A 144179-nucleotide genomic window follows, 5' to 3' on the forward strand; every position below is an offset into this window, starting at 1 on the left:
TCCTAGCACAGAACCCTGTGGAACTCCATAATTAACCTTATTGTGTGAAGAAGACTCCCCATTTACATGAACAAATTGGAGTCAATGAGATAAATATGATTCAAACCACTGCAGTGCAGTACCTTTAATACCTATAGCAAGCTCTAATCTCTGTAATAAAATGCTATGGTCAACAGTATCAAAAGCTGCACTGAGGTCCAACAGGACAAGAACAGAGATGAGTCAAGAGTCCAAAACTTGAGGCCAGGATGACAAATACCTCCACTGCATCTACATAGTTTCCTGGTGAGCTGATATAAACAGGGACAAAGGCCACCCACACAGCACAGAAGATCAGCATGCTGAATGTGATGAGCTTGGCCTCATTAAAACTATCAGGAAGATTCCTTGCCAGGAATGCAATTAGAAAACTGAGGAAAGCCAGCAAACCAATATATGGAAACTAAGTTTGGATTTGGTGGCACGTATTATAGGTGTTCTGCAATCCCAAGAACAACAGCACATATAAATGTTCCCAGCAATGAGGTTGCTGTCAAACAAATACCCAGAGGCTCATGGTAGGAGAGGAACTCTGTCTGCTTTGGAACACACTGGTCACGCTGGGGGTTTGACCAAAAATCCTCTGGACAACTGGTGCACTCCAAGGAGTCTGAAACAAGGGGGAAATCTGTGACTTGGATACTATATTTAATATAAATGAAATTAAATATGGCATGCTGAAAGATAAACACTTACTGTATTAGTGATTTTTCCCTCAGAACAAGGGATGCAGTCAAAGCAGCATTCAGGTTCCCCCTTCTTTGTAACCATGTGGGTACCAGGAGGACAGCGCTCAATGCATACTGATCGAGGTGCCTATAGGACAAAACTAAATATTGCCTACGACGATATATAGTGTACATGGAAAAAAAATCTGAATCTGAAAAACCATATATAACCTTCTTGGATTGAAAGTTCCAGAAGATTTTGTCTTCATCAAGTATGAGTTCTTCACCTTTGAAAGCTGACCACTTAACCTCACCCACATTCTGAACTTTAGTGCTTCCATCAGGGAGCCACAACCAGTTCATCACGTCATAAATTGGCAATGCATCACCATTCTCATCAAATGACACTTGATCGCCAAGTGGAGTGGTGAAGTTCACCCTTTCTAAGTAATAATCAAGCTATTCGGAAGGAATAAATACGAAAAAAATGACAGTTATTGCAAAAAATTACAATTACTCATTACAGTGCAATATATTTGTTTTATAATCAAATATAATATTATACATATCTCTGATTACAAAATTCATTACATTTAAACAAGGCACATCACTAATAATGCTCTTTCTCTACATTGTTTAATGCTAACTCAGACCACCTCTTTTTCGCTTTGGAGTACAAAAAATTGCTTTGAGCTCGCTCCATCTTTATCATAGTTAATCGTTTGGCATCGTCTTTAATCTTACAGTCTAAATTATGTTCTGAAACTAATTATAAAGGAAACAGTTAAGTCATCGATAGAGTGCAAACTGATATCATACCTGCCATGGCTCCAGCCTTTGCAAAGTGGCACAGCTGTTCCCACTGAAAGGCCCTCTTCCTGGCTTGCACTGCAGCATGTCATCAAGGGAATATGCCAGAGCATACACAGCTTTGTACACATTGTACTCTGGCCGGAGGTTAGAAATGTCCAAGAACTCACTGTTCACATTTTCTAGATCTTCCTGTCCAGTGCATAGTGCACCTCCACCTTCCACCCAGCCTGCTGGAGCTGGTGCAAATCTGCACTGAAATGTGAATTCCCAAAACTGATTCACCTGGAATACATTGAAAACTTTATTTTTCTTTTTTTTTTTTTTTAGAAACAATGACTATAAATACTTGTAACTACCATAGCAAAGGGTGTATAATTCTTGCAAGTACTGTCATTTAATGTTAAACTCTCACCATGCTACCACCCAGGTATGGCATAAGCTGAGGTGTTTGCAGCACAGCAGCTGCTGTCCAGGCTTCACTGGCCAGCCACTGCAGACCTGTTACATTCTGCCTCACTATCTGTGGATTGTATTACAACAAATAAATTGTACTGTTGGCGCCAGTTTGGCAGCGGCTGCGGACACCCATCTCCTGGATATTTGTTCCGAACGAAATTGCATTATATTATGACGGAATGTCGTTATATAATTCACTGTATGATAGTAGTAGGGAGACTATGCTGTAGTCACGCGAGACTTTGTGAATCTCGGCAGTATCGTTAATGGCGGCGTGACTCTATCAGCAAACATTTGCGTGATTAGCCTTTTTTTTTCGCCAATTTATAACTAGACAGGCTTAAAACTAAAAAATATAGGTAGTTTCTTAGCCTAACTTAAATTATTTTCAACAATCTGGAGGACGGTGAAGAGGACCTGGATAGTTTGCTGCGGTACATCGACGGGTGTTTTGAGCGAGTCGTCATGGGGAAAACAGACAAGACGCCGACTCCCTCCACCAGCAAAGGAACGCGTCCACAAAAAGAAGCCGCCCCGAAGATTCCCCAGAGGCAACTTCGCCACCCACCACCAATATTGTGGGCATTCTGGAGTCCATTAATAACAAATTGTCCAGCTTTGACGCCCGCTTGGCCCTGGTTGAAATCCTCCACAAGGAGTTTCAGGCCCTGCGGGAGTCAGTCGAGTTCAGCCAGCATCAGGTGGAAACACTGGCTGCTGAAAACGCTGTCCTCAGAGAGTCGGTGAATTCCCTCACCGAGGAAACGACCCGGCTCTCAGAAGAAAATAAGAAAATTAAAGAATCGATTATCGAGCTTCAGGCCCGCAGCATGAGAGAAAATCTTGTGTTTTCAGGTATCCCGGAGAAGGCAGAGGAGGACCCGGAGGCTACAGTGAAGGAATTTATCCAAACTCACCTGAAGCTCCCGGAGGACGCCGTGAAGACCATCGCCTTCCATAGAGTCCACCGCCTGGGAGGGAAGCGACCCGGAGCACGCAGACCCAGACCGATCGTGGCCAAATTCGAACACTTCAAAGAAAAAGAGCTGGTGAAGAGCCGCGGCCGGGAGCTGAGAGGGACGGACTTCAGCGTCAATGACCAGTTTCCAAAGGAGATCCTGGAGCGACGCAAGGGCCTGTTCCCCATCCGGAAGAAGTTCATGCAGGGAGGCTCCCGGGCTGTCATCGCCGTGGACAAACTGTATGTGAACGGACAGCTTTACCGAGACAAAAACACCACGCCATGGCTCTACTGATCGATCAGGTGATCTGTGTCCATATTAACGTTCTTTTCTGAGTTTTTTTTTCAACTATCTAAACAGTACCATTAAATAGTCTAAATCTGTCTAAGTAGTACCATTAACGCCGACGAGTCAGCATAGTGCCGTGATCGTTTGTTTGTTTGTTCTGTTTTGTTTTCCCCTCATCTGATTTCATTCTTATGTCACTTAGGTCACTTTTTACACGTCTTTTTTCTTTCTGCACTCAGCAATATGTTTACGTCACTTACAATGCTACAGTTTACTACACTAACATACAGCGCAGATGCACACACACCAACATACAGCAGCACATACACACGCACACATCAATATAAAGGGCACACGCCAACATACAGAACATATGTACACACACACACACTCTTTAGTGAGCACACAACAGTCCATCAGTTAGTTTAAATATGAGCACACTCAGATTTGTCTCATGGAATGTGCACGGAGCTGGTTCGAGGGAAAAGAGACTAAAAATTTTTAATCGGTTAAAAGACTTAAAAGCAGATGTTGTTTTTCTACAGGAGACACATGTGTCCAAAACATCTGTGCTCACTCTTTCCTCTCCACAGTTCCCTCACACGTACTCAGCCTGCTATAACTCCAAACAAAGAGGTGTAGCTATATTGATTAACAAGAAGATAAACTTTAACATTAGCAACAGTACAATAGACCCTGAAGGTAGATTTATAATACTTAATTTATCTATACAGAATACAGATTTATGTATTGCTAGTATATATGGGCCAAATGTTGATGACCCCTCCTTCTTTCATGCTTTGTTCACTTCACTCTCAGATCACTCTGACACCACACTTGTAATAGGAGGAGACTTCAACCTGGTACTTAATGCAGATATTGACAGGCTCAGTACAGCAGTGAGTCAGAGGAACTGGCAGTCTGCAGACATTCTTAAACAGTACATGAAGGATTTTGGTCTTTGCGATGCTTGGCGTTCACATCACCCCACTCTGAGAGATTATAGTTTTTTCTCACCAGTACACAAATCTCATTCCCGCTTAGATTACTTTTTAGTTAGCAGCTCCATGATGATGGATATCACAGACACTCAGATTCACCCTATCACTATTAGCGATCATGCACCGGTGTCTATGTCTCTGACACAGAAAAGAGTCACACCCCCAATCAGGAACTGGAGATTTAATACATCATTACTTAAAGAAGAAGATTTTATTAATTATTTCAAAAAGGAGTGGTCAGCATACTTAGAATATAATGATATTCCAGGAATATCACCATGTGTTCTTTGGGAAGCAGGAAAGGCAGTAATGCGGGGCAAAATAATATCTTACTGCTCGCATAGGAAAAATAAAGAAAAAGCACTTCTGTTAGAATTAGAACAAAAAATTAAATCTTTAGAAACTGCCTATGCCGCTTCACCACAAGAACATACAATTATCAGCCTGAGGAAACTGAAACTGGAGCTAAATGAAATAATTGATAAAAGGACACAATTTATGTTGCAGAGGCTGCGTTTGGAAAACTTTGAGCATGGAAATAAATCTGGAAAATTCCTGGCCAACCAATTAAAACTGAATAAAGAAAAAACAGCTATTTTTTCTATTAAAGACTCGACTGGTATTATTACTCATGACCCACAACAAATAAATAACTCTTTCAAAGACTTCTATGAAGCCTTATATTCACCACAGATTAACCCATCTGATACTGAAATTGAAGAATTTCTTAATAATATAAATCTACCAAAACTAAATGACAGCCAGGCTGCAGCTCTGGATTTACCTCTTTCATTGTCTGAACTTAGTGAAGCCCTACAGCATCTCCCAAATAATAAAGCCCCAGGCCCAGATGGTTTTCCAGCCGAGTTTTATAAAGAATTTTGGTCTGAGCTAGCTCCCATTTTTTTCAGAATGGTAACTCAGATTCAGAATGATCACATCTTATCTCCAACCTTAAACTCTGCTAACATTAGCCTGCTTCTTAAACCAGGCAAAGACCCCACATTCCCATCCAGCTACAGGCCAATCTCTCTCATTAATGTAGATCTTAAAATAATTTGCAAAGCCCTTGCCAAAAGATTAGAAAGTATTACTCCATTTATTGTACATCCAGATCAAACAGGCTTTATCAAGGGTCGGCACTCAGCCAATAATACACGTCGACTGATAAATATAATAGACTATTGTTCTATTAACAAATTAGAGACGACAATCGTGTCTTTAGATGCAGAAAAGGCATTTGATCGGGTAAATTGGAAATTCTTACTAGCAGTTCTACAAAAATTTTGATTCGGTTCATCCTTTATAAACTGGATCAGAACACTACACAGCTCTCCGAATGCGCGTGTTAGGACAAATGATCTCATTTCACAAAGTTTCAGTCTGCAGAGGGGCACTAGGCAGGGCTGCCCACTCTCTCCCTCTCTTTTTGTAATTTTCATTGAGCCGCTAGCAGCAGCAATCCGTCAAAATGTAAATATTAAAGGGATTCAAACTGAAAATATGGACCATAAACTTAGCCTTTATGCTGATGATGTATTACTTTTCCTTGGGAATTCACAAGGCTCTCTTTTGAAGACTATCACACTGATAGATAAGTTCTCATCTATATCTGATTACTCTATCAATTGGAGTAAATCAACAGTTTTGCCTCTGAATTGTAATTTCCAGAGAACCTCTAGGACCCCACTAAAGTCAGGAAATATTAGATATTTAGGCATAAATTTTTCCGCCAGGCTCTCAGACTTGGTACGATTAAATCATATCCCCTTATTAAAAACAATAGAGGATGATCTCACACGTTGGAACAGTTTACCTATATCACTCATGGGGAGAGTTGCTGCCATTAAAATGATGGTTTTACCAAAAATTAATTATCTATTTTCATTGATCCCTAATAAACCTACTCTTCCTTGGTTTAAGTCACTAGATTCAAACATCTCAAAATTTTTATGGAAAAACAAACCGTCAAGAATAAGCTTAAAAACTTTACAAAAGCCAAAACACAGTGGAGGTCTAGAATTACCAAACTTTTATTACTATTTCTTAAGCAGTAGATTGCAGTATATTTCAAAGTGGATCAAATCCAATTCATTAGACAACCCATGGCTGGATCTAGAACAGGCGTTTTGTGGAAAAATAAAAATCTCAGATCTACCTTTCATTAGTTCCAGTATTAAACATCATAACTGCTATAAAGTCCTTAGTATAAATACCTCTCTGACAGCCTGGTGGGAATTTTTAAAAATAACTAAGTCTTCACTTATCCCCTTGTAAACTAACACCCATTTGGAACAATCCAGATATTTGTCAGAAAAAGAAAATGCTGAATTTTCCGTTATGGCGTGATAAGGGTATAAATAACTTAGAATATTTATCCAAGATGGAAATTTTATCACGTTCCAAGAACTTATATCAAAATATAGAATTGGCAACGGTAGATTTCTGGAATATCAACAAGTTTAGTCCGTCCTACAGGGAAGATTTAACCTTAATCAATTGAATCTAGAAATGCCTACTTGGGTAACAGAATTTCTTAACCTCTGTACCCCAAAATTGTTATCAAAATTATATAAATTATTAATAAAAACTGATGATTCAGTTTCCCTCCCAATTGCAAAATGGGAGCGTGATCTTTCTGTCAACCTGGATCAAAATTTATGGACAGAAATATGTTTAAATATCTTCAAAATGACTAAAAGACCCCAAATACAACTTGTACAATATAAGATTCTCCATAGAACATACTACACTGGACAAAGGATGTTCCAAATGGGCCTTACACACTCAAACATATGCACCCACTGTACAAGCAATTCAGAGGATAATCATCTACACCGCTCTGTGGTCTTGTGTACCAGTTCAGAGATTTTGGCAGAGGATTTGTGAAGATCTATCCACATGGTTTAGCTGTCGTATCCCAACTTCCCCCAGACTATGCATCTTAGGTGATGTCAGTGAATTAATTATGGAGTTAAACATATCACACATAGTTCTTACTGCCTTGTGCATCGCTAAGAAGATGATCCTCATGAACTGGAAGACAAAAAATAAACTATGTATTACTCAGTACAGAAATTTATAGTATCATGTTAGTTTAGAGAGAATGTCTGCTTCTTCTAAAAACAAATTGGAGGAATTTGACTCTCTTTGGTTCCCACTGCTCAGCTCCATTACTTAGTGGGGGTGGTGGGCTGCGGGCTCTGCTCCTGATGTGCTTTGTGGGGGGGTGGGTGAGGACTCCGGATGCCTAGGTAGCTGGTAGCCTCCTGAGACTGGAGTCCTGGGGCGGCCTTCTGGTGATGTCTGTGTGCCTGTCCTGGTTGATGGTGGTGGGGGCTTGGATGATGCTGCCTTCGGTCCTGGGGTGTGGGCGGGGTGCTTGGGGGGGGGTGCCGGCCCTCGGTCGGTTGGCTGGTCTTCCCTGCATGGCTTGGGGGCTGGGGTCTGGGGCCCCGACACTGGGGCCGCGCCGGCTCCCGGTGGGTCCCCCCTGGCGCGGGGGGGGGCCTCTGCTGTCCCGGCCGCGCCACCGGGGGGGGTGGGTTGGCCGGGCGTCGGGATGTCCGGTCTACGCTTTTGGGGCCCTGGGGTGACTGCATTGCGGGGGGGTGGGGTGGGGGATGGGGCCACGGTGGGGTGGTTGGGGGGGACTGGGCACTGTATTTCCATGCCCAGGCCAGTATGTCCTGTCGCCTGTTTGTGTCTATTGTTGAGTGAATGGGCATCTAGGGGGAGCGGGCCGCCCTCTGCAGTGGGGGCGAGGGCGCCAACCTCGGGTGCTGCAGTGCTCCGGGATGCTGTCACCGCGCGGCCCCGGGCTCACCTCCCCCTGCCCTGTGCTGGGGTGTGGGAGGTCGGGGTGCCTATTGAGCCAGCGGACAGCTGGGTCTCTTCTTCCAGGATTCTTCCTGGTCATATGCCCCCCCCCCTCCCCCTCCCCATACACAAACACACACACACACACAGAATACACATCACTCACAGATGTAGGATGGAGAGGCCACGTGGAGAGCTGCACCACCACTTGCCTCTCCTTTTTAATTGCACTTCAGTCATTATAACTCACAACACATACACACTTACAACCTGATACACATAGGACCTTTGGGGCAGGCATGTTACTCAGAGGTTGATGAGGTGGGGCCGCTGAGGTGGCCCCACTCGGATCCTCGTCACTGTCTGTCCCCAAATTTTATTTGCACTTTAGACATGGAGGGTTTTGGGGGGGCAGTGTGGGCAAGCACTGACGACCAACAGTTGGTGCTTGTGGCATAACTGTCCCCTCAATTTTAACTGCACCCTATACACCTCATTCACTCACAAACATTAACACATAGACCTACAAGTTGGGGAGGAGGAGGGGTGGATGGGTCATCTTACACCCCGATTTCTTGCGTCTCGCCCAGGGTAGGGGTCGGGTGGTTCCTTGGGGACCGGGCTGGTGGCGTCCTGGGGTCGCTGTTGGCCCTGGGGTGGTTTCCACTTGCCCCGTCTTCAGAGGGTGGGTAGCTATGGATGAATGTGTGTCTTTGTGTATTTGTCACCGTCTCCGTGAGTATGGGTGGGTGAGTGAATGTGTATGTATGGCATATCTGTGTGTGGGTAAGTATGTATGGGCATGTATGAGTATCTGTGCATAAATGTGTACACGGGTGTCTGGGTGTGTTTGTATGTATGGCTGGACCTGGGTCTGGGCCTTGTGCCTTGCCTCCTGGCCGCTCCTTGCTGGTTGCCACCTCCCCCCTACCCCCCGGGGATGGGGGTGCCTCAGGGTTCCTGGGTGGGGCTGGATGTTCTGGCATGGGTGCTGGCCTGCCCCCCTTGGGGGTGCGGTGCGGGGCTGCGTTGGCTTCTTCGGCGTGGGGGGGGCTCTGTGGAGGTTCGGGTGGTCCTTGGGTGCCGTGGGCCCGGGGGCCCTGCCGCCGGCCAGTGCAGGGGGCTGGCCGCTGGGGGGGGACTGGCTTCTCATCGCCTTGGGTTCCCTGGAGCCCTTGCTCCTCGACTGGGGGGGCTCCGTCTGAGACCACCCTCTCCCGTCTGCTGGGGTGGGTGTGCGGTTGTCTTTGGACTGAGTAGCCAGGGGTCTTCCTGGCTCTTGGTGGGCTGCTGGTGGCCTGGGTTTCCAGGGGCTTTCCATACCTGCCTCTAGCTTCTGATGGGTGGAGCTGCAGCGTTTTGCCCTCATTGGTAAGTACGTTCCATGACACAGACACAAACATGACACAGACACAAACGTCCACTCAATCACAACTCAACAAAATTGTTGGTGTGCCTAACATGCTTTGTTAGTTTTGTTTTTCACACACAAATTTATTTTTGCAAGTATTGATAGTATTTTTTTATATGTTAAAGTGATGAACTATCTGATTAATAGACTTGTGCTCTTTCCCCTTTTTTTTTTTTTTTTTTTTTTTTTTTTTTCTTCTCTCCTTTTTTTGCTCCCTTTCTCTCTCCCTTTTTCTTTTCTTTATTTTCCTCTTCTTCAGCCTGTCAGCTCTGGCTGTTACATTGTATGTGAAAAAATAACTCAGATAAATAAAATAAAGGGTTAAAACATCAACAAGAAGAGCCTATTGAGAACCTATAGAGCTCATCTTGAAATAGCAAATATGTTTGGCACAACAACGCATTCAGATCACAGTTCTGCTTGCAAGATCTACCAGACATGACAGGCTTTAAAAAAAAAAAAAAAAAAAAAAATTCACTGTATGATGATTAATTTTGTTGTATGTATAATGACAATAAAGTTGTATTCTATAGTGATATTGTAATTGGCAACTACTTTAGTGACATTGTCATGCACTGCTATATTGCAAGTTTCTCAATTTGTAATATAATTCTACGTGAGTATTTTTCTGTAGCCATTCACAGAAAGACAAAATACATGTTTTACACAGTATAGTGATCCAGATCTTTATAACTAGTTATAATAAAATGGTTTTGAAGCCAAACCTCTTCAGTAAGGTTTATCATGTGACCCTCATGTGCAAAGACAATAACAACTCGAGCTGTGGATTTTTTCTTCACATCCACAATCCTCCTGAATTCATCTGTATTTTTTTCCCAGGGCAAAACTTCAACATTAGCCAGGCAGCCTTCACCAGACACACTCAGCTCAGATTGTAATGATCTGGCTGCATGAAGTCCATAATCATCATCACTAATGAGCAGACCTGCCCAAGTCCAGCTGAAATGTTTTAGAATGTGAATCATAGCACGTACCTAAGTGAATACAGATTAATGGGTAAAAGTATAGACTGAAAAATCCTTCATTGAATTATCTGTTCATCAGCTTTTACAGCACACCTCATCACTATCATTGTACTATAGCTTTGTTCTCTGAGACCATAAGTAATTAAATAGTGTAACTGTAAAAACTCACAAAATATACATTTGTTTATTTTTTCATATCATTAAGAATTTGGTCAGACAACTGGGATTTTCTTCTTGAAAAGAACACTTTAACTTTTCCATTTTATTTTACTATATTTTCACCTGGAAAGCATCACTTGGGATCGTCCTAAAGAATGATGGATACTTTTGACGGTCACTCAGGCAGGAACATGTGGCAAAATAACTGACCTGTGAAAATTACAGACTGAATATTGTACAAATATTAAAAGCCTTTACTCTGTGTTTTAACCTTTTCGGGTTGACTGCAGTGTATTTTATACCATATTTGCAATTAAAATCATGCATGTAGACTATCGCATGATTAAGCAGAAAACTTACCATAGGTACTCTGTACAAACCTAAGACAATGGAGATAGCAATTGAACGTGTAGAGAAAGAATCACCAACAATTCCTATGATTGGAGGATTTCCAACACATGTATTATCTAATATAACTTGCTCCTCTTGACCAGTTGCTATTGACAATGCTGCACGTAATCCAATTCCGAGGTTGACACAGTTATCATATACAGTGTATCCAAGAGTCACAGTTGGTAGTAGGTTGGAGTTTCTGTTGATCTCATTAACAGCAAAGGCCATGGTTTGTGCGAGCTTAAATCCTAGAACATAAACACTAACAAAAAGAAATTATTGAAAAGTACAACAGGATACTTGGAAAACATGAAGCAAACTTACTAACTAACCTGAACAACAATTAAAGAGATATTTGAATGAAAAATGACAAAGAAGATATTTCATTGAAGATAAATGTATTTTTTAATGTTGTTAATTTTCCAACTGTAATTAATTTATATATAAAATACATATTTATATTGGCATTGATTTGACCCAGTCCCCCCCCCCCCCCCCCCCTTTTTTTTTCCTACTGTATACTCACCCTTGGCATGTAGGCTGTTGTGGTTCTGAGGTAAAAGACAGATCAGGAACACTCGAAAAAAGATGGACTGGAAACAGTCCACCCAGAATGACATCTCCACTTTTGTGTATTCCATTTAGATTAAACTGTCCCTGTAACTGACAGGAGGGAAACAAAGAAGTGAATACAGCAGAAGAAAAGTAGGAATACAGCAAAATGAGCAAGAACAAATTTGTTCGTAAAAATGACCACATGACAGCCTATTCCCTTTTATTGACATCTTGTGGTGCTTAATCTTGCACATCACCCATGAGGAAAAAGTATGAGCAGGGCATCCAACCATTTTCTTCTGCTTGAATTAGTTATCAACAAGAAGTCAGTATTTTATGATTTGTTAATTTCTTATCTTATATCTTTCAACCCATATATAGGAAGAATAAATATTCTTGTAATTCAACCAGAAGGTGGAAAGATTTCGTGTCCAAATCTCACTGACTCTGACTGTAAATTTAACATATTATCAGAATATTTTAATTTGTCCATGATTTTTTTTTTTAACTACTTGAATGCCACCCTCAATTGACTTCATTGTGCAAATGTTAAAGTATCCATTTTCCCTGATGGGAAAAGTATATTTTCTTCCAGCCTTGTATTTTCAGTATAAAAGTTGAGTGCATTCAATTCAGTTCACTTTAATTCAGTTTTGTTTATACATCACAACAACAGCAGTACAGAGGGTGTCTGTTTCCTGAATTCAAACTGGTAGTTGGTTCCACAAAAGAGGGACCTGAAAGCTCAAGACTCAACCTCTCATACTACTTTTAAATACACTAGGAACGACACATAAGCCTGCAGTCTGAGAACAACATGCTTTTTTTGGGTGATATGGTTACGATGAGGTCTTTAAAATAAGATGGGGCCTGATTTTTCAAGATACTTTATGTAAGATGAAAGGTTTTTAATTCAGTTCTGGATTTAACAGGGAGCCAATCATGAGAAGCCAATATGGGGAAAATATGCCTTTTATTTATAATCCCGTCAGTGCTTTTCAGGGAGCTTTCAGGACAACTTGATAGGAATGAATCCCAATAGCCCAGCCTAGAAGTAACAAATGCATGAAGTATCTTTTCAGTATCATCCTCAGACACCCCCCCCCCCCCCCCCGACCTTGAACAGGATAAGGGGAAGAGAAGAGGGATGTGTAAATGATGTCCTAAGTATTTGGGTTTTTTTTTTTTTTTAAGGGCTTCAGAAAAAAAGATATCTTGACAGGTACCCTGGCAATGTAGCTGGAACAGGTAGAAAACTGAAATAAGATTTGTGCTGTCTGCTACAGGCTGAGGTATCTGTCGGACTTCAGCATCAGTCTGAGAAAGGATGTTTCTAATTTTAGAAATATTGCACAAATGCAAAAAAGTAGTCCTACATATTTGGTTAATATGAGCACTGAAGGACATATCCTGGTCAAAAATGACTCCAAGATTTCTCACAGTGTTACTGGAGGCCAAAGTAATGCCATCCAGAGTAATTATCTGGTTTGACACCATGTTTCTAAGATTTGTGGGGCAGAGTACAAGAATTTCAGTTTTATCTAAATTTAGAAGCAGGAAATTAGAGGTCATCCAGGCCTTAATGTCTTTAAGACATTCCTGCAGTTTAACTAATTGATGTGTGTCATCTGGCTTCATTGATAGGTAAAGCTGAGTATCATCTGCATAACAATGAAAATTGGTGCAATGCCTAAGGGAAGCATGTATAATGTAAATAGAATTGGTCCTAGCACAGAACCCTAGGGCCTAGGAAATATCAAATGATCTGAGCCTAAATGGAAGAATCATGAATCAAAGTCTTTTTTAACACAAGTACTTCTACTTAAGTACAGAATGGCAGTACTTTTGCTATCTCTGCTTTTTTGTTGTTTTAATCATGGTTATCATATATGATTTTGTTTGTAAGGGTTTCAGGAACAGTATTTTCAGTTTTAAACTGAGGTAAATCAGTTATGTTTTGAAATAATGGTTATTTATCCATCCATCCATCCATTTTCTTCCGCTTATCCGGGGCCGGGTCGCGGGGGCAGAAGCCTAAGCAGAGAAGCCCAGGCTTCCCTCTCCCCAGCCACCTCCTCCAGCTCATCCGGAGGGACCCCAAGGCGTTCCCAGGCCAGCCAAGATACATAATCTCTCCAGCGTGTCCTGGGTCTACCACGGGGCCTCTTCCCGGTGGGACATGCCCGGAACACCTCACCCAGGAGGCAGCCAGGAGGCATCCTAATCAGTTGCCCGAGCCACCTCAACTGGCTCCTTTCGATGTGGAGGAGCAGCGGCTCTACTCTGAGCCCCTCCTGGATGGCCGTACTCCTCACCCTATCTCTAAGGGAGAGGCCAGCGACCCTTCGAAGGATAATGGTTATTTAATAAATGTCAATTGTAATGGACATCAGGACCATCTTTGTGTACTTTGATACCCAGTCCTTGTCGGCATCAGGACTGAGGCAGAGAGGATTCTGTACAAGATAGTGCAAAAGTACAAGATTTTGCACCATCCACTAGGGCTGCCTAGTTGTATTGCCAAGACATGCTGGAGAGATTATATCTCCCGGCTGGCCTGGAAACGCCTTGGGGTCCCCCGGATGAGCTGGTGGAGGTGGCTGGGGGAATCAAGGCCTCAGCTTCTCTCCTTAGGTTGCTGCCCCTTGACCCAGCTCCGGATAAGTGGAAGAAAATGGATGGATGTTTCAGCAGTGATAACAGGTGACAGATAGATGTGTGGTCTGCAGGTCCAGGGCAGAGACCAGAGTGATGGATCTACAGCAGACATAACTAAAGCTAATCAGCTGCACAGAGATAACAATAATCCATAAAAACTTAGCATACCAAGCACACAGCAGCTACAAGGATGATGTGGAATATAGTTGTAAGAACCTTTAGATTCACAAAAAAATGACAATCTTCACTGTTTTCTCAGGCACTAGTTCAGATCAGACAAATGAGCTACTTATTGCTGTCCAGAGGTGGCCAAAGTACTGACATTCAGTACTTAAGTAGAAGTACAAATATTTGTCAAAAACTACTCTGGTAAAAGTTGAAGTACTGGTTCAACTTCTGTACTCAAGTAAAAGTAAGTGCAGGCTCTGAAATCTACTCAAAGTAAGAAAGTAAAAGTAAAAGTAAAGTAAAAGTATCTCTTTGGACGACATTTCTATCTCTTTCTTACATCTTTCACCATCTGTGTGAAGTTATTGCTCATTCTTTGCTCTCCCTAGAAATACAGCAGCTATGTAAAGCGCAGCTTCCTTTCCCTCTACTGTCTGGTGTGCTGCTTCCTCCCTCCCACTCTATTGCTGCAGCTTCCAAAAAAAACCCCGCTAACAATCAGGAGCTGGTGTTGTGCCAAAAAGCGATCGTCTACCATAAAGTGATTTCCGATGTTTCAATTTGCTTTTAGTGTGAAAGTGTGAATGTGGTTGTGTGGTTGGTGTTCGGTGGTGGTCAGAGGGGCCATAGGCGTGAATTGGCAGCCACGCTTCATCAGACTGCCCCAGGGCAGCTGTGGCTACATTAGTAGCTTACCACCACCAAGTATGATTGAGGTGTGAATGAATAGTGCATGGAATTGTAAAGCATCTTTGAGTACCATGAAAAGCGTTATATAAGCCTAAGGCATTAGGCTTTTTTCCTTGCTCCAGCCTCTGACGGGGACGGTCGCATCTATCTCTCTCCCTGCCCTCCCTATCTTTCCTGCTTGCTGCTTGCTGTGAGAGCGTCTCTTGCACACTGTTCGAATAAGAATAAGATTAATATGGATTTGGCAAACTGGGCCTTCAAGACCATTGATCGAATTTTTTTCCACTATGAGATCTGGGAAAGGGGAGCCTGCGTGTCCGAGTGGAACAGACCCGGTTGGATACGTCATCGACTCTTGGAGCTCGTGGAGACCTGTGTGCTTCTCGGCCCTCGAGGTGGAAGACGTGGAAGACGCTTACATATTTGGCTATCTGGTAGCGGTATCTTTTCTGTTTGGGCTTGGAGGATACCTGATTTACCGAGAAATCAAGAAAACCTGGACGGCAGTTCGACATCTGCAGAGGCTGCCGACCCAGGTGGATGGGCTGACCAGAATGGTACAGACTCAGACTCAAAGCCTGATGAACCTGAGCCGTAGACTTGGGGAGTAGCAGGTGAGAGGGGTTCGATCTGGAGATAAGGTACGGTTCTGCTCAGTGAGGACGGTAACTAATGAATTTGGATTATTGGATTTATTGAATGGTTTCCCAGTGAGACTGAAGGCTGTTGAAAAAACAAGCAGCCTGTTCCAAAACAACATCTGCATTATCAGAATTCGGCTCCCTAGCCGGCCTTGGCTGGCAATCATATCTCTCCAGAGCTATGTGTGAAGGCCGCTATCCCCCTCAGCCCTCTCTGTGATTTGTGAAGCTGGATCTGGTGTACCAAGGCCGCTGATGAACTTCCATCACTATCAGCGAACTGTTTGGCTGGGAGCTGGCATCTGGGCTCCACAATGCCCCCACCCTCTCGTCTCCGTCTGCATCCCCTCCTGACCCTGACCCTACCCACCATACTGCTATCCCGGCTTTATATGTGCAATATGCTTTTTGCTGAGGTGTTTTTTGGAACCTCGTAAGGTGTTCTTTATGAACACAGTATGGGATGATTTTTTTAACCTAACTATCCGAATGTATCTCTTTCTGTCTCTCTGCTAAAGGTAGCGCCGTTGAGAAACGGTTGCATGACCTCAGACATCTGCCCCCCCCCCCCCCTGTCTGTGTTATGTTTTTGTTTTGGATGGATGTTCTGTTAACTGCAATTTCCCCATTTGTGGGACTAATAAAGGCATTCTTGATTCTTGATTCTTGATTATTATTATTATTAATATTATTTTTATACATAATGTCTTTGCTTATATTGGTGAATGTAGCCAATAGGATTTATGAAGGGCCTATATATATATATATATATATATATATATATATATATATATATATATATATATATATATATAATGAAGAAATGGCCTATTTTTTAAGTATGTTTATGACTCTGCATTATTACATCTACATTATAATAAATCCAGTCCTCTTTGGTCACTTAAAGTATCTTTATAGAGTTTAATGTTACATTTGTAGTGATTTCTGCTGCCTTTTTGGCCAGATTTCTCTTTAAAATACATTTTTAAGATCAATCACACTTTTTACCCTGATAAATAAAGAATATATATAAAAGATAAAAACTGATTGCAGCTTTTACCTTGTGACAGAAATGTTGTTTCTTGCTCAAAATGACTTGATATCATTCACGAGAGATATGTTTGACATATTTTTCAAAGATTATAGATCAGCAAGTCATTTACAACAGTTCAAATACAGGCAATCATTTTCTGGCAAATACCGGAAATTGCTTTTTGGCAGACGATGACTTTTTGGCACAACACTGGCTCCCGCACTGACTGGAAATGCAAACGTTTCTCAAACGCATTAAACCTAAAGTGGCGAGCTTGTTTTGAAAATGTAATAAATAGAAAGTACAGATATTTGTGTAAAAATGTAGGGAGTAGAAGTAAAAAGTAGTCAGAAAAATAAATACTCAAGTAAAGTATAGATACCTGAAGAATCAACTTAAGTACAGTAACGAAGTATTTGTACTTCGTTACTTTCCACCTCTGTTGCTGTCACATTGTGTTGTACAAAGACAGCCTGTCACAGCCTCTTCTCCTGCCCATTCCACAGACTGCCTGTTCACAGGAATCTGTAATTTTATCACAAAACTATTGTAGTGAGTGGAGTTCTGCAGCCATATGTGTATAATAGTGCAGAGGTCTGATGTGTTTTCAAAGTGTTTCTTTAATTTATGGAGAAGTGTACAAATATGTTTGCACTGTGTTATTACTGCTGCTTAGCTTGTTCAGTCTTTCATTCTGAATTATGCTTTCATAGAAAGAAAAATATGTATCACTTACTAATGATCTAAAAAGGTTGCTCAAAAATAATAAAACATGCCTGTATTTCAGGCTCATTTATGGTCACAAGTAGCATTTGTATTGGTTCTATATGTATTCTTTTAACAATCTTGCATATATATATGGCTGAATGCTTGTTTTGAAAACTGTATCATACATTTTGTAATATTTTGATACATGAAAATGTGTTCTTGGTTATGGAATGTGGAAACAGCATAAACACTAGCCACTATGTTTCTCAGTACACATCAGTTCCAAAAAGGCCAAATATACACGGATATGCATTAACAGTACTGGATCAATCCATATTCAATGGTTAATTTATTTAGAGGCTGTACTTTATAGTTAAAAACAAAAATAACAGTTCACTGTGAAGTCTTAAAGTCAATACTAGTATTTGAAAGGTATGTCCTTCATATTTTAACTGCATCTTGGAAAAAGAAAAAAAAAAAGCTCAGAAATGCAGAATAAATATCTGGGTTTATATGTTCTCATACCATAACACCAGTGTTTTTTTTGTTTTTTTTTTATTTCAATAAAATTGTTTACATTTCATTTTATATTTATATATTTTTCTGCATGTAGTTTTCTGCTGTAAATGTTTTTTTACGATTCAATGCCACGACCCATAATAACTTTCTTTGTGTTCATCTCTGGTCTCAACAGGATTATGTAACATTTGGGTCCAAACAGTGTGACCAGAAGGCCAAAACTTGAGGCCAGGATGGCAAATACCTCCACTGCATCTGCATAGTTTCCTGGTGAGCTGATATATGCAGGGACAAAGGCCACCCACACAGCACAAAAGATCAGCATGCTGAATGTGATGAGCTTGGCCTCATTAAAACTATCAGGAAGATTCCTTGCCAGGAATGCAATTAGAAAACTGAGGAAAGCCAGCAAACCAATATAACCCAATAAGACTGCAAAACCAACAGTGGACCCAACTGCACACTCATAAACTATCTTATCATTGTGATATTGGGTGTTTTTATGCGGAACTGGAGAGGATGAGACAAGCCAGGTAGTGCAGATGGCTGCCTGAATAGATGTAAGAAACAGAACTGTTCCTCTCTGCTGCGTAGCACCAAGCCACTTCAGACTGGCTCCCCCTCCTGGCTTGGAGGCTTTGAACACAGCCAGAACAACCATGGTTTTTACCAGGATGTATGAGACACAAAGCACAAAACTGATCCCAAATGCTGCATGCCTGAGTTGGCATGTCCACAGGCGGGGTCGTCCAATGAACAGCAGTGAACACAGGAAACACAACTTAAGTGAGAGCAATAGCTGGAAACTAAGTTCTGAATTGTTGGCACGTATTATAGGTGTTCTGCGATGGTAGATAAAGATCCCAAGAACAACAGCACATATAAATGTGCCCAGCAATGAGGTTGCTGTCAAACAAATACCCAGAGGCTCATGGTAGGAGAGGAACTCTGTCTTCTTAGGTACACAGTGGTCACGCTGGGGGTTTGACCAAAAATCCTCTGGACAACTGGTGCACTCCAAGGAGTCTGAAACAAGGGGGAAATCTGTGACTTGGATACTATATTTAATATAAATAAAATTAAATATGGCATGCTGAAAGATAAACACTTACTGCTTTCATTAGTGATTTTTCCCTCAGAACAAGGAATGCAGTCAAAACAGCATTTGGGTTCCCCCTTCTTTTCAACCATGCGGGTACCAGGAGGACAACTCTCACTGCATAGTGATCGAGGTGGCTATAGGACAAAACTACATATTACCTGCTACAATGACATTGTACATCTTACAAAAGGTAAAATCTCAAAAACCATATATAACCTTCTTGGATTGAAAGTTCCAGAAGATTTTGTCTTCATCAAGAATGAGTTCTTCACCTTTGAAAGCTGACCTCTTAACCTCACCCACACTCTGAACTTTAGTGCTTCCATCAGGGAGCCACAACCAGTTCATCACATCATAAATTGGCAGTACATCACCATTCTCATCAAATGAAACTTGATCACCAAATGGAGTGGTGAAGTTCACCCTTTCTAAGTAATAAATGAGCTGTTAAAAAGGGATTTATAAGAAAGAAATTACATTTATTGCAAGAATAACAATTACTTTTCACAGTGCCAACTGTACATATTATATAATCAAATATAATATTACACATATTATACCTGAATATAAAATGTAATTAAATTTAAACAAGGAACATCTCTAATAATATTCTATACATATACAGTTTAATGACAACTCTGATTCTTTTTCTCTGGAGTACAAAAAATGCTTTGAGCCCACTCTGTTGTTTTCATGGGTGATCTCATGGCATTTTATTTAATCCTACAGGCTAAATTCTGTTCTGAAAGTAATTTTAAAGCAAACGATTAAGTCATATTGGAGTGTATATTGATATCACACCTGCCATGGCTCCAGTGTTTGCAAAGTGGCACAGCTGTTCCCACTAAAAGGCCCTCTTCCTGGCTTGCACCGCAGCATGTCATCCAGGGAATATGCCAGAGCATACACAGCTTTGTACACATTGTACTCAGGCCGGAGGTTAGAAATGTCCAAGTACTCAGTGTTCACATTTTCTAGATCTTCCTGTCCAGTGCATAGTGCACCGCCACCTTCCACCCAGCCTGCTGGAGCAGGTGCAAATCTGCACTGAAATGTGATTTCCCAAAACTGATTTACCTGAAATATATTGAAAACTGTTTGTTAGAAACAACAACAATAGTACAATAAATATAATAAATACTACGACAACAAAGGGTGTATAATTTCTGCAAGTACACTCATTTAACATTAAATTCTCACCATGCTATTTCGATAGCTACTGATGTGATGTAGGTCAGGACGTATTTGTAACAGGAATTCTCTGAGCCCTGGTATTTCACCCTGACGGATGGCGATGCCCAGTGTACCACCCAGGTATGGCATAAGCTGAGGTGTTTGGAGCACATCAACTGCTGTCCAGGCTTCACTGGCCATCCACTGCAGACCTGTTACATTCTGCCTCACTACCTGTACATTGTATTTCAACAAATGTAAAAAGTGATATTGTAACTAGCAACTACTTTAGTGATATTGTCATGCACTGCTATACTGCAAACTTTTCAATTTGTAATAACATTCTACATGATTATTTTTCTGTAGCCATTCACAGAGAGACAAAATACATGTTTTACAAAGTATAGTGATCCAAATCTCTATAACTAGTAATAATCAATTTGTCTTAAAGCCAAACCTCTTCCATAAGGGTTATCATGTGACTTGCATGTGCAAAGGCAATGACAACTCGAGCTGTGGATTTTTTCATCACATTCACAATCCTTCTGAATTCATCAGTGTTTTTTTCCCAGGGTAAAACCTCAACATAAGCCAGGCAGCCTTCACCTGACAGACTCAGCTCAGATTGTAATGATCTGGCTGTGTGGAGTCCATAATCATCATCACTGATGAGCAGACCTGCCCAAGTCCAGCTGAAATGTTTTAGAATCTGAATCATAGCACGTACCTAAGTGAAAACAGACTTAAGGGTAAGGACTTGAAAATCCTTCACTGAATTATCTGTTCCTCAGCTTTTACAGCACACCACATCACTATCATTGCACTATAGCTTTGTTCTCTGAGACCACACAGCAATTAAATAGTATAAAAACTCACAATATTGCATTTGGTAATATTTTCATATTAAGAATTTGATTGTAAAATATGATTTTCTTCCTCATAAAACACTTTAGCATTTCCATTTTAATTTTACTATATTTTCACCTGGAAAGCATCACTTGGGATCGTCCTGAAGAATGATGGATACTTTTGACGGTCACTCAGGCAGGAACATGTGGCAAAATAACTGACCTGTAAAAAATACTGACTGAATATTATACAAATATTCAAAGCCTTTCCTCTCTGTTTTAACCTTTTCAGGTTGACTGCAGTGTATTTTTACACTATATTTGCAATTAAAATCATGCATGGAGACTAAGATTAAACAAAAACTTACCATAGGTACTCTGTACAAACCTAAGACAGTGGAGATAGCAATAGAACGTGTAGAGGAAGAATCACCCACAATTGCTAGGACTGGAGGATTTCCGACACATGTATTATTTAATATAATTTGCTCCTCTTGACCACTTGCTAATGACAATGCTGCACGGAATCCAATTCCGAGGGTGACACAGTTATCATATACAGTGTATCCCAGAGTCACATTAGGTAGTAGGTTGGAGTTTCTGTTGATCTCATCAATAGCAAAGGCCATGATTTGTATGAGCTTAAATCCTAGAACATGAAATCTGACAAAAAAAAAGGTGTTCTACTGAAAAACACTTGGAAAACATGTTAAGTTACTAATGATAAAAACAATTAAGGAACCTGAACACCAACAATTAAAGGGATATTCTAATGAAAAAATAACAAAGAAGATGTTTTATTCAAGATACATGCATTTTTTTCCTGAATGGTATTTACGCACCAACTGTATTACTTTAGATCTAAATAAATATTTATATTGGCATTGATTTCACGCATTTTTTTTTTTTGTCATTTTTTTCCTATTGTATACTTACCCTTGGCATGTAGGTTGTTGTGGTTCTGAGGTAAAAGAAAGGTCAGGAACACTTGAAAAAAGGTGGACACCAAACAGTCCACCCAGAATGACATCTCCACTCTTGTGCATCCCATTTAAATGAAATTGCCCCTGTAAATGACAGGAGGAGGGAAACAAAGAAGAGAATATAGCAGAAGAAAAGTATGAATACAGCAAAATGAGCACGTGCAAATTTATTTGGAAAAATGACATGACAGCTTTGTGATTTTCTGAGCCTACTCATTAGGTTTTATTTCTTTGCCATTCCCTTTTATTGGCATGTTGTGTTGCTTATTCTTGCACACCACCCATTAGGGCAGAAGAAGGAACAGAGCATCCAGCCATTTTCTTCTGCTTTAATTAGTTATCAAGAAGAACTCAGTTTTTTGCATTTTGTTAATTTGATATTTTATATCTTTCAACCCATATAAAGGAAGAATAAATATTCTTGTAGTTAATCCAACACAGAAGATGGAAAAAATCTGAGTTCAAATCTCACTGAATCTGAATCTAAATTTAATATATTATCAGAATATTTGACTTTTTTCATGATTTTTTTAATCTACTTGAATGCCACCCACTTTAGTCTTCAGTGTGCATGTGTTAAAGTATCTGTTTCCATTTTCCCTGTTGGGAAAATTTTTTTTTTCTTCCAGCTTTGTATTTTCTTTTTAAAAGTTGAGTACATTCAATTCAGTTCATTTAAATTGAGTTTTATTTATACATCACCAAATCATAATAACAGTCATCTCAAGGCACTCAACTCAACAATCTAATGACCCCCTTTGAGCAAGCACTTGGTGACAGTGGGAACGAAAAACTCCCTTCTAGCAGGAAGAAACTTAAGGCATACTGAGGCTCAGGGAGGGGGAGCCATCTGTTTCAGCCGACTGGCGTTGAGTGGAGGAAGACAGGACAAAAGACATGCTGTGTCTTTTGTATAATGCAGAGTGTGTATAAGCACATCGAGTGTGAGGGGAGGTGAGTAAAGAAGAAATATTCAGAAAGGACAAAATACATGTTGTGGAAGAGAGCCAGAGATTTATGATAACTGTTTTATTATTTTATTATTAATCCCCAGCACCTCAGGCCTATTGCAGTGTAACTAAGTGAGGGCTCAGAGTCACCTGATCCAGGCCTAACTATAAGCTTGATCAAAAAAGAAAGTTTTTAAGCTTAATCTTAACAGTACAGAGGGTGTCTGTCACCTGAATTCAAACTGGGAGTTGGTTCCACAGAAGAGGGGCCTGAAAGCTTAAGACTCAACCTCTAATTCTACTTTTAAATACACTAGGAACTACACATAAGCCTGCAGTCTGAGAGGAACATGCTCCTTTGGGGTGATAGGGTTACGATGAGGTCTTTAAGATGGGGCCTGATTGTTCAAGATCTATCAAGATCTTGAATAATCAGATCTCCTTTGGGGTGATAGGGTTACGATGAGGTATTTAAGATGGGGCCTGATTATTCAAGATCTATCAAGATCAAGATCCTATTCAAGATCTTAATTACAAACTACTAAATAAGCCATTTGTAATATATAAATAAAAATTACTTGGAATACAGAATTGTTGAGCATCAGTGGAATAATATTGAATACAAGTAGTCAGCAATTGCGATGAGTGTTACAAGAAGTGCCGCAAATATGTTATTATGCTGTTATACCACAACATGTTCAACTACCCCAACACTGCTCATCCACTCTAATGCTAAACACTGGTGTACCACAAGGCTGCATGATGAGTCCTCTACTCCCTCTCACCCATGACTGCAGACCTGAACATGATTCCAACACCATCATTAAGTTTGCAGACAACACCACGGTGATTGGCCTCATCAGGAACAACGATGAGTCGTTCTACAGGGAGTTGGTGAATCGTCTTGTCGCGTGGCGCAACAACAACAATCTGCTCCTTAACACTCAGAAAACCACAGAGCTCATCGTGGACTTCAGGAGGAATGTGGACACACACACACCCATCCAGATCAGTGGTGCGTCAGTGGAGCATGTGTCCAGCTTCATATTCCTGGGGATCCACATCTCACAGGACCTCACCTGGACAACCAACTGCTCCAGCCTGGTCAAGAAGGCTCACCAGTGCCTGTTCTTCCTGAGGACTCTGAAGAAAAACCACTTCTCTTCAGACATCCGGAGAACTTCTACCGCTGCACCATTGAAAGCATCCTAACCAGCTATATTATAGTCTGGTACGGGAACAGCTCTGTCTTAGATTGGAAAAGCGTTGCAGAAAGTGATGAAAACCACTGAGGGCATCGCAGGTGCCTCGCTTCCCACCATCAGTGACATCTTCAGGAAGTGTTGTTCAGGAAAGCATCAAATATCACAAAAGATTCCTTCCGCCCAGCAAAAGGACTTTTCACTCCCTGCCTTCCAGAAGGCACTACAGGAGCCTCCGGAAATAAACCACCAGGTTCAGGAACAGCTTATTCCCCACAGTTGTCTCCCTGTTGAACTCTGCCCCCCAACACCACCACCCTTCACACACACATACACAAGCATACATGCCCCCATCTCCCACCCTCCACCATCTCACTCATGCATGCACTCACTAACCCCCCCAGACTGAGTATTTATTGTACTTATTGCGCTACTGTACACTTTTACTGCACTGCTGCTCATGTACATACTCTGCACTTCTCAACCCTCTCGGACTAAGTATCTTATTGCACTACTGTGTATGTGTATAAAACTATAACTTCTGTACATATACTGGTCCTGTTATCATATTCTGTTTTTTTTTATCACCACTCAAGCACTTCTGGTTAGATGCAATCTGCATTTCATTGCACTGTACTTGTGACACATGCAATGACAATAACTTTAATCTAATCTAATCTAATCTAATCTAATCTAATCTAATCTAATATTATGTGGCAGTATCCCAAGAGCACAAATGAGGCATTAAAGTGAGGTCTACTAGTCTATACATCGAACCTGACTACAGTGTGAAAACAACCAAACACTGTCACCAGTGGAACGGTAAGCAAACCAGTTGGATTAAACCACCACAGCTTCCAGAACATGTCTGAACATGCATGCATGAATAAAGCCAAGATATCCCCAGCTAGCATGTCCATCCGCTGAACCTTTTAAACTATTCAACACACACAGGACGCAGTAGGCAAAGCAGAAAAACATAGCTTTATTGCTGGATGCACATCAGGTACAGCTCAGCTGGAGCTAATAATTGCAACAAGTAAGAATACACTGGGAACTCAAAAAACAAACACAATAGATAAGTGAGACCACGTGACGAACAGGAGGACACGGGCACTATATACACACAACGTAATCAGGGAGATACAACCAGGGAAAACGATGAAGAAAGACAAGGGAAGCAAAACGGAATTCCAAACAAAGGAAGTAGACTGGAAAGAGAAATGCTGACTTGACACAGGGAAGCACTGAGGGACTACAACACCTAACAGGTAACTAGAAATAAGAGGACAGAACACCCACGGAGGACTCAAACTACAGCACAAGGAACAGAGACCAGGACTAAATACACTTAACAGGAGAATAAACCAGAAACAATAAAACACCAAACAGAGTCAGGAACACGGGAAGCCTGATAACTGAAACAAAATATTAAATGCAAAGTGAACAACAGCCAAGAACAGAGCTCAGATAACTAAGAAGCCTGAGGATTTAAACAAAGAAACAGACACCAGAAAAGGGCACAAAATTCAAAACTGCAAAAACACAATAAATTAGGAATCAAATAGTAACCTGTAACAATAGAAAACTGAAAGTCCAAAAACCGAAAAACGCTGGGCCATAAACCCCAGGACCATGACAATAAGAGCCAAGCAAAATGTATATTAACTAGAAACACACTGAAGACAGTGACACAGGCTGACAGATTGTAGTTTTTTTTTTCTTTTCCTTTTTATAGAGAGATCTAGTGACATGATAAAGACTCCACTCTCTGTCTGCATCAGCCAGTGATAGCTAACTACAAAACCATGTGGAATTAGTTAACAACAATACAATTACTCATGGAAACATATCTTTGGCCTCTTGCCATTTTTTCCCTTTAATGCTCAGTTTTCCTGTTCTCTGCCCCTGAGGGATAGGTAGTTTTTGTGACATTTTGGTTTGTAGCCTCACACACAAATGACATGTGGAGCGCTGTCAGAACGCATGTCTACCCAAACTACAGAAAGTACGCTGACACATGAAGTCAGTCAGCAAGTAGCTTACCCATCTTGGAGTGTTGTAATAGGTTCTCTTTCATTTAGGACATTGGCATGTATTAAAAAAAAAAAAAAAAAAACAATAATAAAAAACTTAGGTGAGCTTTGGGGCCCCCTGGTGGTCATGGGGCCCTGTGCAGTCGTATATGTTGCCTAAGCTTCAGGCCGGCCCTGACTAAAAGCAGAATAGCTAACCATGTTTATATAATCATGATGCTAGCAGAATGATTTTTTAAAATATTTTTTACATTTATTATTATATCTGTTTATCTGCATGTGATTTTCAACTGTATATGGAACATTTTATTAAAACAGTTTCTATGCGATGGCAATCATGCACTAAATTCAAAGGCATAAGAACTTCTGCTCTCGACATTATTTGTTGAAATGTAATTTTGTTTACTCTGCAACACCTCCAGGTGCTGCAACCATCTTTTGATGTCCATTCCTTTCTTTTCCTTTTGCAACTATTTATTTCTTGATTTTTTATGTATATTGTATATTATGCACCTCAAACTTGAGTTCAAGCACAATCTTAATTTCGTTGTAATCTGTGGATGACAATGACAATAAAGCTTATCTTATCTTATCTTTATGATTCAGAGGACATGACCCATTATAGCTTTTTTCGTGTTCAATTCTGGTCTCAACAGGATTATGTAACATTTGGGTCCAAACAGTGTGACCAGAAGGCCAAAACTTGAGGCCAGGATGGCAAATACCTCCACTGCATCTGCATAGTTTCCTGGTGAGCTGATATAAACAGGAACAAAGGCCACCCACACAGCACAGAGATCAGCATGCTGAATGTGATGAGCTTGGCCTCATTAAAACTATCAGGTAGATTTCTTGCCAGGAATGCAATTAGAAAAACTGAGGAAAGCCAGCAAACCAATATAACCCAATAAGACTGCAAAACCAACAGTGGACCCAACTGCACACATCATAAACTATCTTATCATTGTGATATTGGGTATTTTATGTGGAACTGGAGAGGAAGAGACAAGCCAGGTAGTGCAGGATGGATGCCTGAATAGATGTAAGAACCAGAACTGTTCCTCTCTGCTGCATAGCACCAAACCATTTCAGACTGGCTCCCCCTCCTGGCTTGGAGGCTTTGAACACAGCCAGAACAACCATGGTTTTTACCAGGATGCATGAGACACAAAGCACAAAGCTGATCCCAATACTGCATGCCTGAGTTGGCATGTCCACAGCGGGGTCGTCGATGACAGCAGTGAACACAGGAAACACAACTTAGTGAGAACATAGCTGGAAACTAAGTTCTGAATTATTGGCACGTATTATAGGTGTTCTGTGATGGTAGATAAAGACCCCAAGAACAACAGCACATATAAATGTGCCCAGCAATGAGGTTGCTGTCAAACAGATACCCAGGGGCTCATGGTAGGAGAGGAATTCTGTACTCTTAGGAACACATTGGTCACGCTGGGGGTTTGACCAAAAATCCTCGGGACAACTGGTGCACTCCAAGGAGTCTGACAGAAAGGGGAAGATGATGAAATGCATACTATATTTAATATTAATTAAATAAAGATGCCATGTTGAAACAATTACTTACTACTCTCATTGGTGATTTTTCCTTCAGAACAGGGATGCAGTCAAAACAGCATTTGGGTTCCCCTTTTCTCCTCACCATGTGGGTACCAGGAGGACAACTCTCACTGCATAGTGATCGAGGTGGCTATTGGATAAAATTAACTATTATCTACTAGAATTACATGTACTGTACATATTACAAAAGATAAAGTCTGAAAAACCATATATAACCTTTTTGGATTCAAAGTTCCAAAAGATTTTGTTTTCATCAAGAATGAGTTCTTCACTTTTGAAAGCTGACCTCTTAACCTCACCCACATTCTGAACTTTAGTGTTTCCATCAGGGAGCCACAACCAGTTCATCACATCATAAATTGGTAGTACATCACCATTCTCATCAAATGACACTTGATCACCAAATGGAGTGGTGAAGTTCACCCTTTCCAAGTAATAAACAAGCTGTTAAAAATGTATGTAAAAAATGTATTACTTTTAACAGTGCAAACAGTGGCACTATATTCTTTGATCAAATATAATATTATACGTATATACCTGAATATATAAATTCATTCAATGTAAACAAGGTATATCACTAACAAAGCTCTATAAGCATACAGGGTAATGATCTCTCTGCCATAAATACATTAACTTCTACTTTTGCCCCGGAGTACAGCAAATCCATCCAGCTTGGTCACGGTTAATCTCAGGGCTAAATTATGTTCTGAAAGTATTTTCAAAGCAAACAGTTAAGTCATAAATGGAATGTATATTGAGATCACACCTGCCATGGTTCAAGTGTTTGCAAAGTGCCACAGCTGTGATCACTGAAAGGCCCTCTTCCTGGCTTGCACCGCAGCATGTCATGAAGGGAATATGCCAGCGCATACACAGCTTTGTACACATTGTACTCAGGCCTGAGGTTGGAAATGTCCAGGAACTCACTGTTCACATTTTCTAGATTTTCCTGTCCAGTGCATAGTGCACCTCCACCTTCCACCCAGCCTGCTGGAGCTGGTGGAAATCTGCACTGAAATGCAAATTCCCAAAACTGATTTACCTGAAATATATTTAATGATTTATTTTTTGTCAAATAATTACAATATAGTATATAATTCTTGCAACTGCTATAGTAAAAGCTTAGACTCTCACTATGCTATCTCCATAGCTAGTGCTGTGATGTAGGTCAGGACGTATTTGTAACAGGAATTCCCTGAGCCCTGGTATTTCTCCTCGACGAATGGCAATGCCCAGTGTACCACCCAGGTATGGCATAAGCTGATGGGTTTGGAGCACAGCAGCTTCTGTCCACGCTTCACTGGCCATCCATTGTAGACCTGTTACATTCTGCCTCACTACCTGTGCATTGTATTATAGCAACTACTTTAGTGACATTATAATGCCACTAGTTGCACATCTTGCAAAATAATTCTACATGGTCAGTGCCCATTTACACAAGCATGCAAACACATTTTACATAGTACAGTGATCCAGATCATTGTAAGTAATAAATATCAAAGTTTTAAAGTCAAACCTCTTCCATAAGGTTTATCATGTGACTTGCATGTGCAAAGACAATCACGACTCGAGCTGTAGATTTTCTCATCACATCCACAATCCTTCTGAGTTCATCTGTGTCTTTGTTCCAGGGCAAAACCTCAAAGTAAGCAAGGCAACCTTCACCTAACACACTCAGCTCAGATTGTAAAGATCTGGCTGCGTGAAGTCCGTAATCATCATCACTGACGAGCAGACCTGCCCAAGTCCAGCTGAAATGTTTTAGTATCTGAATCATAGCACGTACCTAAGTGAACACAGATTAAAAGATAAGTGCACAGACGTAAGTGTATATTTCACTGGAGTATTAGTTCATCAGCTTTTACAGCATACCACATTTTTTTATGATCTTTACAACATCATGTCTTCTGTTGCAAAACAGGTATTTTATTCTTGAAAATACTTAGGTTTTTCATTTAAATTGTAGTGACAGATTTTCACCTGGAAAGCATCACTTGGGATCGTCCTGAAGAATGATGGATACTTTTGGCGGTCGCTCAGGCAGGAACACGTGGCAAAATAACTCACCTGTGAAAAGTACAGCCTGTGTATTTTAAAAATATTCAAAGCCTTTACTGCCTCCTTCAAATTTTTCAGGTTGGGGGCATTGTTATTGTCATTAAATTTACATTTAAATTAATATAATTTAAAAAAACTGGATGGTTAAGCAGAAAACTTACCATAGGTACTCTGTACAAACCTAAAACGCTGGAGATTGCAATAGAATGGGAAGAGGGAGAATCACCCACAATTCCTAGGACTGGAGGATTTCCAACACATGTATCACCTAATATAATTTGCTCCTCTTGACCACTGGCTAATGACAATGCTGCACGGAATCCAATTCCAAGGTTAATGCAGTTATCATATAGAGTGTATCCCAGTGTCACATTAGGTAGCAGGTTGGAGTTTCTGTTGATCTCATCAATAGCAAAAGCCATGGTTTGTGCGAGCCTAAATCCTAGGACATAAAAACTAACAACAAAAAGGTCTATTATAAATACAACAGGATATTTGGAAAACCTGTTTCAAAACTACTAATGAAGGAAACGGAATAACTATTAAAGGGACATGAAAAAGTAACAAAGATGCATCATTCCTGATACATGCATTTTTTTCTGAATGTAATTAATGAATAAAATGTCATTAAATTAGATGTAGAATACATATTTCTTTGGCACTGATTTGACTGAGTTTATTTTTTCCTTTTTGCTCTGGCATAGTTACCCATGGCAAGAAGGCTGTTGTGGTTCTGAGGTAAAAGACAGGTCAGGAACACTTGAAAAAAGGTGTACTGGAAACAATCCACCCAAGACGACATCTCCACTCTTGTGCATTCCATTTTGATGAAATTGTCCCTGTAACTGACAGGAGGAGGAAAACAATGAAGACGATAAGGCAGAAGAAAAGTAGGAATACAGCAAAATAAGCAAGTGCAAAGTTGTTTGTAAAAATGACCACATGGTAGCTTTGTGATTTTCTGAGCCTAGTCAGTCCCTTTTATAAACTTGCTGTGTTGATCAATCTTACATACCACCTATCAGGGAAAAAAAGGAGCAGGGGCAGGGCCTAAAATACATTTCATCCGAGACTGGTAATGCACACCGAGTGAGTTAGTTATCAACAAGAACTCATTTTTTTGTGTTTTTTTAATCATATATGTTTTTCTTCTGATAAAAAGGGAGGATGTATATTCTTGTAGTTCAACCACAAGGTGCACACTGAGAAATGCACATCAAAATTATAATTTGTGTACAGAAAAGGTCCACGGTGAAAGTCTCAAAAAGGTCATGCTGAAAAATTTTGGTCCAGATTTGAGTTGTCTTTGACTGTAAATTAGACATGTCAGAATAGTTTTAGTAATATTTTTAGGCCCGAGCCAACCGAAGGGTCGGCGAGGAGCCTATTGTAATTGTAAGAGGCATAGGTGCAAAAATAGGCGGGGTTGCATGGGATGTGGTCGCAAGTGACCCCAAACCTGGGGACATGCGTAAGGTCAAGACGTTTCCGAAAATGTATATATGTGGTTGACTGGAAAAGCGCCTAATTGGAATCATAAGTGTCTGTCATTTTTCTTCTTCTTCTTTATTCTTCTATTTCTTTCTTCGGCTTTGATTGCAAATTTGACCCCATGACCATATACGAAAACTCACCAATTTTTCCACAGAGGCCAGGTCTGGTGAAAAATTTGTTTTTAATGTCCCCAAGAGCAAACTCTAAAAGGGGAGTCCACGGTGCTCCCAAGAAAATGCAATTTTTCAGCCTTCTATGGGAGAGGCCAGGATCAGCTATGTCCTAGAACCACAAAATTCACGTCACACAGAGATCATGTCAAGACAAACAAAAAATCCTCTTGGAGCACCCCCACACAACAAACAGGAAGTCCGCCATCTTGGCCTGAACTTTTGCCCAAGTCAGCGATTATGCACACCTTGTATTTGAAACATCTCCTCCTAGGGCGTTGTACCTAGAGACACCAAAATCACTCAGCATCATCGACACATCGACATTTGGCCTTTGTTTTGCCCTTTTTTACCCTCACCTTTTCTGTCATCACTCGTGCATGCTTTGCCCGATTTCTTCCAAACTTTAATAACTTGTGTAGAGTCCCGGCCTGTATCCATAAATGGAGAAACAATGGCAATTACCGCAATAGTGCCCTCTACATAACCTTGACCCACCATATCTGTCTGACCTTCTCCACCTATACGTCCCTGCACGCTCCCTCAGGTCAGCTGATCTGTCACTGTTGGTTATCCCAAAGACAAAGAGGAAGATGAGAGGTGACCGTGCTTTTTCAGTCGCTGCCCCAAAACTGTGGAATGATCTCCCTCTGCACATCAGGCAGGCTGACTCCCTCTCTCTGCTTTTAAATGCTCTCTTAAAACACATTTCTTCTCTTTGGCTTTTAACTCAGATGTTGGTTCTTATTGTTTATTGTTTTAATTGTGGTTTTAGTTTTTATATGTGTGTTTTAAACCTGTTTTCTTATACTTGTGTACAGCACTTTGGCCAATGGCATTGATTTTAAAGTGCTTTATAAATGAAGTTGAGTTGAGTTGAGTTCAGGTGCAGAGTGTTTTTACGGTAGCCAAGGGTGGAGGCCCTAGTGGACCAATCCCCAGCTATCGAGACTGGCTATTGGAACATGGAATGTCACCTCTCTCGAGGGGAAGGAGCCTGAGCTAGTGCGTGAGGTTGAGAGATACCAGCTAGATATAGTTAGGCTCACCTCAACGCATGGCCTGGGCTCCCGAACCAGTCTGCTGGAGAGGGGCTGGACTCTGTTAGAGTCTGGCATTGCCCTCGGTGAGAGGTGGCGAGCTGGGGTGGGTATTCTCGTATCCCCTTGGATTGCTGCCTGTGCATCAGATGAGAGGGTTGTTTCCAGAAGAGCACGTGGCACCAGGACACCCTAGGTCGCAGGTCGATGATCGATTTTGTATCGTATCACCAGATCTTCGGCAGTATGTTCTGGACACTTGGGTGAAGAGAGGAGCTGAGCTGTCAACTGATCACCACCTGGTGGTGAGTTGGATCAGGTGGCGGGGGAAGATGCTGGACAGACCTGGCACACCTAAATGTGTTGTGAGGGTGTGCTGAGAATGCCTGGCAGAAGCCCCAGTCTGCGAGATCTTCAACTCCCACCTCCGACAGAACTTCAGCGGCATTCTGAGGAGGACATTGAGTCTCAATGGACCATGTTCCACACCTCCATTGTTGATGCTGCTGCTTAGAGCTGTGGCTGCAAGGTGATTGGTGCCTGTCATGGTGGTAACCCGTGATCCAGATGGTGGTCACCAGAGGTGAAGGGAGCCATCAAGCTGAAGAAGGAGTCTTATCGGGCTTGGTTAGCCTGTGGGACTCCGGAGGCAGCTGACAGGTTTTGGCAGGCCAAACAGAAAGCGGCTCGGGCAGTGGCTGAAGCAAAAACCCGAGTGTGGGAGCAGTTCGGTGAGGCTATAGAAAAACTACATATGCTGATATTTGGTACTATGTATATTATACATATGTATATTATACATATATTAGTACAGTGTATCACAAAAGTGAGTACACCCCTTACATTTCTGCAGGTATTGAAGTATATCTTTTCATGGGACAACATTGACAAAATGACACTTTGACTTAATGAAAAGTATTCTGTGTGCAGCTATATAACAGTCTTCATATAGAGCAACAATTCGTCTTTTAAGATCCTTAGAGAGTTCTTTGCCTGAGGTGCCATGTTGGAACTTTCAGTGACTAGTATGAGAGAGTGTGAGAGCTGTACTACAAAAAAATTGAACACATCTGCTCCCTATGCACACCTGAGACCTAGTAACACTAATGAGCCACATGACATTTTGGAGGGGAAATGACAAGCAGTGCTCAATTTGGACATTTACGGATGTAGTCTCTTAGGGGTGTACTCACTTTTGTTGCTGCTGGTTTAGATGTTAATGGCTGTATATTGAGTTATTTTGAGGGAAGAATCAATTTACACTGTTATATAAGCTTCCAATTTGAGGCTTTCCTTTTCAGAGGAGTCACAATATCCAAAGTTGTACGAAGTGCGGATGTAAAAATATTAATGAGATAATCTACCTCACTGGGAGAAGAGTTCACATATGCTACTTTTCCACCGCCGAGGTGCCGGTGCTCGTGCTGGTACTGCTTTCAATGAACCGGCGAAACGCTTAAGAACGGGCCTGCATTCCACTGCGTTTCTGTGAACTGATCCTTTACGTATGAGTGTGAGCGGGTCCTTGTCTGGACACGGAAGCCGAAGGGCACAAACATGGGAAAACACGCTCCCCTTTCTTGTGCTGCTAAGACATTTTACGGTCCAAACCAAAATACTGCAACACAGCGTAAACACAGACAGCGATTACGAGCAAGAAGACAAGTACGCACTTTGTGTCCTTTTATCTGTGATATGAACTGATACAATAGTTAAATAACTCCTTGGTGGCAGGAACCCCAGGGTCAATGAGATTTGCCTTCAGTTCCTGAAGCCTAGAGCCATCTGAGAATTCTGAGCTGGCAGAACCTGCTAAGCAGTCTCAGTCACCTAAGCATCCTGGGCTGCCAGTGCAACCCCAGCAACCTGTGCCTAAGCTGCTGCAGCACCCTGCGTTGCCTGAGTCAGAGTGCCCAGAGCCAGAGAGTTCCACTCCACCTGAGCCAGAGTGTCCAGAGCCAGAGGGTCCCAAGCTGCCTGAACCTGAAACTGAGCTCAAGAGACCCGATCTGCCTGAACCTGAGCTCCAGGATCCCAGGCTGCCTGAAACTGAGCATGAGCCCGTGGGTCCCAGGCTGTCTGAACCAGAGTGGGAGCCTGTGGGTCCCATGCTACCTGAACCTAAGTGTGAGTCTCCAGAGATATCTTGTCACTGTCGCCGATGCCTGCCTCCAGCCCAGCCAAGCCCGGAGGTGTCACACCACCTCCTCTGACGCTGGCCTCTGGAGGGTCTCCTTTGTTGCCAAAACCCAGAATGTCTTTGTCATCATCATCAGCCTCCAGTCATGCCACCAGAGGGTCTTTGTCAGCTATATGCCGAAATACCTGTGAGACTTTTTTGCTGACTTCGGGTACCTGCCAAGCCTCTGGAGAGTCTCTGCTGCTGGCCTCATGGGCAACCCCCCTAAACAGCTTCATCTTTGCTGCTGGTTACCCAGGCAGCCTCCATGGCTTTTTCTTCACTGCTGGTCATTCAGCCAGCCCCTTGAGTTTCTTTCGCTCAGCCATTTGCCTCCTTATTGACTTCGTCTTTTTCATGGCCCTTAGTCTCCAGACCTTGTCCTATGGCCTGGGTGGCCCCCAAAACTGTTTTTGTCTGTGCTGTTTAGATACTTTAGTTATTTTATAATTTTTAATCTAAATTAATGTATATTAAAAATATGCATTAAAGCTTCTTTTGATTCAGTTCAATTCAGTTTTATTTATATAGTGCTAAATCACAACAACAGTCACCTAAAGGCACTTTATATCATAAGGTAAAGACAACAATACAATAATACAGAGGAAACCCCAACAATCAGATGACCCCCTATGAGCAAGAACTTAGTGACAGCAAGAAGGAAAACTCGCTTTTAACTGGAAGAAACCACCGGGGAGAACACAGCTTAGGGAGTGGAAGCCATCTGCCACAACCAGCTGGGGGTGAGGGGAGGGAGACAGGACAAAAGACACACCGTGGAAGAGAGCCAGAGATTAAAAATAAATAACAACTAAAATCAGAGTGGTGTATAAACACAGAGCGTAAAAAGAGGTGAGTGAAGAAGAAAAAGAAACACTCATGACGGGAGCCCCCAGCAGCCTAGGCCTATTGCAGCATAACTAAGGGAGGGTTCAGGTTCTTCTGATCAAGCCCTTATCAAAAGGTAAAGCTTAATCTTAAAAGTGAAGCGACGGTCCGTCTCCTGAATTCAAACTGGGAGTTGGTTCCACAGAAGAAGACTGAAACTTGCAGTTTGAGAGGGAAGTGTTTTATTGGGGTGATATGGTACTTGAGGTTGTTAAGATAAAATAAGGTCTGATTCTACGAGACCTTGAATATGAGAAAATTTAAAATTTGATACTGCATTTAAAAGGGAGCCAGTGAAGAGAAGCCAATAGGGGACAAATATGCTCTTTTTAAAGAGTGCATTGCCTATTTTGAAATCTTGAATGTGATATTTGATATTCCTACTTTGATATCTTGAATGTCATGTGCTTTATGGAATGCGGAAGGATTAAAAACACTGGTCAGTATGTTTCTCAGTACACATCACACCCAGACAGGCCAAATATACATGGATATACAATAAGAGATCAGGATGAATCTAAGTTTAATGAATTGTTTATTTAGAGAATGTATTTGATAGTAAATTAGGTATAAGGTTAAATTTCACCATGACGTATCACAGAGTCAATACTAATATTTGAAAATTATAAGCGTTCATATTTTAACTGCACCATGGAAGAACAAAACTACACAAAAGAAGAATAACTTTGTTTATATGTTTCACTCACTTTTTAAAAATATATTTCTACTAATTAATTTTTTATATGTATTTTTTTCCCCATTTCTGTATAGTTTTGTGCTAAATCTGGAAAAAAAATTATGATTCAATGCCGTGACCTATTATTGCTTTTTTCGTGTTCAGTTCTGGTTTCAACAAAATTATGTAACATTTGGGTCCAAATAGTGCGACCAAAAGGCCAAAACTTGAGGCCAGGATAGCAAATACCTCCACTGCATCTGCATAATTTCCAGGTGAGCTGATATAAGCAGGAACAAAGGCCACCCACACAGCACAGAAGATCAGCATGCTGAATGTGATGAGCTTGGCCTCATTAAAACTATCAGGAAGATTCCTTGCCAGGAATGCAATTAGAAAACTGAGGAAAGCCAGGATAGTAATATAGCCCAGTAACACTGCAAAACCAACAGTGGCCCCAACTGCACACTCATAAACTATCTTATCATTGTGATATTGGGTGTTTTTATGTGGAGCTGGAGAGGAAGAGACAAGCCAAGCAGTGCAGATGACTGCCTGAATAGATGTAAGAACCAGAACTGTTCCTCTCTGCTGCATAGCACCAAACCACTTCAGAATGGCTCCCCCTCCTGGCTTGGAGGCTTTGAACACAGCCAGAACAACCATGGTTTTTACCAGGATGCATGAGACACAAAGCACAAAGCTGATCCCAAATGCTGCATGCCTCAGTTGACAAGTCCATAGCTTCGGTCTTCCGATGAATAACAGTGAACACAGGAAACACAACTTAAGTGAGAGCAATAGCTGGAAACTAAGTTCTGAATTGTTGGCGCGTATTATAGGTGTTCTGCGGTGGTAGATAAAGATCCCAAGAACAACAGTACATATAAATGTGCCCAGCAATGAGGTTGCTGTCAAACAAATACCCAGAGGATCATGGTAGGAGAGGAACTCTGTCTTCTTAGGAACACAGTGGTCACGCTGGGGGTTTGACCAAAAATCCTCGGGACAACTGGTGCACTCCAAGGAGTCTGACAAAAAGGAGAAGATGGTGAAATGCAAACTATATTTAATATAAATGAAATTAAAAATGCCATGTTGAAAGATAAAAACCTACTGCTCTTATTAGTGATTTTTCCTTCAGAACAAGGGATGCAGTCAAAACAGCAGAAGGGCAATCCCTTCTTTCTCACCATGTGGGTACCAGGAGTACAGCTCTCACTGCATACTGATTGAGGTGGCTGTTTGATAAAGTTAAATATTACCTGCTACAATGACATATACTGTATATTTGAAAAAAGGTAAAGACTGAAAAACCATATATAACCTTTTTGGATTCAAAGTTCCAGAAGATTTTTTCTTCATCAAGTATGAGTTCTTCACCTTTGAAAGCTGACCTCTTAACCTCACCCACATGCTGAACTTTAGTGCTTCCATCAGGGAGCCACAACCAGTTCATTACATCGTAAATTGGAACTGCATCACCATTCTCATCAAATGACACTTGATCACCAAACGGAGTGGTGAAGTTCACCCTTTCCAAGTAATAAACAAGCTGTTAAAAAGGGACGTATTAGAAACACTTACTTTCACAGTACAAACAGTGGCACTCAGTATTACATAATCAAATATTACACCTAAATATATAAATTCATTACAATATAACTCAAAAACAACCAAGGCAGATCACTAATAATGCTCTAGACATATACAGGTATAATGAGCTCTCTAAATTTAATATATTAACCACTTCACTTGGGAGTATGACACATACTTTTAGATCACTCTCACTTTTTCATAGTTAATCTTATGGCACTGTATTTAATCCTATGGAGTAAATTCTATTCTGAAAGCAATTATAGAGTAAACAGTTTAGTCATAGGTGGAGTGTAAACTGATATCACACCTGCCATGGATGCAGTGTTTGCAAAGTGGCACAGCTGTCCCCACTGAAAGGCCCTCTTCCTGGCTTACACTGCAGCATGTCATCAAGGGAATATGCCAGAGCATACACAGCTTTGTACACATTGTACTCAGGCCGGAGGTTGGAAGTGTCCAAGAACTCACTGTTCACATTTTCTAGATCTTCCTGTCCAGTGCATAGTGCACCTCCACCTTCCACCCAGCCTGCTGGAGCGGGTGCAAATCTGCACTGAAATGTGAATTCCCAAAACTGATTTACCTGAAATGAATTGAAAACTTTGTGTTACAAACAATGACAACATGTAATGCATTTATTTATTAGTTATCATTAATCTTTGGCTGTTTTCCACAGCATGTCTGTTTTTTACTGTTAAAAGGGAGTTTTCCCTTCCCATTGTCACCAAGTGCTTGTTCAAAGGGGGTAGTTTTGACCATACAATATATTTATTGTATGGTCTTTACATTACAATATAAAGCACCTCGAGGTGACGGTTTGTTGTGATTTGGGGCTAATATTAAATTGAATAAAATCCTTTCAACTACCACAGTGAAGGGTTAAACTCTCACCATGCTATTTCCATGGCTATTGTTGTGATGTAGGTCAGGATGTATTTGTAACAGGAATTCCCTGAGCCCTGGTATTTCACCTCGACGAATGGCGATGCCTAGTGTACCACCCAGGTATGGCATGAGCTGAGGTGTTTGGAGCACAGCAGCTGCTGTCCAGGCTTCACTGGCCATCCACTGCAGACCTGTTACATTCTGCCTCACTACCTGTGGATTGTATTGTGCCAAAATAATAGAGTAACTATCAACTACTTTAGTGCCATTGTCCTGCCATTAAAGTAGGTGCTTATCTTGTCAGTTTATTCTATGTGAATAGTTTTCTGTACACATTCAAATAAAGACATAATACGTTTTATACAATGTAGTCATACAGATCTTTATAAATAGCAATAATTAAATTATTTTATAGCCAAACCTCTTCCACAAGGTCTATCATGTGACTCTCATGTGCAAAGACAAGGACCACACGAGCTGTGGATTTTTTCATCACATCCACAATCCTGCTGATTTCATCTGTGTCTTTGTCCCAGGGCAAAATCTCAAAGTAAGCCAGGCAACCTTCACCTGACAGTCTCAGTTCAGATTGTAATGATCTGGCTGCATTGAGTCCATAATCATCATCACTGACAAGCAGACCTACCCAAGTCCAGCCAAAATGTTTTAGGATGTGAATCATTGCATGTACCTAAGTGAATACAGATTAAAGGGTAAGTGCCTAGAGTCAAAAGATCTTTTACTGGAGTATCTGTTCATCAGTTTTCACAGCAGACCATATCATTATCACTGCAATTTAGCATTGCAATTTAGAGACCATACAGAAATAAAACAGAGAGCAACTGTATTCTATTGAAAAACAGGTATTTTCTTATTGAAAAAACTTATTTTTTTTTTCCATTTAAATTTTACTGACAGGTTTTCACCTGGAAAGCATCGCTTGGAATTGTCCTAAAGAATGATGGATACTTTTGACGATCACTCAGGCAGGAACATGTGGCAAAATAACTGACCTGTGAAAGATACAGAGCGTACATTTTAAAAATATTCAAAGCCTTTGCTGCCTTCTTTTTTTTTCAGTTTGACTGCATTGTTCTTGTCATTCAATTTACAATTAAATCACTATAATCCAAAAAAAAAAACCCAATTTGATGGTTAAGCAGAAAACTTACCATAGGTACTCTGTACAAACCTAAAACGCTGGAGATTGCAATAGAACGTGTAGAGGAAGAATCACCTACAATCCCTAGGACTGGTGGATTTCCAACACATTTATCATCTAATATAATTTGCTCCTCTTGACTACTGGCCAATGATAATGCTGCACGGAATCCAATTCCAAGCTTGGCACAGTTATCATAAAGAGTGTATCCCAGAGTCACATTCAGTAGCAGGTTGGAGTTTCTATTGATCTCATCAATAGCAAATGCCATGGTTTGTGCCTGCCTAAATCCTAGAACATCAAAACTAACAAAAGACATAGTCTGCTATTGAAATATATAACACAGTACCTGGTAAGCATGTTATAAAAACATACATTTTGCAAATACTTAAATTAACTGAACAGCAAAAACTTAAATGAAAAAGTAGACTCATCATGCAAGATGTGTGATTTTTCCTGAAAGGACATGATGTGTAATTGTTTTAGACACACAGAACATACCCATATTGACAGTGACTTCCCCAAGTTGCTGTTTCCCTGTCATACTTACCCATGGCAAATAGGCTGCTGTGGTTCTGAGCTAAAAGACAGATCAGGAAAGACTGAAAAGAAGTGAATTTCAAACAGTCCACCAAGAATCACATCCCCACTCTTTTGAATGCTATTTAGATGAAACTGTCTCTGCAACTGACAGGATATGGAAAACAGAGAAGCAGTTGCAGCAAAAGAAAAGTAGAAATAGAGCAAAATGAGCCAGAGAGAACTGGCTTTTAAAAGTGACCACATGACTGTCCTCTGATTTTTCCCTGTTCTGAGCCCAGTCATTGGGTTTTATTGCTTTGCCATCCCCTTTTATTGACAGCAGGAGGAGGAGTATGGGCAGGACTGTGAGTAAATTTGTTATAAACAATAATTCACTTAAGACTGGGCAGGTTGGAGAGAGTTTGAAGTTTTGTTAATATTATATTAATATTACATTTTTATTTGGCAAGTGGAATACAAGGTGAAATAAATATTCTTGTGGTCCAATCATTGTATGAGATATACACTGTTCAAAAAGAATGTTTTTGCACAGTTTAAATGTATATCTAAATGTCAATACTGTAAACAGTAATAAAGGAAGGAAAAATCTTTGGCTGCAGCTGTGTAGTTTTAGAATATGCTAATGTAGAATTAACATTACTAACCCCCCATTAATAACAAATAAAGAGTCAGTATTCTCCTCCGCAAATTGCCACCTTATCGTGGTGGAGGTGTTTGTGTGTCAGTGATCCCAGGAGCTCTGTTGTCCAGGGGCTTGTCCTCTTGGTAGGGTCTCCCATGGCAAATTGGTCCTGGGTGATGGGCCAGACATAGAGCGATTGATAAGATCCCTATGAAAAAGTCATCAAGGGAACTGTTTACCCTGCCCATGATAGAGTTACCGGGGCCCCACCCTGGAGCCAGGCCTGGGGAAGTTAGATTGAGGGAGAATATCTCAATGTCAATGTCAATGTCAAATTTATTTATATAGCACATTTAAAAACCAGAATGGACCAAAGTGCTTCACAGGCAATACATAAAATACAAAACATCAACACACAAACAAAAATCCAGACAAAAATATAATAACTAAATAAATACAAAATGTCAAGATTTGCTCGAATTAAAAGCCAGACCATAAGCAATTCTGTACAAGCAATTCAGAGGATAATCATCTACACGCTCTGTGGTCTTGTGTACCAGTTCAGAGATTTTGGCAGAGGATTTGTGAAGATCTATCCGCATGGTTTAGCTGTCGTATCCCAACTTCCCCCAGACTATGCATCTTAGGTGATGTCAGTGAATTAATTATGGAGTTAAATATATCACACATAGTTCTTACTGCCTTGTGCATCGCTAAGAAGATGATCCTCATGAACTGGAAGACAAAAAATAAACTATGTATTACTCAATACAGAAATGTATTAGTAGATCATGTTAGTTTAGAGAGAATGTCTGCTTCTTCTAAAAACAAATTGGAGATATTTGACTCTCTTTGATTCCCACTGATCAGCTCCATTACTTAGTGGGGGTGGTGGGCTGCGGACTCTGCTCCTGATGTGCTTTGTAGGTGGTTGGGTGAGGACTCCGGACGCCTATGTAGCTGGTAGCCTCCTGAGACTGGAGTCCTGGGGCGACCTTCTGGTGATGTCTGTGTGCCTGTCCTGGTTGATGGTGGTGGGGACTTGGATGATGCTGCCTTCAGTCCTGGAGTGTGGGCCGGGGTGCTTGGGGGGGGTGGTGCCGGCCCTTGGTCGGTTGGCTGGTCTTCCCTGTATGGCTCGGGGGCTGGGGTCTGGGGCCATGCCGGCTCCCGGTGGGTCCCCCCTGGCGCTGGGGGGGCCTCTGCTGTCCCAGCCGCGCCACCGGGTGGGGTGGGGTGGCCTGGCGTCGGGATGTCCGGTCTACGCTTTTGGGGCCCTGGGGTGCCTGCATTGCAGGGGGTGGGGTGGGGGATGGGGCCGCGGTGGGGTGGTTGGGGGGGACTGGGCACTGTATTCCCATGCCCAGGCCAGTATGTTCTGTCGCTTGTTTGTGTCTATTGTTGAGTGAATGGGTATCTAGGGGGCGCCAACCTCGGGTGCTGCAGTGCTCCGGGATGCTGTCACCATGGCCCCGGGCTCACCTCCCCCTGCCCTGTGCTGGGGTGTGGGGGGTCGGGGTGCCTATTGAACCAGCGGACAGCTGGCTCTCTTCTTCCAGGATTCTTCCTGGTCATATGCCCCCCCCCCCCCCTCCCCCTCCCCCTCCCCCTCCCCATACACAAACACACACACACACACACAGAATACACATCACTCACAAATGTAGGATGGAGAGGCCACGTGGAGAGCTGCACCACCACTTGCCTCTCCGTTTTAATTGCACTTTAGTCATTATAACTCACAACACATACACACTTACAATCTGATACACATAGGACCTTTGGGGCAGGCATGTTACTCAGAGGTTGATGAGATGGGGCCACTGAGGTGGCCCCACTCGGATCCTCGTCATTGTCTGTCCCCAAATTTTATTTGCACTCTAGACATGGAGGTGCTTGTGGCACAACTGGGCCCTCAATTTTAACTGCACCCTATACACCTCATTCACTCACAAACATTAACACATACACTTACAAGTTGGAGGAGGGGTGGATGGGTCATCTCACACCCCGATTTCTTACACCTCGCCCAGGGTAGGGGTCGGGTGGTTCCTTGGGGACTGGGCTGGTGGCGTCCTGGGGTCGCTGTTGGCCCTGGGGTGGTTTCCACTTGCCCCGTCTTCAGAGGGTGGGTAGCTATGGATGAATGTGTGTCTTTGTGTATTTGTCACCGTCTCCGTGAGTATGGGTGGGTGAGTGAATGTGTATGTATGGCGTATCTGTGTATGGGTAAGTATGTATGGGCATGTATGAGTATCTGTGCATAAATGTGTACACGGGTGTGTGGGTGTGTTTGTATGTATGGCTGGACCTGGGTCTGGGCCTTGTGCCTTGCCTCCTGGCCGCTCCTTGCTGGTCACCTCCTCCCCCTTGCCCCCCTGGGGTGGGGGTGCCTCGGGGCTCCTGGGTGGGGCTGGATGTTCTGGCGTGGGTGCTGGCCTGCCCCCCTTTGGGGTGCGGTGCGGGGCTGCGTTGGCTTCTTCGGCGGGTGGGGGGGGGCTCTGTGGAGGGTCGGGCGGTCCTTGGGTGCCGTGGGCCCTGGGGCCCTGCCGCCGGCCAGTGCAGGGTTCTGGCCGCTGGGGGGGGACTGGCTTGTCATCGCCTTGGGTTCCCTGGAGCCCTTGCTCCTCGACTGGGGGGGCTCCGTCTGAGACCACCCTTTCCTGTCTGCTGGGGCGGGTGTGCGGTTGTCTTTGGATTGAGTAGCCACGGGTCTTCCTGGCTCTTGGTGGGCTGCTGGTGGCCTGGGGTTCCGGGGGCTTTCCGTACCTGCCTCTGGCTTCTGATGGGTGGAGCTGCAGCGTTTTGCCCTCATTGGTAAGTACGTTCCATGACACAGACACAAACATGACACAGACACAAACACCCACTCAATCACATCTCAACAAAATTGTTGGTGTACGTAACATGCTTTGTTAGTTTTGTTTTTCACACACACAATTTATTTTTGCAAGTATTGATAGTATTTTTTAATGTTAAAGTGATGAACTATTTGATTAACTTACATGTGCTCTTTCCCCCCCTTTTTTTTTTTCTCTTTCTATTCTCCTTTTTTTCTCTTGCTCTCTTTTTCTCTCTTTTTTCTTTTCTTTATTTTCCTTTTCTTCAGCCTGTCAGCTCTGGCTGTTACATTGCATGTTAAAAATAACTCAGATAAATAAAATAAAGGGTTAAAACATCAAGAAGAAGAGCCTATTGAGAACCTATAGAGCTCATCTTGAAATAGCAAATATGTTTGGTACAACAACGCATTCAGATCAGTTCTGCTTGCAAGATCTAGCAGACATGACAGGCTTTTAAAAAAAAAAAAAAATGTAGCAACAGTCCGAGCTGATCTAATATGAGATGGCAAGGCATTCCAGAGACTCGGCGCCACAACTGAAAAAGCTCGATCACCTCTGTTTTTAAGTCTAGACCTTGAAATTTTTAGGATCATCTGATTGGCAGACCTTAATGTTCTGACAGGAGTATGAACATGAATAAGATCAGACAAGTACAGAGGTGCCTGCCCAGATAAAATCTTAAAAACAATCAATAAAATCTTAAAATTAATTCTAAAATTGACAGGAAGCCAATGAAGTGAGGCTAAAACTGGAGTAATATGCTCACGCTTTCTGGTCCCTGTTAAAAGTCGAGCAGCAGCATTCTGGACCATTTGGAGCCGACAAAGAGATGACTGAGATAAACCTACATATAAAGAGTTACAATAGTCCAGTCTAGATATTATAAAAACATGTATGACATGGGCCCGCCCTTCTGTAGGCCCACCACTTGCAGGAGGCGTCGTAGGGGTGGGATGCAGTGTGTGTCGGGTGTGTGTGAGGCTATAATCAGGCAGTGAAAGAAATACTTCAAAGACCTCCTTAATCCTTAATATTGCTAAATGGGTTTCCAGTTTATTGAAGAATGACAGCAAGGGATTCTGATAAAGGAACAGTATTCACAAGTTGGGAGTGAGAATGTTATCACAATGGGTTTGCATCAGTTGCAAAAAACAATAAACTTCACAACCACAGAGATCTTCAAAATATATATGCCTTATGTATATGTGAAAAATGGGTCTGTGGCACCCTTTATGTAGTACACAAAAATCAGACCACACTCAGAACTTGCCATTCAGTTGGATCTCACTGTACACCTGTAAAGTTTCATTATTGTGTCTTGCAAAGTTGTGTTGCTGTTGTGTTAAAAAAAAATCTGTCTGCAGACACAGAGACAGGCAGAACAACAAAGCCATAAGCAGAGTACTCAAAACATTGTTTGTCGTAGTTCTTTCTACATTAGGTAAGTGTGTATGTGCTATAATGACATACACACACTCATGCAAAAGACAGAGAACATAAAGAATATATCAGCTATTCTATTGTTGGCAAAATGATTTAAAGTGTTAGAAGCATTTTTTTTAACTGTTGAATGCAAAATTAGAAATGGATTCAAGTGATTAACTGATGAATTTGAATAATGTGAATATTATTGAGTCTATTCATTTGTGGTGAGCCGACCCATAACTGCCTTCTTTGTGTTTCTCTCTGGTTTCAACAGAATAATGTAACATTTGGGTCCAAACAGTGCCACCAACAGGCCAAAACTTGAGGCCAAAATGGCAAATACCTCCACTGCATCAGCATATTTGCCTGGAGAGTTGACATATGCAGGAACAAAGGCCACCCACACAGCACAGAAGCTTAGCATGCTGAAAGTGATGAGTCTGGCCTCATTGAAGTTGTCCGGAAGGTTCCTGGCTAGAAATGCTAGCAGAAAGCTAAGGATAGCCAGCACACCAATATAACCCAGTAACACTGCAAAGCCAACTGTAGACCCAACTGCACACTCATAAACTATCTTATCATTGTGATATTGGGTGTTTTTATGTGGAGCTGGAGAGGAAGAGACAAGCCAAGCAGTGCAGATGGCTGCCTGAATAGATGTAAGAATTAGAACTGTTCCTCTCTGCTGCATCAATCCGAACCACTTCAGATTGGCTCCCCCTCCTGGCTTGGAGGCTTTGAACACAGCCAGAACAACCATGGTTTTCACCAGGATGCATGAGACACAGAGTACAAAGCTGATCCCAAATGCTGCATGCCTCAGTTGACAAGTCCATAGCTTCGGTCTTCCGATGAATAACAGTGAACACAGGAAGCATAGTTTCAGTGATACCAAGAGCAAGAAACTAAGTTCTGAATTGTTGGCACGTATTATAGGTGTTCTGCGATGATAGATAAAGATCCCTAAAACAATAGCACATATAAATGTGCCCAACAAAGAGGCGGTTGTCAAACAAATCCCCAGAGGCTCATGGTAGGAGAGGAACTCTGTCTTCTTAGGAACACAGTGGTCACGCTGGGGGTTTGACCAAAAATCCTCTGGACAACTGGTGCACTCCAAGGAGTCTGAGAAAAGGGGGAAGATAATGAGATTGCTACTAGATATAATATCTCCAAATTAAAATAAAAGCATCCTTGAATTTTTAACACCCACTGTTGTTTTTGCTGATTTTTCCCGTAGAACAAGGGATGCAGCTAAAACAGCACTCTGGTTGACCTTTGTTTCTGGCCATCCGGGTACCTGGAGGACAGCTCTCACTACACACTGACTGGGGTGGCTGCAGGAAGTAAAACTGATTAAATACAGTGTTTAACACACACTATTTAGCACAATAGTTTCCTAAAAGGAGCTATTTGGAAAAGAAAGAAATAACCTCTCTTGATTCAGAGTTCCAGAAGATTTTGTCTTCATCAATGGTGAGTTCTTCACGTTTAAAGCCTGACCTCTTAACCTCACCCACAGTCTGAACTTTAATTTGTCCATTGGGGAGTTGTAACCAGTTCATGATATCATATATCGGTGATGCATCACCATTCTCATCAAAGAACACTTGGTCACCAAATGGAGTGGTGAAGTTGACATTTTGTACATAATGTATGAGCTAATAACAGTTGATAGAAAAGAACACATGTATATCCAGAGATTTAGTCAATATTCACATGATTTTCATAAAAATAATGAATTTTTATATAGGCATCAAGATAGACTGAAATTCAGAATTTTGCTTTGTCAAATTGTTTATAATTATTCACTGGCAATAACTCTTTCAGAAATAATAAAAATACTTTTAATGTGCTACTTCTAGCATTATTTTAATTTTGAAAAATATAATTAAACATAACTGCAAATATGCCAGTGTCATTATATGATAAGGTGCCTTTTTTCTATACACCCCCCAAAACAAAGCAAACAAAAACAAGTGTAGCAGCAGTTTTTCAAACATAAGTGTGTAAATTTATACTACACCTGCCATGGCTCCATTGTTTGCAAAGTAGCACAGCTGTGCTCCCTGAAGGGTCCTCTCTCTGGCTTGCACTGCAGCATGTCATTAAGAGCATATGCAAGAGAATACACAGCCTTGTAGACATTGTACTCAGGCCGGAGATTAGAAATATCCAGAAACTCAGTGTCCACATTTTCAATATGTTCCTCCCCAGTGCATAGTGCTCCTCCACCTTCAACCCAGTCTTTTGGAGCCGGTGCAAATCTACACTGGAATGTGAATTCCCAAAACTGATTAACCTAAAATGAAAAATGAAAAGTGTTAACAAATAATATAACAAATTATTTATTTCATGTGTAATTTATTTCAGATATACTTGCAAAATGAAACTATTACCAAATTGTTATTGTAGTTGCCATTGTCACTTTTTTCTGGGTGTATTTTTAATAGAAATTCCCTCAGCCCTGGTATTTCACCTCTACGGATGGCAATGCCCAGTGTGCCACTCAAGTATGGTGTGAGGTGGGCTGTTTGGAGGACAGATGCTGTTGTCCATGTTTCACTTGCAATCCATTGCCGACCTGTCACATTCTGCCTCACCACCTGTAATAATAAATGTTACAAAAATGTTAAAGGTTATAAAATTTATGTTGGTTCTCACTACAGCTATCGATGATTGACTCATTAATATGAAATCTGTTAAATAAGAAATGTTTCTTTTTCTTGCATATTTGGGGTTTTCTTAAAATGTAACAAAGATATTTACATGAAGTTTCATTTCAATGCTTCTGCTTTTTAATGTTATCAATTTAATCAGCTTTTCATCAGCTCTCCTGCACACATAATGGGAGACACAAAAGTATTAAAATTTTAAACTACCGTTTTAATTTACAAATGTTCTATAGGTTAAAAAAGTTGAACATTTTATAGGTAAGTGTTAAGCATTATGAATGTACTGAAACAGCATGATGATATTAAACATTAAGTGAACTAATATCTGTTGTTTCCTGGTCACTGACATTTAAATTATTAGATTTTGGCAATTTCAGTCAGTCATGTTTGTCTAGGCAAATAAATTACAATGTTACATTAAAATGATATATTTTTTAAATGATCTATATGAATATACTTTATTTCCAACCTCTTCCATTAGTTGAATCATGTGGATCTTATGTGCAAACACTATGACCACACGAGCTGTTGATGTTTTTATCAAATGTACGATCCTCTTCAGTTCATTTGTGTCACTGTCCCAGGGCAAAATCTCTAGGTAGGCCAGACAACTGTCACGAGACTTAGCCAGGTCAGATTGGAAGGACTGGGCAACATAGTGTCCATAATCATCATCACTGCCCAGCAGACCTACCCAAGTCCAGCCAAAGTGGTTTAGGATCTGAATCATAGCACGCACCTAAGTGAGTAATTTAGTGTAAATGGATTAGTATACAGATGTGTATATTATTTTAAAAGATATTAATAAATGTTCACCTGAACCCAATTTCTTTAACCTCTTTAAGTTATATTATTTATAAACATTTCAAAGTGTAATTCTATAACCTTCCCTGAAACTGTAATATGTAATTTGCAGTTCTCAACTTGGCAAGTGTTGTTTACCTGGAAAGCATCACTTGGAATGGTTCTGAAAAAAGTTGGAAAACGCTGTCGATCACTCAAACAGGAGCATGTGGCATAATAACTCACCTATCACAAAAATATGGAATGCACTCAACACAAGTAAAACCCATTAGAATACTAAGTCAACAATTTATTAAAGATAATCAGTGTCACATTTAAACTAAAAACAGAACACAAGCAATAAAAATCTGAAACTTGAAACTTACAATGGGCATATAGTATAAACTGAGCACACTGGAAATAGCAATAGAAAATGTTGAGTAGTGATCACCAACAATCCCAAGGACTGGAGGGATCCCTGAACAGTTCTTCTGAACCAGAAACTGCTCCTCCTGACCACTGGCTAGTGATAAGGCACCGCTGAGTCCAACAACAAGGGCACCGCAGTTGTCATAAAGACTGTATCCAAGAGTCACATTAGGTAGCAGATTGGAGTTCTTGTTGATCTCTTGAATAGCAAATGCCATAGTCATGGCATTCCTGAACCCTACAATATCAAAGCTAACACACACACAATTTTTTTTTCTATCTATCCCTGTGAAAGCAAGTAGATGTTTAAAAAAGAGCACTAAAATATATGCACATTCATAAAAAAAATAATATGCATAATTGAAAATTTCACATATGTGCATTAAGATTTCAGTTATCTATATTTTATACCATCTCATGAATACTGTGAATAGTTATTATTTGCACACTTTTCTGCTGTTGCTGTATTTGTGTGATACTTACCCAGTGCAGTGGGGGTGCTGGGGCTCTGAGGTAAATGTCGTTTCTGGGTAGGCAGAAGTGTAGTGGACCTCAAACAATCCACCCAGTACCACATCACCAGGCTTGTGCATTTCATTGAGATTGAACTTTCTTTGTAACTTACAAGATGAGGAAAGTGATGAAGACACAGAGCATGAAAAGAAAGAAGAGAAAATAAATAAGATGAAGAAGTCGCCTGAAAGAACATATGTGACAAGAAAACCCCCCATAACTGTTTTCTGCCGTCGACACTCTCCTTTTTACAAGGTCTTTCTGCTTTATATGAGGGGTTGCATGCTTCCCGTCATTGTATAATTTTTTTGCAGCACTCTCAGGGGCAAGGACTATGGTTGCAGAACATAGACATGCCACACTAATAGCATTAATATGAACATGAACATAATCAGAATGCTATGCTGTATTAATTAATGTATGAAAGCATTTAATCATATATTTTGTGAAATGTACTTTAATACTTTCTACTTTTGTTTTGGTATTGGAAAATTAATCTAACTCTTGTTTAATATTCAAATACATTTTTGAAGTGTATAATGACAAATTGCAAAGCATTTAATAAGGTTCTTTTCATATACTGTTTCAGCCTGTTGTAACACATTCTAATCCCATTTGTATTAATAAAACCTTTTATACATTCTAGGGCTGTCAAAAAATATTTGACTATTGGATATATGTTTATTGAACAGATATTGAGTTTAATTTTTAGGAATTAGATATTATGACACAATCTCAACTTTGGACCAGGCAATTCTAAATGCATTAATGCTTTGTGAATGTTCTTTTCTGCTTTGAAGGTGAGGCACATCTCTCTCAGCCTCTGTACGAGTCAGCAGGTAAAAGCAGTCAGCATAATCTATGCATTATGTGAAAGAACAAAGTGAGAGCCATTCTTTCTTCTAAATTTCTCTTAGACAATTTTACTTGTAAATATGTCTAAAATCATCATTATATATTTCTTGTGTGGTGATTTTATCAGATGAAAAATTGGAAATGAGTTCATAAGTTTCATATAGTGCCTGTTTGTTAATACCATATAACCAAACCACAAAAAAATGGTATTTGGGACAACCCTAATATCTACTGTGCTTTTTGTGGTAATACTATTATTACCAATGTTTTGGTGAAGAATGGGGTTATTATGAGTAAATGTGATTCTTGTAGCTATGGCTTGAGCTAAATTGAGATTAATTTAATGTAAAAACGTTGCATTGTAAATCTGTAAAGAGGCAAGACACATAACTTTACCCCAAGCGATGCTCCTTTACAATTTGAAATATTTAAAGGAAAGTTTTGATATTGTCATCTTTTTCTCAAATCAGTGTATATGTAAATTTGGTGCTAGTAAATTTATCTCTTCTTTGAAAAGGCTACACTGAGTGATAATATAAATTAGGCTATTGTAAGTTGGCTTGATAAAAGCTGTCAAGGAATGAACAAATGAATTAATATACCATCGTGATGTGCACATGAAGAGCCAAACAAAAGATGAACATTGACACACAACACCAAGTGTTGTGCACTGATGCAAGACTATAGATAGGTTCAGTTGCATGATGTCAATACATAGGTACTTGTTATAGTACAGGAAATTATAGTTTTACTTTTCATGGACTGGTGATAGCCTATGCCAAGGCTTCTAGAAGGACTCTGAGACTGAGATGACTCAGAAAACGGATAATAAAATCTGTAACAAATAAAGATTTCTTTATTGAATTATTATCTAAATGTATTTTGTACAGTAAGAACAAGTCTGATGAAAAAATACCAAGTTGTTAAACAGTATAATAACTATTTTAAGGTCAGACTGTGGCTGAATCACTATGAATATGAATATGAATAAATGACATTTTAGCTCATTTTACTACAAATGTTGCTTTTATGGTGGTTTCTCTACTCATGATTGCCTTTTTGGTGTTTCTCTCTGGTCTCAGCAGAATGATGTAACATTTGGGTCCAAACAGTGCCACCAAAAGGCCAAAACTTGAGGCCAAAATGGCAAATACCTCCACTGCATCAGCATATTTGCCAGGAGAGTTGGACATAAGCAGGAACAAAGGCCACCCACACAGCACAGAAGATCAGCATTGCTGAAAAGTGATGAATTTGCCTCATTGAAATTGTCTGGAAGGTTCCTGGCTAGAAATGCTAGAAGAAAGCTAAGAACAGCAAGTACCACCAATGTAACCCAGTAACACCGCAAAGCCAATCGTAGACCCAACTGCACACTCATAAACTATCTTATCATTGTGATATTGGTGTTTTTTTGCGGAACTGGAGAGGACGAGACAAGCCAGGCAGTGCAGATTGCAGCTTGAACAGAAGTAAGAACCAGAACTGCTCCTCTCTGCTGTACAGCACCAAACCACTTCAGATTGGCTCCCCCTCCTGGCTTGGTGGCTTTGAACACAGCCAGAACAACCATGGTTTTTACCAGGATCATGAGACACAAAGCACAAAGCTGATCCCAAATGCTGCATGCCTGAGTTGGCATGTCCAAAGTCTGGGTCTTCCGATGAATAACAGTGAACAAAGGAAACACAACTTGAGTGACATTAACAGCAGAAAGCTCAATTCTGAATTGTTGGCACGCACCATAGGTGTGCTGCGATGATATGTGAAAATTCCCAGAACAACAGTGCAAATGAATGTGCCCAGCAGTGAGGTGGTTGTCAAGCAGATACCCAGAGGTTCATGGTAGGAGAGGAACTCTGTCTTCTTGGGAACACAATGGTCACGCAGGGGGCTTGACCAGAAGTCCTCTGGACAAATGGTGCACTCCAAGGAGTCTGACAAAAAGGGAAAAAAAATCAATCCGTTTGCTTCATCTTCTTCCACATTTCTTTTTTCTACGATTGAGGGTGTCTACTGCAATTAAATAGACATCGGCCTTTTCTGGTATTATTTTCATTGATGTGCATTTGGATGCCACCACTTGATGAAATAACCACATTCTTCAGTAGTAGCATAGGTGGCAAAATAATTTTTGCTCTGTCAATAAGGGCCCCCCGCAAGAGCATACACTACTAAAAGTAAGCTAATATTGCACATCTAATACATTACAAGCTCAATAATACAAACCAGTGTTATTGCTGATCCTTCCCTCAGAGCAAGGGATGCAATCAAAGCAGCAGACAGGCTGTCCCCGCTTTCTCACCATGTGTGTTCCTGGGGACAACTTTCACTGCAAACTGACCTAGGTGGCTTAAGGGAAAGAATTTTATATATATAATTCTGATGTGTGATTGCAGGTTATATTAATGCAAATGCTATAATGAGCGGAAATAACCTGTCTTGATTCAAAGTTCCAGAAGATTTTGTATTCATCAAGTATGAGTTCTTCACCTTTGAAAGCTGAACCCTTAACCTCACCTACGCACTGAACTTTAGTGCTTCCATCAGGGAGCCACAGCCAGTTTCATCACATCATATATTGGTAAGGCATCACCATTTTCATCAAAGGATACTTGATCACCAAATGGAGTGGTAAAGTTGACCTTTTCCAAATAATAGACCAACTACAAAATGAAGAGATCAAATCAGTGACAGGCTCAGGGATGATTATCTTCTTCTCTACATTAATTATTGCAGCACCTTGATATTAAGCCTATTGTTTTATACATGTCATACATTATCACAGAACACCTAAACAAAAAAGAATAACTGACCAACCAGTTTTTCCTGCTTTTGTCTCTTTTCTTTTTGTCTCTTAAATGAATTAAATAATGACTCTATAATATTATATTTTCCTTAGGCAGTACTAGCATACATTTTCACTGTTATGTAGCTTTATCTATCCATGAAGCTAGATGACACACATCAATCAGTGAAACAGCAGGAACGTCAGACATAAAGACCTAGATGACCTTTAATTTCCTGCTTCTAAATTCAGGTAAAACTGAGGTTATTGTACTCAACTCTAAGAATCGTAGAAACATGGTGTCTAACCAGATACTTACCCCGGATGGAATTACCTTGGCCTCCAGTAACACTGTGAGGAATCTTGGAGTCATTTTTGACTTGGATATGTCCTTCACCGCACATAATAACTTAATATGTAGCATTTGCACTATATCTCTAAAACTATAAAGATCCTGTCTCAGAGTGATGCTGAAAAAATAGTTCATGCATTTATTACTTTTAGGTTGGACTATTGTAAATAATAATTATCAGGTTATTCTAAAATCTTCCTGAAAAGCCTTTAGTTCATCCAAAATGCTGCAGCGAGAGTACTGACAGGGACTAGAAGTCGAGAACATATTTCTCCCATATTGGCTTCTCTTTATTGGCTATCTGTTAAATTCAGATTTTAATTTAAAATTATTCTTCTCACATACAAGGTCTTGAATTATCAGTGTTTATCTTAAAGACTTCATAGTACCATATCATCCCAATAGACCACCTGGCTCTCAGACTGCTGGCTTATTTGTGGTTTTGAGTGTATTTAAAAGTAGAATTGAAGGCAGAGCCTTAAGCTTTCCAGCCTCTCTTCTGTGGAACCAGCTCCCATTTTATATTTTGGAGACAGACACCCTCCGTACTTTCAAAATTTGTTTAAAATATTTCCTTTTTGATAAAGCTTATATTAGGACTGGATCAGGTGAACCTGGCCCCTCCCTGAGTTATGCTGCAAAAGGCTTAGTCTCCTTCCCATGATGGATCCCATTGTTCTCTCACCACTTTTCACTCTCTCTCTGTATTTATACACCACTATGCATTTAATAATTAGTTATTATTAATTTGTCCCATCTCTCTTCCCTCACCCCTAACTGGTCACAGCAGATGACAGCCCCTCCCTGAGCCTGGTTTTACTGGAGGTTTCTTCCTGTTAAAAGGCAGTTTTTCCTTCCCACTGTCACCAAGTGCTCGCTCATAGGAGGTTGTCTGATTGTTGAAGTTTTCTCTGGATTATTGTAGGGTCTTTACCTTATATTTTAAAGTGCCTTGAGGCACCTGTTGCTGTGATTTGGCACTATAGAAATAAAACTGAATTGAATTGAGTTGAATTAGTTCCTATACAGCAAATATTTTTGTTTTTGTAATAATCTTATCTCACAAAAATAGTTGCTGATCATTTTCTTTTTTTGTAAAATATAAACAACTGGAGCATAAAATGACATCAAACCTGCCATGGCTCTAATCTTTGCAAAGCAGTACAGCTGTGCCCACTGAAAGGCCCTCTCCCTGGAACACAGTGCAGCATGTCATCAAGGGCATATGCAAGAGCATACACAGCTTTGTAAATATTATACTCAGGCCTGAGTTCAGACACATTCAAAAGTTCAGTCTCTGTATTCTTTAGGTCTTCTTGTCCAGTGCATTGTTGCCACACCAGCTTCCACCAGTCTGCTGAAAATGGTGAAAATCTACACTGAAACATATGTTCCCAAAACGTCTTCACCTGAAATACACACAAACACACCATGTCAACATAAATACCAAACAAATATTTAATAAAGTTTTTAAGATTGCCCTCTCACAATGCTATTTTCACTGCTGTGTTCTTCAGGATTAATTTTAACAGTAGTCTCTAAATCCTGGTATTTCTCCTCGTCGGATGGCAATGCCTAGTGTTCCACCAAGAAACGGCATGAAAGCAGGGGTATGGAGTCCATCAAACTAATGCCCAAGCTTCACTGGCAATCCACTGTAGGCCTGTCACATTTTGCCTCACCACCTGTGGATTGCATTACACATATTTTCACAGTATTGTGATACATTACCCACAGTCTGTTTTGTGACACCTCCTGAATAACATCACAATTTTACAGTAATTCTTGGTTTTAGTAGTTTCTTTAAAGACAAAGCAGTACAGAAAGAAAGAAAGAAAGAAAGAAAGAAAGAAAGAAAGAAAGAAAGAAAGAAAGAAAGAAAGAAAGAAAGAAAGAAAGAAAGAAAGAAAGAAAGAAAGAAAGAAAGAAAGATAAGAAAGAAAGAAAGAAAGACGATGCTGTATCTTAACCTCTGTCATGAGATGAATTAGGTGCATCTGATGTGCAAACACAATGACCACACGAGCTGTGGATTTGGCCATCACATCCACAATTTTCTTATATTCATTCGGATGATCTCCCCAAGGCAAAATCTCAGAGTAGTCCAGGCAACCACCACCTAACTGGGCAAAGTCAGACTTGAATGATCTGGAAACATGGAGTCCATAATCATCATCACTGACCAGCAGACCTGCCCAAGTCCAGCCAAGTGTTTCAGAATCTGAATCATAGCGCGAACCTACATAAAAATAGAGGGAACTTGTTAGTGTCTAGGCTGAAATATTCTTTTAATTGTTGTTCATATCTAATAGCAAAAAGTTAATTTAATTCTAATGATTTACTATTTTTTCTGAAATACATATAGTTTTATCAAAGTTGTACAAAGCAAATATTAATGTTTTTGCACAAAGGATTTCTTTTAACTGGCATGGCTTACTTCTAAGTTTCTATCATTAATTAATTTCAGATATGCACTTAATTATTTTTTTGCTACTTTTTACCTGGAAAGCATCATTTGGGATTGTTCTAAAGAAGGATGGAAACCTCTGCCGCTCACTCAGACAGGAACAGGTGGCAAAATAACTCACCTATCAAGAACATAAATTATGCACTCCAGCTGTGCAACTTGGATGTGACATTTTTATTATTTTATTTAACAATTTAGATGACTCAAAATACAGCATGCCATAAGTACACAAATTAGTTAAGTTGGGAAACTCACCATAGGAAGTTTGAATAAACCAAGAACATTGGAGGAGGCGATAGAAAATGTGGAGAAAGGATCACCCACAATGCCTACAACTGAAGGGGTCCCTGAACAGTTCTCCATAAATAGAAATTGCTCCTCCTGACCACTGGCTAATGACAATGCTGCACTGAACCCAATATCAAGTGTAGCACAGTTGTCATAAAGAATGTATCCCAGAGTCACATTAGGCAGCAGCTTGGAATTCTTGTTGATCTCATCAATAGCAAATGCCATGGTCATGGCGTGTCTGAACCCTAGGGTGTCAAAGCTTGCACAAAAAAGGTCACAATTAACAACTAAATTAATAATAATAATCTGAGAATTTTCTCTGCTACATGTGTGAGACTTACCCTTGGCAGCTGGGCTGATGAGGCTCTGAGGTGAATGTCAGCTCAGGGATTACAGAACTGTAGTGGACTTCAAATAACCCTCCCAGAATTACATCCCCAGGCTTGTGCATACCATTGAGTTTAAACTTCTTTTGCAATTTACAGAGTGAAGGTGGAAAGTAAGACTCCAAAAAGGAAGATGAGAACAAAATCATTATCAGATAGACACACATAAGCAAATATCTGACAAGAAAGCCCCCCATAACTGCCTCATTCTTTTTGCTCTGGCTACATGGCTCCTTGATTTTATATACAAGGCTATGTCATCCTCATTCATCACTGTTTAATTATCCACACTACTCATCAGGGCATAGACAGCAATGTGGGATGGCCATAATACAGATTTCATAATAACTCTATCTGTGCCACATCAGCAGATCTTCTCAAAAAATATAAGCCCTTAGCAATATTTATATTGGATATATCCAACATACCAATATCCAAGATATCCAATCTCATTGTATATCCTGTATAATAACAATAAAGGCATTCTATTCTATATTAGATTAGATTGAACTTTATTGTCATTGTACACAAGTATACAACAGAAATTGTTGTTCCAGAACACCCATCCAGAGACAGATGTCTGTGGTCATGCAGATGTTGTACAGTGCTGCCGTTTTGTACAAAATATTACACATTTTGTAAATCAGGTTAATCTACTGCTTTGAAAATCAAAAGAGTATTCTGAATTTACTTGCGTTTGTTCAGAGATCTACATGCTAGTGAGTAGTAATACAAAAAAAACCTATGATTTAGATCTCATAAGAAGGTATAAGGCTGTCACCTAGGTGGCACTCAGGTGAAAACAGATCTTACTAAATAAATACAGTTTTCAGCAGAAAGTAAATAACTAGTTTTACTACTACAATCATAATACACAAATCTTTATTTTTTTTTTATAGAAAAGAAATCTAATCAAAGTTCAGGAATATTAATGATTTTGTATCACTAGAGGCTACAGTCTGCACTAAGAAAACAAGTTAACCCCCCAACTTAAACCCCCAAAGATTCACCAATTTTTATAAACTATCCACTGATGTCAAAATGCTTTTAAAAAAGTATTTCTTGTTGGGTTAAACTTGTAAGAAGGAAATATAAACCCAAATCCCAAAAATGTTGGGAAGCTGTTTGACAGTGTTGTATTCACAATAGAAGAAGAAATCATTTCAAATGTTTAAACTGAGAAAATGTGCGTTTTTAATTTGATGGTGGTAAGAAGTTTCAAAAAGTTGGGAGAGGGCAACAAAAGGCTTGAAAAGTAAATGGCACTGAAAAGAAAAAGCTGGAAGACCATTTTGCAACTAATTGTCTTAGAAAGGCAGAGTTTCTTAGAAGAGCAGTGATTTACCAGTCTACAAAACTTGTGCTCCTGGATGTCAAATTTGGAAGACAGAATATCACATCTTTTAGATTACTTAACATCATCAAAAGATTTGAAAATCTGGAGAAATCTCTGTGTATGAGGGACAAGGATCAATCAATAATGGACACCTGTGATCTTGTGCCCTCAAGCAGCACTGTTTTAAATACTAAATGATTATAATACTATAATAATAATATATAATACTGTCATGGAAATCACTGCCTGGGCTCAGGAACATTCCACAAATCATTGTCTACACAGTGCCGTGCACAAATACAAATTTAAGCTCTACTTTGCAAAGAAGAATCTTAGATAAAATGGAAAAGTTCCCTGTGGCCAGATGAATCAAAATTTGTGCAAGCTGTAATAACTTTCAATTTTACAACTCAGTGGCTGAATGAATTATGCCAAAATGTATGCTGGGTGTGACCTTATGGCTTGGGGTGGCGTTTGTAGTGGAGGGGGCTGTGTGGTTGGGGTGTGCTGCCAGCATGCTTGGACTCCTCCGGGTCTGTGGTGTGGGATTGGTGGGGTGCGCAGACTTTGGTGTGACTGGCCGGCCTTCCTCTGCTGCTTCCTCCCCCTGCTCTGGCCTGGGGCCGGGCTGCGGTCACTGTCGGGCGGGTGGGATAGTGGGGTGCACCTTGTGGTGGCGCCGGGATGGCTGGTGGGTTGTATTTGGCCGGGATCGATGGGTGGGCTTGGATGCTGGTTCCTGGCTGGTGCAGTTTCGTGTTGTCTCATGGGCAGCCTGGGGTTGCTACTGTGGACTGGGTGGCTCGGTTTTGTCTGCTTGTTTACATTTGCATGTGGGGCTGGGGTGGTGTCGTGTGGGGCTGCTGTTTTGCTATTGTGGCATGCTGTGTGGTCGGAGGCGGGATGCGGTGGGGGTGCCTGAGGTAGGGGAGGTGTGCTGGGCTTGCGCTGAGGGAAGTGTATTCTGGCTAGCTTTTCGGGGCTGGGGCCCTACTACGGGGGCGCCCCCCCCCCGTGGATAGGTCATCTGTGGCATCTGTGTTCGTGGATGTGTGTTCGATGTTAGTGCGCTGGTTGGGGGTGGTCCTTTGGGGGGACCTTGGGGCTTGTGGGGGTGTGTGTGGGGGGTTCTGCAAGGCTGAGATTAGGGCTTGCTGGGGGGTGGGGCTGTTTTGCCCCGAGGCTGCTTTGGTTGGCTGGCTCGTTGGGACTATGTGGTCTCTTCTTGGCCCTTCTCTGGATGGGTCCGGTTCATTCGGGTGGTGCCCCGCTCTTGTCCTGGCCAATGGGTTACTCTGCTGCTGCTGCAGAGGGTTGGGCTGTCTGCCCTTCTCCACCCTGGAGAGAAGAAGACCATCTCCTGGGTCCGGGGACAGGTTGCCCCTTTGGGGGACGTTACCTGGACCTGGGAGTATAGTATGTGTATGGGGAGTGTGAGTGGGTGCATGACGTCCATTTTTGTGTGTGTTTATGTTGGGCAAGTGGAGGTGAATGTTTGTATGAGAACATGTGGGTGGTAATGTGTGATTGAGTCAGTGGGTGGCTGTTTATCTGTCAGGTTGGGTTCTGGGCTGCCCCCTCTCCTGGATCATCTTGGGCCCCCTATTAAAATGTGAGGCCTATTTCCCCCGTCACACTCTCCGCTGGTGGCTGGTGCCTCTGCCCGCCAGTGTGTGGGTGGGTCTTGGTATCTGGGGCTGGGTGCCGGGGTATATGCCGGCTCGCCCTGGTGGCTGCTTGCCAGGGCCTGGGTACCCTGGCCCGGTTGGGCCTCTGGTGGGGGGTGGTGTGTCTTCAGGGCTCGGGTCTTGTTGTCCATGGCCGGATCTGCTCTGGCGTAGCGGGTTGTTGGTGGGGCCTGTGGGCTCGTCGCTGTGGCCACAGGGGGCTTCTGCATCGTGGCTGCCAGGTGTCGCCTGGGGCTTGCCTCTGCTGCCCTCTTGGGGGGGGGGGGGGGGGGGGGGGGGGGACTGGTTGTTCCTGTGGGGAGCTCCCGGGGCTCCGTGCTTGGGGGCCGCTGGGTGTCTGTGGCTCCGTTCTTCCTCATGCCATCCGCGTATCCCGGGGGGTGGATCTGTGGGCCCCCATACTTACTATCAAATATTCTTAGGGAGAAACTTTATAGACACAAGCACACACATACACGCACGGGTGTCTAGATTCAGGTGTTTGTCAGATACAATCTCAGTTGGGCTGCGGTTATCACTGAATAACTGCTTGTATTCTCTTCCATTACCTTGTATGGTGTACTTTCCATTGAAGGTATAACTGTTATTATATACTGCATATGCTGTTTGTTGTGGATTCTATTTTGTTTTGTTTTCTCTTTCCACAGGTCTCGAGGCAGACTTCAAGGGTGCTGACTTGCTTTATCTCTATACTTTTTTTCTTTCTCCTCTACTTCTATCTCCTTTTTTCTTTTTAAACCTTTCCTCCATCTCTCTCTTTTCCACTTTCCCTTTTTTTCCTCTCATCTTTGTGTCCATTACATTTGACATGAACCCAAAGCAATTTCTAATGAAGCTTCATATCTATAACAAGGGGAACATCATGGTGAAAGCTGTAATGCTCCGCTTGTGAAAACAAATCTGTTGGACCTTACCTTGCAAGACATTCAGACGACACACAGCCAAACAGCTCGACAAGACATGTTTAAGGGAAAAAAATTAAAAAATGAAGAGAGGGAAAAGAAAAAAAAGACTCAGAGGTGCTAATTCTCATGCCAGCTGCTTCACGTTCGGCTGCGAACTGTTCCACTGCAAGCTGGAGGCCACCCCCTGATGAAGCAAGCATTGTCCGCAAAAAGCAGAGATGAGATTCTGAGTACACTGAGGCGGAATTTAGATTTTAACTTTTATTGAGAAGGGGTCATAAACTGTAGAACAATGAACACTGTTCATAATGCACGGCACAACTTTACAGTTGCAATTTATTCATTTTTCAAATGTTAATTTCTCATATTTTAATGATGTGTGAAAATCATTTGCAGTAATGAGTTTTCATGTAATATTTAACATCAATTTATTTTATGTTTTTTTTCTTTGTTGTTCATTTGGAGTGTAACACACAATGTGCAGTGCCACCGACTTAAAGAACATTTAGAGTATGATTTATTATTGAAGAATGCAATTAATGCCTTTGTTTAGACAGTTTTTGACAGTCAGTTAGTTTAGTTTCCCTCAACTGATAAATTATTTGCCCGGAACATCTCTAATAGTTATGTTTCTGCCCAGTAACTATAATTCCATTACTAACAGCATCAACTGACAACTGCTATGCTAGTATCACTGTATATATAAAAAATCATAATGAATGATACTTTATTGATCCCACAACGGGGAACTTACAGTTAACAGAACACCATCCAAGAAGACAAACAAACATTGCCACTTACAAATATTTAGTCTTCTTCTTTTTTGCAAGCTACATATTCATTGTATAATGCAAAGTGATCAATTAAAGATTCAAGATTCAAGATTCAAGAAGTTTATTGTCATGTACACCGCAAAACACTGTGGTTATGCTGAGCAATGAAATTCTTACTTGCGACTGCTTTACAAACAATTGAAATAAGCAACTAAGTTAAAATAAAATTTAAGAACTAGTATATTAGGAAAGTAAAAGTAGAAAATAAAATAAATAAATAATAAAGCAAGTGCAATATATACAGATATATACAGATGAAAGAAAGGCAGGTAATCACAGTTTGGTAATCAGTCAGTGGTTCAGTAGCCTGATGGCCTGTGGATAGAAACTGTTTTTTAGTCTGGTTGTTCTTGCTTTTACACTCCTGTAACGTCTGCCAGACGGCAGGAGTGTGAACAGTGTGTGCTGTGGGTGGGTACGGTCCTTGATGATGTTGTGTGCCCTCTTTATTACCCGGGTATTATAAGTGTCCTGTAGTGATGGGAAGGCAGCTCCACAGATGAATTGTGCTGTTTTGATGACACGCTGGAGAGCCTTCCTGTCCTGACTGGTGCAGTTTCCATACCACACCGTGATGGAGTTTGTCAGGATGCTCTCCACAGTGCATCTGTAAAAGTTGCTGAGGAGCTTAGGGGATAATCCGAATTTCCTCAGTTTCCTTAAGAAGAAGAGTCTCTGCTGAGCTTTCTTGACAGTCTGTGTTGTGTTGTAGGTCCAGGTGAGGTCTTCACTGATGTGGGTGCCAAGGAATTTGAAGGTCTTCACTCTCTCCACCTGAGTCCCGTTGATGAATAATGGAGCATGCTGGTCTCTTCTCTTCCTCGGGTCAATAATCATCTCCTTAGTCTTCTCTGTATTTAAGGAGAGATTATTTTCCTGGCACCAGGACACCAGCTGGGCCACCTCTTCCCTGTAAGCTGCTTCCTCTCCCCCAGTAATCAGCCCAATGACGGTGGTGTCGTCAGCAAACTTGACGATGGAGGTGTTGCTTTGGGAGGGGATGCAGTCGTAGGTGAAGAGGGTGTACAGGAGAGGACTAAGCACACAGCCTTGTGGGGTCCCAGTGCTCACTGTCTTTGTTTCTGATGTCCTGGTACCAACTCTGACTGCCTGAGGTCTGTCTGTAAGGAAGTCCAAGACCCAGCGGCAGAGGGAGGGTGGTATTCCGAGGGTGAACAGCTTTTCAACCAGCCTGCTTGGGATGACAGTGTTGAAAGCTGAACTGTAGTCTATAAACAGCATTCGAACATAAGTGTCCTTATTTTCAAGGTGTGAGAGGGCTGTATGGATGGCTGCATTAACAGCATCATCAGTTGAACGGTTCTGACGGTATGCAAATTGCAGGGGATCTAATGTGTCCGGAATGGATCCTTTAATATGGGACATGACCATCCTCTCAAAGCACTTCATTACAAGTGAAGTGAGTGCAATGGGACGATAGTCATTCAAAGAGGTTGTGTTGGTTTTCTTGGGGAGGGGCACTATAGTGGTGGACTTGAAGCATGTGGGCACAGATGATTGGGAGAGGGACAAATTAAAAATATCTGTAAAAACCTCGGCCAGCTCTGAAGAGCAGACCCTCAGAGCACGGCCAGGGATGTTGTTGGGGCCAGGTGCTTTTCGGGGGTTGGTCCTCCTCAGGGCCTTGCACACCTCAGTCGATGTTACAGTGGGTGAAGAGCTCTGTGTTGCCTCCGGTAGTAGAATCTCTCTACGTTGGATGGAGTTGAGGGTGTCAAAGCGAGCATAGAACTGGTTCAACTCATCTGGTAGGGCGTTGTTGCAGGCTGTGATCCTGCTGTTCCTCTGCTGAAAGTCAGTGATGTGTTGCAAGCCCTGCCACATGCGTCGGGAATCAGAGTGTTTGTAATATCCCTCCAGCTTCAGTCTGTACTGCCTCTTGGCTTCCCTGATGGATCTACGTAGGTCATATCTGGTCTTTCTGTAGCCCTCCGTGTCACCAGAGGCAAATGCAGTTGAGCGTGCATGCAGCATGGAGCGTACCTCACAGTTCATCCATGGTTTCTGGTTGGGATATATCTTGCAGCATTTGGTGGGGACAATATTATCAATGCATGTGCTGATATAACTGGTAACCACTGATGCATATTCCTCTAAATCCACAGAACTGTCCTCTCTCAGAGCAGCATTCTTAAACACATCCCAGTTTGTGGCATTAAAGCAGTTCTGAAGCACCAGATCAGTCTCTTCACTCCAAACTTTAATGCTTTTAATTGCTGGGGGGGCTTGTTTGAGGAGCTGCCTGTACTTTGGATAGAGGAACACAGAAATATGGTCGGACTGTCCAAAATGTGGGCGGGGCACAGCCTTGTATGCATCCTTCACATTGCTGTACACGTGATCCAGAATGTTGTTATTCCTTGTGGGAAAGCTCACATGTTGATGGAACTTAGGGAGAACAGTCCTGAGGCTGCAATTGTTAAAATCCCCGGCAACAACAAACACAGCATCTGGGTGGGCGGTCTCTTGTTTGCTGATGATGTCGTGCAGTACTCCTAGCGCTGTGGTCCGATCGGCTCGCGGCGGGATATAAACAGCCAGCATTAACACAGCACTGAACTCCCTCGGTAAATAAAAGGGTCTGCACTTCACCATCAACACTTCGATGTCAGTATAACAGTGTTTCTCCACCACCTGAACGTCCACACACCATCGCTTGTTGACATAAACACATACACCGCCACCTTTGTTTTTACCCGAGGCAGATGTGCGGTCTCCGCGGTGCACTGAGTGGGTCTGTAGTTGAATGGCCGAGTCCGGCGTAGTTGCAGTGATCCAGGTTTCCGTGAAGATCAGAGCACAGCACTCCCTGATCTCCCGCTGAGCTATTGTCCTAGCTCTCAGCTCGTCCATCTTGTTTTCGAGAGAGCGGACATTAGCTACCAAAAGGCTAGGCAATGGTGGTCGTGTGGCTCTAGCCTTTAGTTTAGCATGTAGCCCTCCTCTCTTGCCACGCTTCTGTCTTGGATGCGCTCGTTGTCGGCTGCTCTGCCTGCCTGAGCGTGATCGTGGTGTTACGGCCTGCTGGCTGGAGCTGGCATGATCCAAACACAGAAGAAGGCTATGGTCCAAAAGGTCTAAGCTAAGCCCATGGGAAACTTTTCCAATGTCCAATAGTGTTTCTCTGCTGTACGTGATCCTTGAGTACAAGCACTGAATATTAGCCACACAAACTAGCACTAGAATAAACAACAAATACAATTGGTGTAGGGAGCGCGTCGCAAACACGTCTGCCACGGAGGGCGCCATGTCGCCATTCTTTTGTCACTGTTTGATGATCACTTATTTGCCAATATAAATAACAACACAGTGTAGTTACCCCAAAGTGGCAATGCGCTAATAAAATTTTAGCAAAATTTATTTACAAACAACGTACATGTAGCATAGATTTAATGTCATCCTTCATTTTGAGATCAGCTACTACACATAATACATATAATCTCTAAGGGTTAATATAAATATAAAATATACAAAAATAATCTAATTCCCAAACACTATATAGATGTTGATAATATGGTACTCTTTCATCCAGATTGATTAACACATGAAAGAGGAGTTAGGGAACAGACATACATACACAATGATAATTATAGTAAAAAATTTAACATTTCGTCCAAATAGTGCCACCAAGAGGCCACAGCTGTAGTCATTGGTTCATGTTTAACCATTAAGGTCTTTAGTAAAGGAATGGCACCTAACACTTAAAGCAAAAGGTAGATAATAATAATAATGACAATATTTCTGTCTTTTTTTTCTGTACATCTACAATCTGCTGACTCACTGGTATTGTCAGCTTTAATCTCAAGATTGCATTATGGGGAAATTAGGGAAAGAGTTTGAATGGATCAGATTCCAAGCCTGCATTGCATAAAAGACAGCCTGGACTTGCATCCGAATTATCAGAGCTTGTCATGCAGCAGCCAGACAGTCCATTCAGCATTGGTTAAGGCCAAATTGAAGTTGTTCTTTTGAATTTAGTTGATCCAGCACTCTACAGATGGGAAGAACTGGGGACAAAGACACAATATTTTGAGTCCAAGTAACAATTTAATTATTAAAACATTTATACAAAACCAACACGTCAGTATACTGGTTCTTCAGGCAGGGTACAGCAACCCAGTCTAGTATATGTGGTTACAAGGTAAAAAAGTGAAGAATGAAAATACAACAACAACAACAACAACAACAACAACAACAATAATAATAATAATAACTCTAAACTGTAATTTGGAAAGAGTATATTCATTTGGGTTAAGAGGCCTGAAAACGGATCCCTTATGACTTTGCAGAGCCACGACCCATGATTGCCTTCTTTGTGTTTCTCTCTGGTTTCAGCAGAATAATGTAACATTTGGGTCCAAACAGTGCCACCAACAGGCCAAAACTTGAGGCCAAAATGGCAAATACCTCCACTGCATCTGCATATTTGCCTGGAGAGTTGACATATGCAGGGACGAAGGCCACCCACACAGCACAGAAGATCAGCATGCTGAAAGTGATGAGTTTGGCTTCATTGAAGTTGTCTGGAAGATTCCTAGCTAGAAATGCTAGCAGAAAGCTAAGAATAGCTAGTACACCAATGTAACCCAGTAATACTGCAAAGCCAATTGTAGACCCAACTACACACTCAAAAACTATTTTGTCATTGTGATATTGGGTGTTTTTATGTGGAGCTGGAGAGGACGAGACAAGCCAGGCAGTGCAGATAGCAGCTTGGATTGAAGTAAGAACCAGAACTGTTCCTCTCTGCTGTACAGCACCAAACCATTTCAGATTGGCTCCACCTCCTGGCTTGGAGGCTGTGAACACAGCCAGAACAACCATGGTTTTTACCAGGATACATGAAACGCAAAGCACAAAGCTGATCCCAAATGCTGCATGCCTGAGTTGGCATGTCCATAGCCTTGGTTGTCCGATGAATAACAGTGAACACAGGAAGCATAGTTTAAGTGACACTAAAAGCAGGAAGCTCAATTCTGAATTGTTGGCACGCACCATAGGTGTGCTGCGATGATGGGTGAAGATCCCCAGGACCACAGCACATATAAGTGTGCCTAGCAATGAAGCAGTTGTCAAGCAGATACCCAGAGGCTCATGGTAGGAGAGGAACTCTGTTTTCTTAGCAACACAGTGATCACGTTGGGGGCTTGACCAGAAGTCCTCTGGACAATTGGTGCACTCCAAAGAGTCTAGTATAAAGGGGAAGATTAGCTTGCTTTCTTTTCTTTTTCTTTATTTTTTAAATTTGCATTCCTGGCCAAACCAGCTGCTTCTGTCATAAAATTTTGATGATACCAACCTGTTTCATTGCTGAACTTTCCTTCGGAACAAAGGACACAGTCAAAACAGCACACAGGTTGCCCAGTTTTTCTAGCCATTCGAGTACCTGGGGGACAGCGTACACTGCACACTGACAGCACTGGCTGCAGAGTTAGTTATGCCACATTCATTGTACACTACATTATCGTATTATAGTGCATCATACAGAACTAAATCTTAAACAGCAATGAATAGAAGTTACCTTTTTAGAGTCAGAGTTCCAAAAGATTTTATCTTCATCCAGTGTGAGTTCTTCACCATTTAAAGCTGTGTTCTTAACAACACCCACATTCTGTACCTTCATACTTCCATCAGGGAGCCACAGCCAGTTCATGATATCATATATAGGCAAGGCATCACCATTTTCATCAAATGACACTTCATCTCCATATGGAGTGGTGAAGTTGACCTTTTCCAAATAATGCATCAACTAGGAAACAATTAAATCAAGAGATAAATATGTAAGGGAATGTAAAAATATGAAAAGTAAAATCTAGGCAAATACTTTAATGACTGGAAATGGAGGGGAGAAAGGGTTTTTAAAAAAATCCTTCAATCGCCACATAATCTAGTTAAATGTTCACATCACAAAAGCAATTTTTCATTCTTATTTCTCAAATTACTTTGCTTATCTCAGAGAAGTAAATATTTATATTCTAATGTGAATGTGAATGTTGTCTCCAAAATCTGTCTGTAACACAAGTCTTATTCATGTGTTTTCACAGAAACACCCTCACTGCTTTCATAATAATTAAGAGGGTAAGTAGCAGCAAGATGCTGCTTGATTGACTGATCATTAGTGTATGCCTGTGTAACAAATTCTATAAGAGCACAAATTTCAGACGTTTGCTGTTCAGAATATTCATGTGTGTTAATACAATGCCTATCCCAGGGTGAGAGGCAAGATCTACAGGCCTCAATCTGAATGTTAAACATTAAAGTTGACAGTACAAAAGAAAAAAGACTTAATAAGAAAAAGTTGTGATGTTTGGACATAATAAAATATGCCACGTTTGTCAAAAGCACTGTGATGGAGAGGTTATGATTTGTTGTAAAGAACAGTAGGTCACACTTCCTCCACAATGATGTGAGAGATTGATAAAGTCAGACATTAAATGATTACTTGAACTTAATGCTACCAAAGATGGTTCTTTTAAACTATTGAATTAACGGGTGCACATAGTTTTTCACAGGACTGCCTAGAATCCCATGAAAACTTTATTTTTCACATGATTGTAGTAGTTGATGGCTAAATCAATAAAAAATAAATGTTGGGTATAAACAAATACTATACCTGCCATGGCTCCATTGTTTGCAAAGTAGCACAGCTGTGCCCGCTGAAAGGCCCTCTCCCTGGTGCACAGTGAAGCATATCATCAAGGGCATATGCAAGAGCATACACAGCCTTGTAAATATTGTACTCAGGCCGGAGGTTAGAAACATCCAAAAACTCAGTCTCCACATTCTCTAGTTCTTCTTGTCCAGTGCAGATTGCTCCCCCACCTTCTAACCAACCTGATGGAGGTGGAGCAAATCTACACTGAAAGGTGTATTCCCAAAACTGTCTTACCTGAAATTATTATTTCAGTCTTAAATGGGAAAAAAATGTTTTGTGTTCTGAGTTCAGACATATTTTAAATTTACAACCTTACCATGCTATTTCCAGTGTTATTGCTGTCATAAAGGTCAGGATGTGTTTTCAGCAGAAAATCCCTGAGCCCTGGTATTTCTCCTTGACGAATGGCGATGCCCAGTGTGCCACCCAGATATGGCATGTGGCGGGCTGTTTGGAGCACAGCTGCTGTTGTCCAGGCTTCACTGGCCATCCATTGTAGGCCTGTTACATTCTGCTTCATCACCTATTTATTGCATCTTATATTAAATCAATTCACTTAATTTAAATATTATTAAATATTATTATAGATAGATAGATAGATAGATAGATAGATAGATAGATAGATAGATAGATAGATAGATAGATAGATAGATAGATAGATAGATACCTCCTCCATTAGTTGAATCATATGGATCTGATGTGCAAAGACGATTACCACTCGTGCTGTGGATTTCTTCATCACCTCAACAATCCTCCTTAGTTCAGCTGAGTTTTCACCCCAGGGCAAAATCTCTGAGTAGGCTAGACAACTTCCACCCGACTGAGCAAACTCTTGACGAAAAGATCTTGCTACATGGAGTCCATAATCATCATCACTTACCAGCAGGCCAGCCCACGTCCACCCAAAGTGTTTTAGAATCCGAATCATTGCATGCACCTACATGCATAAGAGTGAAGTCATTAGTTTAGAGCAGGGGTGGCCAACTCCAGGCCTCCAGGTCCGGTGTCCTGCAGGTTTTAGATGTGTCCCTCATCCAACACACCTGAATCAAATGGCTGAATTACCTCCTCAGTATGCAGTCAAGTTCTCCAGAGTCCTGCTAATGACTTATATATTTGACTCAGGTGTGTTGAAGCAGAGACACATCTAAAACCTGCAGGACACTGGCTCTCAAGGCCTGGAGTTGGCAGCCCTGGTTTAGAGGCTATGTTTTGGTGCAAACTATACATACATATATACTCACAATGCAATCAATGTTATTTCTTCTCAATTTGTATAGTATGTGGTCCACAAAAAACAGGCTGTTTTCTACCTCAGGGTAGCTTACATCAATGCACTTGCTGTGAAATATTTTTAAGATTTCTTATTTGTAGAATAAGGTTTTACCTGGAAAGCATCACTTGGAATAGTTCTAAAGAAGGATGGAAACCTGTGATGGTCACTCAGGCAAGAACATGTTGCAAAATAGCTCACCTATCAAAAAACACACTTAAGATCAAAACAGTTGTTTATGGTTTTTACATATTTCCTATTCTGCATTTCTGCTCATTTCTCACCCTAGAGAAAAAATTAACACAAAACATTAATACAACATGCCAAAAGCATAGTTAAAACTTAGAATAGGAAACTTACAATGGGCATTTTAAATAAACCTATTACATCAGAGGTTGCAATAGAAAATGTTGAGAAGGAATCGCCCACAATCCCCACAACTGGAGGAGTACCAAAACAGTTCTCGTGAAGCAGAGATTGTTCCTCCTGACCACTGACTAATGACAGTGCAGCACTGAATCCAATAACAAGTGTGGCACAGTTGTCATAAAGACTGTATCCCAGAGTCACATTAGGTAGCAGATTGGAGTTTTTGTTGATTTCATCAATGGCAAAGGCCATAGTCATGGCATGCCTGAACCCTGGAGGGTCAAATCTGGCAAAAAAAAAAAAAGAAAAAGAAAAGAAAAAGTTCAAAAGTTAAAAAAAATAACAAACTGTGTGTAGAAAATCTGCACCAATTTATGCTTTCTACAGCATGAACATACTACTTACCCTTGGCAGCTCAAAATATTTGGTTCTGAGGTAAACGCTAGCTCAGGGAAAACAGAGGTGTAGTGAACTTCAAACAGCCCTCCCAGAATCACATCTCCAGGCTTGTGCATTCCATTCAGATAAAACTGTCTTCTTAACTTGCAAGTTGAGAAAAGAGACTCTGAGTGCAAAAAGTAGGAGGAGAAGAAAATCACAATCATGTAGAAATACAAGTACATCAATGTGTCAAGAAATGCCCTCATAATGGCACCTCCTCCTTACACCACCAGTTCTTATCTTCATGAATGCATACTTATATCTGTTTTGATTTATTTTTCATCATAGTATAGCACCACCCACATCCACATAGTAGGACAGGGCATCCTCTCTCTAGATACAGTTTAATACTATAGATACAGAATGCCATATAACATAATTTATGTATTTTCAATTATATTTACACTTTTTTCTCTATCTATCTATCTATCTATCTATCTATCTATCTATCTATCTATCTATCTATCTATCTATCTATCTATCTATCTAAGTTAAAAGCATTAGGTATTTCCCCAAACATAAAAACAGGAAGTCACAGTGTTTTACGTATTTTGCCACAATGACAGTGGCCTTAGAACTGTGTTCCTGATTTTCTGTTTTCCTAGTGGTTGAATCATGCATATATTTTCAAAGACACTAAGTCTCTAACATATCATAATATAATTTTTCAGAGAATAACTCACTGCTGATCTGTATCAAAGTGAATGCTCTTCAAACACTGAGTTCAAATGCATACTGCTTTTGCATTACAACGTAGGAAGTACAGTAACACTTACAAATACATGTAATTGAAAAACAGGCCTCCTATTTGTATTAACATACAACAGTAACACAATAGTACTCTTATGTAGCTTTCTGTACTCTGTTGTTTTTCCCTTGCATTCCTACACAGCAGCGTATTTGTCCGTTTACACAGAAACGCAGGCCGGAGTGTTTCTGAAATGCTCCACTCTGGACCCCGTTTCCAAAATGCATCCATTCTCGTGTAAACAGGAGACCAAAACGCATCAAAACGACACAGTTCTCGTGTAAATGGAAGGCCAAAACGCATCAAAATGACACCGTTTTTGTCTCAGAATCTGGCAGCAAATTAGGAGGAGTTGTAAATTACCAGACACTGTCATTTACGCTCCGATTTGTTATAACCACGCTTTCCCTCCATCTTTTACGGACAGGACTTTTGAAAACTGGAAGTCCAGAGGCATTAATTTATGTGAAAAGATTTATATGTCAATCAACAATTTGCCTCCTTTACACAGTTAAATTAAAAGTTTTCCCTCCCACCTACACAATTCTTCAGATACTTACAAATTCGAAACTATGTCCGTCAAAATATAAAAAATTTTGAACATCTTCCAGAGGACAATAGATGTGTCACGCTTTTGATGAGTTCCCCAGATTCAAAAAACTGATTACTAATTTTGTTAAGTTATTTTCTGATTCTAACTCTGGTACTCAGTCTATTACACTGATAAAAATGATTCTGCGGTGAAGTAAATCTAACATTAATGAATCTGTGAAATCAACAATAAAAAATCAAGTTAGTATCTTTACACAAATATACATAGTATTGAGGTCAAAAACATTTGTTCAAGATACAAGATATTGTAAGTTTTTTCAGAAAATAAATTGTTTAAGTACTGAGAGCCAATCTTTTTAAGTTCATCCACACAACAAAAAATAATCTTGTTATCTTTACTGCGTTTCATCTGCGTTGTTCATTTGGTATAGACCCTTTTCACATGACGTCACACAACTTCCGTTCGGCCTCGATGCTGGGGATCTTTACTTCCGGTGGGTGGAGTTTACACAGTCTAATACAGTACTAGGATATACTATGACATGCAGACAAGTTTTCACTGACAACACATTCAAAACTGGACAAAGGCTACAAATTCTCCATTGAACATTATGGAGGTACGTGTTTTTGTCTTTTCTAGCTGTTAATTAATAGGATAGCATTAGTCAATTTGTTAGCTAGCTAACATTACATGACCTTTCTGCTTTGCAAATAGAACGTCTTTAGGTTCTAATCTTGATCAGGTCCTTATAGTATATCCAGGGTTGCAACCTGTCACCATAAATAAGCAATCGTTTGTTATTTGGCAGTTAAATGTGGTTTCCCGGTGCTGCCTGAGCATCCTGCAGTTTCAGATGCCTACAGACACCAGTTATGCTAATACATTAACAGTAAATAAATAAATATTCTCAAAAAAAAAAATATATATATATGCCCTGTATATTTTCTTTGCCAATTTATAATAAAATTTATATAAATAAATTAAATTTACTGTTAAAATTTGCAGCAGCTTAAACTAACTATTAAAAGAGTTACAAAAATGTACAGGGAGGTGATTAGTGTGACTGTCCTAGTTTGCAAGGTCTCATGACATAATGAAATCTATGTTAAAATTGACATATCTCACTTTGCAGGTCCTCTGCTAGATCCTCACATCATGGCCAGCAGGGAGAAGCTGAAAGACACACGTCCACAAGCAGGGATATACAAGCTGCTGCATGGACTTGAGGGGGATGAGGAGCTTATCCTCTCAATGAGACAGAGACTTGATCATTTCTATCATGACATCTGCATGGATGTCTTCTTAAGTTGTAAACCCTGAGGAATTTAGTTTAATGTTGCAGTGCAATTGATATGCCTTTCGTAAATACATTTTCTCTGCCAATGCAAAATGGACTTAAATTGTGTATGTACTTCACACACACACACATATATATATTTTTTTAACAATCATTGCTCCATGTACAGTGTTTAATAGAATTATTAAATGTTTGCAAGAAACTGCCACAAATTTTGTTGTATTTTGTGTTTCCCCTGTTCTACCTGTGGAAACCACTTTAATCTCAGTTCTTTTATTTAGCTTGTATTTTGTATAATATCTTGAGCTAGCTATTTGATTCATGGAGCTCATGTTGAAGCCAGGGAGCAGAACTGAACACATGAGTCAACAGTTCTTTACTCTGTTGCCTTTTTTACTTGTCAGATGTTTCTAGAAGATTCAAATGATTTGTTCTCCTTTGATAGGAGAAAGTTTGGGAAAAAGCATCTTTTTTTATATGTGCTGTTTTGATTTGCTGTAGTATGTGTTTCTAATCTGATACAGAAAAAAAGATCCTGATGGCTTCAAAATAAAACAAGTGGCACAAAAAAGTGATAATTTCTGACATGACAAATGCTTTTTACCCCCAATATCACTCCTTTACTTATGAAGTTTTTGTCATTATCAGGCTAGTAATTCAGATAAGATTGAATACATGTTCAATATGAAATGCTACTTTAAAATAACTCTCATTTTATGTTAGGGATAGTAAAATAGTGAATAGAATCTGTATTTGTGCTCAATCTGTAATAAATTCAAAAATTTCACTTTCAGAAATAATTGTAGATATCTAAAAAAATATATATACAAATGCAAATGGGGTGGCTGTTGCTCAGGTGGTAGAGCAGGTCACCTACTGATCAGAAGGTCAGCGGTTTGATTCCCAGCTCCTCTGGGCTGCATGTCAAAGAATCCATTGGCAAGATACTGACTCCCAAGTTGCTCTCTGACACAAGCATTGGAATATGAACGTGTTTGAATGTTAAACAATAAAAGCACTTAGCTTTGTTACACATGGAAGTGCTTGGGTAAATGTGAACGTGTTGTATGAGTGCTCACACAGAGTAGAAAAGCACTATAGCACCATCCTCTACACTCAAATTCTGGAAGTAGTCTCTGATAAACCCCATTCTGTTGCAGCAAGCATTGTCATCTCGTAGTATTTTGCTGGGAGGTTTACTTGGAAAGAAACACTTGACACCATCCTGAGAAAACATGGAAACTACTGCAGATTAGTCTGGCAGAACCATTTAGAACAACGAGTCACCTGAAAAATTACACAATTTGCGAAATCTCTGAATAGTATCTAATGCTGCCTGTGCCTATCAAAAACACACAAGAAGTGGGCAATATCAGTAAATGAAGTTTCTACTTTTACAAAATGTTAATTAATATTGAATTGGGGCCCATATTACAGTGCATGATACATTTAACATTTTGATATTATGCTTATGTACTTATTTATTATTTACTAATGTACTTACTTTTAGTAATATTAACACTATGGAAATGCAAGGATACAAACATTTGTCTCTGTATGTTAAGCTTACTCTGTGCAAATCAGTGCAATTCTATCTGAGCAAGTACTGGTTGACACTAAAGAGAAAAAAAAATCTGTTTTACCCAAAAGAGAGAAACAGCAAACAATATAACAGAAACAGTCATCATTATGTTTTTCATTTTTGCTGTATATATTAGTAGATATTTTTTCAAATTGTTAGGATTTTTATGACATGCTATTGTGATGAGGCTATATTTCAAATGACATTAGTCAGGATTTTAAAGTCATCATCATTTGTTTGATCATGATGTCCACCAGGTGGTAGTAGTAGAGAGAGACTTTATGGTTGTAACTGCCTTTTAATTTGTATTAGTAGATTATTAGTATTCTTGTATAAAACCCTGTGTGTGGAAATATTTAACGATTTAGATTCAAACATAAATACTTGGCCCTATCAAACCGTAAACTGGGCAAGATGTATTAAATATCAAGACACAGTGAAAGATAAGTCAAAAAACAAAATAAAAAAAGAGTAAAAGAATAAAAAGAAACCATACATAATACTGGTATGTTTATGATATTTCTAGGGGGCTTGTTATTCTAGCTGAATTAATTCAGTTAAGCTTATATATTCTGTGTCAGGCAAAGTGAAAAAACACTGCTGGTCAGAGTAATGAACGTAACCTTACAAAGACTTAATCAAGGACCACTGGGCAAGGTCACGTCCTGCTGAAGGTGTAGAACAAAGGCCTTTGTCTAAAACCTTATATAAACCACTGGAAACACACTTACACACACACATACATACAGAAACCTAAGATCAGGCAGGGATGGCGATCTCAGCTCTTTTTATTGGTCTGTTATCTGCTCTGTGCTTGTTTCAGCTGAACTCATTTGTCACCTTGACTGTGTCTCTAGGTATTTTGAGTCAAAGAACTAGGCTTACAGGGGCTTGGGCTTTTACTGAGCCTTCATCTGTGAAATGTAAGCTGCAGGGTATCACTCATCTCCCTGCATTCTCAATGGATGGAGACTTCATTGTTGGGGGTGCTTTCTCCCTTCACTCCTACACACACACAGTGATACATGACTACACCATCATGCCTGATCTAGTAAGATGCAAAGGGAGGTCAGTAAGAGAAATTATGCAACTTTTTTGAAAACAAGGAGAGAAAAAAAATTATATATATGTATTCTGTAATTTTCTGATTTCTTGTTGTAATTGTTTGTCTTGAATGTAACTAGTCAGGCAACCTTTTTATGTACAAGTACCAGTATAAAGGATTTGGACACACTCACCCATTGGATAAGTGTGTCCAAACTTTTGACTGGTACTGTTGACCTTGATCCAAATGGGAAATTTTTTTTATGTTGTCTTTTCTGCTGAAATTTAACCACACCTAAATCTATGTAGCCTAAATTCTAACAGTGAGATGACTGTCTGCCCCCTGCAGCATTAATGCCGATGAGCTGCACTTGTCACGTGCAATGGTCTTTGCCATAGAAGAGATTAACAACAGCACAGAGCTGCTTCCAGGAATCAGGCTTGGGTATCAAATCTATGACTCATGTGCATCAGTGTCCATGACAGTGCATTTGGCATTTCAGTTTTTAAATGGCTTGGACCCTGTGTTTTACACTGGCAAAGATTGCTCCCAGTCTGGTATGGTGATGGCTGTTGTTGGTGAGTCTGGGTCGACGCCATCCATCAGCATGTCACGAGTCATCAGTCCCTTTAACATTCCTCAAGTAAATATTCTGACTTTCTATCAGACTGAATGTTTAAAAAATGCATGTGCTTATGCAGATCTTATAGGATTACACTGTCTTCTTTTGGGTTAGGTGAGCCACTTTGCCACATGTGCCTGCTTGTCTGACAAGCAACAGTACCCAAATTTTTTCAGAACAATCCCCAGTGACCAGTTCCAAGCTGATGCTCTAGCCAAACTGGTAAAACACTTTGGCTGGACTTGGATAGGTGCTGTCCGGTCAGATACAGATTATGGAAATAATGGCATGGCATCTTTTCTAGAAGCAGCACAGAAAGAGGGGATCTGTGTGGAATACTCTGTATCTTTCTATCGGACCCACCCACACAGCAGGATCCAGAAAGTAGCAGATGTTATCCGCAGGTTTTTACATCACAGATTTTGATTGTGGAGAGATTTATTTACTTTTTTTTTTTAGTATGTTTTATTATGATTTTTGCTTTCATTTCATATAAATACAAGTTGGTGGCATCGATACTGAACATAGTTGTGAAAAATGCTGTCTTGCTTCTTAAGGTCTACAGCTGTGGTTGTTGTGGCATTTGCACCATCCGGGGATATGAGAATCCTGCTGGAGGAGCTTTCACGTGAGCCTTTCCCACCTCGCCAGTGGATAGGCAGTGAATCATGGGTGACCAACCCAGAATTAAGGAAACACAGTTTTCTTGCAGGGGCCATTGGATTTGGGATTCAGAAATCTGTAATCCCAGGTTTCAGAGACTTCTTGCTGAGTCTCTCTCCCTCTCAAGTGGCTGCCTCCACAATGCTTACTGAGTTCTGGGAGAACGCATTCAACTGCACACTAAAAAAAGGTGAGAAACATTTCTGGGTTTTTAGATTATCCTGCAAACCTTCTGGTGTTAAAAATTCCAGAGCTGCTTTATAACCCGAAGCATTTCTTCTTAAACCTAATGACAATGACTAAATTGGGGTGAGGAAAGGTCTATTTCTGCAAATCTTCTCACTTTATAAGATTAACTGTTAGGTCAAGGTTAGGCACTTGGTTGATGTAATGACTTTGGTCCCTTTTTTCAAGATGTGACTCTTTGTTCAGTGAGCATATGGTGGTAAATGTGATAATTATATGTATATATTATTTAAATAGTCTGGCGTCTGCTTGTTTTGCATTTTTAGATGGCGCGCCACAAAAGAATGTGTGTGATGGAACTGAAGACATACAGACTCTCCAAAGCTCGTACACGGACACATCTCAGCTCAGAATAACTAACATGGTGTACAAGGCTGTGTATGCAATTGCACATGCCATCCATAATGCACTGTGTACGGGGGGAAATACCACAGCTAAGTGTGACAAACTAACCAAGTTAGAGTCCAAATAGGTCAGTAGAAATGAGTTTGTCAATAACAATATCTTTCATCACCTCTAATGTACCTTACGGGAAACAGTACTTTCAGTAATTACAGTGTTTTCCTCTCTCCTCTCTTTCTGTCTTAATTCATCTTTACAGGTTTTAAGTCAGCTGAAGAAAGTCAGTTTTTCCCAAAATGGTTATGATGTGTCATTTGATGCTAACGGGGATCCTGTGGCTGTTTATGAGCTGGTTAACTGGCAGAAAAGTGAAAGTGGCATCACTGAGATAGTAACTGTAGGTCTGTATGATGCATCACTGCCAGTGGGCCAGGAGTTCAGAATTAACAGAAACATAACCTGGCTGGAGCATAGCACCAAAGTAATGACTCAAATGACAAGAATGTCTCAAATTAATTTGTTTCAGGTTTACAGGAAATATTTACATCTATTACGCTCCCTTTATGTGTGTGACAGGTGGCGGTGTCAGTGTGCAGTAACAGTTGTCCTCCAGGAACGCATAAAGTGCTGCAGAAAGGAAAACCCATCTGCTGCTATGACTGTATACAGTGTCCTGAGGGAGAGATAAGTAATACTACAGGTAAAATTAAATGTTTGTCCATGCAAATAATATGGCTTTACTCTGCAAATCTGCAACATTAAAAATATTAGAAGATGCCCTCTCTCTATTTTATTTATTTATATATTCTTTTTCCATTCAGATTCGGCTGATTGTTTACCCTGCCACAAGGAATTCTGGCCTAATGCAAAGAGAGACATGTGTATCCCTAAGTCTGTAGAGTTTCTTTCTTTTCAAGACATCCTGGGAATAACCTTGGCTACAGCCTCTGTTCTTGGTGCCTGTCTGGCCATCATAACTGCAGCTGTATTCTTTCATCACAGGACAACTCCGATTGTCAGAGCCAACAACTCTGAGCTGAGCTTCCTGCTGCTCATCTCTCTGACTCTGTGTTTCTTATGTTCTTTAACTTTCATTGGCGCACCGTCTGAGTGGTCCTGCATGCTGCGTCACACTGCATTTGGCATCACGTTTGTACCCTGTATCTCCTGTGTCCTTGGAAAAACTATAGTGGTTTTAATGGCTTTTAAAGCTAGACTTCCAGGTAGTAATGTGATGAAATGGTTTGGTCCTCCACAACAAAGAATGACTGTTGTGTCTTTCACCTTTATTCAAGTTTTAATATGTACGATTTGGTTGCTACTTAGCCCTCCTTTCCCAATAAAAAATCTAACCACTTACAAGGAGAAAATCATACTGGAATGTGCTTTAGGTTCTACCATTTGCTTCTGGGCTGTGCTCGGGTACATAGGTTTACTTGCTGCCTTTTGTTTTGTTTTAGCTGTCTTAGCCCGAAAATTACCTGATAATTTTAATGAAGCCAAGCTTATCACCTTCAGTATGCTGATATTCTGTGCAGTGTGGATCACCTTTATCCCAGCATATGTCAGCTCTCCTGGGAAATTCACTGTGGTTGTGGAGATATTTGCTATTCTAGCCTCCAGTTTTGGATTAATGCTGTGCATATTTGCTCCAAAATGTTTTATCATATTATTTAAGCCTGAGAAGAACTCCAAGAAATATGTAATGAACAAAAATTAATCATACTAAATATATCAGTAGTTTGGAAATGGTTAATGTTGAAGTTGTAAGTGGGACTAAATTGATTTGCGTTTAATAATTAGTTATTATTAAACTCTTGCCCTTTTCGACAGTGTGTCTTTTGTCTTGTCTCCCTCCCCTCATCTCTGATCGGTTGCAGCAGATGGCTGCCCCTCCCCGAGCCTGGTTCTACTGGAGCTTTCTCCCTGTTTAAAGGGAGATTTCCTCCCCACAGGAGGAAATTTTATGCATTATATACATAAAATTGAATTGAACTGAATTCTTGATAAATGGAGCGATCATTACTGTCCCTAACTTCCCTGTCCCTAACTTCCACATGATGTTACAGAGGCATGTCAACCAAGACCGCCACACAACATCCAGAACTTTGAGAAACAAATCTCATTTGCCTCAGGGTACTAGCATCCACTGAGTTATTTAACTACCTCAGTGACCTTTGCCCCAGTGATGGGTGAGTCATCCAAAGTCTACTTCCAGCACAAAAGGCATGCCAGCAGGATTGGTGAGATCCTCAAAGTATTCCTTTCACTGTTAGATTATGTCCTCAGTTGAAGGACACAGCCGGAGTGACCTTCAGCATTTATTACTTCTGTCTGTAATTGATCACCACCAACAAAAGTTGGTTCCTCAGTGCAGCGCAGTGCTGAAAATATTTGAAGTCACATGGTACAATCTTGCATTCTGATTGGCTCTTGGGACATGGAGGCTTTTACGGGCAATGCGAAGTGACGTCGTGTGGCTTTTGATAATTCAGACTAGTCCAAGATGGGTATTTAATGGGTTATGACTCGACATGATTGATTGGCATATAGTACGTGTGGAAAGGATTCAGTATTTATCATTATCTCATTTTTGACAGAGGTGGGTTTTAGTGGCTTTTGCATCTGAACTCTTCATATTTTTTCATCCTTTTCATCCTATGAATGGTTAGGATATGCAGGCACAAGATCACAACAAATTGGTTGATTGTAAAACATATATCCTCATCAGGACAATGATCCAAGCTGCTGACTTTGTCCTGGAATCTCAGAAGGAGCAGGCTGATGGAGGGTAAACCATTTCATCTCCACTCCTTTTCCTATGTTACATTATCATAAGACAGTTAAATTAATGAACAATTAACCTGGTCAAGAGCCATATTACAAAAATTGCACACTGAATGTTATTAAATCCAAGAGAGAAAAAAAATATTAAAATGATCAGGAATGGTAAGGTCTAATTATTGTTATCTTTCCATCTTTGCCCAGGGATTTTGACTCTGCTTTGTGTACGTAAATACAGAATCAGGACTTTCTGAGTCCAGCGATGCCTCACTTATAAATAGACAGCCACACTACAGTTTAAAAGTCAAATATCCTACCAGCTGATGCTGATTACTTTAGATGTTAGTATTTACCTTATTCAGGAACTCCAGTAAAACCAGAATAGATAAATAACTTACCTGATATAAAATAGGCACTACAAATGCAAGCATTTCTGATCATGTCCTCAGTCCAATTTTTGGCAATATGTTAGATGGCTTGCAACTACAGATACCTCCCATTTCTGAAATGGCCATGATGCCGTCAGAATTTGGTACAACTTCAGTCCACTGTTGTAGAGTAGCAATTCTGACAGCCAAACACACAACAACTGGACCTTTTGATGGTGATTTCACTTCTAAATCAAGGTAACCCCTCTTGTTGTCCTTATCTGATTGAATGGAGTATCAGTTCACTTCCATTGCCAAATTGCGCGAGCATATTTTTGATGACATAAGTGGTAAAGGGGTCTATTGTCTATTAGATAAATATGATTCAAACCCCTGCAGTGCAGTATCTTTAATACCTATAGCATGCTCTAATCTCTGCAAAAAAAAAGTTATGCTCAACAGTATCGAAAGCTGCATTGAGGTCTAACAGGACAAGCACAGAGATGAGTCCGTTGTCAGAGGCCATGAGAAGATCATTTGCAACCTTCACAAATACTATTTTTGTACTGTGATAAATTCTGAAACCTGACTGAAACTCTTCAAATAAACCGTTCCTCTGCAGATGATCAGTTAGCTCTTTTACAACTACTTGTTCAAGAATTTTTTGAGAGAAAAGGAAAGTTGGAGATTGGCCTATAATTAGCTAAAACAGCTCTGTCAAGTAATGACTTTTTAAATAATGGTTTAATTACTGCTACCCTAAAAGCCTGTGGTACATAGCCAATTAATAAAGATAGTGTCATGGCCGGGGAGGAAACGGACGAGGAAGGACAAACATGCAGGACTCCGGAGATGGGCATAACTTAAAGGCGTTTATTAATGTAGGGAAAAACAATACAAAAACCGTTCAGAAGGGAGACGAAGGGGAACCACAGGGAGCACAGGAACACACGGGCACACAACATCAACGACGCGACAGAGAACAAAACAAAACTGAGGGCTTAAATACACACTGGGTAATCAGGGCAAGAGGAAACAGCAGGGAACAACAGGTGAGGCAAATGAAACTAATTACACAGGGGAAGCAAAGCTGAACACAAAGCACAGGAAAACCAGACTGTCAAAATAAACAGGAAGTGACAAACCAAGGAACATACTGACTAAACACGGGGAACAGGCACAGACTCAGGACAGAGACGCAGACATATCACAACACTAGGAAATAAACTAACACAAAACGCTGGGCCAACGGCCCAGGACATGACAGATAGATCATATTTAATATTGAAGCATTAATTAATGGTAGGACTTCTTTAAGCAGTCTGGTAGGAATGGGGTCTAACAGACCTGCTGATGGCTTGGAGGAAGAAACTACTGAAATTAACTCAGAAAGATCAATTGGAGAAAAAGATTGATTAAACAAAAGCAGTATTCAAAGTAGATATACACAATGATACATCTGTGAGATGGTCTCTAATGGTTAAAGTTTTATTTGTGAAGAAATTCATGAAGTCATTATTAGTTAAAGTTAAAGGAATCCTCGGCTCAACGAAGCTCTTTGTCAGCCTGGCTACAGTGCTGAAAAGAAACCTGGGGTTGTTCTTATTTTCTTCAATCAGTGATGAATAGTAAGATGTCCTAGCTTTACAGAAGGATTTTTCATGCCACTTACCAGCTTATGGGTTATCTGCTTTAAAATATGCTTTTGTGAGTTATACCACAGAGTCAAGCACTTGTGATTTGAATCTTTATTTTTCAGAGGAGCCACAGAATCTGGAGTTGTACACACTCATGAGATGGTTTGTCTCTGTGACCAAACGTCATTACTGAGTAGGAGGCCTATTCACTACCCAAAAGTGTTTTAGAGTCATAGCACACAATATAACACTGAGAGCTTTCTTTTATTTACTGTGAGAATCATAATAGATAAATAAATTCAACATTATCAACTCAATATAAATTTACTACAAAAGTAAGGAAATTTGTGTTTGGTCAATTTTTTTCTTTGTTATAACAATGCTTTTTGGCAATAAATCTTATACTGTTGGAAAGTTTGTGGTATTTTAAAGTGTTTATCATTTGTTTGATCATGATGTCCACTAGGTGGTAGTCACAGAGTGAGACTTTACAGTTGCAACTGAATAAATTTTTCTTAGTAGATTGTTAGTATTCTTGCATGAAACCCTTTGTGTGGAAATATTTAACCAGTTACATACAAACATGCCAACTTGGAACTATCAAACCCTAAACTGGGAAAGATGCATTAAACATCCAGACATAATGAAAGATAAGTCAAAAAAACAAAATAAAAAAAAGAAGAATAAAAAGAAAACATACATAATACCAGAAAGTTTATGACATTTCTAGAGGGCTTGACAGGGATAAGGTTAATTTATCTAAATTAATCCCATTAAACTAATATATTGTCTTTGAGGCAAAGTGTATAACATACAATACTGTTCAGAGTAATGAACGTGACCGTTCAGAGACTTAATCAAAGACCACTGGGCAAGGCCATGTCCTGTTGAAGGCATAGAACAAATACCTTTGTCTAAAACCCTATATAAACCACTGGAAACACACTTACACACACATACAGAAACTGAACATCAGGCAGGGATGGCAAGCTCACTGATTTTTATTGGTCTGTTATCTGCTCTGTGCTTGTTTCAGCTGAACTCATTTATCATGTCTCTAGGTAGTCAGAGACAAAGAACTAGGCTTACAGGGGCTTGGGCTTTTACTGAGGCTTCATCTGTGAAATGTAAGCTGCAGGGTATCACTCATCTCCCTGCATTCTCAAAGGATGGAGACTTCATTATTGGGGGTGCTTTCTCCCTTCACTCCTACACACACACAGTGATACATGACTACACCATCATGCCTGATCTAGTAAGATGCAAAGGGAGGTCAGTAAGAGAAATTATGGAGAGATGATCTGTTGTTGAAAACAAGGGAAAAAGTTATATATATATTTTTTTTTATCATATTTTTCTTCTGATTTTTTATTGTAATTTTTTGTCTTGAATGTAACTGGTCGAGCAACATGTACCAGTATAAAGGATTTGGACACACTCACCCATTGGATAAGTGTGTCCAAACTTTTGACTGGTACTGTCGACCTTGATCCAAATGTGAAATTTTTTTTATGTTGTCTTTTCTCCTGAAATTTAACCACACCTAAATCTATGTAGCCTAAATTCTAACAGTGAGATGACTGTCTGCCCCCTGCAGCATTAATGCCGATGAGCTGCACTTGTCACGTGCAATGGTCTTTGCCATAGAAGAGATTAACAACAGCACAGAGCTGCTTCCAGGACTCAGGCTTGGGTATCAAATCTATGACTCATGTGCATCAGTGTCCATGACAGTGCATTTGGCATTTCAGTTTTTAAATGGCTTGGACCCTGTCATTGACGCTGGCAAAGATTGCTCCCAGTCTGGTATGGTGATGGCTGTTGTTGGTGAATCTGGGTCGACGCAATCCATCAGCATGTCACGAGTCATCAGTCCCTTTAACATTCCTCAAGTAAATATTCTGACTTTCTATCAGACTGAATGTTTAAAAAATGCATGTGCTTATGCAGATCTTATAGGATTACACTGTCTTCTTTTGCATTAGGTGAGCCCCTATGCCACATGTGCATGTTTGTCTGACAAGCAGCAGTACCCGAATTTTTTCAGAACAATCCCCAGTGACCAGTTCCAAGCTGAAGCTCTAGCCAAACTGGTAAAACACTTTGGCTGGACTTGGATAGGTGCTGTCCGGTCAGATACAGATTATGGAAATAATGGCATGGCATCTTTTCTAGAAGCAGCACAGAAAGAGGGGATCTGTGTGGAATACTCTGTATCTTTCTATCGGACCCACCCACACAGCAGGATCCAGAAAGTAGCAGATGTTATCCGCAGGTTTTTACATCACAGATGTTGATTGTGGGGAGATTTATTTACTTTTTTTTTTTTTTTTTTGCATATTTTATTATGCTTTTTGTTTTCATATATAAATATAAGTTGATGACATCAATAATGAACATTTTACATAGTTGTGAAAAATGCTTCTAATGCTCTGTCTTATTTCTCAAGGTCTACAGCTGTGGTTGTTGTAGCATTTGTACATTCTGGAGACATGAGAATCCTGCTGGAGGAGCTTTCACGTGAGCCTTTCCCACCTCGCCAGTGGATAGGCAGTGAATCATGGGTGACCAACCCAGAATTAAGGAAACACAGTTTTCTTGCAGGGGCCATTGGATTTGGGATTCAGAAATCTGTAATCCCAGGTTTCAGAAACTTCTTGCTGAGTCTCTCTCCCTCTCAAGTGGCTGCCTCCACAATGCTTACTGAGTTCTGGGAGAACGCATTCAACTGCACACTAAAAAAAGGTGAGAAACATTTCTGGGTTTTTAGATTATCCTGCAAACCTTCTGGTGTTAAAAATTCCAGAGCTGCTTTATAACCCGAAGCATTTCTTCTTAAACCTAATGACAATGACTAAATTGGGGTGAGGAAAGGTCTATTTCTGCAAATCTTCTCACTTTATAAGATTAACTGTTAGGTCAAGGTTAGGCACTTGGTTGATGTAATGACTTTGGTCCCTTTTTTCAAGATGTGACTCTTTGTTCTGTGAGCATATGGTGGTAAATGTGATAATTATATGTATATATTATTTAAATAGCCTGGTGTCTGCTTGTTTTGCATTTTTAGATGGCGCGCCACAAAAGAATGTGTGTGATGGAACTGAAGACATACAGACTCTCCAAAGCTCGTACACGGACACATCTCAGCTCAGAATAACTAACATGGTGTACAAGGCTGTGTATGCAATTGCACATGCCATCCATAATGCACTGTGTACGGGGGGAAATACCACAGCTAAGTGTGACAAACTAACCAAGTTAGAGTCCAAACAGGTCAGTAGAAATGAGTTTGTCAATAACAATATCTTTCATCACCTCTAATGTACCTTACGGGAAACAGTACTTTTAGTAATTACAGTGTTTTCCTCTCTCCTCTCTTTCTGTCTTAATTCATCTTAACAGGTTTTAAGTCAGCTGAAGAAAGTCAGTTTTTCCCAAAATGGTTATGATGTGTCATTTGATGCTAACGGGGATCCTGTGGCTGTTTATGAGCTGGTTAACTGGCAGAAAAGTGAAAGTGGCATCACTGAGATAGTAACTGTAGGTCTGTATGATGCATCACTGCCAGTGGGCCAGGAGTTCAGAATTAACAGAAACATAACCTGGCTGGAGCATAGCACCAAAGTAATGACTCAAATGACAAGAATGTCTCAAATTAATTTGTTTCAGGTTTACAGGAAATATTTACATCTATTACGCTCCCTTTATGTGTGTGACAGGTGCCGGTGTCAGTGTGCAGTAACAGTTGTCCTCCAGGAACGCATAAAGTGCTGCAGAAAGGAAAACCCATCTGCTGCTATGACTGTATACAGTGTCCTGAGGGAGAGATTAGTAATACTACAGGTAAAATTAAATGTTTGTCCATGCAAATAATATGGCTTTACTCTGCAAATCTGCAACATTAAAAATATTAGAAGATGCCCTCTCTCTATTTTATTTATTTATATATTCTTTTTCCATTCAGATTCTGCTGATTGTTTACCCTGCCACAAGGAATTCTGGCCTAATGCAAAGAGAGACATGTGTATCCCTAAGTCTGTAGAGTTTCTTTCTTTTCAAGACATCCTGGGAATAACCTTGGCTACAGCCTCTGTTCTTGGTGCCTGTCTGGCCATCATAACTGCAGCTATATTCTTTCATCACAGGACAACTCCGATTGTCAGAGCCAACAACTCTGAGCTGAGCTTCCTGCTGCTCATCTCTCTGACTCTGTGTTTCTTATGTTCTTTAACTTTCATTGGCGCACCGTCTGAGTGGTCCTGCATGCTGCGTCACACTGCATTTGGCATCACGTTTGTACCCTGTATCTCCTGTGTACTTGGAAAAACTATAGTGGTTTTAATGGCTTTTGAAGCTAGACTTCCAGGTAGTAATGTGATAAAATGGTTGGGTCCTCCACAACAAAGAATGACTGTTGTGTCTTTCACCTTTATTCAAGTTTTAATATGTACGATTTGGTTGCTACTTAGCCCTCCTTTCCCAATAAAAAATCTAACCACTTACAAGGAGAAAATCATACTGGAATGTGCTTTAGGTTCTACCATTTGCTTCTGGGCTGTGCTCGGGTACATAGGTTTACTTGCTGCCTTTTGTTTTGTTTTAGCTGTCTTAGCCCGAAAATTACCTGATAATTTTAATGAAGCCAAGCTTATCACCTTCAGTATGCTGATATTCTGTGCAGTGTGGATCACCTTTATCCCAGCATATGTCAGCTCTCCTGGGAAATTCACTGTGGTTGTGGAGATATTTGCTATTCTAGCCTCCAGTTTTGGATTAATGCTGTGCATATTTGCTCCAAAATGTTTTATCATATTATTTAAGCCTGAGAAGAACTCCAAGAAATATGTAATGAACAAAAATTAATCATACTAAATATATCAGTAGTTTGGAAATGGTTAATGTTGCAGTTGTAAGTGGAATTAAATTAATTTGCATTTAATAATTAGTTATTATTAAACTCTGGCTTTCCTCGACAGTGTGTCTTTTGTCTTGTCTCCCTCCCCTCATCTCTGATCGGTTGCAGCAGATGGCTGCCCCTCCCCGAACCTGGTTCTACTGGAACTTTCTTCCTGTTAAAAGGGAGATTCCCTCCCCACAGTTTAGCATTATATACATAAAATTGAATTGAATTGAACTGAATTCTTGATAAATGGAGCGATTACAACAGTCCCTAACTTCCACATGATGTTACAGAGGCATGTCAACAAGACCACAACATCAAGAACTTTGAGAAACTCAGGGCAAATCTCATTTGCCTCAGGGTCCCAGCATCCACTGAGTTATTTAACTACTTCAGTGACCTTTGCCCCAGTGATATTAAAGTTCTTCACAAATAAAAGTTAAAGTTTTATTTGTGAAAAAATTCATGAAGTCATTACTAGTTAAAGTTAAAAGAATCCTCGGCTCAACGAAGCTCTATGTCAGCCTGGCTTAAGTGTTGAAAAGAAACCTGGGGTTGTTCTTATTTTCTTCAATTCATGATGAATAGTAAGATGTTCTAGCTTTACACAGGGTTTTTTTTATATATATATAAAGCAACAAACTCTTTTTCCAGGCTAAATGAGCATCTACTAAATTAGTGAGATGCCATTCCCTCTCCAGCTTATGGGTTATCTGCTTTAAGTTGCACATTTATGAATTATACCATGGAGTAGAACCCTATATAAACCACTGGAAACACACTTACACACACACATACAGAAACGGAACATCAGGCATGGATGGCAAGCTCAGCTATTTTTATTGGTCTGTTATCTGCTCTGTGCTTGTTTCAGCTGAACTCATTTCTCATGACTGTCTGAGTCACTAGGCTTACAGGGGCTTTGGCTGGTACTGAGACTTTATCTGTAAAATGCTAATTAGCAAGCTAATGCTAACCGCTAAAAGCTGCTCCCACTTGTTAATTGAGTAAAGGGGCCTACATATGTAACCAGAAAGCACACCTAAAATCTAATCACAATCTTTGTGAACCTGTAGTTACTTTTCTCAAGGTGCATGTCATTTTTCTTTCTTTCAGCTCCACTGGTGCTGAAAACTAATGTTTGACTATGGATTTCTGAATACAAGTGGGGCTGCACCTATCGATTATTTTAGTAACTGAGTATTCTATCAATTATTCCATCAATTAATCAAGCAATCATATAAGAAATAATTTTTCGTATTAACAATTCATCTGCAAATTTTAATTTCCGTACTGCAGTTATTCACTATGTCACGTGTCAGAATCAAGGCTCGTGGGCCACATCCGTCCCGTGATCTAATTTTATTTGGTCAGCGAGATGATTTCATATAGGTATTATTACCAGCCCGCGGGTAAATGGCGCTCCCACTACTTATACTACAAATCCCACTATGCATTGCAACAGCTGTGGATTGTGGAGTCTAGGTTCATGCCACAGCAACCTTTTTGTTGTGTTACTTAAATCTTTCTGAACAGATTTCTGGTGGGGAGGGTGTATTTGAATTTCTATTGCTACTCCTTAATTAACAAAATGTACTTTTCTGCTAAAGTATCATACACATGAAAATTTTTAATAACGACAGATCCAAGATTATTGGGGCAGGTATAGGAACAACTGATTTGAGCGATCATGCTCCAATATATTTGACGTTGGAAAAAGGCGGACAAAAAAGAAATATCCCATGGAAACTCAATGTTAACCTTCTTAATGGTAAACAAATTAAAAAGAAAATATAAGAAGTAATCTCACGATATATTAACGAAAATGACAATGGTGAGACCACTCCACCTATTCATTGGGATGCAGCTAAGGCAGTTCTTCGGGGTAAAATTATAGCAATAGCATCTGTCAAAAAAAGACAAAGACTTAAAAAATTACAAGAACTACAAGATCACCTAAATCAACTTGAAAATAGGCACGCCCAGAATAATGATCCACAGTCATTACAAGAAAAAAATGCTGTTTATGAAACAGAGATATTATGAGAGTGGTGCAAATTTCTCAAAACTGCTGGCTTAGAAACTTAAAAAACAACAAGCAAATAGAACAATTTTTAAAATCCGAGATAACCACTCTGCAACGATAAAGACCAAACAAGAGGAAATACAACTAATCTTTGAATCATTCTATAAAAAATTATTTTCCAAAACCACCAAGGCCAAAGAGGAAGAAATAGACTCATTCTTAGACACACTTAACCTTCCCCTAATGACCAAAGAACAGAATGGTTCACTAGGTGCCGATATAACCTCTGTCGAAATATACAATGCAACTAAGAAAAATAGGAACAATAAATCACCGGGGAATGACGTTTTTTCTGCCGAGTGGTATAAAACATTTAAGAATGAGCTCACCCCAATGCTCTTAAAAACCTTTAATTGGACACTTAAAAAGGTGCAGACCCCCCCCAAGTTGGAAGGAAGCCATTACCGTATTTTTCGGACTATAAGTCGCTCCGGAGTATAGGTAGCACCAGCCAAAAAAATGCATAATAAAGAAGAAAAAAACATATATAAGTCGCACTGGACTATAAGTCGCACTTTTTTTGGGGGTGGGGGGGGGGTTATTTGATAGAATCCAAGACCCAGAGCAGAAATTCCATCTTGAAAGGCAATTTAAAATAATAATGGATTAAAGGGCGAAAACGGTTACGCCTACGTTATGCTAACGTAACACATTCAGCTACATGACGCACAACGAACAGAGTACGTGTTTGGTATGTTAACGTAACATTAACAGTTATTCAGATAACCATAGCATAAAGAACATACTAACAAGTTAACCAAACCATTAATCCATTGAATTCTTCATCCTCGGTGTCACTTCTAAACAACTCAGTACACTCCGTAGGTAGACGAAGCGCCGCTTCCTCTTCTGTGTCACTTTCGTCAGACTTGTCGTCAGCTGCAGTTCCAATTATTCCAGCCTTTCTGAATCCCAACAGGATGGTTTGGTTGTCACTGAAGCCCATGTTTTCTTGATCCATCCAATGACTTCCAGGAAAGTTGGGTGGCGCATTCTCCCAGTTGCCGTTAACCGGTGCTCCATTCATCATCCACTGCACCTACAGGTTACGTAAGACTGCCTTAAAGCTCCGGTTCACGGAGATGTCAAGTGGCTGGACTATTTTGGTTCATGTGTTATAAATTTCACATATAAGTCGCTCCGGAGTATAGGTCGCACCCCCAGCCAAACTATGAAAAAAAGTGCGACTTATACTCCGGAAAATACGGTATATCCCTGATACCCAAAGAACAAAAAGACAGATTAGACTGTGGCTCATACAGGCCCATTTCGATCCTTAATGTAGACTATCGTATTTACACATCAATAATGCCCAAAAGACTGGAGAAGATTATGCCAAATCTTATAAATAATGATCAAACTGGATTTATCAACAAAAGGCAAACTCAAGACAATATTAAACAAACATTACACATAATGAGTCACATAACAGACCATAAGAAGAAAGCAACGATAATCAGCTTAGACACTGAAAAAGCATTCGATTCAGTGAATTGGTTCTATCTATTCAAAGTGTTAAAGACATTTCAAATAGGTGATCTTATCATAAACAATATTAAGGAGCTGTACAACAACCCAACCTCTAGGATAAAGATAAACGGTTATTTAACAAATCCAATAACACTTGAAAGAGGAGTAAGACAAGGATGTGCCCTATCCCCCCTACTCTTTGCCATGTATCTAGAACCATTAGCTCAGCATATTGTACAAATAAAAATGATCAGAGGTATCAAAATTAATAAAATGGAACGTAGAATTGCAGGCTACGCAGATGATATAATCTTATTTTTGTCTGAACCAGAAAGTTCAATACCCAAATTGATGCACAGCATAGAGACAATTGGGCCAATGACTGGCTATAATCTAAATATTGAAAAAACAAAAACCCTTTCATATTGGAACCCATCTGAAGACTTTAAAAGGAAATATCCTCTAAATTGGAAAACGGAGTCCTTCACATATCTGGGTGTAATTTTATGTAAAGATGTGACCAAAATTATGGAAACGAATTATTATTACCTCTATTCAAATATAAAAAAAGATCTTGAAAGATGGAACCTCATTCCCTACCTAGGCATAACAGCGAGAATAGAAGTAATAAGGATGAATGTCTTATCCAGACTCCTATATCTTTTCCAAACGTTGCCAGTGACTATTCCAAACCACTATTTTACAGACTGGGATAAAACAATATCCAGATTTATATGGAAAGGGAAAAGACCACGTACTACAAAACATTACAACTTTCAAAGGAGAGGGGTGGATGGGGACTCCCCAATCTCAAAAATTACTTTATTGCAGCTAAAATTCGGACACTACTTTACTGGTGTGATCCGGAGTACATGGCAAAATGGAAGGAGACTGAATGTGACATGGTCACAGAAATCCCCCTACAGGCAATAATGGCTGATTCTAAACAGCTTGACCACATAGACAAAGTGGAGAACAAACGGGTTAGATCGACACTGACAACCTGGAAAGAATTCATTAAAACAAGCAGACTCACCAAAGAAGTCAAAATACTGCTCTGGCCTTTATATGACAAAAAATTTCTACCAAACACCACTGACTCAAGATTTAAGAATTGGATAGGGAAAGGTTTAAAAGTCATCTTCCAGATTATTAAGGACGACAAAGTGGAAAATTTTGATAGATTACGAGAGAGATATAACTTAGAAGAAGACGACTTTTATAGATACCTCCAAATAAAAAAACTATTACACTCAAGAAATCAGACTAACCACGAACCAATACAACCCACTAATTGATTTAATAATAAAATCTTATAGTTCAGAACTTTCAAGAAGATTAATTTCAAAAATATACAAGATGATAACAAATTTCGATACCCATTCAACACATTACATTAAAAATAAGTGGGAAAAAGAAGCAGGTCTCATTATAACTGAAGATGAATGGGAACAGATATGTAGAACACGATGTACGAAAGCTAGTATATGGAAAGAATTCTGTTGGAAATGTACAACACGTTACTTTATCACACCATGTCAAAGTTCTCATTACTCACAGGGAACAAGCAAATATTGGAGAAAATGTGGAAGTCAGATAGCACACCATTTCCATATTTTTTGGGACTGCCATCCTCTGCAAAAATACTGGAATGATGTAAACAAAGCGGCGAACCAAATTTTCTGCACCTATATTCCCCTAAATTTTAAAACTATGTTTCTGGGCTGGAGATCCCAGAAAATGCAGTTAATAGACGGATATCTCTGGGATATATTAATAGCAGCAGGAAAAAAGGCGCAGTCACAAAAAAATGGATGGTGCAGAATGAACCGACGCTCCAGGAATGGGCCCAGATAGTGGCAGATATTTACTAAATGGAAAAGATAACCATCACTGTTAATCTAAAGATGGACCAATTCTCCAAACACTGGCATAAGCTTCTTCAGCCTGCTGCCATCAAGAAGGAGAGTGCGGAGTCTCCGGGCTCGAACCAGCAGACTGAGGGACAGCTCCATTCATCAGGCAGTCAGGATGCTTAACTCTCTGCCTGCTCTGCCCCCCTCCCTCCCTCTCTTACTGCCTTAACACACAAACTTTCACACTTTTTCACATACCATATTTTACACTGAACTCATTAAGAACTGGTTATTCTCTCAACTCAAGTTTATGTGCTCATTCAATTACACTACTGTTCATAATTGCACTACTGTTTATAATTGCACTACTGTTACACTACTGTCTATACTACAATACCGTTTATATTAGCATCAGCCTTAATGCACAGCACATGTCACTTTACTGTCAATATCAGGGTCTCCATATATATATATATACTGTGTACATCTACTTTATTCATTCCATATGCCACTTATCTAGATATCAATGCCAGGACCGCTACACGTGGGTATATATGTATGTATATATATGTATATATATATATGTGTGTATGTATGTATATATATATATATATATATATATATACTGTGTACATCTACTTTATTCATTCCATATGCCACTTATCTAGATATCAATGCCAGGACCGCTACACGTGGGTATATATATATATATATATATATATATATATATACTTTTATATTTATATATTTATACTGCTATAGTTTATATTTATACTGCTATAGTTTATATTTTACAATTAGGATGGTACCGTATTATTCTTTTTTATTTATTATGCTAATATTATTTGTTAGTTAAATGTCTACTGTTTATTGTTGCACCATTGGGTCTGAGAGTAACGGAATTTCGATCCTGTGTATGTCCTATACATATTGCAGATTCGACAATAAAGTTGCCTTTGACTTTGACTTGACTTGATAATTGGGAGAGATACACTAAACAATATATGCCGGGATTAATTTAGAATATAAGGGTGATATAGACAGGAATGAAACAGTTCAGTTGGGATGTCATCTGTTTTCACTTGATCTGATTTTATCTAGAAAAAAAAAGAAAAAAATAAGAAAAGAAAGAAAAAAAAAAAGAAAATCAGAACCCAATATTTCCCAGTGAAACACAACATGAATAAATTATTCAGGTGGTGCCAGATAGGTGTATATGACTATGATATCACATAGCGCACTCAGCTGACATACTTAAGACATACATAAAATTTGCATTTTTAAGCTTGGTTTTGTAGAAATATAGAAATATTAATAGCAGCTGTATTCAACAACTCTAACAATCTGAGTTTACTATGAAATGTGACTTTATATTTATGTGCTTAACTGTGAATTAAATATTTATTTATTAATTGATTACACACATAAATAAAAAATAATTCAACAATTGACATGTAAATTACAAAATGCTTAAAAAAATGTAAATATTTCATTAAATTAACATCTGAAAATGAATATCTTTGTTATGTTCACTGAATGTGTACAATTTTGACTTGCTGTTGGAATATTAACCATTTCCAAAGCTCTGATATGCTATGATAGATTTTTGTTCATTAAATATTTCTTGGTGTTCTTCTCGGGCTTAAACAATATGATAAAACATTTTGGAGCAAATATACACATCATTAGTCCAAAGCTGGAAGCCAGAATGGCAAATATCTCCACAACCACAGTGAATTTCCCAGGAGAGCTGACATATGCTGGGATAAAGGTGATCCACACTGCGCAGAATATCAGCATACTGAAAGTGATGAGTTTAGCTTCGTTAAAATTATCAGGTAATTTACGTGCTAAGACAGCTAAGACAAAGCAAAATGAAGCAAGTAAGCCTATATACCCAAGCACAGCCCAGAAGCCAAAAGCTGAACCCAAAGCACATTCCAGTATGATCTTCTCCTTGTATGTGGTTAGATTTTTCATAGGAAAGGGAGGGCTAAGTACCAGCCAAATAGTACATATTAAAACTTGAATAAATGTGAAACACATGACAGTCATTCTCTGCTGTGGAGGACCAAACCATTTCATCACATTACTACCTGGAAGTGTAGCTTTAAAAGCCATTAAAACCACTATAGTTTTTCCAAGCAAACAGGAGATACAGAGAACAAAGGTGATACCAAATGAAGTGTGACGCAGCATGCAGGACCAATCAGATGGTGCTCCAATGAAAGTTAATGAACATAAGAAACACAGAGTCAGAGAGATGAGCAGCAGGAAGCTCAGCTCAGAGTTGTTGGCTCTGACAACTGGAGTTGTCCTGTGACAAAAAAATATAGCTGCAGTGATAATGGCCAGACAAGCACCAACAGCTGAGACTGTAGCCAGGATGATTCCTAAGATGTCTTGAAAAGAAAGAAATTCTACAGGCTTAGGAACGCAAGTGTCTTTCTTTGCATTAGGCCAAAATTCCTTGTAGCATGGTAAACAATCAGCAGAATCTGAATGAAAAGAAACAAAAAAACATTGACAGATGGGTTTATTCAGGGTTACAGATATGAACAATAAACATAATTTTATTTTACCTGTAGTATTACTGATCTCTCCCTCAGGACACAGTATACAGTCATAGCAGCAGATGGGTTTTCCTTTCTGTAGCACTTTGCGAGTTCCTGGAGGACAGCTGTCACTGCACACTGACACTGGCACCTGTTGAAGACATAAAGGTGAAACAGCACATTTAGATATTTGCCATGCAGCAGTAATTAATCTGTTCTCCAAAGTTTAATCAGTCAGATTATTGTCTTTGGACTCATTACCTTTGTGCTATGCTCCATCCAGGTTATGTTTCTATTAATTCTGAACTCCTGGCCCACTGGCAGTGATGCATAATAAAGCCCAACAGTTACTATTTTAGTGATGCCACTTTCACTTTTTTGCCAATTAACCAGCTCATAAACAGCCACAGGATCCCCATTAGCATTAAATGATACGTCATAACCATTCTGGGAAAAATTTACTTTCTTTAACTGAGTTAAAACCTGTAAAAATTAATTAAGACAGAAAGGGACAAGAGAGAAAGAAAAAAAGGTACAATATTTTAACAAATAATATTAAATTTTCATCCATGTGAGATATGTGAGATGATAGAAGACATTGGCATTAACAGATTTTTTAATCTGACCTGTTTGGGCTCTATCTTCATTAGTTTGTCACACTTAGCTGTGGCATTTTTCCCTTTACACACTGCATTATGGATGGCGTGAGCTATTGCATACACAGCCTTGTACACCATGTTAGTAATTCTGAGCTCAGATGTGTCAGTGTACTGGCTTTGGAGATTCTGTATGTCTTCAGTTCCATCACACACCTTCTTGTCTGCAGCAGGAACTAAAAATACAAAAAGGCAGACTAGATGTTTTCAACAGTGAAAGATAATCTAGATTTCAGACATCTTCCTTTTGATGAATCTGACAAATTATGCTAAGGTAAAAGGAAAAAGAAAATATATAAAATTTGCCACCTGAACTTGACCTCAGAAGTCATTAAATCAAATGAAAATATTTGGCCATTATCTGTAGATTTTGAGAAGAAGTGTGTCAACTTAAAATCAAGAAAACCTTACTTTTGTTCAGTGTACAGTTGAATGCGTCCTCCCAGAACTCTGTAAACACTGGGGAAGCAGCAACTTCAGAGAAAGAGAGATTCAGCAGGAAGTCTCTGAAACCTGGGATTACAGACTTTGGAATCCCAAATCCAATGGCCCCAGCACAGAAAGTGAACCTTGTTAATTCTGGGTTGGTTACCCATGCCTCACTGCCTATCCACTGGCGAGGTGGGGAAGGCTCACGTGAAAGCTCCTCCAACAGGATCTTCATGTCTCCAGAATGTGCAAATGCCACAACAACCACAGCTTTAGACCTTAAGAGACAATATAATGTATGTGAACATTTTTTAACTGTCTCACAGCATTGTGACAGGTTCATTTTAAAAAAAGATAGAAGTTCATTTCACATAGTATGTGTGATACAGAAACCTGCGGATAACATCTGCTACTCTCTGAATCCTGCTCTGTGGGTGGGTCCGATAGAAAGACACAGAATATTCCACACAGATCCCCTCTCTCTGTGCTGCTTCTAGAAAAGATGCCATGCCATTATTTCCATAATCTGAATCTGACCGGACAGCACCTATCCAAGTCCAGCCAAAGTGTTTTATCAGCTTGGCTAGAGCTTCAGCTTGGAACTGATCACTGGGGATTGTTCTGAAAAAATTTGGGTACTGCTGCTTGTCAGACAAACATGCACATGTGGCAAAGTGGCTCACCTAAAGCAAACGAATGAAACAATGCAACACTGAAACAGCTGCACAATCAAAAAATAATGCATATGGATATGTTAAATATAAAATCTGGCAGAAATTCAAAATATTTACTTGAGGAATGTTAAAAGAACTGATAAGCCGTGAGATGCTGATGGATGGCGTAGACCCAGAGTCACCAACAACAGCTACCACCATACCAGATTGAGAGCAATTGTTATCAGTGTAAAACACAGGGTCAAAGCTATTCAAAAACTGAAATGCCACATGCACTGCCACAGGTACTGATGCACATGAGTCATAAATCTGATACCCAAGCCTGATTCCAGGCAGCAGCTCTGTGCTGTTGTTAATCTCTTCTATGGCAAAGACCATTGCACGTGAGAAGCGCAGTCCAGGGGTGTCAATGCTGCAAAACAATTGTGCCACTGTTTATACTACAAAGATTCAAGTCAAAAAATGACTGCAATTGATCTGTGTATCAAATGTATATTGAATAGTTACCTGACCAGATAAATCTAGTACCCATTACTGGTTCAAGAAAGTAGTGCTAAATAATAGAAAAATCAAATAAACTGCAACATTGAATAAATCTTGCTTAATATTTATAAAACTGTTTTTTAATACACTATAATTCATGTTGTGAAAACACAGCAAAACATAAAATGACTTTAAAAACTATAAATTTATCAGTATTTTGGCAAAACTTTTTTGTTTTCGGCAGAACACAAAGTCATGAAATGTATGAAATATCATACATATCAAAATATGCTTTTATCACCCACATCTCCCATTTACTGACCTCCCTTTGCATTTCACAGACTCAGGCATGCTCGTGTAGTTATTGTAAACGGTGTTCATGGAGGCATGAAGGGCGAACGATCCCCCGATGATAAAATCTCCATCCATTGAGAATGCAGGTAAACGAGTGCTACCCTGCAGCTTACAATTTCCAGATGAAGTCACAGTACCAGCACCTGTAAAACTAGTCCTTTGATTCAGACAGTCTAGGCATATAGCTAAGACCACAGCTGAATTCAGTTGAAATAAATACACAGCCAGTACCAGTCCAATTATACGACCTGCTATCACCATCACTGCCTGATGTCAGGTGACTGTGTATGTGCATAAGCAAGTTTTCACTGGTTTATATAGGTCTTCAGACAAAGGCTTTTTATTTTTTTATTTTTCCTTCAAGAGGATATTCCCTTATCCTGAGGTCTTTAAGTCTTAAGCATAATTTCTACTGTTATCAATAACCCTGGTCTCCTCTTGTAAGCTTCCCAGAGGGATTTTATATTAAAACTAAAAAGTGAAAATATGCAAATAGTGGGGAAACAATGTGGAAATAAGAGGAACTTATAAGCTATTACAACTTAATTTTGTGTAATTACTAAGGTGTTACTCAAGTGATGGCTTAGTATCAACTTTGTTAGAGTTTAAGAAATATCAGACTGAAATTTAAATAGTGGGGTAATAACTATGATAACCTGTCTAAAATCACAATTTCTGTGTAGTATTTGGAAGTAAATATTTTTAAATGAGTGACAGTAATGTGGTAGTAACCTAATTTTATGCACCAAATGTATATCACAGCAGAAAGAAGTAGACAATTTATAAGTAACTAAACACCCTGAAAGATTGTCTAACTTTCAAATCATAGATCACAAAATATTTGCTGATGAGCAAAAAGAAGATGCTGTAGCTCCATAAACACATTATTATCACACAAGAAAAATACTGTACTGAACATCCTGGATTATGACAGTTCATCTTTGATCCCTTTTACCAACTAAAAAAAAACAGTAGCATTTTCTGTTACAACTCAGTAATAATGTGGTAAAAGTGTAGTAATAAAGTAGCATTAACAGGGAAATAACATGTAAATACAACTTAATGATCAAAGTAATATCCAGTTTTTATTTACCAACTTCATAACATTATAACAATAATAGGATCATCTTAACTGATGCTTTATCATATTAGGTTACTATTACCATTACCACACATATTGCAATGGTAGAATAAACCTACCTTCCTAGTTTTTTTCTTTATTTAAAAGTAATGGTGTAAATGTTATGTTTAATGATGTGATTTATTACCAGGCAACATTTGTGGCAGTTTACTTGTAATAAAAATGCCCAAGTGCCTCTTTCTTGTTAATTCTATGGTAATAACACATTAAAACAAGGTTATTAATGAAATTATTACCAGGAAACGCTTTTTGGCTATATATCTATGGCCCAAAGTGCAGGCATGCACAATTGATCTGCACATGGATCCTGCTCCTTCCTGTTTATTGACCAATAGTAGAGGAGCTGGAGCAAGCAGGCAGCCCTCCTCATTTGCATAATGAGGCAGAAATGCATACGGTAAAGTAAAAAGAGGAGACGAGGAAATGTAAAAAGAACAAAGGCTTGTATAGGGAAAAGGCAAAACAAAATATATATACATTTCTTGATGAAAACGCATGTATAAGGAAAAGAAAAACAAAATATATACAATATATATATACACTGCTCAAAAAAATATAGGGAACACTTAACACAATATAACTCCAAGTAAATCAAACTTCTGTGAAATCAAACTGTCCACTTAGGAAGCAACACTGATTGACAATCAATTTCACATGCTGTTGTGCAAATGGAATAGACAACAGGTGGAAATTATTGGCAATTAGCAAGACACACTCAATAAAGGAGTGGTTCTGCAGGTGGGGACCACAGACCACTTCTCAGTACCTATGCTTTCTGGCTGATGTTTTTGGTCACTTTTGAATGTTGGTGGTGCTTTCACACTCGTGGTAGCATGTTACGGACTCTACAACCCACACAAGTGGCTCAGGTAGTGCAGCTCATCCAGGATGGCACATCAATGCGAGCTGTGGCAAGAAGGTTTGCTGTGTCTGTCAGTGTAGTGTCCAGAGGCTGGAGGCGCTACCAGGAAACAGGCCAGTACACCAGGAGACGTGAAGGAGGCTGTAGGAGGGCAACAACCCAGCAGCAGGACCGCTACCTCCGCCTACTGTGCAAAGAGGAACAGGTGGAGCACTGCCAGAGCCCTGCAAAATTACCTCCAGCAGGCCACAAATGTGAATGTGTCTGCACAAACGGTTAGAAACCAACTCCATGAGGATGGTATGAGGGCCCGACGTCCACAGATGGGGGTTGTGCTCACAGCCCAACACCGTGCAGGACGCTTGGCATTTGCCAGAGAACACCAGGATTGGCAAATTCACTACTGGCGCCCTGTACTCTTCACAGATGAAAGCAGGTTCAGACTGAGCACATGTGACAGACGTGACAGAGTCTGGAGATGCCGTGGAGAGCGATCTGCTGCCTGCAACATCCTTCAGCATGACCAGTTTGGCAGTGGGTCAGTAATGGTGTAGGGTGGCATTTCTTTGGAGGACCACACAGCCCTCCATGTGCTCGCCAGAGGTAGCATGACTGCCACTAGGTACTGAGATGAGATCCTCAGACCCCTTGTGAGACCATATGCTGGTGCGGTTGGCCCTGGGTTCCTCCTAATGCAGGCCAGTGCTAGACCTCATGTGGCTGGAGTGTGTGAGCAGTTCCTGCAAGATGAAGGCATTGAAGCTATGGACTGGCTCGCCCGTTCCCCAGACCTGAATCCGATTGAGCACATCTGGGACATCATGTCTTGCTCCATCCACCAACATCATGTTGCACCAGGAGTTGGCGGATGCTTTAGTCCATGTCTGGGAGGAGATCATTCAGCAGACCATCCGTCACCTCATCAGGAGCATGCCCAGGTGTTGTAGGGAGGTCATACAGGCACGTGGAGACCACACACAATACTGAGCCTCATTTTGACATGTTTTAAGGACATTAAAGTTGGACCAGCCTGTAGTGTGTTTTTCCACTTTAATTTCGTGTGTGACTCCAAATCCAGGCCTCCATTGGTTAAAAAATTTGATTTCCATTGATGATTTTTGTGTGATTTTTTTGTCAGCACATTCAACTTTGTACAGAACAAAGTATTCAATGAGAATATTTCATTCATTCAGATTTAGGATGTGTTATTTGAGTGTTCCCTTTATTTTTTTGAGCAGTGTACATTTCTGCTTTTATTTTTAATTAGATCAGTTTTGGTCCTCCATAATTCCTGTGCCGTGAAATTAAATTATTTGAAGGGATTATGTTTTTGCTCCCGTGGATTGTGTGTTTGCTTGTGCGTGACTTGTGACCTGAATATAATTCCATAGAACAAGCTCAGCTGAGGGCTCAAATTAGTTTAGTGAAATATGTATTAGCCTGTTATTACTTTTTAAATATAAAACTAAACAATTTTATCATGAGAAGAACTGGCTCAGGGAAGAGATAGGAGAGCCAGGTGGAGCTTCAGGGTGTGAGGTCAGCTTTAAAAACCATATTAATTATAATAGATCCAGAAAGAACAGGTGAGGACTGATGTCAGGTTGATTTTTTTTCCCCAAGATAAATTTTCAATAATGTTTTAGTAATTTCCACAGCACTTATAAGAGTATGGCTTAGGTTATGTTTAGGTTGCCAGGTGCAGTACAACACCCCACTTGGTGTTGGTGAAATGATTTTCCATAGTGACAAATAAGTGGATTTTTTTCTTGTTTAGTATAAAATGAACCACCTTTAGGTTCAGGAGCTGTGCCTCATCTCTGAAACCATTTTGTATGTTTAGAGGAGCAATGCAGGGGCAGCACAAAGGAGACGGGAAAAGGAGAGGGTGGTACAGGGCTCGAAGTGACGTCTTAAAATAAAAGAGTGAAAACTTTTAATGCAAGGGTTAGGTGATGCTGTAAACAGAGATGACAGCGTATGAGATATACAATGTATACATCTCAGGCAGGAGCAATAGATCAATAATATATATTGTGATAGACACGTGATCAGTATAGCATTTTTTTATGCTTTGCTCAGAGTATTTATGGATCTGTAAGGTGTCCGATATCTGTCCCCCCCAATAGTAAACTCATTCCTATGCCCTTGACTATGGGTATTGAAGCGGTTTGATCTGTGGTTTTAGATTTAAGTAATCAAGTAAAGGATTCATGCATCACATTTTCATATTACTCCTGACAGCTTTTCAAGCACAAATGATGATGCACAATACAATAAAAACAAAAAACAACCCCCCCCCCCCCCCCCCCCCCGCAAAAAAAAACGCTCAATATTATTCAGCATAATAATAGTTGTCTTTCAGTTGGTCCTACCCTGAAGCTCCAGAGAGTACCCTGAAAGAATGAAGTGTTCACCCTCCCGTGGGCCCACAGTTCACTCATTCTCTGGAGTCTGAAGGCAACTGACCATACTGGTAAGACAAGCAGCGCATGTAACTGAAGCAAAAACTCAGATGTGGGAGGACTTTAGTGAGGCAATGGATCCTTGGCCAACAGAATCGGTTTGGCTCAGGTCCAATGTTCCAATGGGTGGCTCGCCATCTCCCTCTCCAGGGAGAGAATCCAACGGGATCTGATCCCAGTTCCAATGGTGTCAAAAAAAAACCTAGCCTCTACAAAATACAGGACCAGCACAAGAATTCACTTTAAATTTCTTCAAATATTGACGCCCAACATGATCGAACAGGAATGTTTTTAATTTTCAGATGTTTTTATTTGTGTTTTTTGAGTTTCTTGCGAACAAGGAGTGAATTTGGCCACCGATAATCGCTGCTTCGAGGTTCTGTGCGACAGTACTGACTTCCAGATTCTATCAGTGACCAGGAGATCTCCATCTAAAGGTTGGCAGAGAACCTTTTCTGAATATCTGCACATTGAATTGTATCAAATTATAATGGTCACTGGTGGCAAGAAGGGAGGAAGGTGTAATTCGAGCCATTTCACACCGGTGTAAGTTTTCATAAGGTGTTCTACTCTTTCAAAGTAAAGAGTAAAAGAGTTTATAATATGACAGTACAAAGAAAAACAGACAATGAATGGCAGGTGATGAGTCCAGGTGGGATACTGATCAACCCACTGAAAAAAAAACCTATTCATGGGGTTTTTAAGGTTTAGAGGGCCTTTGGTTTTTCTTAAATCTAAAGCAGAACATTTGTCTTTTACTTATATCCTTTTGAAAGTTGAGCAGCATAAACAGTGACGCATCTGTTTACGGCTCCTGCTAGAAAAGTGAAAGAGTAAACGCTTGTGGTCTTCGGGGTTCTTTTTACGAACCTTGATTTCAGGAATACATAAAACACTGCACGAAAAGAAGCATATTCGTCCCCGTATACTGATGCGGGCACCACTAGTAAACGACAGCTTTCGTCAGCATACAGGGATGCGCATTTTCGTTCGCCTGAGACGGATATGGTCGTTTACCAACCACCAGAAGCAGCGGGGGGTAAAGGTACGGGGGAGCCGGCAGGCGTTGAATACTTTACATATGAATAGCAGCGCTGCAAGCCAAAGCAGCGGCAACACCCACGTGGATTCTCTGTCATTGGATGAAAAAAATGCCATCGCAATTCAGCACTCACATGTGATTGGCTGGTAGATCTGTCCCCCATTGGCCTTTATAAAGACAGGCCTGGGTAAGCCCCTCCCTAATAAATAATAACCCAGTAATAAAAATTATTTTTAATCATTATTTCTGTGATATACCTTGCATGTTATATTGTATTCATGCCATGCTAGTAACCTCAACTAAAAGGAATTCAATTAAGAGAAACAAATTGTGAGGCACAAGTTTGAATTTTTTTTATTTAGAAAGCAATATGCACATACACATACACAACATATAATCCATATATATATATATATATATATATATATATATAAATAAAAAAACAAAACAAAAACATTATGACATATAATGCTTTGCTACTTCTGGGCCATGTGGTGGTGGCTTTCTCTCAGAGCATGGTCCAGCATACAAACACTTATGGTGCACGGCGTTGTATTTAGGGTGAGCTTCTAGTCTGTCTTGCAGTTTGGCGCAGATGTCACTGAGCTCCTGGCTGGGGAAGCTTGGGGGTCTTAATCCAGCCCGATACGCCCTCTGAGACTCCATCCTCCTCATCCAACATGAGGTCAGTGGTGACACCGTCCCAGAAGGCAACCTCCTTCACTGCCACGACACTCGACCTTACCTCCAGCAGCTGTTGACACAGAGCACACATTAAGTCATTATGAAACTATATGAAATATTGTGAAAAATCAGGAAACTACACTGAAAGTTTGAGTCTCTTGACTTTGAATGCACACATAGCAGATAAGACCCTGAATGCAAAAGAAAAAAATTAATCAGCCCATCTTTGTCATCAAAAACAATGGTTATGTGACAAAGTACCAACTCCTGCATCCTGTGAATAAAAGACAAATGAACAAGTACTTTGAAAAAATTTAACATTGATAAAAGTACGGGCGCCAGTGGTCATTAACCCTTGAGGCACCTTTAAACTGATTATACATTTTTTTATCTTTAGGTCCCAAAATGTTACAGCTGCTAAAACTATAAACATTCAATGTTAATTTTCACCTTCACTGAATCACCTTTTTATATACAATTTGGGTTGTTCAAAAGAAGCCAGATTTTATATAAAATAAAATAAAAAAACAATAAGTAATATTTTCCAAAAATAAAACTGCATTTCCAAGCTAACTACACAAATACAGCAGACCAACAATACAATCCAATACGTCTTACTGGGTTCCTTCTTGCACGACACCAGGCAGGATTTTTAATGGCTGCCGCCTTTTCCGGAACGTGAGGCTGACTGTAGCGGAAGCTGCGGCGGACCGTCTCGTAGGTTTTGCAAGAATTTGGAAAACATTTTTGTACATTGTAAATAAAGAGTGTAAACACAGTGTATACATAAACATATCCAGGCCAAAAACACACAAACAACACCAATAGATACTTACACACAATTATATCACGGTCCATGCATTAGGAACACTCACACTCGCGTGGTGAGGCGAACACAGTCTGTGGAAAATAAAGGTGAAAATAAATAAGAGTAAAAACATTTTAAGTTCTTCTCTCCTCCACACATTGACTACTGCGTGCTTTGTTTCTGATTCTTACCTCTGCAGAGGATCATACCAGCTTTTATTGGATTCGGAGTTGTGCAGGCCGCGAACTGCTTCCTGTAAGATGAAATAAAAATAAGAAACCAAATCACAATACGTCTGTCAGCTTACTGTGACCATTCCTCCACTCTTAGTATTTTTGTTTTAGAAACGACCAAGTCTTACCGCAGTTTTCGGATTGTGCTGCCGTCTTTTCCTCTTGAGTAGGTGAGTCTTTGTTAGAGTCCAGAGCATCGAGTCTCTACACAATAGATGCCATCTTGTCTTTCAGTTGTGCTGGTAGAAACTTGAGTGACTGACAAGATAACCCACTCATCTGCAGCGGGGCTGGTTGTAGCTGGCCGGTAGAGAGGCCCGCTTTCACGAGGAGCTTCTGGAGTGTTGAAAATATAGACGACCTCCATTGTCGTACCAGGAAAGCAGCGTAGACAAAGAACGACCACACTGGTTTCCTTTGGTCTTGTGAGACCTTCAGCGTGATCCCGCACGTGATCTGTATTTTCCACAGGCGAGGAAGCTGCCACACAGAATTCAATTCATTTAATTTAATTTCAATTCAATTCAATTCAGTTTTATTTATATAGCGCAAACAGTTGCCTCAAGGTGCTTTGTATTGTGGGTAAAGACCCTACAATAATACAGAGAAAACCCAACAGTCAAAACGACCCCCTATGAGCTGGAAGACACACATCCACTGTCCATTTTTTTTTTTACATTTTACTTTTTTTTTTTTTTACATTTTTCTCATGAAGGTTTTGCTGATATCTCTTATGTACATCCATGTATAGCAAAATAAAAGTTTATATGTTTTATATGTTTATATGTTTTCTTATTACATCTGCAGGATCGACAAACTGGTGCAGAGGTCTAGCTCTGTGTTGGGATGTCCTCTAGAGTCTGTGATGGTGGTGGGTGAGAGGACATCCATCATGAACAACCCCCATCACCCTCTGCATGAGACCGTGGGTGAGCTGAGCAGCTCCTTCAGTCAGAGACTGAAACATCCTCGCTGCAGGAAGGAGCGCTTTCGCAGGTCATTCATCTCAACAGCAGTTAGACTATAATGCATCATAATGTCTTGAGTCACTTGAACACTTTACCTCCTCTGCCATCACTTTATCCATACAGTCCAGATACATTTTATTTATTACACTCACCCATATAATGCATACCGTGTATGCTGTGTACCTTACCGGCTACAAATGTATATAATATTTTGATATCTGTATATATTGTTTTTGATGTGTGTGTATATGTGTGTATATGTAAATGTGTGTATTGACATTGATATATATATATATTTATGTATATAGTGCTTATGTATATGTGTATAGTTTTTTTGCTATTTTATTTTATTCTATTCTATTTTAGTTTTAGTTTAGTTATTTGTTCTTACTCATCCTTTTCATTTTTTCTCTGTACTGAGCTGCTGTAATGCGCAAATTTCCCTGTCGTGGGATCATTAAAGTTTTATCTTATCTTATCTTGGTAGACTAATGCATGTGAACATTCACTGAACGTTTATGGCAGCGTTCATGGGATGTTGTCTGAATGTTCAATGCTAGCTGGGAAGCCACTGCACAGAAGAGGATGATGGTGTGACAGACTTTTTGTTACAGTGAATTAGACTGAAAACTGAGTATGCTATTCAATGAAAATAATGCTTGTGATGTCACCAAAATCAAGTTATAGCCTTTGTTTATCTCCCTCAGTCCACTAAAGTTCAGGGTTCACAGAAAACTCCATGACAACGGCTCACAGCCTTATTGGAAAAAGGGACAAAAGCTGAAAACGTCCAAAAGTATATTTCCAACTAGATAATACTAATTTATAAAATAGAATGATTTCTTCTGAGTTAAGTCTTGTTTGAATGTTTCGCTGTATAATTTATGTGTAGTCACATTGTAATGGAAAAAGGCTTAAAAGATGATAATGTAAATTTGATTATATATATCTCAAAATAAAAATATGCTGCTTACAACTGTTGGGAGGGGTAGACCACTGGCGAGTACTGGTGACCACTGGTGAGTACTTGATTTGCATTTGTATGACTCACAGAAACCTCCTTTACATATGAGAACCTGCCCTAGACCTGAGGAGAGGGGGGGAGCTGAGGGAGCACTGACACAGAGTCTGCGGCAGTTTCCCTACAGTTTATTGTTCTGGCCAAAGCCTCCTGCTGAGAGCCCTAAAGCTCAAGGCGCACGGCAATATTATATGCCAGAAATTGTCGAAAAACCCACTTTTCATGCAGTGAAAGCAACTAAAAAGCCTTTAAAGATAGATAATAATAAAGAAGAATAAATGAAGAAATAGTGAAGAAATAAAGAATAAGAGAAAAAAGAGTTTTTGTAATAAAAATAAAATCCTTAAAAAAATATATAAATGCTGGTACGTTGTTAACATTGTTTTTGTGCTTGCAGTTTGTGGTGAGGACTGACTGGCTGACTGACTGACAAAATGACTGTCATGTAACGGCTGTGTGGCGGGCAGGAAGTGAACCCCAATGCAGAATACGGAAGATGAGGTAGGATGATAATTTAACCTTTATTAGGTGAGTGCAGAATGGAAACAGGGGCAAACACAGCAAAACAGGAAGATAACCAGAACTGAAATCCAAGAACTACAGAGGGACACAGCGGGGGAGCAAATGACAACGACACAACAACAGGCTAAGAAAACACTGGACCTAAATACACAAGGATAACGAGGGGAGTGGGAACAGCTGGGAAACACAGGAAATACTATTCCTAATGACAAGACCAAGGGAAGCAAAACTGAACATGACAGACAGAGGCCAAATGACTATCAAAATAAAACAGGAAGTCAAACGGAGGAACAAGGACGCAGACCTGACACATGGAACACAAGGAACTAGAAATAACAAACTGAGGACAATTACAAAAGATAACAAAAAACACTGGGCCACCGGCCCAGGACCATGACAATGACTGACGACACTGGTGTAGAAAATGAGCTCAAATTAAAACAAGGGTGAAACCTTCAAAAGTAAACGGTCAGGTAAAATTATTTTAGTGTAAACTCCTCGCTTGCAGAGCTAATCCTGAATGACATCCGTAGGAACCTGTAATGACCAAAACAAGTGCTGAACATGGTGAGCAGGGACGACTTACGGTCCAGTGAGATCTGCCAGAAAGAGTTCTTAGCATCCAAAAACTGAGAATACAGTGGCATTAGACCACGGGCGGGCTGGGGTTGAAATTCAGCCCGGGAGCTTGGTTTGGAGAGGCCTTTTATGTGATCATACAACGGAGCAGCAAAAGGGGGAAAAAAGATCGTCAACCCCCCTTAGCTGGTGTCTCGCCCTTCACCTCTCCTAATGGTGTGCTGGCTGGTCTGCAGTGTTAATTTTGACAACAAATTTTGATTTAGATTTAGTCATAGTCTTTTGACAAATTTTTTTTGACAAATTTAGTTTTAGTCATAATTTAGTCATCTGAATAGTTTTCGTCAAGTTTTCGTGGATGAAAATATCTTAAGAATACAGTGGACTAAATCTACAGTTGATTTTATGGACTAAAATATAAAGGGTGTAAAATACAAATGCTTTTTCTTCAGTTCCCTTGAATTAGTCACACACTTACACAAAATTAAACATTTATTAAAAGTTATGGAATATTATTAATATTAACAGTGTTTCACCAGCTTCCCACACACCTGATCATTAACACCACCTTACTGAGATAATCCGAGCGTTTTACAGCAGGACACGCTCTGAAAGGTACAGGGCAGTGTTCAGGACCAAGATTAGGAAAGGCTAATCCATCGCGGTGTGGAGATTTACTCTAAACACAAACGCTAAACTGGGAAAAACACTTTACCCTGCATGACATTAAAATGCTCACCTTTGCATAGAGATCTGGGTGACTGGTTTGCAGATGTTTAAGATTTGTCGTGTTTTTACCCGAGGTAAACATTAAATAAATGTTTAAATATTATTTTACATAACTTAGTTCTATTTGAAGTAAAGACAAATCACAGGCTAGTTTGTCCTTCCCGGGTTTAGAGCAAATTTGTGCAGCTGTGCGTTTGATTGGATTTTTTCCCCTTACTTGTCCCGCCCTGTCACAAAATTAAATCAGTTCTGATTGGATTTCGTCCCTGCCAGACCCGTCGCTATGGGCGGGCCCTAGGGGGCCGTGCCCGCCCACTGATACGCTTGGGCCCACCCCGGCCCGCCCACCCAAGCCAGATCACTAATCAAGCTAATAATAGTGGTGCCCCCCTGTTGGATTTCATAAGCCCCCCTTAAGACTGAGATCTGGCGACGGGACTGGTCCCTGCCAAGCATTTGTCTCGTTTTCATTCATTGACGAAAGTGTCAGTTAATTTCGTTATCATTTTCATCCTTTTTAGTTTTTATTTAGTTCTCGTTTTCATCATGAAAAAAGGGCCGTTGACAAAAACTATGACGAAAATATATCAACAAAATTAACATTGCTGGGCTGTTGTGTTTGTAGCCCCTCCTGATGAAAAAAGAGCCAGCTCTTAAGGCCCTTTCACACCGGACGCGTAAATTCCGTGCGAATGTTTCGTGCGTTAAAAATATTTTTCGGACTCTCCTGTTCTTAATGCAGCCGTTCACACCGACCGCGTCATTTCACAGGACGAATTTGCAGCATTTATTTTTTCGGATCAAGTTCGATTTTTCTGACTTTCGCAAGCGAACAAACAGGACTGACCAATCAGAGTGCTGCATTTAGCAGCATGCGAGGTCATAGCTCAAAACACGAACCGATGTACTGAATATACAGTATGTGGGAACAATAAAATCATAATATTTTACCTCAGACACACAGCTACACTCTGCTCCGGGTCAGTCTGCTCTCTGATATTATCCTCTGCCTCCTCACATGTGATCCCAACTCTGCCAACAAGAGCTCAAACTGTCCCACTGACATCCAGAAATTTGAGTGAAAGCATCCGTGATGCAGCTTCAGCTCCGTGATCAAACCATGAAACTCTCCCTGCTGCTGCTTTCTTATGACTTGGATGAACCCATAAACTCTGTTTCTTCCTTCTCTTGTTTAGAAACATCAGGACCATTACATCACTTGATGTCGACTGCATTTTTTTTTCCACTGTGCGTTATATAGGGAGGATTTAGTCGCAAAAACGCAACGCGTCCGGTGTGTATATAGGTTACACGACAGGTTCGCATCCGAAAGATTCGGAATTTCGTGTTGTTTTTTTACGCAACGCATCCGGTGTGAAAGGGCCTTTAGAGCCGAAACGTTCGCGACCGACCACCACTGCCTGCAATTCTGATCACCTGCCGATCCAGCCTGGAAATGACCGGCCATTCGGGAAACCTCCCGAACCTCCCTATGACCACCCCACCCCTGCATTAGACATTTGTGAGGCAACATCATCTACTGTCCTCATTGCGTGATCCGCGAAGTAGGGACGCTATATTTATTTTAATACTTACACATTATTTTAGTAGTTATACACTATTTTAAGTTTTTATAAATCCTCCCCACACACTTATACACCAAATATATACATTACTGTACAACACGTACTACGCATGTGAAGAACGAGTACCGCAAAAACCCGTGAAAAACCCCCTCAGCGAGTGGTGAGGGATTAATGTATTTGTATCACAAAAACAGTTCCTTTCCACCACAATACTGAGGGGCACATCACAGGCCTGACACTTCAGGGTGTGTTACTCCTCCTGTTGTACACCTGAAGATAGTTTACATTTGTGTCTATATTTGGTGGCTTTTTGAGTAGCATGTGCCTTGTCCATCACTAAACTAGACACAAACTATACACTCCAAACACACTAAATGTCACAAATCTCTCAAAACTTGCTATCAATATTGCTGTCTGTCTTTTGCCCCTGTCACTCCCACAACTTTCACCTGTTCCCCAGCAACCAAATGCCACATTACCATTTAATTTTTTTGATTGGTTGATGTGGTGCATTTTTTTCACCAATAGGAAAGGGGATGTCTATGATGTGTGTATCTGTTTGTTAACAATATTACAGCAAAATACCAGTCTGATGCATACCACATTTGCATGAAAGATGGCCAGAGGTGAAAATTGTGGACAGATGCTAGCCACCAAATGCAGATACAAATGTAAATGCTGTCTCCAGGTGTTCAACAGTGACACACCTGAACCTGTCAGGCTTGTTGATGTACCCTCTCTGTCTTGTGATGGACAGGAACTGTTTTTGGGGTGGCAGAAATAATTTGTGTGGTATCTTATTGTGACACCTGATTGTTCTGTAAGTAGTTGTACAAAAAAGCTGGCTACTTGAATTTAACATGGGAAACTCCATTTGATGCATACTTTCGGCAATATCTCAGCTGAAGAAGGCCACACACCCTCATTTGTTGCAGTAAGAAGCATATCAGTATTGTCCATGGACATGCAATGCAATAAATGTAGCGGGGATTTTTTTTTTCTACCCTAACGCATGAATAAATTGAAATATCAGGGACTGGACTGAGTAAGCCAAAACTGTGATCTTTTTTTTTTTTTCCCCACTGGCAATTTTTTAATATAACACTTTTTTTTACTAATATCGCTTGACTATTGAGCTTTATTTTTTATTGTATTGGGCTTGATAATTTGTGCTTGAAAAGCTATCAGGAGTCATGTGAAAATGTGATCCATGAATTATTTACTTAATTACTTAAATTTAAAACCATAGATCAAACAGCTACAATACCCATGGTTGATCCAGAATTATAACATTTACATTTAACAAATATAGACTTAGCTTTTCTCTTCCAGGGTTTTGAATTGTAAATATTAATTTGAAATGTAAAACAAAGATGTAATTTTGTATTGTGCAGCTCTGATAATAATATGCTTTGGTAATAATATTATTAAGTTTGCTTTATTGTGTTATTAACATGGAATTAACAAGAAAGAGGCAGTTGTGCGTTATACGGCCTCGACATGTGGTTATTAAAAGTAAACTGCCACAAATGTTGCCTGGTAATAAATCACATCATTAAATATAATATTTACACCATTACTTAAAAAAAACACTAGGAACATAAGGTAGGCGTCATTATAGCATTATAATATGGTTGTAGCAATGGTAATAGTATCCTAACATGACAAAGCATCAGTTAAGATGATCCTGTTGTTATTATTATTATTATTATTATTATTATTATTATGAAGTCAGTAAATAAATCCTGGATATTACTTTAATAATTAAGTTATTTTAACTTGTTATTTCCTTGTTATTACTACTTTGTTGACACACTTTTACCACATTATTACTGAGCTGTAACAGAAAATGCTAGAGTTTTTTTAGTTGGTAAAAGGCAACAAAGATGAACTGTCATAATCCAGGATGTTCAGTACAGTATTTTTCTTGTGTGATCATAATGTGTTTATAGAGCTACAGCATCTTCTTTTTGCTGCTCAGCAAATCTTTTGTGATCTCTGATTTGAAAGTTAGAGAATCTGTCAGGGTGTTTAGTTATTTATAAATTGTCTACTTCTTTCTGTTGTAATATAAATTTGAGGTATAAAATTAGGTTACTACCAAATTACTGTCACTTATTTAAAAATATTTACTTCTAAATACTACACAGACTTTGTGATTTTATAGTAGCCAAATTATCATATTGGTACCAAAATTATACTCCTATAATTACTGTTTTTTCTTCATAGGCATTGTTACTTTTGTTTCCCATTTATGGCCCCTAGTTATTGCCCCACTATTTAAATTTCAGTCTGATATATTTTAAACTCTTAACAAAGTTGATGCTAAGCTACCACATGAGTAACACCTTGATAATGACTTAAAATTAAATTGTATTAGCCTATTAGTTCCTCTCATTTCCACATTGTTATCCCACTATCTGCATATTTGTACTGAGTTTTAATATAAAATCCCCCTGGAACATTTACAAGAGGAGACCAGGGTCATTGATAACAGTAGAAATTATGCTTATGATTTAAAGACCTCAGGATATGGGGCATATCATCGTGAAGGAAAAAAAAAAAATAAATAATAGAACAGCATTTGTCTAAACACCTATATAAACCAGTGAAAACTTGCTTATGCACATACACAGACACCTGACATCAGGTAGTGATGGCGATAGCAGGTCTTATAATTGGACTGGTACTGGCTGTGTATTTATTTCAACTGAATTCAGCTGTTGTCTTAGCTATGTGCCTAGACTGTCTGAATCAAAGGACTAGTTTCACAGGTGCTGGTACTGTGACTTCATTTGTAAATTGTAAGCTGCAGGGTAGCACTCGTTTACCTGCATTCTCAATGGATGGAGATTTTATCATTGGGGGATCTTTCTCCCTTCATGCCTACATGAACACAATTTACAATAACTACACGAGCATGCCTGAGTCTGTGAAATGCAAAGGGAGGTCAGTAAATGGGAGATGTGGGTGATAAAAGCATATTTTGATATGTATGGTATTTCATACATTTCATGACTTTGTGTTCTGCCGAAAACAAAAAAGTTTTGCAAAAATACTGATAAATTTAAAGTTTTTAAAGTTATTTAAAGTTTTGCTGTGTTTTCGCAACATATATTATAGTGTATTAAGCAACAGTTATATAAATATCAACCAAGAAAGCTTTTTAGTTTGTTTTTCAATCATTTAATACTGATTTCTCATACTAATATTGGTTACTGGATTTAACTGGTTAGGTAACCGTTCAATATACATTTGATCCACAGAAAAATTGTAGTCATTTTTTTACAGTGGTCCAAACGTGCAAATCTTCCTTATTATGTTTTCTTTTGAAATTAAATCTGATCTGAATCTTTGTTGTCTAAAAAGTGGCATAATTGCTTTGCAGCATTGACACCCGTGAACTGCGCTTCTCTCGTGCAATGGTCTTTGCCATTGAAGAGATTAACAATAGCACAGAGCTGCTGCCTGGAATCAGGCTTGGGTACCAGATTTATGACTCATGTGCATTAGTACCTGTGGCAGTGCATGTGGCATTTCAGTTTTTGAATAGCTTTGACCCTGTGTTGTACACTGATAACAATTGCTCTCAATCTGGTATGGTGGTAGCTGCTGTTGGTGACTCTGGGTCTACACCATCCATCAGCATCTCACGGCTTATCAGTTCTTTTAACATTCCTCTAGTAAGTATTTTGAATTTCTGCCAGATTTTATATTTAAAAGATGCATCTGCATGATTTTTGATTCTATAATTTTTTCAGAGTTGCACTGTTTTATTTGTTTGCTTTAGGTGAGCTACTTTGCCACATGTGCATGTTTGTCTGATAAGCAGCAGTACCCAAATTTTTTCAGAACAATCCCCAGTGACCACTTTCAAGCTGCTGCTCTAGCCAAACTCATAAAACACTTTGGCTGGACTTGGATAGGTGCTGTCCGGTCAGATTCAGATTATGGAAATAATGGCATGGCATCTTTTCTAGAAGCAGCACAGAGAGAGGGGATCTGTGTGGAATACTCTGTATCTTTCTATCGGACCCACCCACAGAGCAGGATTCAGAGAGTAGCAGATGTTATCCGCAGGTTTCTGTATCACACATACTGTGTGAAATTTAAAAGTAACCTTTCATGATGTCATGAGACAATTAAAAAATGTTCACATACATTATATTGTCTCTTAAGGTCTAAAGCTGTGGTTGTTGTGGCATTTGCATCTTTTGGAGACATGAAGATCCTGTTGGAGGAGCTTTCACGTGAGCCATCCCCACCTCGCCAGTGGATAGGCAGTGAGTCATGGGTAACCAACACAGAATTAACAAGGTTCACTTTCTGTGCTGGGGCCATTGGATTTGGGATTCCAAAGTCTGTAATCCCAGGTTTCAGAGACTTCCTGCTGAATCTCTCTTTCTCTGAAGTTGCTGCTTCCCCAGTGTTTACAGAGTTCTGGGAGGACGCATTCAACTGTACACTGAACAAAAGTAAGGTTTTCTTGATTTTAAGTTGACACACTTCTTCTCAGAGCCTACAGATAATGGCCAAATATTTTCATGTGATTTAATCACTTCTGAGGTCAAGTTCAGGTGGCAAATTTTATATATATTCTTTTTCCTTTTACCTTAGCATAATTTGTCAGATTCATCAAAGGGAAGATGTCTGAAATCTAGTTTAACTTTCACTGTTGAAAACATCTAGTCTGCCTTTTTGTATTTTTAGTTCCTGCTGCAGACAAGAAGGTGTGTGATGGAACTGAAGACATACAGAATCTCCAAAGCCAGTACACTGACACATCACAGCTCAGAATTTCTAATATGGTGTACAAGGCTGTGTATGCAATAGCACACGCCATCCATAATGCAGTGTGTAAAGGGAAAAATGCCACAGCTAAGTGTGACAAACGAATGAAGATAGAGCCCAAACAGGTCAGATTAAACAAATCTGTTAATGCCAATGTCTCCCATCATCTCTAATATCACGTGGATGAAGATTTAATATTAGTTGTTAAAATATTGTACCTTTTTTTCTGTCCCTCTTGTCCCTTTCTGTCTTAATTAATTTTTACAGGTTTTAACTCAGTTAAAGAAAGTAAATTTTTCCCAGAATGGTTATGACGTATCATTTAATGCTAATGGTGATCCTGTGGCTGTTTATGAGCTGGTCAATTGGCAAAAAAGTGAAAGTGGCATCACTAAAATAGTAACTGTTGGGCTTTATGATGCATCACTGCCAGTGGGCCAGGAGTTCAGAATTAATAGAAACATAACCTGGATGGAGCATAGCACAAAGGTAATGAGTCCAAAGACAATAATCTGCTAATTAAACTTTGGAGAATAGATTAATTACTGCTGCATAACAAATATCTAAATGTACTGTTATGTCTTCAACAGGTGCCAGTGTCAGTGTGCAGTGACAGCTGTCCTCCAGGAACTCGTAAAGTGCTACAGAAAGGAAAACCCATCTGCTGCTATGACTGTATACTGTGTCCTGAGGGAGAGATCAGTAATACTACAGGTAAAATAAAATTATGTTTATTTTTCATATTTATAACCCTGAATAAACCCTGAATCTCACTGGTTTTTTTGTGTTTTTTTTCCATTCAGATGCGGTTGATTGTTTACCATGCCACAAGGAATTCTGGCCTAATGCAAAGAGAGACACTTGCGTTCCTAAGCCTGTAGAGTTTCTTTCTTTTCAAGACAGCCTAGGAATCATCCTGGCTACAGTCTCAGCTGTTGGTGCTTGTCTGGCCATTATCACTGCAGCTATATTTTTTTGTCACAGGACAACTCCAGTTGTCAGAGCCAACAACTCTGAGCTGAGCTTCCTGCTGCTCATCTCTCTGACTCTGTGTTTCTTATGTTCATTAACTTTCATTGGAGCACCATCTGAGTGGTCCTGCATGCTGCGTCACACTGCATTTGGTATCACCTTTGTTCTCTGTATCTCCTGTGTACTTGGGAAAACTATAGTGGTTTTGATGGCTTTTAAAGCTACACTTCCAGGTAGTAATGTGATGAAATGGTTTGGTCCTCCACAGCAGAGAATGACTGTCATGTGTTTCACATTCATTCAAGTTTTAATATGTACGATTTGGCTGGTACTTAGCCCTCCCTTTCCTATGAAAAATCTAACCACATACAAGGAGAAAATCATACTGGAATGTGCTTTGGGTTCAGCTTTTGGCTTCTGGGCTGTGCTTGGGTATATAGGCTTACTTGCTTCATTTTGCTTTGTCTTAGCTGTCTTAGCACGTAAATTACCTGATAATTTTAATGAAGCTAAACTCATCACCTTTAGTATGCTGATATTCTGCGCAGTGTGGATCACCTTTATCCCAGCATATGTCAGCTCTCCTGGGAAATTCACTGTGGTTGTGGAGATATTTGCCATTCTGGCTTCCAGCTTTGGACTAATGATGTGTATATTTGCTCCAAAATGTTTTATCATATTGTTTAAGCCCGAGAAGAACACCAAGAAATATTTAATGAACAAAAATCAATCATAGCATATCAGTGCTTTGGGAATGGTTAATATTCCAACAGCAAGTCAAAATTGTACACATTCAGTGAACATAACAATGATATTCATTTTCAGATGTTAATTTAATGAAATATTTACATTTTTCTGTTAAGCTCTTTGTAATTTACATGCCAATTGTTGAATTATTTGTTATTTATGTGTGTAATTGTTTAATAAATAAATGTTTCATTCATAGTTAAGCACATACTGTAAATATAAAGTCACATTTCATAGTAAATCTTGTTTGTTAGAGAGTTGTTTAATACAGCTGCTGTTAATCTTTCTATTTGTCTACAAAACCAAGCTTAAAAATGCAATTTTAAGTTTAGCATTAACTGAGTGAGCTCTGTGATATCATAGTCATATACACCTATCTGGCACCACTTGAGTAATTCATGTCGTGTTTCACTGGGAAATATTGAGCTCTGATTTTCATGCTACTTTGAGATGTAGCAGACACGTAAATGCTCTTTATTAAGCAGTAGCCTCCCCAAGCTGCGGCCTTATGTCCCAAAAGAGACGAGGTGGACTAAGTCTAAGCAAGCCTCCCCAAGCAGAGCAATACACCCTCCCCACCACAAATCTGTTCAGTAAGATTTAAGGAACACAACATAAAGGCTGCTGTGGCATTAACGTATCCTCTATAATCCCAAAAGAATAAAAGAATAATCAGAAAGAAATTTTAATTCATGGCTTGCGCCTGTTCCTGTCCTAACAAGTTGCCAAAATACATATGTATGAATGCTGAATAGCAACATCCATAACCTTAAGATTTAGTAACCAACTGTTGGCAACTGGTTTTCTTTTTCTTTCTTTTTCTTTTTTTTTTGTCATCCTGTAGCAAGTTACAATATGGCAGACATACCAGCTATATATAAAAATGCCATATATCAAATTGGACAAGTTACATAAAAGTTTCAAATCAGTGTATTGGAACATGAGTTTTTTTCCTCTTAAATTTCCCTAAAGCAGTAAAGGACTATATACACATACATACAGAGACACACACACACACACACACACGCACACACACACACACACATTATTTCCAACTCACCTCTTGGGCAGACTTCTGTCCTCCAAGCTCAGGTCATTTGTGACGGAAAAATTTGTATTCCAACTTTAATAATGTCTGTGTACCTCTTGGATATATAAAGACTGAGTGTGTGAAGATAAGAAAACAACTAAAATGTACACTGTGTCCAAGGTCATGACACAGGTTACTATCATGCTGATGCCTACATGGTGGTTGGAACAGGAACTCCCCACAGCCAAGAGAACAAGATTGTATCTACACAATGAGTATAAAGAAGCTGCTATTATTTTGTTCTTTGGACAGTGCTGGTGCGGAGAGTGTTCATGCTGTATTGATACCTTTGCAAAGGTTTACTCTCTTTCAAAAAATCATCAGAAAATCAGTTTGGTTTTGGCACTCAGCTTATTTATCCACCACACCTCTACCAGAGGCCTGGGAGCTTCAGGGTCGTACATAGTTTTTTTTATCTGTTTCTAGGACAGCACTCTTCTGGACTGAGATGTCGTTCCTGGAATCTGCTGGAGCCACTGTCCCAGTTTGGGGGTCACTGCCTCCAGTGTTCCATTTACCACCAGGACCACTGTTATCTTCACCCTCCACATCCTCTCTAGTGCTTCTCTTAGCCCTTGGGATTTTTCGAGCTTCTTGTGTTCCTTCTTCTTGATGTTCACATCACTTGGTATTGCTCCATCTATCACTACAGCTCTTTTCCTCTGCTTGTCCACCACTACTATGTGCAGTTGGTTATTGATCCCCAGTTTGTCTGTCTGTATTTGGAAGTCCCACAGGATCATAGCTTGGTCATTCTCAGCAACTCATGGGGCCATATCCCATTTTGATCTTGGGACTTCCAGGTCATACTGTCACAGCTGGTGCAGGCAAGGCAGGAAGGACCTCAAAGCAGGACGCAGACGAGAGCTGATTTGGCGTGCAGATTTATTAGAAAAACATTCAAACACAAAACAGGCTGATGGGGAGCCCGCAACATGAAGAAACTTGAAACTCAAAAACTCGAAAACCCGAAACTTGATACTTAAAAAATTGAAACAAAAGACACAGCCGTTGCCACAGAGATGTGGACAAGACGAGGACCTGAACAACGAACAGAGGAAAACTAAGAGCTTAAATACACACGAGGAATCAGGGAGAGTGGAAACAAAGGAACAGATGAAACAAATGAACCTAATAACACAACACAGGGGAAGTAAATTGAACACAACACACAAGGAGCATGAGACTACCAAAATAAAACAGGAAGTGACACACAGACCTAACACAGAAGATGTGACAAGGGGAGAAGACATTACACGAAGACACAACAAAGTGAGAAGACTGAACTATAAAACACAACCCAAAATTACAACAAAATTGAACTAAACAAAAAGAAACTCAAAACACTGGACCACCGGCCCAGAACCATGACACATACTCGGCACAGATGTTCCTGTATACTATGCCAGCCACTTGGTTATGGTGTCCCATGTGTGCCCTGGGTGCTGGCATCTTGCACCCTACTGTTTTGTGCTGAATTGAATCAGGGGCATCTCTGCACAGCCTGGTCTTGCCTGGTGTGGTAGACCCCAGTCTCTATCTATCTTGTGCTTGTTCTAGTGTTAATTTCGTTGATGAAATGTTTTCGTCGTAGTTATCGTCGACGACCCTTTCATTCATGGGAATAACGAGGTGATAACTAAATAAAAACTACCTAAAATTATAAAAACAATAACGAAATTAATTGACACTTTCGTCAATGAATGAAACGAGACAAAAATGCTTGGCGGGGACGAAATCCAATCAGAACTTATTTAATTTTGTGACAGGGCGGGACAAATTAGGAAAACATCCAATCAAACGCACAGTTGCGGAAATTTGCTCTAAAGGACACACTAGCCTGTGATTTGTCTTTATTTCTGATAGAACTAAGTTATGCAAACAATGTCAGCAGGGACAAAGAGAAGAGCCGATGTATGGCCACATTTGTCCTTTGATATTGTGACAAACAAAATGGTGTGTAAACCATGTGGGGCGACCTTCTCGGATAAAAACACGACAAATCTTAAACAACATCTGCAAACCAGTCACCCGGATCTCCATGCAAAGGTAAGCATTTTAATGTCATGCATTTTAATGTCATGTAGGGTAAAGTGTTTCGCGTTTGTGTTTAGAGAAAATCACCACACCGCGGTGGATTAGCCTTTCCTAATCTTTGTCCCAAACACTGCCCTGTACCTTTCAGAGCTTGTCCTGCTGTAAAACACTCGTTTTATCTCAGAAAGGTGGTATTATTGATCAGGTGTGTGGGAAGCAGGTGAAGCGTTCATGTTAATATTATTAATAATATTCCATAACTTTTAATAAATGTTTAATTTTGTGTAAGTGTATATAATGACTAATTCAAGGGAAATGAAGAAAAAGCATTTACATTTTACACCCTTTATATTTTAGTCGACTAAATCGACTGTAGGTTTAGTCGACTATATTCTTAGGATAATTTTGTCGACTAAAACTAGACTAAAACTAAAACTGTTCAGATGGCTAAATTATGACTAAAACTAAATTACATTTTCGTCAAAAGACCATGACTAAAACTAAATCAAAATTTACTGTCAAAATTAACACTGGCTTGTTCCTGTGCTGCCATGATTAGTGCCGCTCTGGTGTCTTTCAGCCCAGCTTTGTGCAGCCATTGGTAAGATCTTTCGATATCAGCCACTTCTTCTATCTGCCGGTGGTACATGCCTGTCCTTTCACTCACGGATCTTTATCGTTTCATCCAGAATAGTGATTCTGATACTCACTAGTTCTCTGCCTCCTTCCTTGCACTTAGTGTACAGTCTCAGGATACTGGATTTAGGGTAAAACCCTGGATGCATGATAAGAAGCTTTCTTGTCTTGATGTCAGTGGCTTCTATCTCCTCCTTTGGCCAGCTTATTATCCCAGCAGGGTATCTGACAACTGGCAGGGTGTAGGTGTGGAGAAGATGGCTGATGGTTGCTCCATTCCATAGTCGGTATCCGTAGTCATTCTTGTTGATGATCTGGCTGACGGGGTTCAGGTCTATGCCGAACAGCAGTGGGAACAGAGCATTTCCTTGGAAAATCCTGCATTTGATGGTAACTTGTACAATTGGCTTGAAGTTGGCCTCTAGTGTTGTTCTCCACATCCCCATCGAGTTCCTGCTAAAGGCTCTTAGGGTTTTGTTGATCGTGTACACTTCAAGGCATTCCAGGAACCATGTATGTGGTATTGAGTCATAGGCTTTCTGGGAATCAGTCAGTCATTCTGGGTGTGTCTCAGCCTTTAGCAGCTGGTTCATTTTTGCTGCCAGGTGCTCATGGAGTGCAGTTAGCTTCTTCAGCCAGTAGGTGTGAATTATGTCAGGGCCTGGTGCTGTCCAGCTCTTCATATTTGAGACTCTTTCCTGGATGTCATCCACTGTGATGATTACCGGAGCCTGTTCAGGGAGGTTGCTGTGGTCTGCACTTAGATCCACCAACCACTGAGCCACTGCACTGCAGTATTTTGAATCATATTTGTCTAATAGACTCCAAATTGTTCCTTTAAATGGGGAGTCTTCTTTACACAGTAAGGTTAATTATGGAGTTCCACAGGGTTCTGTGCTAGGACCAATTTTATTTACATGCATAATATACATGCTTCCCTTAGGCAGTATTATTAGAAAGCATTGCATACATTTTCATTGTTATGCAGATGATATCCCGCTTGACCTGTCCATGAAGCTAGATGATGCATATCAGTTATTTAAGGAATGTCTTAAAGACATTAAAGCTTGGATGACCTCTAATTTCCATCCATCCATCTATCCATTCTCTTCCGCTAATCTGGGGCCAGGTCGGGGGGGGGGCAGGAGCCTAAGCAGAGAAGCCCAGGCTTCCCTCTCCCCAGCCACCTCCTGCAGGGGTTCCCAGGCCAGCCGAGAGATATAATCTCCCCAGCGTGTCCTGGGTCTACCACAGAGGGGTAGCTTAATATGTATACAGCTTAATATGTACTCAGAATGGGTTTACTGAGACACAGGATCTTCTTAAATTGTTTGAAAACTATAACTTGTTGAATTTGATGAGCATTCAGCTTGTATAGCTGAATTCCTATAACACAGATACTTGATTCAAGATTAAATACAGACATAATTTTCTGGTCATGAGTTTTCTATAACTATGCCTATATTACTATCAAATGTAGTAGAAATAGGTAGTTTTACATTTTGCCTGCCTGATTTATAGTTATCACATAGAAACTAGAAACTTCTGCAGTGATAGGGACGCTGCACTGGCCTGTCGTGGTAAAGAGGGAGCTTAGTGTAAAAGCGAAGCTCTCGATTTACCAGTCGATCTACGTTCCTACCCTCACCTATGGTCACGAGCTTTGGGTAGTGACCAAAAGAGTGAGATTGCGAATACAAGCAGCAGAAATGAGTTTCTTTCGAAGGGTGGCTGGCCTCTCCCTTAGAGATAAGGTGATGAGTGCGGCCATCCGGGAGGGGCTCAGAGTAGAGCCGCTGCTCCTCCACATCAAAAGGAGCCAGTTGAGGCGGCTCGGGTATCTGATTAGGATGCCTCCTGGCCGCCTCTTGGGTGAGGTGTTCCGGGCATATCCCACCGGGAGGAGGCCCTGTGGTAGACCCAGGACACGCTGGAGAGATTATATCTCTTGGCTGGCCTGGGAATGCCTTGGGGTCCTTCCGGATGAGCTGGAGGAGCTGGCTGGGGAGAGGGAAGCCTGGGCTTCTCTGCTTAGGCTCCTGCCCCCACAACCAGGCCCTGGATAAGCGGAAAAGAATGGATGGATGGATGGACATAGAAACTACACAAATTTTACCAGGTACTAAGTCACAGCATGAAATTATCTGAATACCTGGCAATGAAAAGCAACTTTTAGGATATAAGGTAGGAATAATTTTGTCATTATCATATTGTGATATGGTACTAATATGTGAAAGCATCACTTATATTAAATAATACACTGCTCAAAATAAAGGAACACATCAGATCTCTATGGAAAAAAAAATCATGCTGGATATATATACCATTATGGACTGGATGATGTGTCAGGAACAAAAGGATGCCACTTTGTTTTAGTTGTGTTGTTTGTTTTTTAATATAAAAACAATGTCACATCATCTGTACTGTCTGGCAGTCCAGCTTTGTCCAGTCATTGGTAGGATTTCTCTACATCAGCCACTTCTTCTATCTGCCGGTGGTACATGCCGTGTTCCTGTTCTTCCTCCTCTTCTTTCTTGGGTTTCTGCTGCCTGAGGTACTCACTAATGTATTCAAAAGATTATATATATATATATATATATATATATATATATATATATATATATATATATATATATATATATATATATATATATATATATATAGGCAGTGACAAATTACATTTGTTTTTTTGTTTCCAGTTCATGACCTCTACTTATTGCCTTGCTATATAAATTTCATTCTAATATTACTTAGCTTAAAAACCAAACAAAAGAAAACATAGTTGAAGCCATTATTTGAATAATGTAATTAATGGTAATGGGATAGTTATTATCTCCTTATTTTCACATTATTAGCCAATATTACAATATTGCAATCTAAACTTCTACCTGAAGTAGTATACAGACACATTAAAACATAATAGTAATAAGGCTATACAACATAAACACTTATTCAAAGGCCAGTGGGCAAGGGCATGTCCTTTTGATGATTAAATGAAAAAAAAAAAGAAAACCTTGTCTAAGGAGCTATATAACTGAGTGAAAATAAACTCACACCCATGTACACACACTATAAGGCAGGGATGGAGATAGCAGCTCTTGTAATTAATCTAATATTACTTGTGTGTTTGCTTAACCTGAACTCAACTGTTGCCTTGTCAGTATGTCAAAGGACTATGCTTACAGTGGCTCAGGCCAGTATTACAGCATCATCTGTGAATTGCAAGCTACAGGGAAGCACTCGTCTGCCTGCATTCTCACTGGATGGGGACTTTGTCATTGGAGGTGCTTTTTCTCTTCACTCCTACACTCACACAGTTTACAGTAACTACACCAGCATCCCTGAGCCTGTGAGATGCAAAGGAAGGTCAGTAAATGGAAGAAGCGGGTGCTAAAAAAGTGTTTCACAGTGTAAGAATAAACAGGTTTTCACATGTATGATGATCATTTGTGCTGCATGACTTTTGTGTAGTTCTGAAAGTGTCAACAAGACAAGTATTCTAATAGGTGTTTGTATACTTTTTAAGGTAAATTTTTGTGTATTTTCAAAACAGAAACCATATCTGTTTTAAAAATATTGAACAGAAAATTAAATAACTTTACATTTTTATGTACAATTTTCTATGGAATTCTCATGCTAATCTCTTGTGCTAAATGTAACTGTTCAGGCAATGTGAAGTGATTATCATCTGAAACTGCCAATCTTTTCTTAGTGTGTGTGTTACCTGAACTAATCTGACCTGAATCTGTATTGCTTAAATTCAGAGTTGACAGCACTAATGCCAAAGACCTGTGCTTTTCACATGCAGTGGTCTTTGCCATACTTGCAAATCGTACTTAATGTGTTTTGTTTTAAAATTTTACCAGACCTAAATTGATTGCCTAAATTCTAACATGATATGACTGTCTGCAGCATTGACACCAGTGAGCTGCAATCATCACGTGCAATGGTCTTTGCCATAGAAGAGATTAACAACAGCACAAAGCTGCTGCCTGGAATCAGGCTTGGTTATCAGATCTATGACTCATGTGCATCAGTGCCTGTGGGAGTGCATGTGGCATTTCAGTTTTTGAATAGCTTCGACCCTGTGTTTTACACTGGTAATGATTGCTCACAATCTGGTATGGTGGTAGCTGTTGTTGGTGACTCTGGGTCTACGCCATCAATAAGCATCTCACGACTCATCAGTGCCTTTAATATTCCTCAGGTAAATATTTAGAATTCCTGGCAAACTGGGGATTCAAAAAGGAAATGTGCATGATGTGTGTTTGTGCAGTTCTTTCAATGTTACACTGTTTTATTTCTTTTGGGTTAGGTGAGCCACTTTGCCACATGTGCATGCTTGTCTGACAAGCAGCAGTACCTGAGTTTTTTCAGAACAATCCCCAGTGATCAGTTCCAAGCTGAAGCTCTAGCCAAGCTGGTAAAACACTTTGGCTGGACTTGGATAGGTGCTGTCCGGTCAGATTCAGATTATGGAAATAATGGCATGGCATCTTTTCTAGAAGCAGCACAGAAAGAGGGGATCTGTGTGGAATACTCTGTATCCTTCTACCGTACCCACCCACAGAGCAAGATTCAGAAAGTAGCCAATGTTATCCGCAGGTTTTTACATCACAAATATTTAGATATTGCATGAAGATTAATTTGTGATGTGTTGACACAGTGTTTCTAATGTGCTATATTTTCTCTCAAGGTCTAAAGCTGTGGTTGTTGTGGCATTTGCATCTTTTGGAGACATGAAGATCCTGTTGGAGGAGCTATCACGTGAGCCTTTCCCACCTCGCCAGTGGATAGGCAGTGAGTCATGGGTAACCAGCACAGAATTAGCACAGTTCAGTTTTTGTGCTGGGGCCATTGGATTTGGGATTCAGAAATCTGTAATCCCAGGTTTCAGAGACTTCCTGCTGAATCTTTCTCCCTCTCAAGTGGCTGCTTCCCCAATGCTTACTGAGTTCTGGGAGGATGCATTCAACTGCTCACAGAAAAAAGGTAAAAAAGTTTGCTTAATTTTTAAAAAATCTCATTAACCATGTAGTTGTACAAAGTCCACTGCTGATATATGACCTGACCCCTTTTCACCTACTGATAATGATCAAATATGAATTGAACACAGGTGTATATCTGGAAATATTCTCACTTGATATGATGACTTTTCAGGTCATCATATCAAGGGGACTTAATTATAATTCTAATTAGAATTAAGTCCCCTTAATTCTAATTTTATACTCATATATACTTATATTATTTAATCCCCTTTTATTCTGGTTTTACAAATTTGAGGCATACCGCTAACATAATTTGCTAAAATTAATCAACCATAACACACCTGAAATGTAGTTTAAATTTTAGGCTTGAATACATCTTCTCTGTCTTTTTATGTTTTTAGTTCCTGCTGCAGACAAGAAAGTGTGTGATGGAACTGAAAACATGCAGAATCTCCAAAGCCAGTACACTGACACATCTCAGCTTAGAATTACTAACATGGTGTACAAGGCTGTGTATGCAATAGCTCATGCCATCCATAATGCAGTGTGTCAGGGGAAAAATGCCACAGCTATGTGTGACAAACTAACTAAGTTAGAGTCCAAACAGGTCAGAATATGTTAATGCCAATGTCTTTCATCACCTCTAAAATAACTTGGATGAAATGAAATCTTAATATGTTAATACCAAAATATTATGCATTTTCCTTCTCTTCCCTCCCTTTCTGTCTTAATTCATTTTTACAGGTTTTAACTCAGTTGAAGAAAGTAAATTTTTCCCAGAATGGTTATGATGTGTCATTTAATGCTAATGGGGATCCTGTTGCTGTTTATGAGCTGGTTAACTGGCAGAAAAGTGAAAGTGGCATCACTGAGATAGTAACTGTTGGGCTGTATGATGCATCACTGCCAGCGGGCCAGGAGTTCCAAATTAACAGAAACATTACCTGGATGGAGGGTCGCATGCAAGTAAGTAGTCAAAGGACAAGAATGTGACAAATTAAACTTTGGTCAATGGAATCATTACATGTTGCATAGCAGCGTCTGAGATTCATTGTATTTGCTTTATGTCTTTCACAGGTGCCGGTGTCAGTGTGCAGTGACAGCTGTCCTCCAGGAACTCGTAAAGTGCTGCAGAAAGGAAAACCCATCTGCTGTTATGATTGTATACAGTGTCCTGAGGGAGAGATAAGTAACACTACAGGTAAAACTAAATGTTTGTCCATGCATGTAAAATGGTTTTATTCTACAAGTCTGCAGCATCTCATTTTTTCTTTCTTTCAGATTCTGCTGATTGTTTACCCTGCAACAAGGAATTCTGGCCTAATGCAAAGAGAGACATTTGTATCCCCAAGCCTGTAGAATTTCTTTCTTTTCAAGATGACCTAGGAATCATTCTTGCTACATTCTCAGTTCTCGGTGCCTGTCTGGCCATTATGACTGCAGCTGTATTCTTTCATCACAGGACAACTCCAATTGTTAGAGCCAACAACTCTGAGCTGAGCTTCCTGCTGCTCATTTCCCTGACTCTGTGTTTCTTATGTTCATTAACTTTCATTGGAGCACCATCTGAGTGGTCCTGCATGCTGCGTCACACTGCATTTGGCATCACCTTTGTTCTCTGTATCTCCTGTGTACTTGGGAAAACTATAGTGGTTTTGATGGCTTTTAAAGCTACACTTCCAGGTAGCAATGTGATGAAATGGTTTGGTCCTCCACAGCAAAGAATGACTGTTGTGTCTTTCACCTTTATTCAAGTTTTAATATGTACTATTTGGTTGGTACTTAGCCCTCCCTTCCCAATAAAAAATCTAACCACATACAAGGAGAAAATCATACTGGAATGTGCTTTAGGCTCTCACACTGGCTTCTGGGCTGTGCTTGTGTACATAGGGCTACTTGCTTCTCTTTGCTTTGTTTTAGCTGTCTTAGCCCGAAAATTACCTGATAATTTTAATGAAGCCAAGCTTATCACCTTCAGTATGCTGATATTCTGTGCAGTGTGGATCACCTTTATCCCAGCATATGTCAGCTCTCCTGGGAAATTCACTGTGGTTGTGGAGATATTTGCCATTCTGGCTTCCAGCTTTGGACTAATGATGTGTATATTTGCTCCAAAATGTTTTATCATATTATTTAAGCCCAAGAAGAACACCAAGAAATATGTAATGAAGAAAAATTAGTAATAGTTTGGCAGTGGTTCGAAAATGGGTAATATTGCAATTGTAAATTTAAATTGTACACATTCAATACACATTTCAATATTCTTCTTACATGAAACATTTACTATTTTTTCCCTGAAATTGTTGAAAATTTGTATGCCCATTTTAAAAGAAAAAATTCAATTATTAATTTTACATGTAATTGTTTTATGTATGAATATTTATTTCACAGTTAAGCACATTAATAAATGTAAAGTCACATTCCACACTAACAGCGTTCTGAGTTATTTCTCAGTGGTTTGATACAATTTATTCTAACATTTCCATCTGTATCAAACACCAAGAGCAAAAGTACAAATGTAAGTGCAATGTGAACTGAGTGAACTTCTTTCATAGTATAACTATATACACCTATTTGGTACAGCTTTTATTATTTATTCACATAATGTTCATTAATTTTTGGTCTGTCAAGTGAACAAAATACATTTTCATTAGTTATGAACAGTAACGACATGAATGAAATTAGCATATAATTTTTCTTTTTTTTTTTCTTTTTTACTGACCATTTGTTTGGCCAACATATCAATACAAGACATTTAAAGAGAAAATCATGTCTTGTGTGAAATTAAAAAGTAATAGCTGACATCTGGAAAAACTCATAGGAGGTAAAAACAGTAGAGTATACACGATTGATGAAAACCCTCCTGACTTGGGGGGTGACAAGTCTCGTTGGCAATGTGTCAGTCAGACATTTAGTGGAAAAATCTACCAAATCAACATACCTGGACCTTCTCCTCTAGTGACCCATCGTGAATGAGGGAGCAGCCCAAAGATGCTTTTTTTTTGTTTGTTTGTTTTTTTAATTCATTATTATCAGGCTGTCCTAAAAGCTCCCTGAAAAGCCTTCAGCTGATCCAAAATGCTGCAGCTAGAGTACTGACAGGGACTAGAAAGAGAGAGCATATTTCTCCCATATTGGCTTCTCTTCATTGGCTCCCTGTTAAATCTAGAATAGAATTTAAAATTCTTCTCCTCACATACAAGGTCTTGAATAATCAGGCACCATCTTATCTCAAAGACCTCATAGTACCATATCACCCCAACAGAGCACTTCGCTCTCAGACTGCTGGCTTACTTGTGGTTCCTAGGATACTTAAGAGTAGAATGGGAGGCAGAGCCTTCAGCTTTCAGGCGCCTCTTCTGTGGAACCAGCTTCCAGCTTGGATTCGGGAGACAGACACCCTCTCTATTTTTAAGATTAGGCTTAAAACTTTCCTTTATGATAAAGCTTATAGTTAGGGCTGGACCCTAACTACAGGTGACCCTGAACCATCCCTTAGTTATGCTGCTATAGGCCTAGTCTGCTGGGGGGTTCACATAATGCACTGTTTCTCATTCACCTTATTTACTTTGTTTATACTCCACTCTACATTTAATCATTAATTGAAATTAATCTCTGGCTCTCTTCCACAGCATGTCTTTCTCTTCCCTCAGCCCAACCGGTCGCGGCAGATGACTGCCCCTCCCTGAGCCTGGTTCTGCTGGAGGTTTCTTCCTGTTAAAAGGGAGTTTTTCCTTTCCACTGTCGCCAAGTGCTGCTCATAGGGGGTCGTTTTGACTGTTGGGTTTTCTCTGTATTATTGTAGGGTCTTTACCCACAATACAGAGCGCCTTGAGGCGACAGTTTGTTGTGATTTGGCGCTATATAAATAAAATTGAATTGAATTGAATTGAACACAAAGTGAAGGATATGTTGTTGGAGTTATAGTATAAATTCCATTCTGTTTATTATGAATTATCATATCTTCTGTTTGTATGTTTTTATAAAATGTTTTGTGTATATATTATACTGTTGTTTTTATGTTTGAAACGGAAACACGTGGTGACATTTCTTACAAAGGAAGTTGTAGTTACCTGCAGGCTGTTTCAAGCCTGCAGAACACACACATACGTGACTTAATCATGTGAAGTGAGTGATGTTGCAACCTGAGCTTTAAACATATGTGATTTAATCATGTGAGCGAGTGAAATAAAACAGCTGCTAAGGAGGCCGTCCTTCGGAGATCTTTTCCTCTTTGTTCCATGTTTTATAAAATGATTTGAACCTATCATATGTTTTACAGTATTTCTGCTGAATTGCTAAAATGCTAAACTCCATTCCCCAAACCAAATCCACAGAGGCCTAAACAAATTTCTTGAATAACACACTCTTTTGGCCAAACCACTAACACAGTTCAGGCACTTCCGGTGCATCTCAATCACTCTTTTTTTGCACAACAGCAAACACATTCTCAGTCGCTAAACAAACTTCACACGTGTGTTGCTAAACCTTAAACACAGTCACAGTCATTCACACCTGCATTGAAAAACCGTAAACACTGGCAGCAGAATGCGAACACAACTCCAACACTGCTGTCATCTGTTACACACAGCAACTCACAATTGAACACGTGTCAAATGATGTGATCAGACCAAATGGACAGGATAAAAGTCAGGTCAGAGCGCAGGTGGCACATGTGCATCTACAATGGACATAGACATACACAGAGGCTGAGGAGGAAGGGGGCGAGGACAACCCAGAGCAGTCATCACTGATGACATATGGGCAACTATCATACACTGCATGAAGAGTGGGTTTTTCGACAGTTTCTTGTATGTAATATTGCCGTGCGCCTTGAGTTTTAGGGCTCTCAGCAGGAGACTTCGGCCAGAACAGTAAACTGTAGGGAAACTGACGCGGACTCTCTGTGTCAGTGCTCCCTCAGCTCCCCCCCCTCTCCCCAGGTCTAGGGCAGGCTCTCATATGTAAAGGGCGGTTTCTGTGAGTCATACAAATGCAGATCAAGTACTCACTAGTGGTCACCAGTACTCGCCAGTGGTCTACCCCTCCCAACAGTTGTAAGCAGCATATTTTTATTTTGAGATATATGTAATCAAATTTACATTATCATCTTTTAAGCCTTTTTCCATTACAATGTGACTACACATAAATTATACAGTGAAACATTAAAACAAGACTACACTCAGAATAAATCATTCTAATTTATAAATTAGTATTATCTAGTTGGAAATATACTTTTGGACGTTTTCAGCCTTTGTCCCTTTTTCCAATAAGGCTGTGAGTTTCTGTCTTGTGAGCCGTTGTCATGGTGTTTTTTGTGAACCCTGAACTTTAGTGGACTGAGGGAGATAAACAAAGGCTATAACTTGATTTTGGTGACACCACAAACATTATTTTCACTGAAAAGCATACTCAGTTTTCAGTCTAATTCACTGTAACAAAAAGTCTGTCACACCATCATCCTCTTCTGTGCAGTGGCTTCCCAGCTAGAATTGAACATTCAGACAACATCCCATGAACATAACATAACATAAACGTTCAGTGAATGTTCACATGCATTAATGACATTAAAGACTACCAAGGCAGATGTAATAAGAAAACATACAAACATATAAACTTTTATTTTGCTATACATGGATGTACATAAGAGATATCAGCAAAACCTTCATGAGAAAAATGTAAAAAAAAAAAAAAAAAAAAAGTCAAATGTAATAAAAAAAAAAAACAGACAGTGGATGTGTGTCTTCCAGCTCATAGGGGGTCGTTTTGACTGTTGGGTTTTCTCTGTATTATTGTAGGGTCTTTACCCACAATACAGAGCGCCTTGAGGCGACTGTTTTTTTTTTTGTTTTGTTTTTTTTTAATATGTTTTTTATTGGTTTTTGCAATAACAAACAAGAAAACAAAACCTTCAGCACAGGTTAAGACAGTCAAAAGTGAATGAAACAAGTAAAAAAAAATAACTAAATATATGCATTACATGAATTGCACATACATACACAAATTGCACTGGTACTCTACCAGGGAAAGAAGTTACATTACTATGATTTATTTGTGAAAACTAAATGCGGTCGCCCCTTTTGCAAGAAGTCTGCAAGATCACAAGGAAGGTATGCCAAATAAGGCTGCCAGATAGAATAGAATATATCATCATTGCCCTTTAGTGTGGCGCTGATACGTCCCATAGGAAACACCTTGAATGTCTCTCTATACCACTGAGTTACTGAAGGGGGTTTCTCTCTGATCCATTGGAACAGAACATATCACCGTGCCAAAAGGAGAAGTTTGCCCATTAGAGACAACTGTCCCGCAGATAATGAGAGCTGACCTGTGGGCACGTTTAGAAGAAATAAAACTGGTTCTGCCTTTAGCTTTTTGTGGAAAATTGAGCTGAGCTCTCTAGCAATATTTTTCCAATATCTGGATATTAACGGGCACTGCCAGATGCAGTGAAAGAAGGTTGCCACCTCCTTTTTACACTTCACACAGAGAGGAGAGATTTGGGGGTTGATTTTGTTTAGAAAGTAAGGGGTGCACTGCAGTCTATGTAGTATTCTGTACTGACTCTCTCCGAGTCTGTCGCAAGTACTCATTTTTTTAACAGATCCAAAAGCCCTTGACCATACACTGATATTTGAGGCGACTGTTTGTTGTGATTTGGCGCTATATAAATATAATTGAATTGAATTGAAATGAAATGAATTGAATTCTGCGTGGCAGTTTCCTCGCCTGTGATTGGACAATACAGATCACGTGCGGGATCAAGCTGAAGGTCTCGCAAAGGAAATCAGTGCGGTTGTTCTCTTCCGTTCAAACTGAATGGTGTTCTTTGTCTACGCTGCTTTCCTGGTACGACAATGGAGATCGTCTATGTTTTCAACACCCCAGAAGCTCCTCGTGAAAGCGGGCCTCTCTACCGGCCAGCTTCAACCAGCCCCGCTGCAGATGAGAAGACACCGCTGGCTGCAATGAGTGGGTTATCTCGTCAGTTACTCAAGTTTCTACCAGCAGAGCTGAAAGACAAGATGGCGTCTATTGTGTAGAGACTCGATGCTCTGAACCATTTTACATGCATTGGTCGTTTCTAAAACAAAAATACTAAGAGTGGAGGAATGGTCACAGTAAGCTGACAGACGTATTGTGATTTGCTTTCTTATTTTTATTTGGTTTCATCTTATAGGAAGCAGTTCGCGGCCTGCACAACTCCGAATCCAATAAAAGCCGGTATGATCCTCTGCAGAGGTAAGAATCAGAAACAAAGCAGCAGTATTCAATGTGTGGAGGAGAGAAGAACTTAAAATGTTTTTACTCTTATTTATTTTCACCTTTATTTTCCACAGACTGTGTTCGCCTCACAACGCGAGTGTGAGTGTTCCTAATGCGTGGACCGTGATATAATTGTGTGTAAGTATCTATTAGTGTTGTTTGTTTGTGTGTTTTTTGCCTGGATATGTTTATGTATGCACTGTGTTTACACTCTTTATTTACAATGTACAAAAATGTTTTCCAGCTTCTTGCAAAACCTATGAGACGGTCCACCGCAACTTCCGCTACAGTCAGCCTCATGTCTACACCATCCGCCGCATCATGGATGCGTGTCGCCGCGGGCGGGGCTATCAGTTCTTGGTGGACTGGGAGGGCTACAGCCCCGAAGAACTCTCCTGGGTGTCCCAGGCTAAAGTCCTGGATAAGGCCATGGTGCAGGAGTTTTGGCGACGTCATCCAGATAAGTTTAGGTCGCCAGGAGGCTCCCGTTGAGGGGAGGGTACTGTCATAACCCTGGGAGGTTTTTGTGTATGTCTGTGTGTTTGTGCGTCTTTGTTTGTCCTTTGGATCACGGCGATGGGTTTCTATGTCTCCGCCCGCATTGGTTCACCACACTTGTTGCAGATCGGTTCATCAGGAAGGCCTTCTTAAGCTGCCAATAGACCATCAGTCTTCGCTGGATCATTGACTACTTATCAGTTAGTGTCGGCTCCTACCCTGTGGACTCTCTCTTGTGTGTGATTTCCGTGACTTACCTGCTCTCCGTTTTTGTTTCTCTCAGATCCTCGTGTCAGTGCCTGCTCACTCACTCTGGAAATCCTGCTGATCCTGTTCTACTTTCCACGCCATCCCACGCCGTGCCCGCTGCTGCCATTTGGACTCACCTGTTCGCTCACTCACCTGCTTTGCCTCCCCTCATCTCCCTGGACTCCCTCCAGCACCGCGATCCTCTCCACTCACTCCCACCTGTCGTTCCATCCCTGTTTCCCTGGACATTCCTGCCCTCGCATATCTCACGATTAAACTGTAAATAAACTTGCACTTTTGTGCACATCAGCTACCGCCTGTTTGTCCTCTTCTTCCCTGGGTCAAATAGGAGGTGGTGTTGGCAGTGTTGTAGTCAAGACCACCTAACCCAAGACAAGACCAAGACCAGTTTAACAATTAAACCATCTTTATTTAATATTCCTGGATGACTTCTATCATTTATCACAGAATGTAAAACAATTATTCACAGTTCATCACAATAGTCTTAACTGTTCTCTGCCTTTCATAAACAATACATAAAGTTATATTGTTTTAAAACCAACAACAATCTTTGTAAAAATGTGCGCTATTTCAAAACCACATAGCTAAATGTGTAAAAATGGCAAAACAATCATCGACAGTAAGAACTAAAGCTACAAGTTTCTCTCTTATACAGATTAAAGCTGCAGTATGTAACTTTATAAATCTGTTTTTTACATATCTTTTTAAAACTGTCACCATGTCAGGACAGTATGAGGCAGATAATCTGTAAAAACAAAATCGAGCTCCTCTGCCTCGTCCCTGAACCGCTCCTAGTCAAAAACAACCAATCAGAGCCAGGATGAGGGTCAGTCACTGTCAATCACTCCTCATGTATGTGCTCCTTAATGTAGTGGTGTACGATACTTCAAGATTTGTTAACGATTCGATGCCAAGTGAATACAGGGCCAGTATCGCCGATACTGATATCTGCTGTCATTGGTAGCCATAGTAACTACAGGGTTCTAGTGTGACCCACAAAAGATGTGGTCACATTATTTTTTTTATGTCATTACATACTATAAGGGTCAATAGTTTCAGGATAATTATTCCAGCTCTCGCTGAGATATGTATATAATAAAAAGCCTTAAGGGACTTTGATTTAGTCTTTATGGACTTTTCTGTGGGGCAATACCAAAAAACCGTCAGTAGGTGGCAGTTGGACATCAGGCGGCTGTCTGATACGTTGTTTTGCTCTCGCGCTATTCTGCTACGAGAGAGCGATGCAGCAACAGCCAAACCTTGTCTTGTCTGCTCATTTATTCCGTTATATCAGGTTTGTACAATGTTTAAGCATGTAAAACACAGAGGAATGATCGTGAGAACAGATGAATGTAGTTGTAAGAGTCTGTGAGCAAGTTCAGCTGCCTTTTGATCACTTTTATGTCTTTGGATGGTAAATGTTAGACCCACCAAGCTTACCTAGCATGGTAGCTTAGCATGTTGATGTGTGTACCTGTAAAGTCAAATGTTCTAATACCCAAACTCCCATTACATATTAAGTTGAATATCCATACGCACAGATATATTTATTTTGCACCCTGTCTGCTGATGTTCATAGGATAGTATTTAAATGGTTAACTGTATTTGTTGTTCTGGCTACTGTAGTTAAAGAAAATGATTCCAACAGATGGTTTAATATTGTTGATATGGTTAAAAGAATAATTGTGTGACTGTCTGAAATATGGAAATATGTAAGTAAAAGATTCTGCTACGAGAGAGCGATGCAGCAACAGCCAAACCTTGTCTTGTCTGCTCATTTATTACGTTATATCAGATAACTGTTGTGTGGTCGCACACCTGGGACCTGCAACACTAGCAAGACATATTTTTCAGCCCAGCGCTAACGCTAATACTAATTAGTAAGCTAATGCTAACCACTAAATGATACGTTCAGATCATTTTAATAACTCAGAGAACAAACACACAACTCTTTTTGAACTTGCGCAAGGAGGAGAGATCCGTTCCTTGAACTGAGCTCGTGGCGGAGCGGAAGTTATCTGTCCTAAAGGACTGCTTCCTGCGCAGCGCTTTTATTCGGACTTTCACAATAAGATCACGTGGGTTACACCAAACGCAGTTTACAGCATGTAATAAACAACATTCTTGGCTTTTTCCTTAACATATATGGCAGTAAGTATCCTGTAGAATGTGCATGTAACATGGCGTGTATGAGACACGTATCCTATGTGTGTATTCTCTGCAGGCTGAAAACAGCCTGCAGGTAACTACAACTTCCTTTGCAAAAAATGTCGCCACGTGTTTCCATCTCAAACATAAAAACAACAGTATCATATGTACATAAAACAACTTATAGAAAATATACAAACAGAAGATATGATAATTCATAATAAACAGAATGGAATTTATACCATAACTCCAACACTAAATGCCACTCCCGCTTGTTAACTGAGTGACGGGGCTTATGAGGTTACTGGAAACCACCTCTGAAGCCTAGGCAGTAATCACAGTCTTTGTGGCTGTATAGCTATATTGCTCAAGGTGCATGTAGGGTTAGGTTCAGAGAGGATTTTCAATTATGTATGAAGGACCGATCCAGAACTCTAAATCAGGCCTTATTAGATCGATAGAGTTATAATTTTTCCATATAATCCAGAAAAGTTACATTTATATATCATGCATTTAATGTGTCCCAGAGTGCCGTTTCCTTCCACTAATGTGTTTGCAGAAATCACATAAAAAGCATACACAACAAAAATATAATCCAGATTTTTTAATGATCAGCTGCTTAAAGCATTTCCTACATTTGAATATCAGCCATCATGCTGTGAGCATAAACTATCACGTTTTTAATGCAACAACAGGAAGTGACATCTTGCTGGGCACTGTAGTTTTTATTCTTTAAGGCCTTTCATAGCTCCACTGGTGCTGAAAACTAATGTTTGATTATGGCTTTCTGAATACAAGCAGGGCTGCAACTATCAATTATTTTAGTAATCAAATATTCTACTTATTACTCCGCCAATTAATCAAGTAATTGTATAAGAAATAATTTTTCATTTTAACAATTCATCAGCATATTTTAACTTCCGTACTGCAGATGTTTCTCTGTGTGAAACATACAGCGTGGATGGAGCAGCTACAAAGTTCTCTTTTCTTCAGGTTGCTGATCAGGTGGTTGATGAAGGACCTCCAGCTGTTTCCCAGTAAATGTTTTAAGGTGGTTACAGGAACAAGCGCTCCTTTCGCTCCACCTGAGCTCACGTTGCTACTTTTCCACGGCTGAGGTGCTGGTGCTCGTGCCAGTACTGGTGCTGGTTTAAATGAACCAGCGAAACGCTTAAGAACGCGCTTCGTGAACTGCTCCTTTACGCATGAGTGTGGGAGAACATGCTCCCCTTTCTTGTGCTGCGAACACACTTTACGGTGTAAACCAAACTACTGCAGCATCTGTGTGCAGCACAGAGGTAAACACAGCCAGATTAAGTGTAAGACACAAGTACGCACTTTGCGTCAACAAATTTGTGTCGAGGAATTTTAATAATCGAATTTAGTTACTCCAAGAATCGCTGCAACCCTAAAATTTGCATTAAACTTTTAGTTTGTGTATCAAAATACATGAAGGTTGGTATTTACCTTTCACACTGGGATCTTTTTGTTGAATAGGAAGCCTGAAATTTTCCTGTGATCTTCATTTTCCCTCTTCTTGCTTTCATACCGTTTATAATTTTTATTTCTGCAGGCCACGAAATCAAGCGCACACATGAGATCAAATGTGCACATTGTGAATAAAACTGTCCGTGCTCTGTGGTAGACTGCAAACTGCGGTGAAATTATACAGGCGCAAGCGGCGATAATAGCATCGACCTAGCCGGGGCGGAGTCTGCGAGGTGCGCTCCTTTGAGAGGCAGAGGAGCGTAATCTTTGTTGGATTTGAATCAGTACGTTTTGCATCTAATAAATTCAAGGATGTTAACAATATTCTGGCAATTTAGTGATATTTCCAGAGCTGTGGTCTTGACTGGTCTTGAAATAAAATCCCGAGTCCGCAATTTCCAAGTCCATGACAAGACCGAGACCATCAAAAAGCGGTCTCGAGACCAAGACCAATCTTGAGCACTACAACAGAACTAAAGACTTGTGACATCAGCATGTCACAAGTCCCTTTAACATTTCTCAAGTAAATATTTTGATGTTTTATCAAACTGAGTGTTTAAAAATTACATGTACCTCTGCAGATCTGCTAGGATTACACTGTCTTCTTACCTATATGTATACAGGGTTCTAGCCAGAAATCCCCCCCTCCCCCCCAAGGGGTAGGGATGCTAATGCTAATTAGCAAGTTAATACTAACTGCTAAAAGCTGCTCCCACTTGTTACTTGAGTGAAGGGGCCTACATACAGTGGCTTGCAAAAGTATTCATACCCCTCGGACTTTAACATATTTTGTCACATTACAACCACAAACATAAATATATTTCACTGGAATTTAATGTGAAAGCCCAACACAAAGTGGTATACAATTGTGAAGTGGAAAGAAAATTATACATGATTCAAAACATTTTTTACAAATAAAAAACTGAAAAGTACAGTGTGCAAAAGTATTGAGCCCCCCTGAGTCAATACTTTGTGGAACCACCTTTTGCTGCAATTAAAGTTGCAAGTCTTTTAGGGTATGTCTCCACCAGCTTTGCGCATCTAGTGGCTGAAATTTTTGTCCATTCTTCTTTGCAAAACAGCTAAAGCTCAGTCAGATTAGATGGAGAGCATTTGTGAACAGCAGTTTTCAGATCTTGCCACAAATTCTCGATTGGGTTTAGGTCTCGACTTTGACTGGGCCGTTCTAACACATGAATATGTTTTGTTTTAAACCATTCCATTGTAGCCCTGGCTTTATGTTTAGCGTTGTTGTCCTACTGGAAGGTGAACCTCCGCCCCAGTCTCAAGTCTTTTGCAGACTCCAACAGGTTTTCTTCCAAGATTGCCCTGTATTTGGCTCCATCCATCTTCCCATCAACTCTGACCAACTTCCCTGTCCCTGCTGAAGAGAAGCAGCCTCAGAGCATGATGCTGCCACCACCATATTTGACAGTGGGGATGGTGTGTTCAGAGTGATGTGCAGTGTTAATTCTCCGCCACACATAGCGTTTTGTATTTTGGCCAGAAAGTTCAATTTTGCTCTCATCTGACGAACGCAACTTGTTCCACATGTTGTCTGTGTCCCCAACATGGCTTCTGGCAAACTGCAAATGGGACTTTTTATGGTTTTCTTCTTGCCACTCTTCCATAAAGACCATATTTGTGCAGTGCATGACTATTAGTTGTCCTGTGGACAGATTTCCCCACCTGAGCTGTGGATCTCTGCATTTCGTCCAGAGTCACCATGGGCCTCTTGGCTGCATCTCTGATCAGTGCTCTACTTGTTCGGCATGTGAGTTTAGGTGGACGGCCTTGTCTTGATAGGTTTACAGTTGTGCGGTTTACAGTTGTGCCATACTCTTTCCATCTCTGGATAAGGGATTGAACAGGGCTCCGTGAGATGTTCAAAGCTTGGGAAATCTTTTTATAGCCTAAGCCTGCTTTAAACTTCTCCACAACCTTATTCCTGACCTGTCTGGTGTGTTTTTTGGACTTCATGATGCTGTTTACTCCCCAATATTCTCTTAACCAACCTCTGAGGCCGTCACGGAGCAGCTGTATTTGTACTGAGATTAGATTACACACAGGTGGACTCTTTTTACTCATTAGCAGTCATCAGGCAACTTCTGAATGCAATTGGTTGCACTCAGAGAAAAGGGGGCTGAATACTTTTGCACACCGCATTTTTCAGCTTTTTATTTGTAAAAAAAGGTTTGAATCATGTATAATTTTTGTTCCACTTCACTATTGTATACCACTTTGTGTTGGTCTCTCACATTAAATTCCAGTGAAATATATTTATGTTTGTGGTTGTAATGTGACAAAATATGGAAATGTTCAAGGGGTATGAGTATTTTTGCAAGCCACTGTATGTAACTAGAAAGCACACCTAATGCCTAATCACAATCTTTGTGAACCTGTAGTTATATTTCTCAAGGTGCATGTCATTTTTCTTTCTTTCAGCTGCACTGGTGCTGAAAACTAATGTTTGACTATGGCTTTCTGAATACAAGTGGGGCTGCAACTTTCGATTATTTTAGTAATTGAGTATTCTATCAATTGTTCCATCAATTAATCAAGTAATCGGATAAGAAATAATTTTTCGTATTAACAATTCATTGAAAATTTTAACTTCCGTACTGCAGTTATTCTCTATGTCACATGTTTCAGACTCAAGACCCGTGGGCCACATCCGGCCCGCGATCTAATTTTATACAGCCAGCAAGAAGATTTCATATAGCTATTATTATCAGCCAGTGTTAATAATAATAATAATAAATCCCACTATGCATTGCAACAGCTGTGGATTGTGGAGGCCAGGTTCATGCCACAGCAACCTTTTTGTTGTGTTCCTTAAATCTTTCTGAACAGATTTCTGGTGGGGAGGCAGTATTTGAATTTCTATTGCTACTCCTTAATTAACAAAATTTACTTTTCTGCTACATCTCAAAGTAGCATACACATGAAAATCAGAACCCAATATTTCCCAGTGAAACACAACATGAATAAATTACTCAAGTGGTGCCAGATAGGTGTATATGACTATGATATCACATAGCGCACTCAGCTGACATTAAACTTAAAATCTGCATTTTTAAGCTTGGTTTTGTAGAAATATAGAAATATTAACAGCAGCTGTATTCAACAACTCTCTAACAATCTAGGTTTACTATGAAATGTGATTTTATATTTATGTGCTTAACTGTGAATTAAATATTTATTTATTAAATGATTACACACATAAATAACAAATAATTCAACAACTGACATGTAAATTGCAAAGAGCTTAACAGAAAAATGTAAGTATTTCATTAAAGTAGCATCTGAAAATGAATATCTTTTTTATGTTCACCGAATGTGTACAATTTTGCTGCTGGAATATTAACCATTTCCAAAGCTCTGATACGCTATGATTGATTTTTGTTCATTAAATATTTCTTAGTGTTGTTCTCAGGCTTAAACAATATGATAAAACATTTTGGAGCAAATATACACATCATTAGTCCAAAGCTGGAAGCCAGAATGGCAAATATCTCCACAACCACAGTGAATTTCCCAGGAGAGCTGACATATGCTGGGATAAAGGTGATCCACACTGCACAGAATATCAGCATACTGAAAGTGATGAGTTTGGCTTCGTTAAAATTATCAGGTAATTTACGTGCTAAGACAGCTAAGACAAAGCAAAATGAAGCCAGTAAGCCTATATACCCAAGCACAGCCCAGAAGCCAAAAGCTGAACCCAAAGCACATTCCAGTATGATTTTCTCCTTGTATGTGGTTAGATTTTTCATAGGAAAGGGAGGGCTAAGTACCAGCCAAATCGTACATATTAAAACTTGAATAAATGTAAAACACATGACAGTCATTCTTTGCTGTGGAGGACCAAACCATTTCATCACATTACTACCTGGAAGTGTAGCTTTAAAAGCCATTAAAACCACTATAGTTTTTCCAAGCAAACAGGAGATACAGAGTACAAAGGTGATACCAAATGAAGTGTGACGCAGCATGCAGGACCAATCAGATGGTGCTCCAATGAAAGTAAATGAACATAAAAAACACAGAGTCAGGGAGATGAGCAGCAGGAAGCTCAGCTCAGAGTTGTTGGCTCTGACAACTGGAGTTGTCCTGTGACAAAAAAATATAGCTGCAGTGATAATGGCCAGACAAGCACCAACAGCTGAGACTGTAGCCAGGATGATTCCTAGGCTGTCTTGAAAAGAAAGAAATTCTACAGGCTTAGGAACGCAAGTGTCTCTCTTTGCATTAGGCCAGAATTCCTTGTAGCATGGTAAACAATCAGCAGAATCTGAATGAAAAGAAACATAAAAACATTGACAGATGGGTTTATTCAGGGTTACAGATATGAACAATAAACATAATTTTATTTTACCTGTAGTATTACTTATCTCTCCCTCAGGACACAGTATACAGTCATAGCAGCAGGTGGGTTTTCCTTTCTGTAGCACTTTACGAGTTCCTGGAGGACAGCTGTCAGTGCACACTGACACTGGCACCTGTTGAAGACATAACAGTACATATAGATATTTGCTATGCAGCAATAATTAAACTATTCTCCAAAGTTTAATCAGCAGATTATTGTCTTTGGACTCATTACTTTTGTGCTATGCTCCATCCAGGTTATGTTTGTATTAATTTTGAACTCCTGGCCCACTGGCAGTGATGCATAATAAAGCCCAACAGTTACTATTTTAGTGATGCCACTTTCACTTTTTTGCCAATTAACCAGCTCATAAACAGCCACAGGATCCCCATTAGCATTAAATGATACGTCATAACCATTCTGGGAAAAATTTACTTTCTTTAACTGAGTTAAAACCTATCAAAATTAATTAAGACAGAAAGGGACAAGAGAGAAAAATAAAAGGTACAATATTTTAACAAATAATATTAAATTTTCATCTGCGTGACATTAGAGATGATGGAAGACATTGGTATTAACAGAATCATTTAATCTGACCTGTTTGGGCTCTATCTTCACTAGTTTGTCACACTTAGCTGTGGCATTTTTCCCTTTACACACTGCATTATGGATGGCATGTGCTATTGCATACACAGCCTTGTACACCATATTAGAAATTCTGAGCTGTGATGTGTCAGTGTACTGGCTTTGGAGATTCTGTATGTCTTCAGTTCCATCACACACCTTCTTGTCTGTAGCACCACCTAAAAATAGAAAAAGGCAAACTAGATGTTTTCAACAGTGAAAGGTAAACTAGATTTCAGACATTTTCCTTTTGATGAATCTGACAAATTATGCTAAGGTAAAAGGATAAAAAAAAAATTATAAAATTTGCCACCTGAACTTGACCTCAGAAGTGATTAAATCACATGAAAATATTTGGCCATTATCTGTAGGTTCTGAGAAGAAGTGTGTCAACTTAAAATCAAGAAAACCTTACTTTTGTTCAGTTTGCAGTTGAATGCGTCCTCCCAGAACTCTGTAAACACTGGGGAAGCAGCAACTTCAGAGAAAGAGAGATTCAGCAGGAAGTCTCTGAAACCTGGGATTACAGACTTTGGAATCCCAAATCCAATGGCCCCAGCACAGAAAGTGAACCTTGTTAATTCTGGGTTGGTTACCCATGACTCACTGCCTATCCACTGGCGAGGTGGGAAAGGCTCACGTGATAGCTCCTCCAACAGGATCTTCATGTCTCCAGAATGTGCAAATGCCACAACAACCACAGCTGTAGACCTTGAGAAATAAGACCACGCATTAGAAGCATTTTTTAAAACTATGTAAAATGTTCATTATTGATGTCATCTACTTGTATTTATATATGAAAACAACAAGCATAATAAAATATGCAAAAAAAACAATCAACATCTGTGATGTAAAAACCTGCGGATAACATCTGCTACTTTCTGGATCCTGCTCTGTGGGTGGGTCCGATAGAAAGATACAGAGTATTCCACACAGATCCCTTCTTTCTGTGCTGCTTCTCGAAAAGATGCCATGCCATTATTTCCATAATCTGTATCTGACCGGACAGCACCTATCCAAGTCCAGCCAAAGTGTTTTACCAGCTTGGCTAGTGCTTCAGCTTGGAACTGATCACTGGGGATTGTTCTGAAAAAATTTGGGTACTGCTGCTTGTCAGACAAGCAGGCACATGTGGCATAGGGGCTCACCTAACGCAAAAGAAGACAGTGTAATCCTATAAGATCTGCACAAGCACATGCATTTTTTAAACATTCAGTTTGATAGAAAGTCAGAATATTTACTTGAGGAATGTTAAAGGCACTGATGACCTGTGAGATGCTGATGGATTGCGTAGACCCAGTGTCACCAACAACAGCTACCACCATACCAGATTGAGAGCAATTGTTATCAGTGTACAACACAGGGTCAAAGCTATTCAAAAACTGAAATGCCACATGCACTGCCACAGGCACTGATGCACATGAGTCATAAATCTGATACCCAAGCCTGATTCCTGGCAGCAGCTCTGTGCTGTTGTTAATCTCTTCAATGGCAAAGACCATTGCACGTGAGAAGCGCAGCCCACGGGTGTCAATGCTGCAAAACAATTGTGCCACTGTTTATACTACAAAGATTCAAGTCAAAGAATGACTGCAATTGATGTGTGTATCAAATATATATTGAATGGTTACCTGACCAGGTAAATCTAGTACCCAATATTGGTACAAGAAAGTAGTGCTAAATAATAGAAAAAAACAAATAAACTATAAAGTTTTTTAATTTCTTGGTTAATATTTATAAAACTGTTTCTTAATACATTATAATTCATGTTGTGAAAACACA

General features: G+C 39.9%; 10 protein-coding genes and 1 pseudogene across 10 annotated transcripts in view; 4 read left to right on the forward strand and 7 right to left on the reverse strand.

Moving 5' to 3' along the window:
* Positions 1 to 18082: 18082 nt before the first annotated feature.
* Positions 18083 to 22232, reverse strand: LOC115790441 (extracellular calcium-sensing receptor-like). Its single transcript, XM_030744258.1, has 9 exons — positions 22027 to 22232; positions 21459 to 21753; positions 21227 to 21313; positions 20700 to 20969; positions 20270 to 20476; positions 19871 to 20146; positions 19286 to 19513; positions 19080 to 19203; positions 18083 to 18993 (listed from the first exon to the last, which is right to left on the reverse strand). The coding sequence occupies exons 1-9, from the start codon at positions 22134 to 22136 to the stop codon at positions 18083 to 18085; spliced, it is 2508 nt and encodes an 835-aa protein (XP_030600118.1). The 5' UTR covers positions 22137 to 22232.
* Positions 22233 to 26863: 4631 nt separating this feature from the next.
* On the reverse strand, positions 26864 to 30841 carry LOC115790443 (extracellular calcium-sensing receptor-like). The gene is given in 17 exon segments (XM_030744259.1): positions 26864 to 27057; positions 27060 to 27135; positions 27137 to 27205; positions 27207 to 27244; positions 27247 to 27283; positions 27285 to 27454; positions 27457 to 27533; positions 27535 to 27763; positions 27847 to 27879; positions 27882 to 27969; positions 28056 to 28283; positions 28606 to 28881; positions 28974 to 29180; positions 29356 to 29625; positions 29820 to 29906; positions 30059 to 30353; positions 30606 to 30841. Coding segments are annotated over 17 exon segments (2610 nt in total).
* A 5623-nt stretch (positions 30842 to 36464) lies between these two features.
* LOC115790444 (uncharacterized) lies at positions 36465 to 49903 on the reverse strand. Its single transcript, XM_030744260.1, has 18 exons — positions 49794 to 49903; positions 49268 to 49562; positions 49041 to 49127; positions 48568 to 48837; positions 47823 to 48029; positions 47450 to 47725; positions 46857 to 47084; positions 46637 to 46760; positions 45643 to 46548; positions 40541 to 40757; positions 40001 to 40295; positions 39755 to 39841; positions 39250 to 39519; positions 38835 to 39041; positions 38251 to 38526; positions 37672 to 37899; positions 37462 to 37585; positions 36465 to 37375 (listed from the first exon to the last, which is right to left on the reverse strand). The coding sequence occupies exons 1-18, from the start codon at positions 49901 to 49903 to the stop codon at positions 36465 to 36467; spliced, it is 5118 nt and encodes a 1705-aa protein (XP_030600120.1).
* A 1779-nt stretch (positions 49904 to 51682) lies between these two features.
* Positions 51683 to 57159, reverse strand: LOC115790445 (extracellular calcium-sensing receptor-like). Its single transcript, XM_030744261.1, is given in 19 exon segments — positions 51683 to 51865; positions 51867 to 51914; positions 51916 to 52002; positions 52004 to 52086; positions 52089 to 52268; positions 52271 to 52615; positions 52908 to 53000; positions 53003 to 53030; positions 53116 to 53244; positions 53246 to 53344; positions 54952 to 55227; positions 55307 to 55349; positions 55351 to 55442; positions 55444 to 55503; positions 55789 to 56027; positions 56030 to 56057; positions 56320 to 56406; positions 56541 to 56835; positions 56918 to 57159. Coding segments are annotated over 19 exon segments (2637 nt in total).
* Positions 57160 to 66020: 8861 nt separating this feature from the next.
* Positions 66021 to 70689, reverse strand: LOC115790942 (extracellular calcium-sensing receptor-like). Its single transcript, XM_030744971.1, has 9 exons — positions 70448 to 70689; positions 70034 to 70328; positions 69788 to 69874; positions 69068 to 69337; positions 68717 to 68923; positions 68359 to 68634; positions 67267 to 67494; positions 67045 to 67168; positions 66021 to 66934 (listed from the first exon to the last, which is right to left on the reverse strand). The coding sequence occupies exons 1-9, from the start codon at positions 70687 to 70689 to the stop codon at positions 66021 to 66023; spliced, it is 2643 nt and encodes an 880-aa protein (XP_030600831.1).
* A 4920-nt stretch (positions 70690 to 75609) lies between these two features.
* On the forward strand, positions 75610 to 79301 carry LOC115790834 (extracellular calcium-sensing receptor-like; annotated as a pseudogene).
* A 4297-nt stretch (positions 79302 to 83598) lies between these two features.
* Positions 83599 to 87233, forward strand: LOC115790975 (extracellular calcium-sensing receptor-like). The gene is made up of 8 exons (XM_030745027.1): positions 83599 to 83642; positions 83968 to 84262; positions 84356 to 84645; positions 84820 to 85115; positions 85438 to 85643; positions 85773 to 85994; positions 86090 to 86213; positions 86335 to 87233. Exons 1-8 carry the CDS (start codon positions 83614 to 83616, stop codon positions 87231 to 87233), a joined length of 2361 nt encoding a protein of 786 aa, XP_030600887.1. The 5' UTR covers positions 83599 to 83613.
* A 7042-nt stretch (positions 87234 to 94275) lies between these two features.
* LOC115790186 (extracellular calcium-sensing receptor-like) lies at positions 94276 to 97908 on the reverse strand. Its single transcript, XM_030743883.1, has 8 exons — positions 97802 to 97908; positions 97114 to 97408; positions 96716 to 97005; positions 96305 to 96600; positions 95864 to 96069; positions 95499 to 95720; positions 95265 to 95388; positions 94276 to 95180 (listed from the first exon to the last, which is right to left on the reverse strand). Exons 1-8 carry the CDS (start codon positions 97906 to 97908, stop codon positions 94276 to 94278), a joined length of 2445 nt encoding a protein of 814 aa, XP_030599743.1.
* Positions 94843 to 116972, forward strand: LOC115790187 (extracellular calcium-sensing receptor-like). Its single transcript, XM_030743884.1, has 9 exons — positions 94843 to 94996; positions 113308 to 113422; positions 113862 to 114156; positions 114264 to 114553; positions 114653 to 114948; positions 115184 to 115389; positions 115532 to 115753; positions 115855 to 115978; positions 116068 to 116972. Exons 2-9 carry the CDS (start codon positions 113316 to 113318, stop codon positions 116970 to 116972), a joined length of 2445 nt encoding a protein of 814 aa, XP_030599744.1. The 5' UTR covers positions 94843 to 94996; positions 113308 to 113315.
* Positions 116973 to 124011: 7039 nt separating this feature from the next.
* On the forward strand, positions 124012 to 127914 carry LOC115790189 (extracellular calcium-sensing receptor-like). The gene is made up of 8 exons (XM_030743885.1): positions 124012 to 124112; positions 124659 to 124953; positions 125062 to 125351; positions 125443 to 125738; positions 126136 to 126341; positions 126479 to 126700; positions 126812 to 126935; positions 127016 to 127914. Exons 2-8 carry the CDS (start codon positions 124693 to 124695, stop codon positions 127912 to 127914), a joined length of 2298 nt encoding a protein of 765 aa, XP_030599745.1. The 5' UTR covers positions 124012 to 124112; positions 124659 to 124692.
* A 12879-nt stretch (positions 127915 to 140793) lies between these two features.
* The window catches only part of LOC115791065 (extracellular calcium-sensing receptor-like), a 3671-nt gene continuing 285 nt past the window's right edge, over positions 140794 to 144179 (reverse strand). The window contains exons 2-8 of the mRNA XM_030745157.1: positions 143639 to 143933; positions 143256 to 143545; positions 142813 to 143108; positions 142371 to 142576; positions 142008 to 142229; positions 141783 to 141906; positions 140794 to 141698 (exon numbers count right to left, since the gene is read on the reverse strand). Of these exons, the coding sequence (XP_030601017.1) occupies positions 140794 to 141698; positions 141783 to 141906; positions 142008 to 142229; positions 142371 to 142576; positions 142813 to 143108; positions 143256 to 143545; positions 143639 to 143933 (2338 nt within the window). The remainder of the gene's footprint in view (positions 141699 to 141782; positions 141907 to 142007; positions 142230 to 142370; positions 142577 to 142812; positions 143109 to 143255; positions 143546 to 143638; positions 143934 to 144179) is intronic.

The sequence above is a fragment of the Archocentrus centrarchus genome, chromosome 13 (assembly GCF_007364275.1).
Source record: "Archocentrus centrarchus isolate MPI-CPG fArcCen1 chromosome 13, fArcCen1, whole genome shotgun sequence".
Taxonomy (NCBI): Eukaryota; Metazoa; Chordata; class Actinopteri; order Cichliformes; family Cichlidae; genus Archocentrus; species Archocentrus centrarchus.

Excerpts from the sequence above, each read along its gene's own strand:
- LOC115790441 (XM_030744258.1), bottom strand. The coding sequence starts at position 22,136 with ATGCACAAGAGTGGAGATGTCATTCTGGGTGGACTGTTTGGTGTCCAC. Across the intron at positions 19,204-19,285 it reads GGAACTTTCAATCCAAGAAG|CCACCTCGATCACTATGCAG; the intron begins GTTATATATGGT and ends TTTGTCCTATAG. Across the intron at positions 18,994-19,079 it reads AAAAATCACTAATGAAAGCA|ACTCCTTGGAGTGCACCAGT; the intron begins GTAAGTGTTTAT and ends CCCTTGTTTCAG.
- LOC115790444 (XM_030744260.1), bottom strand. The coding sequence starts at position 49,903 with ATGCACAAGCCTGGTGATGTGGTACTGGGTGGATTGTTTGAGGTCCAC. Across the intron at positions 49,563-49,793 it reads CAGCACCCCCACTGCACTGG|CTTTGATATTGTAGGGTTCA; the intron begins GTAAGTATCACA and ends TGTGTGTGTTAG. Across the intron at positions 39,520-39,754 it reads TTCCAAGCGATGCTTTCCAG|GTACATGCAATGATTCACAT; the intron begins GTGAAAACCTGT and ends GTATTCACTTAG.
- LOC115790942 (XM_030744971.1), bottom strand. The coding sequence starts at position 70,689 with ATGAGGGCATTTCTTGACACATTGATGTACTTGTATTTCTACATGATT. Across the intron at positions 68,924-69,067 it reads TGATTCAACTAATGGAGGAG|GTGATGAAGCAGAATGTAAC; the intron begins GTATCTATCTAT and ends TGCAATAAATAG. Across the intron at positions 67,169-67,266 it reads GGAACTCTGACTCTAAAAAG|CCAGTGCTGTCAGTGTGCAG; the intron begins GTAACTTCTATT and ends CTAACTCTGCAG.
- LOC115790975 (XM_030745027.1), top strand. The coding sequence starts at position 83,614 with ATGCCTGATCTAGTAAGATGCAAAGGGAG. Across the intron at positions 85,644-85,772 it reads CCAAGTTAGAGTCCAAACAG|GTTTTAAGTCAGCTGAAGAA; the intron begins GTCAGTAGAAAT and ends TCATCTTAACAG. Across the intron at positions 86,214-86,334 it reads AGAGATTAGTAATACTACAG|ATTCTGCTGATTGTTTACCC; the intron begins GTAAAATTAAAT and ends TTTTCCATTCAG.
- LOC115790186 (XM_030743883.1), bottom strand. The coding sequence starts at position 97,908 with ATGGATGGAGATTTTATCATCGGGGGATCGTTCGCCCTTCATGCCTCC. Across the intron at positions 97,006-97,113 it reads GTTCTTTTAACATTCCTCAA|GTGAGCCACTTTGCCACATG; the intron begins GTAAATATTTTG and ends CGTTTGCTTTAG. Across the intron at positions 96,601-96,715 it reads GTAGCAGATGTTATCCGCAG|GTCTAAAGCTGTGGTTGTTG; the intron begins GTTTCTGTATCA and ends TTGTCTCTTAAG.
- LOC115790187 (XM_030743884.1), top strand. The coding sequence starts at position 113,316 with ATGGATGGAGATTTTATCATTGGGGGATCTTTCTCCCTTCATGCCTAC. Across the intron at positions 114,949-115,183 it reads CAACTGTACACTGAACAAAA|TTCCTGCTGCAGACAAGAAG; the intron begins GTAAGGTTTTCT and ends TTGTATTTTTAG. Across the intron at positions 115,979-116,067 it reads AGAGATCAGTAATACTACAG|ATGCGGTTGATTGTTTACCA; the intron begins GTAAAATAAAAT and ends TTTTCCATTCAG.
- LOC115790189 (XM_030743885.1), top strand. The coding sequence starts at position 124,693 with ATGGTCTTTGCCATAGAAGAGATTAACAACAGCACAAAGCTGCTGCCT. Across the intron at positions 126,342-126,478 it reads CTAAGTTAGAGTCCAAACAG|GTTTTAACTCAGTTGAAGAA; the intron begins GTCAGAATATGT and ends TCATTTTTACAG. Across the intron at positions 126,701-126,811 it reads GGATGGAGGGTCGCATGCAA|GTGCCGGTGTCAGTGTGCAG; the intron begins GTAAGTAGTCAA and ends TGTCTTTCACAG.